This window comes from Cuculus canorus, chromosome W (genome assembly GCF_017976375.1).
Source record: "Cuculus canorus isolate bCucCan1 chromosome W, bCucCan1.pri, whole genome shotgun sequence".
In the NCBI taxonomy this organism is placed as follows: Eukaryota; Metazoa; Chordata; class Aves; order Cuculiformes; family Cuculidae; genus Cuculus; species Cuculus canorus.
This window is the reverse complement of record NC_071440.1, coordinates 10,943,583-11,087,761: the sequence shown is the minus strand read 5'-3', so window position 1 is coordinate 11,087,761 and position 144,179 is coordinate 10,943,583. Positions and strand designations below refer to the sequence as shown.

The window sequence follows — 144,179 nt, the reverse complement described above, 5'->3', positions numbered from 1 at the left end:
CTAGTGCCTGACTGCCTTTGTGAAATTTAGATCTGCATGCATTCACATAATGTTGGCCTTTTTGACACCGTGGACAAATTCCAGGACCTTGATCATGTCCTTCAATTTTCGGACCTACATGGCCCCTATTTCCAGAAGGACACTGTTGTTGCAGATGTCCTGGTTTTCCACAACTGAAACAAGTTCCTCTCTGCTTAGGTGTGTGCATGGCCGTGAAAGCATTGCCTATTAAAGTTAGTTCATGAGATCGAGATCCAACATTTTGGCATGCTTTCATCATCTCAGTAAATGACGGGTTCTATTCTTTAAAGGCAAGTAAAACTTTCTGACAGGCTGCATTTGCATTCTCTATGGCTAATTGTTTAAGCAAAATTTCTCTAGTGGCAGTATTGCCTACCTGCTTATTTAGAGCTTCTTGTAGTTTGTCTAATAAAGTCATGTATGGTTCTGTAGCTCCTTGTCGAATATTAACGAAAGACTGCACGTGAGTCCCAGAGTCAGGGACATTTCTAAATATCTTCAAGACAATAGCCTGTAATTGTTGCAGCCCTTCTATTGGTATTCTAGCTTGGGCTACGTTGCCAATATAATTGCCCTTGCCCATTAAAGCGTCAAGCCCCACATGTCACAAGGGACTATCCTGTGGGCATTGCAAATTATCCATGGCTGCTATAGCCGCTGACTCCCTCCAGTTTGATGTAAAGATAATATACTGCATAGGAGTCATAACTAATTGGGCAATCGATTTCCAGTCCTGTGGTGTAAGATGGTATGTGTCACCGATGCCTTCTACAAATTTAATGTGAACGGAGCAGTTAGTCCATTCTCTTTTACAGCTTTTTGAATCTCCTTTATCATTTCATAACTAATTGGTTCCCAGGGAGGACCGGCGTGGCGTGAATAAATCACAGGAAAAGCCTGTAACAGTTCAAGGTCTCCCCGCTGCTGTGCTTCCCTCCTGACTTGTGCCCATCTGTCTGAGGGACAGGGTGGAAATAAATCAGGATCCTTCTCGGTGTCTATTGGACCTGGATCAAAGGAGTTGTCGTCACCCCCATCTGGGAGTGCAGGGGCAAGCGCAGCCAATTTAGGGGGTTGGGGAGTTAGTGCAGCTGTTGACGGTCCTGCACTCACTTCGGCATCATCGCTGTGCTCTGTGGAGCCGACATGTGCCTTTAGTGCTTCAAAAACAGTCCAGCAGGGACCAAGCAATGCACTAGCCATTTTGTCTGACCGAGTTGCTTGATCCCATAATCGAACTCGATTCTTATCCCAGGTTTTTTTCTCGAATGCTGAGCAAACGTTAAAAAAGGCTCCTGAAACTGAGCCCACGCCAAAAGCGCTTTAAGGTCATTAATTTCTAGCGTTTGGTTTTGTTTCTTTAAAATATGTTTAAATAAATCTATTACATCTTTCTGCTCCTGGGTTATCGCGTTCCCCATCACCTTATTGGCAGCTCACCTTCCATCCAGCGGGTAGGTGTCTACGGGTGCACCCTGGGCTTCGTTTCGGCCCCTCCAATTGTTCTGCCAATGTATGCCACCGGACCATGCTCCTCCTTACCCAAGCCTCCGTTCAGACCCTAAATGGGGCGCCATTTGTGGCTTATTAACATGCATGGACTCAGCTTTTGTTTCAAGCTAAGACCTAGTTTATTGTTACAAGCTCATATTTATACCTTACTAAAGAAGTCAACATCGCTCCCACAAGTCCCTCATAAAATTTCCATGGTATGTTTTTCTCATTCCAACCTCCTTGTGACCACTGTTATTGTTTTCATGCCTTCTTGTTTCTGCCAGCGATGTTTATTCTTCTCAGGCCCATGGCTTGCTGGATATTAAATGTTCTGTACTTCTGCTCCAGAGGCTTAACAAGACTTGTAGCCATTTCTTGCTCACCATCTCTTCCGACATGGGAGGCAGCAGACTTCCCTGTGAGTAGGGTCTTCTCAACATATTGGACCTTCTGTTCCCCTCAGCAGGGAGTCTCCTATAGCTATGACTCACCTTTTTGTCCTCGTGGCAATTGTAGTAATACGAGGGGGGGGGGGGGGGGGGGGGAGGGGGAGGTGTCGTTCTGGCCTTGGCTGCTCCTCTGATGTAGACAAGTTATCCCCCATGTTTTCCTCCTGGACCATCTTCCACATCTAGAGCCTCATATCTGTTGTGCAGAGGCACCTGGGGAGGATTGGGCAAGGAGGGGGGTTTGTTTTCTGCCCCGTTGATGGACTTGCTTCCACTCACTACATCCCTTTAAGCCCCCTGCCTACATCCTGGTCGGGAAGGATACCAGATCCCTTTGATCAGGGGCTTTTTCTGGTGGCTGATTCTGCTCCTGTATCTGGGAGCTCAGGGTGTGGTTCCACCACTCTATCTCTAGTCAGACTCCCTGATGCTCCTCAGCCTCTCTACTTCCTCTCGCAGTTCTGCTACCAGGCCAAGGAGATCGTCCACCGGCTCACACCTCATGCAACTATTGCTCCTGCTGCCCTCTGTTTCCAGTGCAAGCTGGAGGCACTCCATACAGCCTGAGACCTGGACAGCTGCGTGTTTTCCTGGGAGCTCAGCCTGGGCTGATGCGTCCCTTCTGGCAGGTGTGGAGGATGCAGCCACCTGCCAGCTGGACACCATGGCTGGGCTCCCTCTCACCCACCGAATTCACCTCCTGAGCACGGAGACTGCGCCCTCTCTGTGCGCCCTGTCTTCGCGAACTGCTCTTGCGAACTGCTCGAGCCCGCCCTTCTGATGAGGCCCACCCCTGTTTGCCGGCTCCTGTTCACGACTGTCCGGTCGCTGGGGCTCCCTGGGGGCCGTTTAAATCTCCCGCGGTTACTGCCGGGACCACCCCTCCTCCGCATTAGCCACGATGTAGGAGCTGCCACTTCCGGGAGTCCGGAGCCTCCCGTCCGGCTCCCTCCGGGGTTCCTGGGCTTCCCTCACTCTGGCAACCGCCCCTTTGCCTCGATCTAGTGCCCGGCTGCAGCACTTACCGTGTCTGCCACCGATCCATGCCGATATATTTGTGAAAACACTTTGTAATTTTGATACTTCTAGTCGGGGGGGAATGTTTGTACAAGCTGGTGAGAGCCAGTTCATTAAATATTTAACAAATGGATTTTGCACAGAGTATTTTATACTTTGTTTGGTATGGATTGTTTTGTATGCTAGGATAAGTTGTGTCCATAATTCCAGAATAGGTCTGGATCTACTGAAATGCCAAGGAAAAAAACCCAATGCATCCTAATGTACAGGTGCCAGTTCAATTAGCAGATAGTATCTTATAGGCCTTAGACCCACATATCTCTCATAATCTTTCGTTCTTTCAGGTCTCATCATCAGTATATGACCAGTAATAATATAAATCCAAATGCAAAAGCCCAGAGCAAACGAAGCTACAGTTTCTAAAAACAATTGACAGGTTCGGATGATAATAATAGGGTTATCAAAGTCTATTTGCAGGGTTGTAGATTCCACTTCTCTTGACATTTGATCAAAGGAAGTTAATCCTGGTCATCCATCTCTGCTGTGAGAGGTGGAACGTTGTCACGAGTGGAGTTCCCCAGTGCTCAGTTTTAGGGCCAATGCTCTATAATGCTTTTGTAAATGATCCGGATGCAGGAGTCGAAGGTACATTAAGTAAATTTGCCAGTGATACTAAACTAGGAGGAGCTGTGGACTCCTTCAAGGGTAGAGGTGCCTTACAGGGAGTTATGGATAGACCAGAGTGCTGGACAGTCACCGACAGTATGAAATTTAAAAAGAGCAAGAGCCGAATTCTCCACCTGGGATGTGGCAATCCTGGTTATACATACAAATTAGGGAATGAGAGGCTGGAGAGCAGCCCCACGGAAAGAGATCCGGGATGTGTGTGTGTGTGTTTGGTTGATGCTAAGTTGAATATGAGTCAACAGTGTGCCCTGCCAGCCAAAAGGGCCAACCGCGTCCTGGGGTGCAAGGACAGCATAGCTAGTCAGTCAAGGGAGGTGATTGCCCCACTCTACACCTCAAGTACTGTGTGTACTTTGGAGCCCCTCAATATAAGGACATCAAACTATTAGAGTGTGTCCAGAGGAGGGCAACCAAGATGGTGAAAGGTCTCGAGGGCAAGACTTCCGAGGAGTGGCTGAGGTCACTTGGTTTGTTCAGCTTGGAGAAGAGAAGGCTGAGGGATGATCTCATTGCAGTCTACAACTTCCTCAAGAGGGGCAGCAGAGGGGGAGCTGCTCTTCTCTCTCTGGTGACCAGTGATAGGACACGTAGAAATGGAATGGAGCTGCATCAGGGGAAGTTCAGATTGGACATTAGGAAAAGGTTCTTCACTGAGAGGGTGGTCGGTCATTGGAACAGCCTCCCCTGGGGAGTGGTCACAGCACCAAGCCAGTCAGAATTCAAGGAGTGTCTGGATGATGCTCTTAGTCATATGGTTTAGTTTTATGTAGTCCTGCAAAGAGCAGGGATTTGGACTCGATCATCCTTATGAGTCGCTTCCAGCTCAGGATGTTCTATGATTCTATGAAATACTCAAAATGTCATTGAGCAGAACAGAAAATATTGCAAAACGATGTTGTTCTGACTTGCTTCTCTCAACAGGGCATTGCAACCGCAGAAAACATTAGAAATGGGAAACTCTTAGACTTGTCTTGACTAAATGCTTTGCCTTTATTAGGGTACTGTCAACTAAGATCTGCAATTCCCTGCTCCTGCTGATTCAGCTCTCAAGTTCCAAAACCGAAAGTGACAACCATGTAGTCCTCTTCTGAATCCTTCCCTCCCAAGCTGCCTTCTGGTACTCCTTGCAGCATAGCAAGGGGCAGGAAAGGACATGGATGAGCAGCTGCAGTAATGGGGATGGAAATTTTGCACAGGCATATGAAAGATCTGTGACATTCTTGAGTCTCAGAAAGAAACAACTCTGTCAAAAGGCAAGGCTTTGCTCAGCCTGGACCCTAATGCTATGCTAACATGGTAACTTTTACCATATCAGCTTGAGATGCCTATGTTGTTAGAAAAGAGCAATGTTGTGAGAATAGACTGTAAAATGATGTGAAATGTTCAAATGGACCATGTTGTAAAAGGGGGAAAATATCATTTATGTTATGGAGGCAAGGACTGTTGAAGTCAAATTTGCTTGACAGTTTCCAGGATGAGGTCCTATCTTTGACTTTCCTCTGTCCTCCTCTCCCCTTTTGACCTGAAATAGCACCAAAATGACCCTGGAGTAGAACATAGAGTCATAGAATCACCAGGTTGGAAAAGACCCCTTGGATCATCAAGTCCAACCATTTCTATCAACCACTAAACCACGTCCCTGAGCACCTCATCTACCCGTCTTTTAAATACCTCCAGGGATGGTGACTCAACCACCTCCCTGGGCAGCCTCACCTCGCCTTTTCAGCAACTGGTTACATTTCAGCTACTATTGCAGTTTCAGAAAAATAAATTTGTTTAATTTTGATGCTCTCAGACATATACCAAGAGATTTTCATATACTCTTCCAGATTTGCAAAAGCACTTTTGAAGCGGGAAAACAAAATAATTCCAAATTGTTCAGTATTCTGTGTGCAGAGAAGAGACCTTTGCAACTCTTCTGTGTTATCTTATCCTAAAGCAGCAGTTGTGCTCTATTAGAGGGCAATATGTTACTGTATTATTCACTTTTCATGAGTGCTTCCACATTCACCAAGGACAGTGAAATGGACATTGTCAGACGTTTAATGGCAGTCATCAAACTCTTGATACTCTTCAGAAATTTTCCTCTGACTGTTCAGCATATGGTCCTTATTTCTGTTTCTGTGTTTGTTGAGAGAAATGCTGCTGACTGCTGTAGCTGAAACAAAACTTCCTATTTTGGCTAGGATTTATTCTATGATTTGAGTAAATGTGTTGTAGAGGTAAAGGATCAAGATTTATTATTCACTCATGAGCTTTGTTTAGCTGCTTTTCTTGTTGTTCATAAGGACACTACAGTTTACATCAGTGCCAGGTGGCTTAAGCATATGGAAACACTGCTGAATAATACCAGTGCCAGGTGGCTTAAGCATATGGAAACACTGCTGAATAATACCAGTGCCAGCAGACATGGTAGTTGGTAGGGCTAGCCACTGAAGTCTAGGGGCCATGGAGAACTGTGGTACATACCCATAAAGAAGTAGTTCAGGCCAGAAACACTGCTGTCATCTAGGGTAACCAAATCGAGTTATATATTCCATTTGGGCCCATCACACTTTCATTTATTGCTGGGCAGACATAGTTGTAAACAGCTTGTACAGCATTTCTGGAGTCCTAAAGAATGTTTTTCTTTCTTTCTTTCTTTCTTTCTTTCTGAACCACCACCTCCTCCCCCCCCCCCCAGTTGCAACAGCCTCTGATCAAGACTGGATAGAAGCAAGATAAGATTGCAAAGGGCCTGGACTCTTTCTTTATTACTGCTTTGAATTAAGGACAGATGGACCCTCTGTGTGTTTCTTACTCTAGTTGCACACTCTGAAAATATGTAAGACACCTCTACACTGGGAGCCTCTGCTATTTAGTGTTTCTAGGAAAAAAAAGTTTGGTTTATACTAGAACATTGTCCACAAAGAAGCTTACAGAAATAAATTATTAACCATGTCTAATTATGGCCTGAAATATCATTGTCTAGACATGTCTAGACTTAGATAGTTATTTGTTTAGCCAGATAAAACAGCTTTCAATATTTCTTTTAAAACTGTGATTTCAGTAACTTCTTAAGAAATGTAGCATCTCTAAATTACACTTGTCAAGATATGAATCCCCTACTTGTGCTGGGTGAGGAGGTGGCACTGCCCACCCCTGGGTAAAATAGCGAATTCGCTGCTGTGGTCTGGTATGGGTGCTCCCTGCTGTGATAGCAAAGCACCAGGTAAAATATAATCCCAAGATTCTTGTTAGATGGAGACGCGTGGTGAGGGATTATGGTATTATATATGATATTATAGATAAGATAATATTATAGAATAATATTATCATGAATTGGGTACTCCTTGCTGAGGAAGCAGGAGTGCTGCATATGAGATAGCTATCATCTTCTACACCTTCTGCAAATTTTCAGTATCGGTGCCGTCTATATTTTAACATCGTTAAGAGCTCATTTTAAACCTCTCATATGTTGTGGAGTGTTTGTATGTGAGTGCGTGGGTGCATGAGACCCGCAATTGAGCGTGAAGAGAGTGCGGAGTTCCAATCCGTGGTTCTGCTCTCCTGCGAAGGAAGCAGCTGGAGACGAACGAAGCAAGTGATCACTGCTATACGTCGTGTGTTTTATGTCATAAGCATACTCTGTGAATTGTTTGACGTATAACAGAGTACCAGAGGAATTGAGAGGGATAGCTTACCGGGGGACATTCTTCCTCCATAGACAGAGGCCAGAGGTGGACTGAGCTCAAAATGTTGAAAGACTTGCAAATTGTTTAGAAGCCCTGTTTGTCTTGATCCTAGGAATGCACCTATGAAGCCTTTTAATTCCAAACGTTCATTGAGCCAGCAAATGGGTATATTTACCTCGAACCTTCAGAATGGAAGGCTGCAAAGGATGACATTTTAAAATACCTAGCATAGAAGAAGGAAAAAAAAAAAGGAGAAAATGGGAGAAGCAGAGAAGCTGCTGAGAGTGCCCCTCCCTTTTCCCCCCTGTCTGGTATCCAAGTTATGTGCTGTGTGTGTGAGTTAACCCTTCCCCTCCCAGAATGGGAGTTAAGTGTTCTGTGACAGAAAAGAATAATTTGAAAGTGTAAAAGCAAAAGGTTTGCGTGGACAGGGGAGGCAGAATTGTGAAGGCTGCGGGAATGGATCAGCTTTGGTGTTTGGACTATCATAAAGCTTTATTGTGCTGTTCAGCTAGGTTGGGATCACTCTATTGTCCTGAGTGTCTGTAATCTGCAGATGGGAATTGTTGTTGTTACTAATCTTGTGGGAAGTCCCTGAGAACTTAGAGACAGGACATTTGTAAGTGTTTAAATGGTTTGTGGAAGTTGGAGAAAGTTAGAGTCGGAAGGTAGTATAATGGGGGCAAAACCAAGCAAGAATTTCCTCGGGCAAGCCCATTAGGATGCATATTACTGGAAAGAATTGGTGGGAGGAGCCGGAGGCTCCATGAGTAAGAAAAGGATTTCAGTACCGTTTTGCAACTAATGTTGTTTTTAAAAGAGTGGGAAAGTGGAATGAAGTGTTTTTCACCCTCGAAATCATCCGGAGTGGCAAAAGGACAGTGGGATTTTGTTGCCGTGGGACCCTATGGTACTTGCCCTTAGGTGGGAAAATAACAATTTAAAGGTAAACTGAGGCAGTGTTGTGTGACGTGCAGTATTGAGTAAGGTACACTAGAATAAATAAAATTCACTGGACAGCAGAACAGAACAAGATTTATCTGATTTGCTGAAACCTCCACCTCGATCACAGGAATGGGATATGGGCTCGGACGGGTCACCCCCGAATAGCCCGGTATCTTCCTGCATCAGGGAAAGGTCTGCTTTGACAGTTTTACAGGCACCTCTCTGGGAAGAATGAGATGATAAAAAAAAAAAAAAAGCCAAAACCAAAAATTCAAACCAAACAAAACTGTTTGTAAAACTGTATGGGATTTGGAAAGAGTATTTCCCATCCAAGACCCAATGTGTGATCCAGACAGATCTAAACATGTAGAAAAATTACAGGTATATCAGGAGTGAATCTCGAAGAGAATGAAAAGGGCCATTCCCAAACAAGTAAACAAGGTCCCTCTAAATCACCATCTGAATTCCTAAATCGACCGAGGGATATAATGTGCTGCAACACTGATGGATCCTGGGTCAAGGGTAGGAATACAACAACTAGGTTTTGTTTTGGGCCAGTCTAAAAGAGGAATAGTGGCTCATGAGAAGGAAGACTGATGGGGACCTGGGGAATCCACCCTAGTGGATCCACTAGTTATAATGAAGCCAGGGAAAGAGGAGAAGAAAGCAGAATTTTAGTTGACACAGAGGCAATGTATTCAGTTTTGAACTAAGATTTCATGTACCTAGGAAATTACTACATCGTGGTAAAAGGGGCAACTGGCCAAAGTGAAAAGGTGTATTTTTGTGAACTTCTAAGATATAAACTGGGAATACAATGGGGCATCCACAGATTCTTGTATATGCCCAACTCCCTGAAGGCACTTTTGGGGAGAGATTTATTAGAACAATTGGGTGCAATAATCAACTTTGAAAAGGGAGAGATTACTCTGGAGGTAAATGACCAGCAGTATATGCAAAGAATGGGTTTATCCTTAGTCAGTGTTCCCACAGAAGGAAAAATCAGCGAAGATATCATGAACCAGGTATACCCCGAGGTATGGGCCACCGATGTGCCAGGACTTAGGGGCTGTAAATAAAATAACAAAAACCTCTAGGAGGCACGAAGATTTACCCTGGGCCAGAAAATGACTCTGTTTGTGTCTGGAAGCAAGAGGTGGGCACTGGCTTTCTCCACAAAGGTTCCTAAGATACCAAGATATAATGTTGGAACATGATATGGGAATTGCGGTTACTAATGTCATCAACCCAGCTTCTTTCTGAGTGGAAATACAAGAGAACCAGTGCACCAGGACTGCTTAGAGACCATTGAGGCCACCTACTCGAGCCGTTTGGACCTAAAAGAAAGTCCCATGGAAGACGGTGAGGGCTGTTTCATGGATGGAAACAGCTATGTCTTAAGCAATAAAAGACATGCCAGGGCAAAAACATCAAGTATGCAGAGGGATCCTGAGACTGCTGGAAGCAGTCCAGCTACCTGAGAAAGTGATAATCATGCACATCAAGGTGCACCAGAAAGTGAATTTGGAACTGGGGAGAGGAAATGAGCTGGCGGACAGAGAGGCAAAGCTGGCAGCCAAAGGTGAGGTAAAAACAAAAGGGGCTTTGATCCCTGACAGGTGGATCTCTGTAGAAGGTAAGCCAGAATATACCAAGGAAGATCAGATAATCAGAAATTTATTATAGACCTGAGGAAGGGTCATATAGTAAAGAGGGATGGGTCCTCACTCCACAAGCAAAACTAATCATTCCCCCTTATTTAACATGATCTTTGATGAGGGAAGAACACAGGAAGAGACATGAGAAGGCAGAAGCTTTATATAAACACCTAATTAAAGGGATTGCAGCTAGAAATTTATACACCATTGTGAGACAGGTGGCTCAGCGGTGTGACCTTTGCCTCCAGACTAATCCCAAAATTGCCCCAAACCAGATATGGGCTGAATTGGAAGAGGCAATGGGCCTGGACAACAATGGGAGATTGATTTTTCGGAACTCCCAAGGAAATGGGGGAATGTCGATACTTACTGGGATTAACTGGTACATTTTCAGGTTGGCCGGAGGCATTCCCTACTAGAACAAGGAGATAACCAGAACATTAATACAGGAAATAATACTATGCTTTTGGGTTCCAGCAACTATGTCTCCTGATAGGGGACCACATTTTATCTCAGAAGTAGTACAACAGATCAGTCACTATTTGCGTATGAAATCATGACCTCCTACATAGTGGCATTGGACAAACAGCTCTAAAAGACTTAAAAACATGAGGCTGAGACGTGAAGTAGGGGTTTGGATGAACCTGTGCAAAACATACGACCTGGAGATTATATATAAGTAAAGTCTCTTGCAGAGAGGACTCTGGAACCGCAGGGAGAAGGACCATTCCAGATGTTCCTTGTCTCCTTCACAGCAATCAAAATCAAGCAGAGTGCATGGATCCATTGCACCCGAGTGAAAAAGGCACATAGACCTCCATAAAGTGTCACGGAAGTCCAACCAGGAAATTTTTTTTTCTCATGATTATAATTATAATCCAGGGAGGTAAAGGCACCTCTAGCCAAAAGAATACTGAGTGGCCTTGGTCTCAAGCTTTTATTTGATGTACTGGAGCCCTGGGAAATATTCTGAATCGAAAGGGTTTAAATCTGTCAACTGTGGTTATGCATGAAAATCGAGTATATGTGAGGCAAGAATGGAATGTGGATAGAAAACAGGGTATGCAACAACTTCAGGGGACTGTAGGAGGAGAAATCAAAGTACAATGCTGAATGGTCAATAGGACAATCCATAAAAAGGCATCCCAAATTACTATCTCAACTACTTCTACAGATAAGAATACAAAGACCTGTATTTCTAATGAATTAGACTGTTGGCATAATTTTACATTAGTACAGACCGTTAAGGTGGTTTGTCTCTGGGCCTATGATACCATTGGGCTCTCATTCAAATTTAAAAAATATTATAGCTAAGCCTGTTACAACCCAGAATTTATGAGATTGGTCCATATAATCAGGAATACAGGCCAACAGCAAATGCTCTTCAACCCTGAATGGTCTCTTAAATGTGTTGAACTGCTAATGCAAACTGATATTTCTGAAATTCAGCCAGCATGCTCTCATTTCCTAAAAACATCCTTTGAGGGCTGGACAATCTGGCTGTGAAAGCAAATGCCCTTCAGGGGCAGAACACAAAGGGTCCTAACCAGAGTGTTACAGACAGGATTGGAGGTCCTAAATGGAATTGACTATCAGAAATGTTACCAAAGTGGGAAAAGGTGGAGGAACAAGACCATGAATTAGTAGGAAATGCACTCGGTGTGATCCAAGAAAACGTTTCTTTGGCCCTCAGTTGTATACAGGCACAATTATGGATGCAATCAGTGGCCGTCTTAATTATAAGAGAAGGTGGTGAGGGTACTTTCCCACTGAAATCCGAAAAGTGGTTTGGGACAGTGCCACTGGCTTAGGGAATAAGCTTCAATCCTGGTAGACTCTGGTAAATTTCACCTATGACCCCATCACTAATACAGCCACAGCCTTTGTGTTTACCATACGTAACTCGGCAATATATGTAATCCACCCCATCATTGCATTAGGATTAAGCCATGATAAAACTGTGCTCTATCCTTTTGAACATAGAACACGGACACAAATAGTGAACGGGAAATGGCAAAATGTAAATCTAGAATCTTGCATTACATGAGAACAACAAGGATTCATTTGCTAAATAATGCAATCGATGCTCAAGACATCTGCCTCGACACTGAGCAAAGCATCTGTCACTTTGAGATCCATCTATATGCTAATCCGAGGACTGTACATGTATATGTGAGCCAGGGTTGTGTGTGTTTGAGAACTGCTTGTACCTCTGTAGTAATAGATGAGATAATTATGGATAGTGAGAATCACTCTAATTTTTAATTTCTGTATTTGTTAGCTTGCTAGGATTGTTAGGTGTGACACCCCAGCGCTGGAAATAAACATACCTGCTTTATAACTCATTTTGGGTTATGCGATTTGTTTCCGCAAAACAGGAGGGCTGGAGCACCTCCCATAAGACGACAGGCTGAGAGAGTTGGGCTTGTTCAGCCTGGAGAAGAGAAGGCTCCGAGGAGATCTTATAGCGACCTTCCAATACCTGAAGGGGGCCTACAGGAAAGCTGGAGAGGGACTATTCCTAAACGCTTGTGGTGGTAGGACCAGGGGGAACGGGTAGAAATCGGAAAGGGGCAGATTTAGACTAGACATTAGGAAGAATTTCTTCCTCATGAGAGTGGTGAGACACTGGAAAACGTTGCCAAGGGAAGTCGTGGCTGCCCCATCCCTGGAGGTGTTCAAGGCCAGGTTGGATGGGGCCTTGGGCAGCCTGATTTAGTGCGATGTCCCTGCCCACGGCAGGGGGGTTGGAACTAGATGATCTTTAATGTCCCTTCCAACCCTAATTATTCTATGATTCTATGATCCTATGATTTTATGATTCTATGATTCTAAGTCTTTTGGCCCAGTAAGTCAGGATAACACTCTTGGCCACATGTTAATTCAATCGTATAACTGTGAATTGTGCTTGCTTATAGGAAGAATGCCGAGATGGTATGTGATTAATAATACAGAGTGGCTTCCTCATCACTTGCAAAGTGGCACATAAGCTACCATGGAAGAGAAATATTAGAACCACCCCCCACAAACCCCCCAGGAAAAATAAAGGCTAGAGAAACAGACAAAAGCAATTCAGTTTGATTTCATAGAATCATAAAATCACTAGCTTGGAAAAGACCTTTGAGATCATCAAGCTCAAACGTACCTGTTCACTACTAAATCATACCCCCACATATACCACATACCTCCAGGGATGGTGACTCAACCACCTCCCTGTGCAGCCTCTGCCAGTGCCTGATAACCCTTTTGGTGAAGGAGTTTTTCCTAATGTCCAATCTGAACCTCTCCTGGCACAGCTTGAGGCCATTCCCTCTCGTCCTATCACCTATCACTTGGGAGAAAAGACCAACACCCACCTCTCTACTAACTCTTTCAGATAGTTGTAGACAGTGATAAGGTCTCCCCTCAGCCTCCTCTTCTGTAGGCTAAACAACCCCAGTTCCTTCAGCCACTCCTCGTAAGGCTTGTTCTCCAGCCCCTTCACCAGCTTCGTTCATGACCTCAATGTCTGTCTTGCAGTGAGAGGCCCAGAACTGAACACAGCATTCGAGGTGCGGCCTCACCAATGTACAGGGGAACAATCGTTTCCCTGGTCCTGCTGGCCACGCTGTTTCTGATACAAGCAAAGATGCTATTGGCCTTCTTGGCCACCTGGACACGCTGCTGACTCATGCTCAGTCAGCTGTCAACTAACACCCCCAGGTCCTTCTCTGCCAGGTAGCTCTCCAGCCACTTTTCCCCAAGCCTGTTAAGCTGCATGGGATTTTGTGTCCCAAGTGCAGGACTCGGCACTTGGCCTTGTTAAACTTCATCCCATTGGCTTCAGCCCATCGATCCAGCCTGTCCAGATCCCTCTGCAGAGCCTCCTTACCCTCAAGCAGATCGACACTCCTAGCTTAGTGTCATCCGCAAACTTGCTAAGGGTGCACTCGATCCCCTCATCCAGGTTGTTGATAAAGATATTGAACAGGACCAGACCCAGCACCGAGCCCTGGGGAACGCTACTTGTGACTGGCCTCCAGCTGGATTTAGCTCCATTTACCACTACTCTTTCGGACCCGCCATCCAGCCATTTTTTAACCCAGGAGGGGGTGTGCCTGTCCAGGCCAGTGGCAGCCAGTTTCTCAAGTAGGATATTGTGAGAAACTGTGTCAAAGGCTGATATGCTGATCCTGCAAAGGATATTACATTTTCACATGTCTGATGACAATCTTCAGACTTAGAAACCACTGGATTTTGAGACAGAAATTTGTTTTACTTTTGATTGCAGGGATCTGTTCCTTTCCCCACACCCTCCACCTACGTCTAAATGATGCACATCAGCCAGGAGGTTTAACTAGCAAATATCTGCTAATATTATGACCTTGCAATGTTCTCAGTCTCTTTTCTGGCACTACCTTATCATTGCATCTTCCAATTTCTTTCTATGTGCCTTAAGCCTATAGTTATGAGTGAGAAGTAAGTGTGTAAACCTTGTGGAGACTTCTGACCTAGACATTCTTTGTGGAACTCCCGGCAACTATCAGAAAAACAGATTTTGTGACTCAAGTAGTGTTTCCCAATTCTGTGTTCCCAAGAACAGTACAATAGCTAGCTAGCTAGTTTTCATAGAGAATAGTAGCAATCGTTTTTACAAAACTTGTAGGACCTTAGCAGCTGCGGGAAGAGATCTATTAAAGTTGATTCTTGTGGAAGAGCTGGATTATCACATGAGGTCTGCTGGGCAGCCAAGTTTGTGGTCCCTCCATTCATGGGGTTACTTATCTGTGAGTTTTTGGGATTTATGTGGAGGGTGTTGAATGATGTGTTTGGAGAAAAGCGTTTCTGTGGATTAGCGGGGGGTGTGGGTGTGCGTGCATGCTACAAGGGTGGCTTCTGTGAGAAGATGCCAGAACCTTCCCCCAGGTCCTATAGAGCCAGTGCCAGCTGACTCCGAGACAGACCCACCACTGGCCAAAGCTGAGCCAATCAGCGACGCTGGTAGCGCCTCTGTGATAACATATTTAAGAAAGGGTAGAAACTGCTGCACGACAGCAGTCAGAAGAGAGAAGGGACAATAAAACCGTGACAATGTGAGAGAAACAACTCTGCAGACATGAAAGTCAGTGAAGAAAGAGGGGGAGGAGTTGCTCCAGGAAACAGAGCAGAGGTTTCCCTGCAGCCTGTGGAGGTCTACAGTGGAACAGATACCCACTCTCCAACCCATAGAGGACCCCACACCGGAGCAGGTGAAGGAGGCTGCGACCCTGTGGAGAGCTTGTTCTGGAGCAAGCTCCTAGCAGGACCTATGACCCCATGGAGAGAGGAGCCCACTATGGAGCAGGGGACCCATGCTGGAGCAGTACGTTCCTGAAGGGACTGCACCCCATGGAAAGGACCCATGCTGGAGCAGTTCATGAAGAACTGCAGCCCATGGGAAGGACCCACATTGGAGAAGTTCACGGAGGACTGTCTCCTGTAGGTAGGACCCCATGCTGGAGCAGGGGAAGAGCATGAGGGGGAAGGAGGGACAGAGACAATATGATGAACTGACCGAAACCCCTATTCCCCATCCCCTCATCGGGGAGCAGGTAGAGAAGAAAGGAGTGAAGCTGAGTCCGGGAAGAAGGGAGAGGTGGGGAGAAAGGTGTTTTAAGAGAAGGCTACGAAGGCAGGTTGGTACAAATTCAAACCTGATCAGTTGCACTGATTGGTGAGGATACGTGTAGCATAAGTATGTTTGGTTTTTCAGTTGAGAGGATAAGGAAAGGGAGGGAGACAAACACACACAGATATAAAACCTGACCAATTAGCATTAACAAAGACAATGACCAGAAACAAACCTGGTCAGTCATAGTAATTACTGGGCTATCAAGAAACTGCAGGCAAACTAGGACTATGCAACTAATAAGGATGCAAACTTGAGGGTCCATGATGTTGTAGTTGGGGTCGGTGGAACTATGCCAGTTGGTGAGAGAACCTTCAAGGGAAAGGGTAGCAAGGAGGAACAAAGAGGGAGTAGGCAGAAAAGGGGTATAAAAGGGGACAGTTGCATGTAAAACAGGGGTGGTCAGAACACTTGTCTGGCTGAGCCTATTGTGAGTGAGTGAGGCTGAGGGGCTCAGGACTGGCACCTGGAACAAAACCATGGGTCACAGCTTGTATGCCTGGTGCTGGCTGATGGGCAGAGGATGACTGTATCTTCCCTAAACCTGGAGTGCGTGAAATGAGCATGTGTATTTGCTAACAAGCCTTAAGCTGGACTAGCAGACCAGTAGGGGGTCCTTGGGTCTGGGCCGGGCCCAGTATCAGGTGGGAAAGGGTCCGTGCTGTTATGCCCAGGGGGACTTGTGAATGTGTAGTGTCTGTGGGACGAGTGTGGGAGTGCATGCCTGTTTGCTAGTGAGTATCAAGCTGGACTAGCTGTCAAGTAGGGACCCCGTGAAGTAGGTCAGAGGGTCTGGGGTCCAGGCAGGGATACCGGATGGGCAGACGGGGCTGTGCTGAGGGATCTACGAATGCATGTGTGCTTCTGAACCCAGAGAGTGGTGGGTGGGTGCGTGTGCCCTCTACCAGTCAAAGAGAAGGAAGGAGACTTGACTGTCTATGGTTATGTTTTATGCGAGTCCTATATGTAGGTGCTGTTCAAGGCAACATCTTGTCTGTGACAGTCTGTGCAACCAGACACGTCCGTGTCCTGTGTGTGTCCGTGTCTCTGGTATACATGCTCAACTTCACTACTGGTTCAGCCTGCAAATGGGAAAGTGGCAGCATACCTCAGCCTGGACAGAGGCAACCCCAGAGCACTGGGCTGGGATTTAGTGTCCGGGCAGGAGGGAGTCCTGAGCCACAGCGGTTGGTAGATGTGACTTCTTTTAACCTCCTTTAACAATTTCCATCCCAGTCAGATCCAGTACAGTCTCCACCCCTTATTTCCTACTACTTGCATCATGCTTAGGTCCTACACTATCAACACATCCTCATCAAACACCACCCCCCTTCCTGTCTGTTGATATGTACATAGATATCATTCCCTTAGTCTATGGATCACCCCCATCAAACGTCCATCAAGTATCCATTGAATGCCCACTGAGTTCATTCAGCTTATGGTTTGGTCTCCATCTGTTATGGTGGTCACTCAGGACAGGAGAGGTGGTGTGTTGTGTTGAGTTGTTGAGCACCAAAGCCAGCTCAGGTTGGGTCATCGCTGCACTTGTCCAGTTCCTCATCCTCCATTCGGTTGGGTGGCTCCTGCTGTAGCGTGGACTTAGTAATGGGTCACAGTCTCTTCATCTCCAGTTTATACTGGAATTCTAGCACGTCTGGTATGGTAGCACAGGAACGGCAGCAATACCAGGGCCATATGCCAGCCCAGGCACGTGGCCATTGCTGTAGTAACCCACACAGGACATTTACCACTATCCATGAATCAATATATAGAGAGAGTACTGGCTGCTTTTCTGATTTGGAAATGTCTAGGGAAGCTAGATGGCTTTAACTTCTACTAATTGATTTACTTTTCCTTTTCATTTGATGTTTTCTGCAACTTGTCCTGTGAGACTCCATACAGCAGCTTTCCACTTCCAATGATTTCCTACAACATGACAAGATCCTTTGGTAAACAGAGAATAATGCCTTTCATCTTGTGATAATTCATTATATGGTGGTGCCTTGGGCATGAGCCACCTCCTCAAGCAATGGATGACTCAATAGAGAGGACTTGCAAGCTGACTCTAACCCAGAATATGCATTCTCCAGAAACCCCCAGTAGCCAGAACAGCTTGTGCGTCTATCTTTTTGGCTGGTAGGGACATAGTTATTTTCTTATCGATCACATCCATAGGGGATGTGAGGATACCCATCTTGCCATTTAATTCCCAAGAAATGGATGTCTTGTTCAGGTCCTTTGATCTTGCTTTGTTCTATGTCAAAAACAGCTTTCAGAAGGATCTGGATTATTCTTTTCCCTTTCTGAAACACTTCCTCCCCTGTGTTGCCCTACACAATGATGTCATCAATGTATTGCAGGTGATCAGTGGCATCATCCTGTTCAGTGCAGTTTGCATTAGTCCATGGCAAATGGTTGGGCTGTGCTTCCAAGCCTGGAGCAGTCGATTCCAGGTGTACTGGACACCCTTCCACATGAAAGCAAACTGTGTCCTGCACTCTGCTGCCAAAAGAATCAAGAAAAATGCATTGGCAAGACCAGTCGCGGCATACCACTTGGCTGCCTTTGACTCCAGTTCAAAGAAAAGCCAAAGAAATACTCTTCTGTTACTGAAGTGAAGGAAAACAAATGAATAATGCATAAGTACTGCCATTAAGTGAATAAAATTGTATCTTAAGGAAAATAAACTCAAAAGACTCTCAGCTGCACTTACTGTAAAAAGACATATTAAACAATCAAAAGGCTCCGGGCTTTTGAACAGCAATGTAACTGACAGAGAAAGGTGCTAATTGTTGTAAGGGATGAGGAAAATAGTGCTGTACATCATTATGCCCTGTGAACTCTTCACTAACAAAATTCCCCCATATTAGTGTTTCTGCAGTTTGGTTGCCTCCTCAGAAGAGAAAAGAATTAACTACCTATTTGGCAGTTGATTGGCACAGCTGATCTATAGCTAAAAAAATGAAATATAATGACAATTTTGTATTATGGGACATTCTCTGATTCGGTCCATGGATGCTAGGAGTCCTTAGGGCCCTGCCTTTCTAAGTTAGACTACTTGAAACAGAAGTAAATTCTTTTCCACTTTGGGTCTGTCAACTAAACCATGGCACAGGAAGAGGCATACACTCTGTAGAGTCAAATTGGTTTACAGGGAAATTAGTTTTCTGATTGTGGCCAGAATGTTTCATGAAGACATGTTTTTCTCCTTCATGACTTGGAAAAAGTGAGGGATACTTCAGCTGAAGTGTTAATAAGTATGGGGCTGAAATGTGTCCAAGGCAATTATCAACTACCACTCTTGGATTTGTAGCAAAATGCTATTCTTGCATGTGCTGCAAAGCAGAGCTTGAGCCAGGATCTCCAAGAATATCCCATTCCTGTGCCCTTACCAGCATATAATACACCCATTTGTGCTTTACCAGGAATACATTTGAAAGGCTTCATTTTCTTTTTTGTTTTGTTTTGTTTGGTCTTTGCTCTTGTAAAGAACAAAATTAAGTGTTAAAAGTTGATGTGATGCTGAACTGTTTCTCCATGTCCCCTCTCCAGTTGAATGTTCTCACAGTTCCCCTGCAGCAGCAAGGTGGTGGCAGGGCCTCTGTGCCATGGCCTGGTGCCCAAGAGCAACACAACTGTCACTGTTTTGGTTTGCCTTTTCTCAAGGGCTGTTATTTGCTAGAAGATGCAGTAGCGCACTTCCCTCCTTGCCTCCAGAGGAACAAGCATGCAGCAGAAAATTTTCTTTCCTTTGGAAGATGTTATGGGTATGAAGAGCTGGCATGTGAATGGATCCTTGCCTGGATTACTTCAACCTCTCTAGTATAGTTTAAAAGCAGAATGCCCAAGAACTGATTATTCTTTCTCAAAAAAATAGAGAATGTACAATTTGACAGTGCTACTCTGAAAAGAGCTCCAAGGTTGGGGTACAAAAGAGTAGTAGGAAGAGGATGGTTTGTTCAGATTACCAGATGTCAATACTCTTCAAGTCTTGCAAAAGCAGACGGTCATCTGACCTGAGTACTCTTGCAGAACACCTCCTGATTTCTGGGCACTGACATGACCTTACTGCTGTTATATCTAATGTACAATTCTTTGAGATTGACTTTTTTCATGACTTCTGTTTCCAGATTGCTTCTGTGAGGTTTTTATTTTTTTTTTCCATTTTTTAACCAATTCCCTTACTCCTCTTTTTTTTTTTTTTTTTTAAATACTCTTTCCCACCCATTCCCCATTATTGGCATACTTGAGACTTCTGCTTATCCTCACTTTTGTCTTCATTGGTTACAGAATCATCAGGGAGTGGATCATGGCCATGAATGTAAGCTTTCTGTAATCCAGTGAATTTTTAACTTTTTTTGGCTAGGTGGAGGAGTGAGGTGTTGAGTAGCAAAACCATTATTTCATATCAGTTGATGGGCAAGCAGTATCCATGTTAAACTTTTATGCGCTTGGCACTACTTAAAGAAAATATCAATAACAAGTGTATGCAAGTCTGAAAGAAAGGTCATCAACAGTGAAGCAGGAGCGCTTTTTGGTGTAAGGCTTGAAAGTAGCATCCCCGTTTAAAAAAAAAAAATTCTTAGAACTCTACATGGAATTATTTCTTCAAACCACAGCACTAATCTCTTGTCAGTAATTCAAGGAACAGTCAAATAGTGCAAATCTGAAAGAAGAAAGGGAGAAGTATAACACGTTAATTCATCCCAAGTGCCTCATGTAGTCTAATTTAGTCACAGTCAGTGAGGTTGAATAAATATTTCAGCAGGAAATCTTCATGTGTTTTTTTACGTGACTGGTTAGGCCCAAGTGGTTGCATGTTGCAAATTACCTCTGAAATGTTTGCACCTCTTGTAAATAAAAGCACTTACAGCATTTTACATATCATTAACTTCTTGCAAGTGAAAAGTGAACTGCAATAACTGATGTTTTAACTTTTTCCCTTAATTTACTGTATAACCTAGTACTTTTCCAGCACCTGTGTTTGCATGAGTGTCTACTGCAAAAAATCATATATTATGGCCACAGTGCACTGGGAGATTAGAGAGAGGTGTTGAGACTATTTGAATTGAGGGGGAACTAAGATTTTTAAAATATTTTTTATGCTACTTTTAAAGCCGGGGTTCCAAAAGGGTTTGAGTGGATTTTTCGTACCTCCTCCCAAGACAGTCAAGCTATCTAGTGGAATCCTCAGACCTGGATTTGGTACTCAAAGCCTCTCCTAAATAACAGGGAGAAATAACTCATTCAACAAATATTTTCGTAGTGAGTTAGCCTGTTCTGGGGACGAGGTAGGAAGGATGGTGTTAGAAGGAAAATGCCTAAATACACAAAGTGGAGTAGGTAAATTGGGGGAGCCGTGTCAGGAGCACAAAAATTGGATTCTATATGACAACCAACAGTGTTCTGAAACTCTGCCTCACCCAGCTTACTCACCAGACCTCTCTCACACCTCTTACCACATTTTCAAGCATCTTGACAACTTCCTGCAAGAGCTTTTCCACAACCAAGCAGCAGGTCAAAATGTCTTTGAATAATTAACCAGTTCCAGGACTACATAATTATATGCTACTGGAATAGATGTGTTCCTTGCCAACAAAACCACATAGATTCTAATGGTTCTTCTTTCGATTAATACACTTTATTCTGAGCTGAGATATACTGCTTTAAAGTTGATGGGGAAAACAACAAATATTTTTTGCACCAACCTAATGAAAATGTTGAACAGAACTGACCCTAGAATTAGAGAGGAGGGAAAGAATGTAGGCATTTGGCAAGGAGTACTCTCTGGGCTTATTGCCCCACTCCTCCTCTTAGAGTTAAGCTCTTTCTTGTTTCATTTGACTGTCACTTAAATCACAGTCAAAGTAGAATACTCCTTGTCCCCCAGTTCATTACTAATAAGACAACAGCTACTCACAACCTTTTATGAGAAATTAGCACTAAAATGATAGTTAATGCTCTTAAACTCTATTTAGTTGTTATAACTGTTCTGTCCATTTTCAAGTCTAAGCAATTTTAACTTGAATCAGACTAAGCCTTCCTATAACCATCACTCAGATTGCATTCAGTCTAGCTTTTACCAGCTTGCTAGGTTTTGTACATGTGGCAGTCAAGACACAACCAGCTTAATCATTGTCATCTTGTTTGCTTATTGCAATATGTTAAACATAACTTGCAATAAAAATATAAACATATTCATTACTATTATGGTCAGCGCTTTTTAGTAGACTGTTAAGTATCATCTTCCCTTTTAAGCTAACATGTTGTCCTAAAGCAACAAAACGTACAGTAAGGCACGTTCCCTTTGATTTTTGTAAATACCTGCTATTCTTTACTTTGGGAAGGGTTTGTAGACTTCTGTTACACGTAGAAGCTCCTGATTACAGTACTGAAATCTAGAGTTTAGGCAACAGTTGGTGTTAACATAAACTTCACTTATTATATAAGACTGTAATGGCAAAGTGGCTGAAATATTCTGAGTTCTTCAGAATTTAGTGCAATGGACCTGATTCTCATACATAATCTGGCTGGTACCTCTTGATGGTATAATAATGCTATAAGATGAACAAGTGGTCAGGCCAAAAGGTCGGATGTGTACTGCCAGCTACAGTCAGGGAGGAGCATTACCTGTCAAGTTATCGTACAAACATCTGCCAGGCAGAAGCTTTTGGTCCGGCAATCTCTTGGCTGATATTGGCTCCCTGTGGAATTAATCTCTAAAATTCAGAATTATTCCATTATTTATCAAAAAATATGCTTGTTCATTCTTTCAGTTATAGTAGAAGAGCTTTTAAAGAAGTTATCTCTTTCCTTCCTCTTTTAGAAGTGCTATAGGCCTTTTTTTCTTAAAAAACACTTGAGGGAGGAAAAAAGCCTAGGACTAACTTCACAAAAGGGATGTAACAGTGGCTTTAGGCCTCAAGGCATCTGTATAGGGTTTGCCTGGCAAGGTGGCCGGGGTGGGGAATGGATACAGGGATAACTTTTGTGAGAAGATGCCAAAAGCTTTCCCCAGGTCCTGTAGAGCCAGTGCCAGCTGTCTCCGAGACAGACCTGCATTCACTGGCCAAAGCTGAGCCAATCAGCGACATTGGTAGTGCCTCTGTGACAGCGTATTCAAGAAGGGGGAAAAAACCTGCTGCACAACAACACCCAGAAGAGAAGAGGGAGAATATGTGAGAGAAACAACTCTGCAAACACCAAAGTCAGTGAAGAAGGATGGGGAGGAAGTGCTCCAGGCACCAGAGCAGAGATTCCCCTGCAGCCCGTGGTGAAGACCATGGTTAAGCACACTGTCCCCCTGCAGCCCATAGATATCCACTCTGCAGCCCACAGAGGACCCCATGCCAGAGCAAGCAGATGCACCCAAAGCAGGCTGTGACCCTGTGGAGAGCTTGTGCTGCAGCAGGCTCCTGGCAGGACCTGTGGAGAGAGGAGCTCACACTGGAGCAGGTTTCCTGGCAGGACTCATGACTCCATAGGGGACCTCTGTTCCTGAAGGACTGCACCCCGTGGAAAAGACCCATGCTGGAGCAGTTTGTGAAGGACTATCTCCCGTGGGTGGGACTCCATGCTGGAGCAGGGGAAGAGTGTGAGGAGGAAGGAGTGGCAAAGACAATATGATGAACTGACCGCAACCCCTCTTCCCTGTCCCCCTGCACCAGGGGTAGAGAAGCTGGGAGCGACGTTGAGCCCAGAAAGAAGGGAGGGGTGGAAGGAAAGGTGTTTTAAGATTTTATTATTATTATTATTATTATTATTTCTCATTATTCTACTCTAGATTGGAAATAAATTAAATTAGTATCCCCAAGTCACATCTGTTTTGCCCATGGCAGCAACTGGTGAGTGATATCCCTGTCCTTATCTCGACTCACAAGCCTGTCATCGTATTTTTCTCCCCCTGTCCAGTTAAGAAGGGGGAGTGATAGAGCAGCTTGGTAGGCACCTGGCGTCCAGCCAGGGTCAACCCACCACAGCATTGCTGGCACTTTTATCATTGAGCTACTTTGTGTCCAGTTCACTCCCAAATCCCAAATGTTTAGACAGTCTCTGACTCCATAAAGAGGAAGGAGCAAAGTACCAAGTCGCCAGGGCTTCCTTACATCTGGTAAAGCAAGAGAGAGACTGTTGGGAAATATGTGCTTGATATACTTTCTTATTATCTGTGGTGATTTTAGCCCAGTCTTCCTGCTCTCTAGAGAACAGCATCATGTCACAGGTAGAATGAAGCTGACTGATGTGCAGCCATTATAGTGTGCACCTGGAAAGGAACTGGAGAAGAAATCTGCATGACGATTCTTGCTCTAGTAAGTATCTTTACATTCTGGTCATCTGGGCGCATATAGAAAATGAGACAACTGAACCAAATCCTTTTGCAGAAATGAAAAATCTTCCTTGCCTGTGGGTGGGTGTCCTTATTACCCAGCTTTTAGGTTATTTTAGCTGTTTTTCCCTCAAACAACCAGAGGAAACTTCTTGGGCAGAAGAACTGAACTCTGAAGTATATTAACAAGCGTGGGTTATGTGCATCCACCCCTGGGGGGGGGGGGGGGGGGGATAGAAAACTAATCTCAGGGAAAAGAGTAGTGTTTCCTATAGAATAATTTGGACAGATAAGCCTATTGTTCTCCGTGACTCCTCTTTCTTGGGTGAGTTATCTACTAGCAATGGTACAGACTGCGAGGGCATGCAACTGAAATATGAACTTACTTGCTGTCAAGATTTTTGACAGTCATTTTGCACATTATTTGGAGCAGTAATACATGTGCAGTTTCAGAGAAACTTCTGGCTCTGCTTAAATGATTTAGTGAGCAGTGGGAAACTGTGTCTTGATTCTTCACAAGGCCAAAATCATCACCTCCCGTTCTGGACTCCTTTGTGCAGTTGCCTTGTATCTGGCCTTGGTGCTCTTCTTCTCTAGAAGTCTATCTTCTAAACGTATCATCAACTCACTTTTCACTTCCCCACATGCTTCTGACGTGGCTGCCGCTATATTCCTAGAATATGTTGGTGCTTAGTTCTATTATTCTATGAAATATTTGAAATACCTTGCATAAGCAAGGCATCCTCTTTCGGCAGGAAAAGGAATAAGGCATCGGATAGCTTTCATTAATCTTTGAGGTGAGCTTTATTATTTATTCCACAAAGCCAAGCTGTGGAGAAAGTGTAAACTGAGGTAGCCCTGGGTAGCATTTTGGTTTGGAAATTAGAGTTTTTCTGCTTGCAGTTCCCTTCTTGCTCAAAGCTCTTAGAAGCAGAGAGAAGCCTCGCTCAGCTCATGTACCATGCGCTCAGTCAAACTGAGCCATAAATGTTAAAAAAACTATCAAACAACGTGTGAAGCAGTGCAAGGTTCTTTAGCTTCTTGCAGGGCAAATAATGCAGGTCAACATAGCTAGAACTTCATAACCTGAATCATGCATTTGTTATGCCACCAGCTAGCATCTGGCCATTTCATACACAGATAATAGGTGTTTTTTCCCACCAATCTAGAAGGATACAAAAGGTCTCTGCATCTGACAATGTCTTTCTTGCATCCACTGAGCGAAGATAAAAGGTGGTGGGGAGGGGGAAGACAGCTTTAAACAACAGAGAGAGGGAGAGGAAGGAGACTGATTATTTTAATGCAGGGGGAAAAGAAGACAAATGTTAAACAGTTAAAACCAAATATTTTCTATGGTAGCAGTCCAGCTGTCTTTAGTTTTATGTCTAATCCTCTTTGAGTATTATATGCTACAGCTGGAGATCTTTGAGCAGGAAACTGACTATCCTGACAAGTGAAGTGAGTGGTCACACTGACAAAGTCAGGGCTGCAAACAGAGACTCTTGCGCTGCCACCAGACACCAGATCATGTCTACATTACCTGCAGAAAAGGTTTGTGTTTTCTCCATGGCAGGCTTGGGCATGACCTTCAAAGGACAATTGAGACGTATCCATTGACCATTAACAGAGAGGTTCCAAACTGTGCCAGTTGAGGATCTTACCCTCTCTCTGTCCTATTTCTACCTCTCTGAAATTAGTTGCAAAACTTATTTGGAAAGCCTATCCACTACTGGTCCATTTCTCTTCTGGTTTCCATTTTGCTGTTCTGAAAGTGCGCTTATTTCATGCTGCTAGTATTACAGCAGTTGCTTCAAATTGAAAATAATATATAATAGACTCACTAAATATATTTTGTAGGCTAGAGAAAAGAGGGTAGCAAAGCAGGAAATATAACCCTGAATATCGAGCAAGACTGGGAAAGTAGTCTATTTCTACATACATTTTTAAAGTTTCTTTTCACGTGCTTGATAACTGAAATAAGTATGGCCTAACTTCCTACCACTACACTACTGATACCTGAGTAGCTTTCTCTGCATGTAGGTTGTAACTAAAAAGGCTGAAGGAATGGAAACTCTTCCAGCTGTTCCTGCATTATCTTCCAATGTAGTTTGAGAATTCATGGGAAAGTTGCTTCTCTGAGGACCTCACTTGGGATGTGCTGAGCACCCAGTAGAAGATGTTAATAGTACCCACTGACCAGCTAAATTCAATGGGCATAGACATTTTTCTGGCACTTCGGTGGAAATGAACCTGCAGTGATGCCAGGTCAGCTATTTAAAGTCTGTACACTACTCAAGGAATCCAGAGCCCAATAGCAGTAAGTGCTTTAGAAATGTATCGAAAGCACTAATAATACAGTAAGTTTGATTCACAGTTATTAGTCAAACTTACATAAAGCACTGTCTCAAAGGAAGCTAATGAAGCTAGATGCCTTACTAGCACATTTCAGCATTGGGACTGTATTCTGAACTCTGGGCGGGGAGGGGAGTGTTGTATCCATAGGTCTTTTGTCTCATCATCTCGTAGCACAAGTCAGAATCTGAACTCCAACGAACAAAGATATCAGTAAGTGCTAAGGAACATCAATCATACAAAAATCAATGTCTGTGTTTTTTCTTTTAGGTCCATAAGTTCATTTGAGAAATATAGTGATATCTCTGGACAGAAGAATGATTGGAGTCATGATAACTGTTGCCTTGTTGAGGTGATGTCTAGGGGTCCATAACCTCTCAGGTTGGATCTTGCCATCTGTTCTCTTTTGTTATACGTGCTAGGCCACATGCCTCTCGGGTGCCCTGGGGCTATCTTACCCTTCAGATCTGTACTGGTCAGTGGCTCTGTACCAGGGACACTGACAGAGGTAGCCTTGTATCCCAGTGCTCAGAAGCTGCTGGAGGAAAATATGTAGTGCAAAGGGCCAAGGGTGGGCAAGAGCAACAGAGGCATTTACGGTTAAGCAACCTTGTAACCAAAGCCTATGTGTTGGTGTGTGCATGTTTTGCAATGCCGCTTTCAGTTATTGGCCTTTGGAGTGATAACTACTACTGAGAGATGTTTATGAAATTAAAGTTTTGGAATTTTGATGATAGTTAATGTAACGTTATCCTATGTATTGGGTCTCGATGGGATGAATTTCTGAAGTTAACTTTCTTCACAGAAGCCCATATGCTGCTGTGCTTTGCATTTGTAGCTAAAAGACTTGATAACACACCAGTGTTTCGGCTGTTGCTGAACAGTGCTTGCACAATGTCAAGGCTTTCTCTCCCCATCCACAAAGGCCAGTAGGCCAGGGGTAGGCAAGAGGTTGGGAGGGGACATAGTCAAGATAGCTGACCCAAACTGAGCAAAGTGATATTCCACACCAGATAACATCATGCTCAGTTTTAAGTTTAGTTTAAATTTTAGTGCTTACTTATTTTTAAGCATAGTGAATGAGCCTGTTTGTGATATGTTTAAGTCTTTACAGGCAAGATACCTTTGCTAAGAGTCATCAAAGATGCAGGGTCTAGCAACAAGACTCCAAAGTAACCAGTAGAAGGAATCAATATCTGGAATGCAGTGAAAAGGAGAAGTTCAGGAGCAAGTGAAAGCTGAATGTTCCGATCAGAGAGACTAAACTGAAGTATGCATGAGGCTTTTCAATTTGGAATACAGTAAATTATTCTTGTGAGAGATACTTTGTTATTTGCAAAAAAAAAATATTCAAAGAAAAAATCTATATTCAGTTACAGAAGCAGCTTTGGAGATCTGCCATAATGCTACTTTCTCCTTTTGGTGATCTAATATACTGGCCCCTGTGAAGAAGCTTATGTTTTGGAAATAAAAATTCAGTAAAGGAATTTGTGGTACAAGATTCAAACAAGGAAAAATTAAAAGGAATTTTTGTATCAGGAGTAAGAAAATTAAAGCCATAGTACCTTGTGCTTTCCTCAATATAAGTTTATATCCCTCTTTTCTTGGACTGGATTCACATGTAGAAGTACTTTTCAAAACCAGGTATTAGAAGGAAAGAGTTATCAGAATTATACAGGCAAAACATCTGTAGTGAACTTTAGAGTAAATTAAGAATTTGAACCAGAATATCCAACGATGGCATCATTTGTTTTTTGCTTTTAAAAGAAAAGGCATACAAAAGTATTTTGCAGACTATTATAAAATCCTGTTGATGTGAATTACATCTAACACCCTTGCTCGCATAAAGCTACCCCAAAAAATTATTACTTTCAGGCTCCTGAGTCCTACTGTGTAACAAAGAACTGGGAGGTGTAAGTTGACAGTAAGTAAGGTGACAGTTGCTCTTTCACAGCAGGATAAACCAACTCAATACCTGCAGTCAGATTTTAACTCAGAGTTAATTGTCACAGATAGGCAAGAATTTTCAGTATGGAACTATAGTTCTTTAAAAAAAGTTATACAATCTAGAGGTGGAAAAAAAATTTAAAAACTGCTTACAAATATAAAAATGTTTATGTTTCTGTAAGCAAGAAAAGAGCTAGTTCATGCTGGCAAGATAAAAAGCAACACATTTAAGTTACAGAAAGGGTATTTCACATTCAGTAACAGGAAAAATATTTGAAATCATACATTAAAAATGGGAGAATGGAAAAATTAAAATCTTCAAGAAAAAAATTCTGATACTTAACTATTACATTCCAATATTATTAATCAATATGACTAATGCTGCCAATACTGTAAATTAGATGGCCTTATGACCTTTCAAAAATGTCATCTAGCTGAGGACTGAGTTAGCACAGCAGTAGCACTATATCCATCTTTTCCCTTGGTAAGTCAAAAGAGGTGAATTTCACAAAAACAAAAGCAGAACTGTAAATGCTTTGCATAGGGCTTATAATTTCCCGTCAAAAAATACTGCCATCTGTAAAGAAAGTACTCCCAAGGCATGCAACCATGCTGCTCATCCGGGGGGGTTGGAATGGGGAATACTGTAATGTCATTATCTTTCCCAAGGACAGAGAAGTTATTGGAGAAACTTTCGAGCTTTTTTATAACCAAGTAATGCCTATGGGTGTAACTTATGTTCATCACTTGTATACTTTATACCAAAAAGGCAGTCTTTGTTATAAATAGGCCTAATGTGCGTGCTGGTTTTCAGATTATGAGAGGTGATGTATTTGGTTTGTGGAATTTTGGGTGTTTGGGAGAACAGCTCTTCTGTCTTGCCTAGCACATCTGACTTTCTGCATTACTGTCTTTCTGATTTCTAGGGTAAATTATATTTTTAATTAATCACTTCAGAAACTGAAGCGGTCAGTAACCTTTTAAAATTACTATACGCATACAGCACACTGTTAGGTGAACACTGATTTTTTTTTTTTTTTATTTTGAATTTTCCCCCCTCCAGTGCAAAGTTCAGAGATTGAGTTTTCATACTGAGAGGATAATTATGCTTGAATTTTGTTTCTTAAGGTTTTAGAATTGAGCCTTTTGATCATGAGCATTTTTAAATGGTAAGGTCCAAGTAACCAAGCAAATATATGCAGAAATTCACTTTTAATAAAGTTTGAAGTGCATGACTAAAAAGTTAGTGAAATTACAGGAAGAACAATCTACTATAGCAATAGTAAGTGCATTCACTGTGCATCTGAGAGGAGGAACATCTGAGGGGAACAATTTTCACTCATTTTGGCCTTAAATGTTGTGTCCAGGTTTCCAGGATTCCGACATCAGAACCCAGATAACACTGATTAGAACCACAGGGCTTTACAATAAAAGCTAAAATATTGACCATATGATGGCAAAAAGTCGGGGGGAAGGGGGTGTTAGGCTGGTTAATTTATTCTCTTCTAGCTACTCTCTGATGATTTTGGTGGTACTGTGGAGGAGGATCTCCTTCTTCTTGGCAAAGACCATGATCGCTCAGCACTGTAGGCAACGTGTTTATAATTTTGTATCTGAGCCTCGAGGAGATCCCTCTGTTGTTGGCTGCTTGTCTGGCTAATCAGTCCAGGGAGAGCTTGAATGCTACTAATTAAAGTTTCCAGTTTAGTTTCCAGAGAAATAATTCTCTTCTCAAAATCTTCGCTTCTTTCATTTAAGTCAGAAATCATGTCATACATGATGTTTTGAGTCTGAAAGTAGAAGGATGTAAAAAAGGTTTAGAGAGATCTTACAGATATTGTAGCATGCAATGCAACTCTACAAGGGTTTGTAAATACTTTTGCATTTCACAAAAAGAAGATATGAGTATTCTAACAAGAAATAGTTTTGTGAAATAATTTTACTTGCAGATGGATGACAGACTCCCTACTGGTGCTAAATTTATTGAGCGGAAATCTATCATTGATATTTTGAGTAGCATTTTAAATGTTAAGCGCTTATTGAATTCGACAAAACACCAGACCTTCTTAGAAGTGTAGATGCTTAGAAATACACTATCATAAGATTTGTGAACAGAATTAGTTGTGTAAGTCGCAAGGAGACCAAAGGCACAGTGATGCACCCTTCACTTTTCTCCATTTCCTGTGATTTTTAAATGCCTTCACACTTTTAAAAAGAAAACAATTTGCTTGTTTCCCCCTTAAACTGCGCTTGAACCTGTTGTGGTAAGAGTAGCTGAGTGGATTGCTTTTGAAAATGTGGAGCAAGGAGTAAAAAATCAAGTGTATGCTCCTCTACTTCTATCTTCTCCTGTCTATCTGTCCTCTACAAAATGATGTTTGGTATCAGAGTTGTCTATGGGGGTAAACTTTAAAATGTCATAATGCTTATTACAAATGGAATCTCAAGTAGATTAATTCATAAAATCTGTCGCTTTCTCTTTGACTTCCATGTGTTTCTCTTGCAATTCATGCAAGGAAATTGCTAAAACTAATGACTGAATTTCTCCCTCTTATATATTAAGACTTCATATTAGACATAACCTAAATTTAAAATAACTGGTAATAATTCAGTAGATAAACTGGCTGGAGTTTATAATCCATTATAAAGGACTGAAAAATTAATTGAATTTTTTGCACCTGAAGTGCAAAGCATGGCAGTATCAGACAAGTGTCTATAATGCATTTTTTCTGCCCTGTTTCAAGATGCTAGCATACTTGTTGAAAGAAAACTAATCTGCAATAAATAATATCGGAAAAGTCCTTATTAGTTGCCAGGAGCAGAGTGAAATGCATTTTCAGTAACTGAAGCTGTCAGGTGATTCTTTACTGCAAAACAACAACAAACACTGAAGTGGTTTATGTTTGCCTTGATGTTGCACTTTAAACTGATCTGAGGTTTGAGGTGCCGTAACACTTAACACTTAACACTTAACAACAGACAAGTAGTGTATGTTAGGTTATGTGATAAAATCTCATTTGCACATATACAAACGAGCATAGACAGACAGTGGCAGGTGGGGAAGCTGAAAAATACCCTGCCATGGCTACTCCCAGGCCCATAAAAGGAGCCAGCAGCCCATCTCCACAAGCCCAGAGGAGCACAAGGACAGAATCGAATCAAATCAAATTGAATAGAAAATTTCAGTTGGAAGGGAACTCCAACGATCATCTAGCCCTATTGCCTGACCAGTTCAGGGCTGACCAGAAGTTAAACCACGTTGTTAAGGGCATTGTCCAAATGCCTCTAAAACACTGACAGGCATGGGACATCGACCGCCTCTCTAGGAAGCCTGTACCACTGTTTGACCAGTAAAGAAATGCTTCCTAATGACAAGTCTAAACCTCCCCCGACACAGCTTTGAACCATTCCCATCTATCCTGTCACTGGATACCAGGGAGAAGAGATCGGCACCTCCCTCTCCATTTGCCCTCCTCAGGAAACTGCTGAGAGCAATAAGACCTTCCCTCAGCATCCGTCTCTCCAAACTAAACAAACCCAGAGTCCTTAGCCTCTCCTCACAGGACATGCTTTCCAGCCCTTTCATCATTTTTATTGCCCTCCTCTGGACCCATTCAAGTCGGTTAACATCACTCTTAAATTGAGGGCCCCAGAACCGCACACAGTATTCAAGGTGAGGCCACACCGACTCTAAATACAGTGGGATAATCTCCTCTTCTGACCAGATGGTTACGCTGTGTTTAATGCACCCCAGGATGCAGTTTGCTGCACACCGCTGACTCATATTTAGCCTACTGTCAACCAGCACCCCCAGATCCCTTTCTGCAGGTCTGATCTTCAGCCACTCCTCTCCCAATTTATACTTGTGCCTGGTGTTACCGCGTCCCAGGTGCAGAATCCAGCATTTGGACTTGTTAAATTTAATGCCACTGATGATTGCCCAGTGCTCCAATCTATCTAGATCCCTCTGCAAGTCCTCTTGTTGGCTGAGAGTCAACAGCACCTCCTGGTTTAGCATCTTCAGCAAACTTGCTAAAGGTGCATTCAACTCCTGCATCCAGATCATTAATAGTAAAATATTAAACAGAACTGAACATAAAACTGAGCCGTGAGGAACATCGCTGGTGACCAGTTGCCAGCCAGATGTAGCCCCATTCACTGCAACTCCTTTAGCCCTACCATTCAGTCAATTCTTCACCCAGCACACTGTGAACCTGCTCATCTCACAGTTGGACAACTTGTCCAGAAGGAAGCTGTGAGGGACAGTATCAAAAGTCTCACTAAAATCCAGAAAAAAACCCACATCCACAGCCTTCCCTTCATCCACTAGGCAGGTGACCTTATCATAGAAGGATATCAAACTGGCTAAACGGGACTTTCCCTTTGTGAACCCGTGTTGACTGTGCCTGAAGATTGCATTGTTCTTTAAATGCCTTTCAGTAGCACCCAGTATGATCTTCTCCATCATTTTTCCAGGTGCTGAGGTCAGACAAACAGGTGTGTAGCTTCCTGGGTCTTCCCTCATAGCCTTCTTGTAAACTGAAATACCATTGGCTAGCTTCCAGTCAGCGGGGACCTCCTCAGACTCCCAAGACCTTTGGCAGATGATCAAGAGGGGTCCTGCCGTAACGTCTGCTAGCTCCTTCATTACTCTGGGATCCATCTCATCAGGCTCCAAGGACTTACAAACATTCAGCTGATACAACTTACAGCCCTTACAATTGCTGTGTCCAAAATGGAAAGTCACAGGTATTGGTATCTTGGGTTTGTCTGTTTCTTCCAATGTCTCTCCCCATTACAGGAAAACACTGCCTGTGTTCCTGAATCTTTTAGCATTCTTCCCAGGGCCCTGAAATCTCTTTTGATCCACCTTGGGCGTTTTGTTGCAACATCATTAGTACCCACATGAAAGAGCTGGAGTGGGTGATAGTCCAAAGGCTGTACTAAGTTCTTCAGTCGTTTGGTGACATCCCTTATTTGGTCCCCCAGGGAGGCATCAAACTTCCCTGAAAAGAGGGTGCAGTCTGCAAATAGGTGCTTCTGTTCTGCTTGGGAAGGAGTCACTGATGACCATAACTTGACACTGTTTCTTCTCTGCGCTGGTCTTAATGCAGATCTCGTTGCGAAGGGTTGGTTGATTTGACCTCGGCAAGAGTGCTTGCACAAGTTCCTCCTCTTCTGTCTCATTATGCGCTTCGTCTACCATTCCCAGGGCCTCATACCTATTCTGTAAAGGTGACCAAGAAGGTAAGGAGGAGTTCCTCTTACAGCTCTGTGCTGTAACTTGCTTCCAAACTTCCCTATCCCTTGTAATGCTGCCTTCCTCCTGGTACAAAACAGATCCTGGACCTGGCTCCATAGTGGCCATGATGAGTTGGCTTCTGTGTACCAGAGATGGCAGAGCGCAGCTCCATTGGCCCATCTCCTTCTCAGACTCTTGGATGCTCCTCAGTCCACCCACCTCCTCCTGAAGCTGAGCTACCAGGCAGAGCAGTTCATCTACCCTGGTCACACTTCTCACAGACGTGCTTGCTATTACCTTCCATCTCCAGGAATATCCTTGCACATCCCCCACAATCTGAAGTCTGTGTGGTCGCGTGCTTTGGCAGGAGCTCTGTCTGTGTGGCTGCATTGGTTCTACCGGGTGCTAGAAGCTCAGGAGAAGCAGAGGACATGGCTTTTTGCCAGGTGGTCACCATGCTGCTGCACACCTGCCTCTGGGTAATATATATGCGCGTCTGTTGCAATCAATTGGACTGATTGCAATGGCAGACAGGAACCAAAATTAAGGACTTGGAGGAAGGGACCCCCTGTCTGGGCCCCTCCCAGAGCTGTCTGAGGAAAGCCTCAGCCCCAGTGTCCAGGTGTGAAACCCATCAAGATGAGTCAATGCTGGAACATGTTTTGAACTGAGGAGTGTTGCTTCCTTGGGGTATGGGGCACATTATAGGATGCAGGGGAAGAGTATTTTGGGATTGCACAGGACTCATTATGGGAAGTTAGGGAAGGAACCAAAGGCTGGGAAAGGGAGGGATCTGGATGATTTGGGGCGGAACAAGTGTGGGAAAATGGAGGGGTAAGGGGATAAAAAGGGCTAGCTGTGTGCAAATTACTGGTTGGCATGCTGGCTATGCCCTGCACCTGATCAACGCGGTTTGTCCTATCTTATTAAATTCCTTTCTAACTCTTTTCCTGGGTGAGGAACTCTCTGTTGGGCATGCATGCATGTGTTTGGGAGTGTGGGTGCCAGCAACTGGACTCAGACCATGGCTCAGAGGGCCTCTTTGGCTCTATGCGTGTTTTGCCAATCACTGGAGAGACCAGAGTGAGTGAAACCAAATTCCACCAGAGTGGAACCAGGAGCCAGCAGTCCGTGTGTCTGTGCTGCCAGTAACTGGAACGACTGTAGTATGTGAGTGAGTGTGTGATAATTAGCAAAGATCAAGCCGGACTAGCCTGTGAGTAGGTAAAGAAGCCTGAGAGTTGAGGGGGGAGATGGGAAGACGCAAGGAGTGTGTCTGAAGGTAAGAGGAGCTGGCTATTAGAAGGATCAAGGGAGTTCCAGCCAGATGATGGGGGGATGAGGGGTGTGCCTCTATGGATGAAACCTGCTGGGGGGCATGGGGGGATGGTGGTGTCTAAGAGTGAGACCATGAAGGAGGTTGACTACCAAGGAACTAGGGGAGCCCCAACCAGGTCTGTGTGTGCGTGCATGTGCATGCGCGCAAGATGGTCTGTACCAAAAACTGGAGTAGGGCTGTGGCCTCGGGGGCTTATATATCCAGGTGGCAGCAACTGGAGGACAATGGGTTCCATGGGGAGCTACTGGGCAGACTGAGTGTCTGAGCCCAGTTGCTGGAAGAATCATGTATTGGGTGTAAGTGGCAAGGTTTTGGTAGTGGGAATGGGCTGCAGGCGCGGCCTCTGTGAGAAGAGATAAAGGCCTGCCCTGTGTTGGACACACAAGGTTCCAGCCAGCCCAGTAACAGCCCCACTGCTGGCCAAAGCTGAGCCACTCAGTGAAGCTGGTGGTGTCTCTGTGAAAGCATATTTAAGAAAGGGCAAAAATACTGATCAGGCAGTGAGGAGTGAGGGGGAAAAAAGTGTGAGAAACAGCCCTGCAAACATCAGGGGGAGGAGGAGGTACTCCAGGCACTGGAACAGATAGATATTCCTTCCCTTGCAGCCCATGGAAGACACCACGCCAGAGCAGATATTCACACTGCAGTCCATGGAGGACCCCACGCTGGAGAAAATTATTATTGCCTGAAGGAACTGTGGCCCATGGAGAATCCACGCTGGAGCAGATTTTTTTCTTGAAGGACTGCAGCGTGTGGAGAGGACCCATGCTGGAGCAGGGGAAAAATGTAAGGAGGAAGGAGCAGCAGAGATGAACTGTTATGAACTGACGCTAACCCCGTTACCCCTGTGCTGCTTGGGGGGCAGAGAGAGGAGGTAGAGGAGTCAGGAATGAAGGAGTGAAGTTGAGCCTGGAAAAAAGGAGGGGTGAGGGGAAGGTGTTGTAATTTTTATCTTTGTTTCTCACCATCCTACTCTATTTTTAATTGGAAATAAACTAAATTAATTTTCCTAAAGTTGAGTCTGTTTTGCCTGTGACAGTAACTGGCAAGCGATCACCCTGTCTTTATCTCTACCCACAAGCTTTCTCATCTTCTTCCAGATGGAGATCCGTGATGAGTAGTGTCCCTCAGGGATCCGTACTGGGATTGGTGCTGTTCAATATCTTTATCAATGATATTGACAGCGAGATGATTGAATGCACCCTCAGCAAGTTTGCAGATGACACCAAGCTGAGTGGTGTAGTTGCCACACTGGAAGGATGGGATGTCATCCAGAGGGACCTGGACAGACTGGAGAAGTGGGCCTCTGAGAACCTCATGAGGTTCAACAAGGCCAAGTGTAAGGTCCTGCACCTGGGTTGGGGCAATCCCCGTTTTCAGTACAGGATGGGGGATGATGTGATTGAGAGCAGCCTTGCAGAGAAGGACTTGGGGTGCTGGTTGATGAGAAGCTCAACATGAGCCAGCAATGTGCACTCGCAGCCCAGAAGGCCAACCGTATCCTGGGCTGCATCAAAAGAAGCATGGCCAGCAGGTTGAGCGGAGTGATTCTGCCCCTCTATTCCTCTCTTGTGAGACCTCATCTGGAGTACTGTGTCCAGTTCTGGATTCTTCAACTTAAGAAGGATATGGAGCTGTTTGAACGGGTCCAGAGGAGGGCTACAAGGATGATTGGAGGGCTGGAGCACCTTCCATACGAGGACAGGCTGAGAGAGTTGGGCTTGTTCAGCCTGGAGAAGAGAAGGCTCAGAGGAGATCTTATAGCGACCTTCCAGTACCTGAAAGGGGCCTACAGGAAAGCTGGAGAGGGGCTATTCACAAACGCTTGTGGGGATAGGACGAGGGGGAATGAGTATAAACTGGAGAGGAGCAGATTTAGACTAGACATTAGGAAGAATTTCTTCACCATGAGAATGGTGAGACACTGGAAGCGGTTGCCAAGGGAAGTCGTGGATGCCCCATCCCTGGAGGTGTTCAAGGCCAGGTTGGATGGGGCCTTGGGCAGCCTGATTTAGTGGAATGTCCCCGCCCATGACAGGGGTGTTGGAACTAGATGATCTTTAATGTCCCTTCCAACCCTAACCATTCTATGATTCTATGATTCTTTTCTCCCCGTCTTGTTTGAGGAGGGGGAGTAAGAGAGTGACTGGGTGGGGGTCTGGCCGCTGCCCAAGGTCCACATTGGTCCACACCACGGTTCCACATTGTACATACATGTGTGTGTATATATATTTAAATATTTTCTCACTAACAGAACTCCACTCTGAAGAAGTTACAGGAGGAAGTCAGCAGGCTGCACAGCATCGGAGAGGATGACAGAGACAACACAGAATCATAGAATGGTTTGGGTTGGAAGGGACCTTAAAGATCATCTAGTTCCAAAGCCCCCTGCCTTGGGCAGGGACGCCTTCCACTAGATCAGGTCGCTCAAAGCCTCATCCAACCTGGCCTTGAACACCTCTAGGAAAGGGGCAGCCACGACTTTTCTGGGTGACCTGGGCCAGGACCTCACCACCCTCACAGTAAAAAATTTCTTCCTAATAGCTAATCTGAATCTCCCCTCTTTCAGCTTAATACTGTCACCCCTCGTCCTATCAGTACACTCCCTGATAAAGATCCCCTCCCCATCTTTCCTGCAGCCCCCCTTTAAGTACTGGAAGGCTGCTATAAGGTCTCCCCGGAGCCTTCTCTTCTCCAAGCTGAACAAGCCCAACTCTCTCAGCCTGCCCTCATATGGGAGATGCTCCAGCCCTCTGATCATCTTTGTGGCCCTCCTCTGGTCTTGCTCCAACAGATCCATGTCCTTCCTGTCCTGAGGACTCCAGAACTGAACACAGTACTCAAGTGAGGTCTCACAAGGATAGAGTAGAGGGGCAGAATCCCCTCCCTCGACCTGCTGGTCACACTTCTTCTGATGCAGCCCAGGATACAGTTGGCTTTCTGAGCTGCAAGTGCACATTGCCGGGTCATGTTGAACTTCTCATCCACCAGCACCCCCAAGTCCTTCTATTCAGGGCTACTCTCAATCCATTCTCTGCCCAGCCTGTATTTGTGCTTGGGATTGCCTCGACCCAGGTGCAGGACCTTGCACTTGGCCTTGTTGAACTTCATGAGATTTGCACAGGCCTACATCCCAAGCCTGTCAAGGTCCCTCTGGATGACATCTCTTCCCTCCAGTGTGTCAACCGCTCCACACAGCTTGGTGTCATTGGCAAACTTGCTGAGGGTGCACTCAATCCCACTGTCCATCTCTCTGGCAAAGATGTTAAACTGTAGAAACATTTTATATTAACGAAGGCCATGATGCCCTTGAAGGACCATGAACAGTGCAGTAAGAGGAAACAACGGATAGCAACAGTAAGCTATGGCTCTGTGCCCAGAAGCTGAGAGGGAGGTGTAAGCTAAAAAAGTAGAAATCATGATAACTTAGGGGAAAAGCATGTAAAATATGCAAAGCTAATTAACCAAGTAAGCATTTGATCTAGGCGTGTGGACAGTAGCAACTAACCAATAGTAGTATAAACTTATACGCATGAACAGTTGTTTATAACCAATCAAATGATGCCAAGTTTTAGATGCAACATAACATTGCGTATATAAGGAGCTCGCTAAGAGCAATAAAGGTCTTTGATCCAAGATATCAGAGTCCATGTCATTAATCTCCTCATTAAACAACACCAGTCCCGATACCAACCCCTGAGGAAAGCCACTCATTACTGGTCTCCACTTGGACATTGAGCCCATGACCTCAACTCTTTGAGTGTGACCATCCAGAAAATTGCTTATCCACCGAGTGGTCCATCCATCAAATCCATATCTCTCCAATTTATTGGCACCGATCTGCCAACGTGACCTATTGTCTAGAGAAGTTTGTTGCTTCAGGAAGAACAAGCACATGAGGCCCTCTAGAAACAAGTAGGAGATGCCTCACATTTGCAGGCCCTGGGCTTCACGGGAGGCTCTTATTACCCCAGTATCTGCTGGAGGAACAACATAGCAGGGCATAAGCAATCCATGAGATACCTGAAGAGCATCGACAACAACTTCCCAATCCAAGTGACAAAGGAGTGACCAAGGAGAGGTTGTCTGCTGGACCTCATGCTCACAAACAAGGAAGGGCTCATTGGAGATGTGACGCTCAAAGGCAGCCTTGGCTGCGGTGACCACAAGATGGTAGAGTTCAGGATCCTGAGGGGAGAGAGCAGGGCAAAAAGGCAGATCACGAGCCTGGATTTCAGGAGAGCAAACATTGGCCTCTTCAGGCACTGGCTTGGTAGAGTCCCATGGGATAAGGCCCCAGAGGGAAGAGGGGTCAAAGAAAGTTGATTAATGTTCAAGGATCAACTCCTCCAAGCTCAAGAGCAGTCCATCCCAACAAGCAAGAAGTCAGGCAAAAATCGAATGAAGGAGTTATGTCTTTTCTCGCTGGAGAAGAGAAGGCTCGGGGGGGGGGCCTCATCACAGTATTCCTTTACTTAAAGGGCGACTGCGAAGAGGACAGAGGGTCTCTCTTCACAGGGAGTCACGTGGAGAAGACAAGGGGCAAGGGACACGTGGCAGGTGCGACTGCCCTGACAAGGACATGATGAAGATTAGGGTCTGCTAAGGACCTGACAAGAGTCAGGGCCTGCTAAGGGCCTGACAAATGCTAGTCTTGCCAAAGACACAAAGACTGGGGCTTTTGAAACCCCTATTTCCAGGGGGAGGAAGATGTGGGCCCTCAGCCAATCAGAACTGACCACAGATCAGACTTGACTGGGTATAAATGGGATCCCGCTGGAGACCCCCTTTGACTGGTTCTCCTCAGAGCTGTGGGCCTGCAGTGAGGAAACTCTCCTCTTGGATTAGGACACCACCCAAGGTAATTTCCCTGGGACTGAGTGCCCTCATCCTCCTTTCAGTGAGCGATTATTTCTTCTGGATATGTCCTTGAGTAAGCCCTCTCCACTTTGGATGAGCAATTCTGTCTCCTGAGTATCCCTGAGAGAGAGAGATTTCCTTTTGTGAGTGAGTGATTGTGCACGTTTTGGGTCATCCTTCTAAAGGATTGTTTGTGAAACTTAGGAATTCTTAAGTCAGTTGTGTAGTAATATTTCACACCTGACATCCGAACTTGTGGTTTACTTTGTTTGCTAAGTAAATCCCCGTTTGTTTGTTTTTTAGTGACTGATTGTCTGTTTTGTGAGTGCCTCCACAACAGGACACAAGTTGCACCGGGAGAGGTTTCATCTCAATATAATACAGACATTTTTACAGTGAGAGCAAGCAATCACTGGAACAACCTCCTCAGGGACATGGTAGAGTCCCCATCACTGTAGGTTTTCAAGATGCAATTGGACAGGGTGCTAGATAATCTCATCTAGGCTCCCTTTCCCATGATCAGTTGGACCAGATGATCTTTCAAGGGCCCTTCCAACCTGGGCGATTCCATGATTCTGTGATTGAAAAATGCCAGGAGGCCTGTGTGGATGAACAAGAAGCTCCTGACAGAACTCACACATAAAAAAGGAAGTATACAGAGGGTGGAAGCAGGGACAGGTAACCTGGGAGGAACGCAGAGATTTTGCCAGTCACAAGTGGGGTTCCTCAGGGCTCGGTACTGGGTCCAGCCCTGTTCAATGTCTTTATCAATGACCTGGATGAAGGCATTGATTGCACCCTCAGCAAGTTTGCGGATGACACTAAGTTGGGTGGAAGTGTGGATCTGCTGGAGGGTAGGGAGGCTCTGCAAAGGGATCTGAACAGGCTGGAACGCTGGGCTGAGGCCAATGGCATGAGGTTCAACAAGGCCAAATGCCGGTTTCTGCACTTGGGGCACAACAACCCTATTCAGTGCTACAGACTGGGGGAAGAGTGGCTGGAGAGCTGCACGGAGGAGAAGGACCTGGGGGTAATGGTTGACAGCTGACTGAACATGAGCCAGCAGTGTGCCCAGGTGGCCAAGAAGGCCAACGGCATCTTGGCTTGGATCAGAAACGGTGTGACCAGCAGGTCCAGGGAGGTGATTCTCCCTCTGTACTTGGCACTGGTGAGACTGCACCTTGAGTACTGTGTTCACTTCTGGGCCCCTCACCACAAGAAGGATGTTGAGGCTCTGGAGAGTGTCCAGAGAAGAGCAACAAAGCTGGTGAAGGGGCTGGAGAACAAGTCTTACAAGGAGCGGCTGAGAGAGCTGGGGTTGTTTAGCCTGGAGAAGAGGAGGCTGAGGGGAGACCTTATTACTCTCTACAACTACCTGAAAGGAGGTTGTGGAGAGGAGGGAGCTGGGCTCTTCTCCCAAGTGACTGAGGACAGGACGAGGGGGAATGGCCTGAAGCTCCGTCAGGGGAGGTTCAGGCTGGATATCAGAAAAAAAATTCTTCACAGAAAGACTCATTGGGCACTGGAACAGGCTGCCCAGGGAGGTGGTTCAGTCACCTTCCCTGGAGGTGTTTAAGGAACGGGTTGATGAAGTGCTTAGGGACATGGTTTAAGGGAGTGTTAGGAATGGTTGGACTCGATGATCCAGTGGGTCCTCTCCAACCTGGTGATTCTATGATTCTATGTTTTCCAGGCATGCAGAGATACAGTGAGGAAAGCCAAAGCCTGCCTGGAATCGAATCTGGCAAGGGATGTCGAAGGCAAGAAGAATGGCTTCTCTAAGTAGGCTAGGGAAAACGTGGGCCCGTTGCTGAATGAGGCGGGTAACCTGGTGACACAGGACATGGAAAAGGCTGAGGTACTGAATGTCTTCTTTGGCTCAGTCTTTACTAGCAGGACCAGCCTTCAGGAATCCCGGGTCCCAAAGACCAGAGGGAAAGCCTGGGGCGAGGGAGACAGCCTTGATGGAAGAGGATCAGATCAGGGAATACTTAAGCATACATAAGTCTATGGGCCCTGATGGGATGTACCCTCGAGTTCTCAGGGAGTTGGCTGATGTCATTGCAAGGCCATTCTCAATAATCTTTGAACAATGACGGCAACTGGGAGAAGTGCCTGAGGACTGGAGGAAAGCAAATGTCACTCCTGTCTTCAAGGAGGGCAAGAAGGAGGACCAGGGAACTACAAGCCAGTCAGCATCACCTCCATCCCTGGGAAGGTGGTGGAGCAGCTAATCCTAGAAACCGCCTCTAGGCACATGAAGGACAGATTCACCAAGGGGAAGTCAGTCAGGTTTGACGAGCTTGATAACCTTTTATGACGGAATGACTGGCCTGGTAGATGAGAGGAGAGCAGTGGATATTGTCTACCTGGACTCCAGTAAGGCCTTTGACACTGTCTTCCAGAAAATCCTCACAGAGAATCTGTTGAAGTTTGGGCTGGAGGTGCAAACAACCGGCTGAACACCTGGGCCCAGAAGGTGGTGATCAGTGGTACGAAGTCTAGTTGGAGGCCAGTAACTAGCAGCGTATCCCAGGGGTCAGTACTGGTTCCAATCCTGTTCAAAGTCTCCATTAATGATCTGGATGATGGGGCTGAGTATACCCTCAGCAAGTTTGCAGGTGATGGTGGCTAATACGTCAGAGGGTCGTGTTGTCATCCAGAGGACCTCGATGGGCTGGAGAACTGGGCTGGCAGGAAACTCATGCAGTTCAACAAGGGGAAGTGCCAAGTCCTGTACCTGAGGGGGAACAACCAGTACATGCCGGGGGCTGCCCAGCTGGAAAGCAGTTCTACACAAAAAGCCCTGGGGTTTCTGGTGGACACCAAGTTGAACGTGAGCCAGCAGTGTGCCCTCATGGCAAAGGTGGCTAACGGTATCCTGGGCTACATCTCACAAAGTATTGCCAGCAGGTCGAGGGAGGTGATCCTTCCCCTCTACTCAGAACTGGTGAGGCCACACTCGTAGTTCTGTGACCAGTTCTGGACTCAGGCCTGTGCTATGCTGTGCCATGCTGCACTGTGGTGCACATACAGCATGGCTTTCAGGCCTGTGTTGTGCTGCGCAAATCCCTTGGCCACAGGATAAACTCAGCCAGCTCATTGTAACAGGAGCCTGCAGGCAGCTCCCACCTGGTACTGGTGATTATGTCACCTGTGTGGCCTTCCCTTTATCTACAAGCACAGCAAGAAGTTCTTATGTGAACATCCTTTCTCTTTGACAGTAGAAATTATAAATAGATTTGTTTCCTTGTAAGAAAATCCTATAATGGCTTGAAAGACCAGAAGGGAATAATCTCGCCTATGGACAGGGTCTGCATGGCATGCTGCACATGGGTTGGACTCCTGTTCGATGCTACACCGCTCAGGCTCCCAGTATCTAAAGGGATGCTATTATCCCCTTATAGCGTTAGATTAATAGCATTTTAAATGATACCTTACAGAGTTTAAATGTCTTTCTTACTGGGATCATAACGGACCAGAACCTCCCAGCGCAAAACAGGACCACTAAGATGATTAAGGGACTGGAGCATCTCTCCTATGAGGAAAGTCTGAGAGATCTGGGACTGTTTAGCCTAGAGAAGTGAAGGCTCAGGGAGGACCTCATCAATCTCAGTCTCTTGGGCTCTTCCATCCCATCGATATGGAGGCAGTAGATCTTGGCTCTGAGAAGTCCGTGATGCCACCATACTATCAATGGAATCAGGTGTTGAGTCCTGAGTGCTACAGTAATATGAATAACAATAAATGAAGATGGTAGTTCTGTATCACCAACTGTGATACTACAACTAATAATAGATCTGACTTTGTCTTTTTTTATCCTTCAGGTCCACTGTGCTCTGCTGAGATAGTATCCATATTATATACTAAGCTGAGGCACCTGTAGCAAACTAATCATGGTCCTCTGTCCCTCTCTTTACTGATGCAATCCACTGTAGTCCCTCACAGCATAGTCTATCTTCAGACAAGAAACTTCTTTATTACACAGGACTACACAAACATTGCCTAGTCAAAGTTCATCCTAAGCATTCACCATGGTCACTGTAGTCTGTTTTGGCAGATCTCAGGATCAACCCCACAGTTATGAAATCTTTTCCAAATGTTCAAAAAATAAAAGGTACATTCAAACCTTGGTCAGAGCCATTAACAAGATGTTTCATTTAATAAATGTTAACCCAAAACAGATATATGTTTTCATTTTCTCAAATTAACAACTTGTTAACAATATTTGCGTGTATAATTCATAACATTTTCACTTACGATCTCTTAATTTGGAAAGGATGAATTTTGATACAAAACAATAGTAATTGCCTACTAACCTTTGCCAGGTCCACCAAAGTGTTGGCTTGATCATTCAGTTTCCTTTGTTCCATTTTTACACTTCTTAATCTAAAAAGTGGAATTTTAAGTCAGATTTGTGTGTGTGTGCGCGCGCACGCACGTGCACCTGTGTGGTCATCTTAGGACTTCTAAAAAGCATGCATAAAACTTACAAAACCATATAACTGCATGGATGGTGGCTCAAGTTCTTTTCATAAAGTCAGAACTAGTTATGTGTCTGGTACAATGAGAAGCATGCCTCTTCAACACCGCAAAAGAAAAAGAGCAAGGAAATGTCATGTCCTTGAGACTACTGTCTGCCATGGATAAAGTTGCATTCGAAAAGGGAGATAACAATTTATTCCGACTATATGAAAGAAAGCCAAAACATTCCTCAATGCCTCACAGTCATTACAAGTAGATATAGGAAGAAACATAGATCAACTGGTTTTTTTGTCATTAATGTCATAGCAATCAGGAATCTTCCCATGCCTACATGACTAGATACAGGTATTAGCCCTGTTCTGTCAGAAATGGATTGGATTAGCAGGTGGTGTAACCTGTTAGAAATATAGTGATAAGTGAGTTTCTCCTTACTTTAAACAGAAGTTCCATCTGACCAGCAGCTAAATAACCAACATACTTGCCAATACATTTAATTTTCTTACTCTTGACTCTGAGAAGTCCATAATGCCAACATACTACAACATTCAAAACCCCCCACACCTTTGCATCATCTCTTGACTTAGTAAAAGCTCTATGCAAACATATAAATCTGACATATGGGTTTCTTTCAAGTCCCTCTCCCTCCTTTTCTGAATATTATTTACTACAAAACCTACCAAAACCAGTGATGAAACTTAGATTTCTGGTGTACCAAGATCCCTTGTTATCATAGCATCATGCTAATAATGCCTCATTGTTCCCCAGTCTCTTTTCTATATCTGGACTGTAAGCTGTTTGGGAAGTAAGACTATATATTTTTTTCTTCTGTTTTTATACAGCACCTGTATCAATGCAGTCAGGTGTTGAGTCCATATTATATACTAAGCTGAGGCACCTGTAGCAATCTAATCATTGTCATAAGAGATGGCGAGCAAGAAATGGCCACAAGTGTTGTTAAGTCTCTGGAGCAGGAGTACAGAACATTTAATATCCAGCAAGCCATGGGCCTGAGAAGAATGAACATCACTGGCAGAAATAAGAAGGCATGAAAACAATAACAGTGGTCACAAGGAGGTTGGAATGAAAAAAACATACAGTGGAAATTTTTATGAGGGACTTGTGGGAGCGGTGTTGACATTTTTAGTAAGGTATAAATATGAGCTTGTAACAATAAACTAGGTCTTAGCTTGAAACAAATGCAGAGTCCGTTCATGTTAATACGCCATGAATGGCACCCGATTTAGGGTCTGAACAGAGGCTCGGGTAAGGAGGGGCATGGTCCAATGGCATACATTGGCAGAACAATTGGAGGGGCTGAAATGAAGCCCAGGGTGTACCCGTAGACACCTACCCGCTGGACAGAAGGTGAACTGCTGATAAGGTGATGGGGAACACGATAACCCAGGAGCAGAAAGATGTAATAAATTTATTTAAACATATTTTAAAGAAACAAAACTGAACGTTAGAAATTAATGATCTTAAAGCGCTTTTGGCATGGACTTGGGATCAGGAGCCTTCTTTTGATGTTTGCTTGGCATTTGAGCAAGAAATGTGAGATAAGATCAGAGTTTGATTATGGGATCAAGCGACTTGGTTGGACAAAATGGCTAGTGTGTTGCTTGGTCCCTGCTGGACTGTTTCTGAAGCGCTAAAGGCACACATCGGCTCCAAAGAGCACAACAATGATACGGAACCGAGTGTAGAACCATCAGCGACTGCCGACAACCCCTTTGATCCGGGTCCAGTAGACCCCAAGAAGGAGCCTGATTTATTTTCACCCCGTCCCTCAGACAGATGGGCACAAGTCAGGAGGGAAGCGCAGCGGTGGGGGAAGGTTGAACCGTTACAAGCTTTTCCTGTGATTTATTCATGGGACGCCGGTCCTTGTTGGGAACCAATTTGTTATGAAAAGATAAAGGAGATTCAAAAAGCTGTAGAAGAGAATGTACTAACTGCTCCACCGCCCACCTGGGAGTGGTCCTGCCCCCGCCACTGCCGCATCTCCCATGGCAGCCACTGACCCCATCTGGAGCATGGAACGAGCAGCCCCGGAAAATTTGCAATGCCCATGGGATAGTCCTTTGTGATGGAAGGGCTGCAACAACTAAAGGCTATCGTATTGAAGACATTTAGAAATGTCCCTGACACTGGGACTCATGTACCATCTTTCATTAATATTCGACAAGGAGCTATGGAACCATGCATGAGTTTTCAGAGAAACTACAAGAAGCTCTAAATAAGCAGGCAGATGATACCTCCACTAGAGAAATTTTGCTTAAACAATTAGCCATAGAGAATGCAAATGCAGACTGTCAGAAAGTTTTACTGCCTTAAAGAATAGAAAGCCATCACACTGCAGTTCAGCTCAACCCTATGGCAGTTAAGGGCCCCCTAGGAAACGGACTTAGTGCACTGTTAACTGGATGATCATCTGTCACAAAGCAAGGATTGTTGGTTTCACTGGGACTGATTGATGCTGACTTTATGGGAACAATACAAGTAATGGTTTGGACGCCTATGCCTCCTTGCTTGATACCAAAGGTCACTAGAATTGCTTCAGTTGATTTGTTTTCAAGCAACTGTACCCTGTGCAGCAAAACACATATGGGAAGAAGGAGACTTTGGCCTGTGATTCTACGGACGCAGAAACTGCAAAAATCACAACTGACGTTAACCTGCAAAGTACGACACTCACAGAGCAACAAAGAACAATGTTTTACTGGTATTATAGACAGCAGAGCTGATGTGATAGTTTTTTCTTTAACAGAATGGCTGACAGATTGGCCACTGACCAAACTACTTACTGCTCTGGTGGGGGTGGAGGGAGTGACTAGCCCATGATGAAGTTTACGCTCCATAATCATATATGGACCCAAAGGTCATGTGGCAACTGTCAAACCATACATTCTGTCACTTCCCACTGTCTTATGGGGTAGAGACTGCGCAGCACAATAGGGTCTGACTTGGAGCATCCATTTTTAATGGGGGCAGTGCAGACCACCCTTCCTCTTACCTGGACTACAGATGAGCTGATTTGGGTGGAACAGTGGCCCCCCAGCAATGAGAAACTGCACCACCTTAAAGCTTTAGTGCAAGAACAATTACAAGCTGGACACATTGTACCAACTACCAGCCTGTGGAACATGCCTGTGTTTGTAATACAGAAGAAAAGCAGAAAATGGCGTTTATTACAAGATTTGCAAAAAATAAATGTGAGTATTGAGCCTATGGGACCATTGCAACCAGGAATGCCCTCATCGACAATGTTATCTCAAAACTGGGCCTTAACCATTATAGATTTGAAAGACTGTTTTTTTAACATTCCATTACATCCAAAGGATGCAATCAGTTTTGCTTTTTCTATTCCTTCTATTAATAGGGCAGAACCAAGCCAATGATATCACTGGACTGTATTGCTGCAAGGCATGTGTAACAGTCCAACAATTTGTCAGTGGTTTGTAGCAGAAGCTTTATCACTAGTTTGCGAATTATATCCTCAAGCCCTGATTTATTATTGTATGTATGATATTTTAGTTGCAGCCTCAACACCAGAACAGATGGCTAAAGCTGTAGCAGCTGTAACAGTAGCTGTTACCCAAGTAGGCCTTTGTGTTGCACCAAAAAAAATCCAGTATTTGGGATGGAAAATTCGAGAACAAACCATTCATCCACAGCAAGTTAAACTTTTATATTCTGCAAAGACATTGAACGATGTGCAAAAATTGTTAGGAGCCATAAATTGGGTATGCCCCTTGTTAGGCATCACTACAGAAGAATTACATCCTTTGTTTATGTTGTTAAAAGGAGATTCAGATTTAACCTCTCCCAGGCAATTAGACAAAGATTTTTTGTTGCGTTGGCGATGGTCGCTAAAAAGCTTAGTCAGAAACAAACATTTTGCAACTGTTTAAACATTCCGATTGAATTATATATTATTTCAGCCAAATTCCAACCGTTTAGAGTTTTAGCCCAATGGGTAGGAGGTGTGTCTGACAAATTTAGACCTTTAGAATGGATATTTTTACCACATTCCATATCCCACTGTGAGAGGAGCGAGCAAGTGGCTGTGTGGTGCATAGATGCTAGTTAGGGTTAAACCACAACAAAGGTTAAAAATCAGGCTTCGAGAAAGTCTAGCATTTGGGACTAGCTTTTCATTAAGGGCCCACTTTAAGTGATAAGCAAAGAGAAGTGCTTGCATCTCTTTAACCTTTAAAGGGTTAAGTTTGGGGGTTGGTCTTTTTGTCTTTTAAAATCTAAGACAAAGAATCATTAGCTGCCAGAGAAGCCACACTGAAAACAGCATTTGGTCATCAGTTTAAAAAAGTAAGGCTTGGAGAAAGTCTATACTCCTCGAAGTAAATATCTCTTGCATTTGCACTTTGTTCTTTCTTTGTTAAAGTTCCAAATGCAGTAGTTGTCCTGTCCTGAGAGGAGTTTGAGGTTTATGATGTCCCCACGGGGAGTCTGAGGGGATTTCTGGGTCCCCAGCACCCTTGCATTGTGTGTGGAGGGACCAGCTGGCAGGTGACAGAGGCGGGTGCGAGTTGGGCAGTGTTGGCGATCCCTGGGGCCAGATCAAACCATGGGAAGCAGCATATAACCAGCCCCTAGGGAGCGCCAGCGGCAAGGGCATGCAGAAAGGGAATGGCCCCTGAGGGGAGGGGCATGGCAGGTCCCAAGAGAAGGGCTGCACACTCTACCAGTTGTTGACTGCCCCCTGCTCTGCTTACCTGCAGGCTTAGGCTGCAGCCTCAATGGTCACCCCAACTAACTGGTGGCTGTGCAAGCCTACCCAGCAGCTTGAGGTCTCCAGGGAGTTAGAATTAGAAGGATTACATTTTTCAAAAAAATTACCATTTTATAAGTGAACTATTTTTCTGAGAACTATAAGGAGACTGTGACCTGCTGAAAGAAAATGGTGTCCACCTGCCACAACTGCAAAGCTGAGGCTGAAAAGCAAACAAAAGCACTACAGTTTACCTATGCTCATGTCTCCACTCAAACAGACCTCCAAAGGACTGAAATAGTTGTCTGGACTTTAGGTTGCATGGAGCTCAAGCACCTGGAAGTCCCCCCTAGCACCTGAAGGCAGCTGTGGATGTCATAGCTGCAAATGTGCTCATCTGGAAGAACTTTCTGGAGAAAAGGGCAACATTGAACCCATTTTTTCAGAAGGGTGAAAAGGAGGACCCAGGGAACTACCAACCTGTCAGTCTCACCTCTGTGCCTGGGAAGATCATGGAACAGATCCTCCTAGAAGCTATGTTAAGATGCATGGGACAGGGAGGTGATTCAAGACAGCCAGGATGGCTTCACCAAGGACAAGTCTTGCCTGATGAACCTAGTGTTCTTCTATGATGTTGTGACTACATCAGTGGACAAGGGAAGAGCTATGGATGTCATCTATCTGGACTTCTGTAAGGCCTTTGACATGGTCCCCCACAACATCCTTCTCTCTAAATTGAAGAGATATGGATTTGATGGGTGGACTGTTTGGTGGATGAGGAATTGGTTGGACGGTTGCATCCAGAGGGTCGATATCCAGATGGAGAGCAGTGACAAGTGGTGTCATTCAGGGGTCCAAATTGGGATGAATATCTTCATCAGTGACACAGAAAGGGGGATCAAGTGCACCCTTGGCAAGTTTGCAGATGACACCAAGCTATGTGGTACAGTTGACACACCTGAGGGATGGGATGCCATCCAGAGGGACCTGGACAAGCTTGAGAAGTGGGTCCATGTGAACCTCATGAGGTCAACAGAGCCAAGTGCAAGGTCCTGCATCTGGGTCAGGGCAATTCCCAGTATCATTACAGGTTGAAGGATGAAGGGATTGAGAGCAGCCCTGTAGAGAAGGACTTGACGGTACTGGTTAGTTTCTATAGAAGATTCTATAAAATAATTTTCACATTCCACTGCTCAGATATGATGTTTACTTATTTTTCTTTTGTTTAGGAATCTTAGAATCATAGAATCACCGGGTTGGAAAAGACCTCTCGGATCATCGAGTCCAACCATTCCTATCTGCCACTAAATGATGCCCCTGAGCACCTCGTCTACCCATCTTTTAAATACCTCCAGGGATGGTGACTCAACCACCTCCCTGGGCAGCCTGTTCCAGTGCCCAATGACACTTTCTGTGAAAATTTTTTTCCTGATACACAGTCTGAACCTTCCCTGGCGCAGCTTGAGGCCACTCCCCCTTATCCTATCACTTGTCACTTGGGAGAACAGACCAACACCCTCCTCTCTACAACCTCATTTCAGGTAGTTGCAGAGAGCAATAAGGTCTCCCCTCAGCCTCCTCTTCTCCAGGCTAAACAACCCCAGCTCCCTCAGCCCCTCCTCATAAGACTTGTTCTCCAGCCCCTTCACCAACTTTGTTACTCTTCTCTGGACACGCTCCAGAGCCTCAACATCCTTCTTGTGATGAGTGGCCCAGAAGTGAACACAGTACTCAAGGTGCAGTCTCACCAGTGCCAAGTACAGGGGCAGAATCACCTCCCTGGACCTGCTGGCCACACCATTTCTGATACAAGCCAAGATGCCACTGGCCTTCTTGGCCACCTGGGCACACTGCCGGCTCACATTTAGTCGGCTGTCAACCAACACCCCCAGGTCCTTCTCCTCCAGGCAGCTTTCCAGCCACTATTACCCTAGTCTGTAACACTGCACAGGGTGGTTGTGCCCCAAGTGCAGGACCCAGCATTTGGCCTCGTTAAACCTCATGTCATTGGTCTCGGTCTGTTCAGATCCCTTTGGAGATCCTCCTTACCCTCATGCAGATCGATAATTCCTCCCAGCTTAGTGTCGTCTGCAAACTTACTAAGAGTGCACTCAATGCCTTCATCCAGGTCATTGATAAAAACATTGAACAGGACTGGACCCACCACTGAGCCCTGGGGACACCACTTGTGACCAGCCTCCAGCTGGATTTAACTCCATTTACCACAGCTCTTTGGGCCTGGCCATCCAGCCAGTTATTAACCCAGCAGGGGTTAGGCCTGTCCAGGCCAGTGGCGGCCAGTTTCTGAAGTAGAATACTGTGAAAAACTGTGTCAAAAGCTTTACTGAAGTCCAAGAACACTACATCCACACCCTTTCCCTCAGTCACTAAGCAGGTCACCTTGTCATAGAAGGAGATCAGATTAGTTTGGTAGGACCTGCCTTTCATAAATCCATGTTGACTGGGCCTGATCACCTGGTTGTCTTGTGTGTGCTGTGTGATAGCACTCAAGATGACCTGCTCCATGACCTTCCCTGGCACTGAGGTCAAACTGACAGGCCTGTAGTTTCCTGGATCCTCCCTCCAGCCCTTCTGTGAATGGGCATCACATTTGCCAATCTCCAATGTAGTGGAATTTCCCCAGTCAGCCAGGACTGATGGTACATGATGGAAAGGGGTTTGCTGAGCACCTCCGCCAGCTCCCTTAATATCTTCAGGTGGATCCCATCCAGCCCCATAAATTTGTGAATAATGGCCGAGCAGGTCTCTAACCATTTCCTCTTGGATCGTGGTGAGGGTCTCCCCTTCCGTTCTATATCTTCTTCTGATACAGAAGATGGTGTATGGACCTGACGTTGTGGGTTAATGGCTCAAAGCAGGTGATGCCCCCCAGCCCACAGTGGCAAGACCTGAAATGCTGGAGACCATGTCTGGATGTGCCTGGTGCAGGGCATGACAGCATGTTACCTGTCTCCCCACCTGATCTGGTAAGGGGTGGGGACAGAGAGCTTAAAAATCTCCACAAAAGCCTGCAGCCTCGTGTCTTGTATCTATGTCTGGTGTCTGTGTCTTACTGTGTTGCATTGTGTGTGGACACCCATCATTTTCTGGAGCCGCTGGGCAAAGAAACGTGTTGCTACAAGCGGAATCCCTAAGGTGGTGACTATCTCTCATCTTTCCAATTTCTCTTGTAACTATTTCTCAAGTAATTATTTCTCTGTTTTCTCCTTTCCTCTCTTTTCTCCTTTTCTTCTTTTCTCCCTTTTCTCTTTCTCTCCCTTTTCTCTTTGCAACACATGGTGCTGCAGTAAGCTGTAGCGAGTAGTTTTGGTTTGATCTCAGTTTTGACTCGGCAGCATTAGGGCTCTCCATGCTGTTCGGTTAAGCAGATTGTTACAATGTTGCCAAGCATTGCTGAGTGACAGGCTCTTCCAGTGACTTCGGCTGCTGTGGTTTCTCTGTCTGTGCTCTGTCGCGTATGGGTTTTTTGTTCATTTGAATCCAGTGTTTTAAGGGCATGCACCTTGTTTAGTAAAAAGTATCATTTACACCCTCCTCCTGAGTGATTTTGGATCGCTCTGGCGCCATGCTGGAATAAAGACCTCACCTTTTTTTGAAGTGGGACATGACAGAAGGCACTCATAATTCTATTCATCAATCACTCTCCGCAAGCCTAATTCATGTATAGAGAACGTGGAGGGCATGTTTACTATCCAGTTTATCATCTACCTGGTCCATAGTCAGCTAGTCTGCATAGATTGTGTAGTCTGAATAGACTACTTCCTAGTGAAGTCTCATCAGAAAAACACTGATAGGTGATTTAAGGAGGTACTCAGTTTCTCTTGTCAGTATATGAACAGCCTCTGTGTTTAACAAAGTCACCAACCCTGTATTGTACGAGTTCAATATTTTCATTAAAGATTCCCATATCCAAGTGCTTTGCAAGATCAAAAAAAAAATTGTTCAATATGACAGAACATGTTGTTTAAATATTTACCTTATTTTTTCAAGAATAAAGATGGTTCACAGTTTTCTTTTTAGCTTATTTTATTTTTTCTAATATATTAATTAGATTTCTTTACTGACTTACTCTTAATGATTCTCAACTGCTTATTTTCTTTTAGTATAATCAGAATAATATCACAGAATCATACAATCATAGAATTGTTTGGGTTGGAAGGGACCCTTAAAGTCCAACCTCCCCCTGCAACGAGCAGGGACATCTTCAATTAGATCAGGTTGCTCAAAGCCCTGTCCAACATGACAACAATGTTTCCAGTGATGGGGCATCTACAACCTCTCCGGGCAATCTGTTCCGGTGTTTCACCATCCTCATTGTAAAAAAGAACGTCCTTATGTTTAGACTGAATCTGCCTTCTTTTAGTTTAAAACCATTACCCCTTGTCCTGTCACTACAGGCCTTGGTAAAAAGTATCTTTCCATCTTTCTTATAAGCCCCCTTTAGTATTGAAAAGCCACAAGAAGGTCTCCCCGGAGCCTTCTCTTCTCCAGGCTGAACAACCTCAACTCTCTGAACCTATCTTCATAGGAGAGGTGGGTTTTGGCCCTCCTCTGAACCCGCTTCTCTTCCCTGTGCTGAGGACTCCAGAGCTGGATGCAGTACTCTAGGTGGAGTCTTGTGACAGTGGAGTAGAGGGTCAGAACCACCACCCTCCACCTGCTTCTTCTCAGAAGCTTTCTCTTCTCCAGGCTGAACAACCCCAACTCTCTCAGCTTGTCCTCGTAGCAGAGGTGCTCCATTCCTTTGATCATCTTCATGGCCTCCTCTGGACCCATTCCAACAGTTTCATATCTCTCTTATGTTGGGGATTCCAGAACTGGACACAATATTCCAAGTAGGGGTCTCACGAGAGTGGAATAGAGGGGCAGAACCACCACCCTCCACCTGCTGGCCATGCTTCTTTTCGTTCAGCCCAGGATGTTGTTGGCCTTCTGGGCTGCAAGCGCACATTGCCACCTCATGTCCAGCTTTTCATCCACCAGTATCCACCACCATCTGCTTTAGAATTAATTCTACTAGGGAATTAAATTTTTCCTCTTGAAATAACATAGCTGGTTTGATTTTACTCATTACAGTTATTCAACATTTATTCTGTGTCTTTTAATTAGACTATCAATCATTCCTCTTGAAATAGAAATAGGTAAGTCTGTCCTTTTAGGATCTTATCTTTTCCACAATAAACATAATTACTTACTGTATAAGTTTCACCAGAGTAGCTGTTTTTAAAGAGTTATATTTAAGAACTATGAGCTTTTTGGTCTTGGAGTTTAGGCTGGAAGATATGTTCATTAATATGTTCACTGCTTCACACTTCATATCTTTCTGACCCTTTACAAAATGTCCTTTAAAATTTAATTATAGATCAGATTTTCATGACTGTTTTAACTACCATCACATACTAACTACCTGACCTCCTTTTTTTTTAAGAATGCTCTCTGTATCTGGAGGTATTTATCTCAAACTCATCACACGATCCTGACTATGTAAGTACGATTGAGTGTTTGGAGCCTTACTGCTTCAAATGTAGTTGCAAAATGCAAAAATCATAAAAAACAATCGATCAAAGACATGGTGAATATCATCTGTACCTTTTACAAACTAGTTTTCAAAGGGTTCTTGTTTCAGTTGTGAAAAAAAAAAGCTATGTGTGTAATCAGCATATATTAACCAGTACCATAGCTTTTCATTAAAGCAATGGAAACAGCTGCTGTAAATAATTGCATATCTGATTCCAAATGGTGCTGTCATAAGCAAAATGGCAAATACAGCTTAGAAGTTCACCTTCTGTGTGGTTCGTTCATAAGTGCATAGAAAAAAAAAAACTTGCAATAATCTGGAGACAGCTTCTGTTGTTTTATTTTTACCTTGTTTTCATCATAACAAAAATCACACAGACTACCCACAACCATTAAAATTTGAAGACCAGTCCAGATGCTGCTGTCATTTGCATCAATATAAACCCAATAATAGTGTGAAACCTATGAATGATTAGCATCAATACTAACATTTTCATTGCAGTTCTGCAAGGCTTGGAAACTCTTAAGATTTCTGTTACAGTAATTTTATTTTCGTACTGAAAATGCCAAGAATGCTGAACAATTTGTTTTGAGTAAATATTCAAGGCAAGTTAACCTAGAATTTAGCTATTATCAAGAGATCTGTTGTCAAGGATGTAGTCAGAGATGATAATGGAATAATGATCTAGTATCTGCATCTTGAAGCATTTACTTCTTATTTCTGAACAGTGTCTGGGAAGAAGTAAACAGGGTTCTGTATGTGTTCTGCAGATCCCTGTGGCAATATATGGTGCATGTTCTCTTTTTTCCCTAATGAACTTATGGCTACTTTTTTTATTCTGTCTGGCATCAAAATCCGGCTCAGAAGGAAAAACAAAGACAAATACCCCAAAAGACAGCAGATAGGAGTTTAGTCAACACCCTCTGAGTCATTCCTGTGCTTTCCACCTGTATTTTCAGCAGATTGCAAACTCTGTATTTAAAGAGATATGCATCTGACGCTACCAAAATTTACTGGAAGTCTTTCTCAATAAAGATCAATGACCTGAAACCTGTCATGTTAAAAATAAAAAGAAGCATTTGGGAAAAAAAGTATTCAACACTACAAAAATGCATTGTTCTATTTTATTCTCTGAACATAAAATACATACTTTTATAAACAACAAATTTACTAAAACATCTCAAAAAAGGAAAACTTCTTGCCACCACTTCTTTTCAGCCACAAGCCCAATATACTTGTTTTAATAGAAAGTAGATATTGAAGCTGCATTACTTTTATGTTCAATGGATCTTACTGCTATATATATTATATATGATGTCCATCCTGAACTTCTCAGTCACAGGGAAATTTACATGGGAGCTTGATACAAATAAAAACGGCAGGATCAGGAGCTTTTTTACTTCTAATTTACTGTAAATATGCAGAAATTTCCATTATAATTTATTGCCCTACTCCCTACCTAACTTGGACGAAATGCTACAATACAACAAAAATTGAAATTACATTTGAACTACAGCTAATAAATATATACTGAATATGCATGGTCTAACAATTAAATCAATGGTAACAAAAACTTTTATAATTAAAGCTGCACTACATAAATGCACATAAAGCAATGGGAAAGTATGGACCATATGTTATTAGACTTATAAGAAACAATGCAAAAAACTACACACAAGCAAAATGCTTCAGGAGACTAGCCACCATTGCAATTCTACACCTGCAAGTAACTTCATTAAGAAGCAAATATCAGAGCTGTAGGTTTGATATTAGGAGAGGTCCAATTACACATGTCCAAATGCAGTCATGAAGATGTGATATCCTAGCATTTAATGAGATACTCTATTGAGATTTTGAAGCCGAGTATGGCATCAGGGTGGAATTGTTTCTCCGTATTTTATTACGCAGCTCTTCATTCTACCTACAGAGGATGAAAGCCTTTCATTTCATTACCATGGAATGAGAGACCATGTAATGGTGCAAGTAAGCCTATATACTTTAAAAGTTATCAAATAAATATTTTTGTTATGACTACCATCAGTTTGGGGATTCATTCCAACAAACTTAATCCCATATCCAGTGAATAAATTCTGAAACACTCACCATGATTCCAGTGAGTAAACAGACTCCTTTCCCACAGTATGTATTAGGTACCATGTCACCATATCCAATGGACAGAAATGTTATTGAAATCAGCCACATTGCCCCAAGGAAGTTGCTCGTAAGGTCCTGCTGGTCATGGTACCTGAAAATTAAACAAAACCAATTTATTTATAATGAAAAGTTCTGTTAGATTTTCATGCTGCCAGAAAGAAATCTCACTAAATGATGTGTGGTGGATCGACCTTGGCTAACAGCCAAATGCCCACCCAGCCACTCACACCTCCCTGCTCATCAAGATGGGTGGGGGGAAGTAGATTTGTGAAATGACAAACAAAAATAAAAGCTGAAAAAACCACCACACCACCCCCCGCCCATTTACCAGGCTCAACTTTGCTTCTTCATTCCTGATTCTTCTACCTGTCCACTCTCAAGCACTGCAGAGGGGATGGAGGTTACAGTCAGTATATATGTACTAGGCTTGGTTAGGATAGAGTTAATTTTCTTGAAAGCAGCTCATAAGGTGCTGTGTTTTGAGGGTTTTTTTTTTACCAAAACAGTACTGATAATGCACTAATATTCTAGCTATTGCTGGTTAGTGTTTGTATAGCATCAAGGCCTTCTCTGTTTCTCACTCTGTCCTCCTGGTGAATAGGAAGAAGAATCGTGGAAGGAGGGGTTGCGCAATAGGAACTGGCTGGGCATCAGTCTGCTGATGACAGGTGATGAGTGACTGCCTTTGCATAACTTGTTTTGGGTTAGCTTTTTTTTTCTTCTCTTTCACTTATTAAACTGGTTTTATCTTGACTGTGCTGTTGCCAGTCATGATGTTTACTTGTTTGCTCTCAGTGATGGCTTATTTGGTCTCTCACTTGCTCCTTGGAGTGTTCCCTCTCTTGCTGTACATCAAACTGCAAACTCCAGGGCTTGTTAATGTCTGCTTTTGCTGTTTGCTGTGCTGTTTATCACTTTGTCGTGTTTTGACTGGGAAGAGCTATGATAAAAGCATTGGCCTGGAGCCTAATCTGGTGTTTGGTCCCTGCACTGCTGCCATTCCAGTACTCTGGGAAACATCTCATGAAGACAACTAGCAGTTACACTTTTCTCCTCCTCTGGGAGACACGTGGTGGGGAAAATGAAGAATGGCACTTCCCCTTTCTTCTCCACAGAAGATGTTTCCTGCCTTGTTGCAATGGCCCTTCAGTTTCTTGAACATTCCTGCATAACCAGAATGCTCATATTGGTGTGTGCCATAAATCTGATTTCAGATTTTCCCAAAGTTAACCAACTGCTCAGAAATGCCACACAGGGTTGTGCTCTGAGGCAGTTGAGGCCTGGGTGGCAAGGTGAGTGGGAGAATTTGGGCAGATGCTTAGAGTGATTTTCACCTCCGATGGTCTGGGATTTCACATCTGAACAGGCACGGAATCCTGTTGAAGTGGCAGACCACTGGAAAAAAGGATGTCTTGCCTATACAAAAGAGACACAACTTCTAGCACTGTGTTGGGGCATTGCCTATATGTACTGAGACTGTGTCCAGCAACCTCAAAGGTACGAGAGGGTCTCCAGACCCAAGGACATACAAACGGGCACTGTGGCTAAGCCAGAGACCCAAACCCCGACTATAACAGTCACTCCTGTAGTCAAGGAAAAACAACGGAAGCAGAGGTCAACTCAGTTAGTAAGTGAAGAAGAAGCGCCTCCTGAGAAGGAGCAGGAGGAAGAATCAGAAGATGCAGCTGGTTCTGCAGCAGAGCAGCCACAATAACAGGAGAGAGAAGAGACAGAATTCATAAACAAGTCAGAAAATACCTGATCCCTGTCCCTGACTAAGAAATGTGGAAAGATTATGTCTGCCAGCCAGGCAAGCAAATTGTCACCTTGTTGCTCCAGTGCTGAGATAGTGGAGTCAATAGTCAGGAATTAGAAGGTAGGGAAGTACAGCAGCTGGGATCCTTTGCTCAGGACCAGGTAACTGACAAAGGGATTGGAAGAGGAGCAACAATCCACAGCCTCTGGAAGCAGATTCTGTCGAGCATGAAGGCAAGGTATCTATCCCTTCAAGGGACCACTGTTGAGGAAGGTGTCCAGTATCTTAGGGACTGAGTGGTGGTAGAGGTGATCTACAGCAACCTGGACAACAACCAGGTCTCCAAAGATCCAGATGATGTCCATTGCATGTGGTCCATGTGATCATTGCAGCAGCTGAGACTCCCTGGTTCCCATCCATCAGCTGATTCATCTACTGGAGAGCCAAGGAGTGATCAGCAAGACTCACTCACCCTTTAATAGTCCCATATGTCCCATATGTCCAGTGCAAAAGTCTGACAGAGGGTGGAAGGTAACAGTGGTCTACTGTGGCCTGAATGAGGTCATGCCACCATTGAGTGTTGCCTTACTGAACATGCTAGAACTCCAATATCAACCAGAGTTGAAGGCTGCTGAGTGGTATGCTACAACTAATGTGCCAGTGCATTTTTCTCAATTCCTTTGGCAGCAGAATGCAGGCCACAGTTTGCTTTCACATGGAGAGGTATCCAATACACCTGGAATAAACTGCCTCTAACTTTTCTAGGTGTTGTGGGTTTCCAGAGAACATATATTCTGAGTTACAGTCAGCTTGTGAACCCTCTCTATCTAATAACCTAAAAGAAGAGCTGTTTTGACTGTAGTCCTGAGCAGTGACAATCTTTTCAACAGATTAACCAGGAGACAGTTCATGTGGTAGGTCTTGGGCCAGTCCAGGCAGGACCAGACACTTGAGGTTGACCTCTGAATTTAGAGCTGGGAGTATAGAGGATTTGAGGCCTGCTACATGCTGACTAATAAAAGATATATTAGCAGCATATGAAGAGGTTCAAATTGCTTCAGAAGTAGTACAGAAACACGGCTCCTCTTGGTACCACTATTGCCTGTGCTGAGCAGGATGTTTAAAGGAAGGAGGAGGTCTACATGACGAATAGCAGAAACCATGAAAGGAAAAGGTGAATCGAGTCAGTTAGCAGAAGTGAAAGCCATCAAACTAGCTCTAGAGATTGCTGAAGGGGATAGATTACTCTATCTCTGTACTGACTCATGGATGGTGGCTAATGCCCTGGGGAAGGGGGAGGGGTGCTACAGCAATGGAAAATGACCAGCAGGCAGCACAGAGGTAAACCTGTCTGGGCTGTTGCATTGTGGCAAGACATCACTGCATGGGTAGAAAACACTGCTGTAAGGTAAAGATACATCATGTAGATGCTCACATGCCCAAGAGCTATGCCACTGAAGAACATCAAAACTATGAGCAGGTAGTCCAGGCTGCAAGGATTGAAGTGGCTCAGGTAGACCCAGACTGGGAACATAAAGGTGAGCTACTTGTAGCTCAGTGGGTCCATAAAACACTGGGACATCTAGGGAGAAATGCAACATACAGATGGGCTCGTGACTGAGGAGTGGACCTGACCATGGAGGTCATGCAGGTCACTCGTGAATGTTAAACGTGTGCCGCAATCAAGTGAGACACATAAGTAAAGTCTCCCTTGAACAGGGGATGGTGGCCGGGATATCAGTATGGGGAGGCCTGGCAGATTGATTATATTGGACCACTGGCACAAACGCGCCAAGGCCAGTGCTACACGCTCACCATGGTGGAAGCAACTACTGGGTGGCTAGAAACATACCTTGTTTCCACCAATTGAAACACCAGCCTGGGCCTGGTGTTGGAAAACGTTAATTTAGCTGAAGAATTAGCGCTCAATTAAAATAAGATTAAAATCATAGGTTATGTATATTGTATTTAGCATTTGATATATATTGTGTTTAGCATTTAATTTTGTTGATCTTTATAGTTAAGTATGTGCAGACTTTGTGTCTGTCTCTGCAGACAGTAAGTTTTCTCACAAACCACATATAACCTTCAGAAGTACATGGTATTAGGGAGTGCTTAGAAAGTATGTACTAACAACCTTATCTGAGCACAGCCTACGCTTTTACTAACAACCTTATCTGAACACAGCCCACATTTGTGAAGGCCAGAAGCATACCAAGGGTAGTCAAGTGAAGATACGGAAATGCTGGTGTCCACACAAATGATGAGACAATCCTCAAATACATATGCATGAAGAAATGATGTAATCTGTTGAATATACATTAGATTGCGAAACACTTAAGGGTTAAATTGCAGACGCGCCAGGATCGTCTTTGAACCTGATTTGGGTGTGCATACCCCTGGTTCCCGGGGCCTCGAAATGAAGCACCACATATAACCCTCCTGGAATGGTTATGTGTTTGTCTCTACGCTAACAGTTTTGGTGACTCAGATGGGACCTTGCAAGCATTGCTGAGGTGGCTCGCGCCGTCCGTAAGACAGTAGCGAAGGCTCTGCAGGTTCGGCAACAGTGGTCTGGTTTTGTATTTTCGGTAATCTGTATTATTCGTAATCTGTATTATTCGTTCCGCAGGTTCGGCAACTGTATTCTGGTCTTGTATTTTCGGTAATCTGTATTATTCGCTACATGGATTTTTGTTTAGTTTTTGTTGTTTGGTGTTGGTCTGGACTGTTATAAAATGCCGCCGATACCCAGGTCATCACCGTTAGGGTGTATTTTGATGCATTGGAAAGAGGGGCGGTTTGGGCAAGACATGCAAAAAAAAGAAATTGGTTGAGTATTGTAATGTATGGTGGACACAGTATAATGTAGAGGATCAGGTTTGTTGGCCAGAAAATGGAACTTTAGACTATAATACCATCCTACAATTGATGTTATTTTGTAAGCACAAGGGCAAATGGGATGAAGTACCATATGTAGAATTGTTTTTTATTTTAAGAAGGAAAGAGGAATGGAAAAAGGCGTGTGGGATAATGGCTGTCAGCATAAAATCGGATGAGCGATGTGAGGGATGTGTGACTGAGAAGAAATGTATGAAATGTCTGGCAGTGGAAAATGCTTTGCAGCATAAGGAAGATGATGATTTTGATTTATTAGTGGCTCCGTCGGCCCCACCAGCCCCCAGAGATACTGGGGTAAGAGGCGATGGGGAGGATGAAGTAGAAATAGATAGAAAATATGGGTGCGAAGAGGAACAGGAGTATCCCACTACCCCAATACCCCACCGAACACAGCAGAGGGATATACAAGTTAGACAGCAGGCATCCAGTGCAATATTAGCACCGCTTCAGCAAGGGGTTGGGGCAGAAGGACCCGTGTATGTTAAAGTACCTTTCACTCCAGGAGATCTGGTACTCTGGAAACAATCTGCTGGAACTTATCGGGAGAACCCGAGTAAAGTGGCACGAGTTGTAAAGATGATTCTGAAAACTCGGAATCCTGATTGGGATGATATACAGGTGTTACTGGACACCCTAATGGACTCTACAGAGAAGGAAATGGTGTTGAGAACTGCGCGCGAGCAGTTTAGAGACTGCTTGGAAAGTATACAATAATCGTGAGAGGGAGAGTTCTCAAAGACAACAGCGACATCTGCTGGCGGTGATGCAGGGCAGAGCCCAGAACAATCCTGGAGGTGGAGGTAGAGGAAAAGGCTTGATACGTGGACGAGGAAGGGGGTTTGGATTTAATTACTTGTCTAATGACTTAGGATCAAGGTTGAATAAATTGGGTATTAACCAATGTGCACATTGCAAGCAGGAAGGACATTGGAAAAATGAGTGCCCGCAGAGAATGAGGCAGAATTTGCAGCCAGGAATCCCATTCGGAAACACCGAGGTGGCCAAGGCAATGGTTCTGGGAGAGTATGGGAATCAGAGCTGACTAGAATCAGGAAAGGATGAAACCCTAGTGAAAGTAAGGCTAGGGGGGAAAGAAGTGCAATTTTTAATAGATACTGGTGCAACATACTCGGTTCTAAATGATTTATGTGGACAGATAGGGAAAAGGACAACCACAATAGTGGGAGCCACAGGGAAAGAGGAAACCCAGCCATTCATGAGACCCCTGGAACTACGATTCAGAGGAAAGGAAATATGGCATGAATTCTTGTATATGCCTGATTGTCCAATCTCTCTGTTGGGACGGGATTTATTATCTAAATTAAATGCAAGAATTGTCTTTGAGGATGGGGAATTAATTATGCAAGTTCCAGAATCAAAGTCAGGGCAGATACTAGTGTTGAAGGAAAATCCAAAAATTCAAGTACCCAGAGAGGTAGAAGAGGCATTGATCCCTACAGTATGGGAAACTGATATACCAGGGAAATCAAAAATGGCTCAACCAGTAGTAGTAGAATTGAAGGAAGGAACGAAACCAGTACGGATAAAACAATATCCCATAAAATTAGAGGCCCAATATGGAATAGTGAAAATTATTGTAAAGTTCTTAAAGTTTAGAATATTAGAAGAATGTGAATCAGAATATAATACCCCAATTTTTCCAGGAAAGAAACCAAATGGAGAATATAGATTGGTACAGGTTTTAAGGGCTATTAATGAAATCATGAAAGATATACATCCGGTAGTAGCTAACCCATACACATTGTTAACATCTGTGAAGAAGAAATACAAATGGTTTACAGTAATTGATTTAAAAGATGCCTTCTTCTGTATTCCCCTTGACAAAGATAGTAGAAAATTCTTTGCTTTTGAATGGGAGAACCCGCACAATGGACAAAAAATGCAGTTGACATGGACAAGGCTTCCACGAGGATTCAAGAACAGTCCAACGCTTTTTGGGAACCAGCTGGCAAAAGAATTGGAATCATGGACAATTCAGGAGAAAGTTCAGGAACTTCAGTACAGCAAGCAGAAATAATAGCTCTCACGAGAGCCTTGGAATTGAGCAGGGATCAACGAGTAAATATATGGATGGACTCAAAATATGCATTTGGAGTGGTTCATATACATGGAGCACTATGGAAAGAACGAGGACTCTTATCTTCGCAAGGTAGGAATATAAAATACCAAAAAGAAATTCTGAATTTGATAACTGCTGTACAGTTACCCAAACAGGTGGCGATCATGCACTGTAAAGCACATCAAGGAGGAGATTCCAAAATAGCTGAAGGGAACACGTTGGCGGACCGGACAGCTCGACGGATTGCACGACAGGTATCAAATATGATGGCCTTAATACCCACGAAGGTAAGCCCTTTACAAAATTATTTAACGCAGAAGCCAAAGTACTCGGAGGAAGACAAGAAATTAGCTAGACTAATGGAGGCCCAGTTGGGTTCAGATGGATGGTACCTAACTGCAACTGGACAAGTGATTGTACCACCTACCATCATGCGGACAGTTTTACAGACAGAACATCAGAAATGTCACTGGGGAGCAGAAGCTTTAGTGGCATATTTAAAGCGCAGCATAATCTCGACACAGATGCTAACAATGGCAAAGTCAATAAATTCGAAATGTGAAATCTGTTTGAAGAACAATTCGGTGGTTAGAAAAAGAATAGAAATGGGACATATCAAAGTAGGTATGGAACCAGGTGATTATTGGCAGATTGATTTTGAAGAATTGCCTAAAAGTCAAGGATACAGATACATTGTCCCGAGGAACTTGGAATCAAACAGGTATGGATGGGAATTGCAGGGAAAATGGAAATCTAGAGGCAAGGTGTCAAATAAATTCTGTTTACGAAACCCCCTTCAGGATCATGGGATAAAGGCAGGACATGCATATTATCAGATTCCTCTGGGCAGTGATATACTTATCTACTGCCTATTAGACGATCCACGACCTAGGGAGTTTGGATGGACAAGGAATGGGAAGGAAATCCCAAATGATGGCAGGCATCTAACAGAATTAAGATTAGGAGGAATGTTAGTTCAGACTATTAGACGAATAGATGAATCACATATGGGAACATACAGATGCCAATATCAGAATGAAACTGCTTCTGGATATAGTGAAATAAAGGTCGCTAGGATTAGGATGAAACAGGCAACAACCCAAATAATTCAGGCTCCCCAAAACGATCCAGAAGAGAATTTGGTGATAGGTTTAATCAGAGATTTTGCGAAAATGCAAAACACTAGTAGTATTACGGCATGTTTACCCTTGCCGAAAATGGCTGGGGAACCAATAAAATGGGGTATAATGACTTTTCCCCTTCCAAAAGGTAAGGGAAACAAGACAGTATGTAAGCAGGTGACTAAAATTGTACAAATAAAATGAAAAGAATATGTTAAACAAGAATGGAGAAGTCCAGGAAGACGCAATGATTGTCAAAAGTTATTAAATCATCAGTTCATAAAGATTGGACGATTTAAGGATGTAGGATGGTGTAAATATGATATAATTAAAGAAACATCAACACCGCAGGAAGAAAGGGAATGGGTATGCCAGGAAAAGGATGGGCCGGAATCAAAGTGGGATACAGTTTGGTCGACTAGTATTTTACAAAAATTTCAGTATGGAGGTGACACACCTTGGTGTTTCAGATGGACAGGGAAACAGAGTGTAACAAATAATCTAACATTATTGGCAGTTAACAAAGTCAGCCGGGATATCATTGAGAGTTTTTCTTGGTGGAACTGCTCTAAGGTTTTTGATTGTGACATGGACCCTGGACAGATAACAATTCCTCCTGTAAGAATGGCTTTAATAACAAGATGTGCATGTTGAGGTCTGAAAGTTAACGGAAAAGTAATACAGGTCCCAGCAAGCGAAACAGATTGTAGATATTCGACAATACATAGTATGGGCAACTTTGTGTGGGCAGCTAACGATGGAACCTGGACTACTCACCTCCCAATGATAGGACCAGTGCAGGAAATAACTTTGGGCTTACCTACCCTATGCCCGATTTGGAAGCGATCCCCTTTCAAAGGTAAATTGGAAACCTTGCAGATTCGAACTAGGAAAGATATAAACGATGATATTAAAGATATAGATGACACTTGGCAAGAACCTTCAACTGGGGTTAAAATAGGCTGGGCATTGGAATCTCTTTTTGCTCAGGTAGCTGCATATCGTAATAGGGAAATGATTTACAATTTAACTGGAAAAACTGAAAGGTTAGCCAGAGTAACCAAGAAGGGATTCAGGGATCTAAATTTGCAATTGCAGGCAACAACAAAAATGACCTTGCAGAACAGAATGGCATTAGATATATTGCTATTAAAAGAACAAGGGGTATGCGGATACCTTAAAGGCTGGACCGATCATTGCTGTGTACATATACCAAATGTAACTGCAGACATAGAATATGATATCTCACAACTCGGGAGATAGAAAGGGAGGCTGAAAGAGAAAAGGAGATAATTGGTCACAATTGGATTGGGGAACTGTTTAATGGATTAGGAATCCATCTTACTGGCTGGATTCAATCCCTGGCTGAAACACTATTCACCTTCTTGCTTATCTTTCTTGCAATTTGTCTGGTATACCTGTGTATCCGAAAGGAAATTGTTCTTAAAAACAATTGGACGCACAGAACACTGGAAAGGTAAGTTCTCTGACAATACAGTACCCCAGAAAGAACTGAATCAGAAAACGGACTCATTTCTGAAATAACCTCATAGACTCCTGGGCCAAGAAGCACAGCATTGACTGGGTGTATCTCATCCCCTATCACCCACAAGCCTCCGGAAAGATCCAACTATATAGCAGACTGTTAAAGACTACATGGAAAGCATTGGACACTAGGGACATGAAAGCACTGGGGTATAGATTTAGCAGAAGCCACTTGGCAGGTTAACATCAAAGGATCTGCTAACCACCCTGGTCCTGGCCAATCAAAGCCCCTACATACTGTGGGAGGAGTTAAGGTCCCTGTAGTGCATGTAGGGAAGTGATTGGAAAAGACAGCTTGGGCTGCTCCTCCCATGGGAAACGGCAAGCCCATTGGTGGGATTGCTTTTGCTCAAGGACCCGAGTGTACTTGGTGGGTAATGAGGAAGGATGGGGAGACCAGGTGTGTGCCTCAAGGAGATTTAGCCTCAGGGGAAAATAATCCTTTATATAAGTCGTAGGTTATAGGAAGTACACCATCAGGAACCACCTGAACCAACAAAGAATGAGCCTCACAAGGAACCAGGTGAGTGCGGCGGTGACATAAACAAGCTGGTCTTGGTGCCCAACAATCCAATACACTGCTTCTCCTGTCCTGAGCACCTATCTTGACAGATGTGGCCCAGGTCATTCAATGTTGTACTGGGTCTGGCTGGGATGGAGTTCACTTTCCCCATAGCATTGAGGTGCTTAGGGATACGGTTTAGTGGTGGAGTTGGCAGTGCTAGGCTAAGGGTTGGACTCAAAGATCTTAAAAATCTTTTCCAACTTAAATGATTCTATGATTCCATGATAGCAGCCCTCATTGTGGGAGCAATGCCAAGTATATGGAAGATTAATTAGGACTAATGATGAAAGCCAAAATATACATGATCAGTTTAAAAAAGCCCCAAATGGCTCTGAGGCTGAGGACCCTTTTAGTCCTGGGCCAGTTAATTCACAGAATGACTCAGACTTATACTGTCCATTATCCCCTTCTGCTTTGTCAAAAACCTCACCTCCACCACCATTAACTCCTACACTGCCCAAGGCTCCTACTAATCCCTTTACAGAGGAGTCGACAGAGGTAAAATCAGTAATGCAAAAGTGTAAAGAAGAAGCTATGAAACAGGGTGAATTTATTTTTGCCTTCCCTGTTATACATGATGCAAACCAGCATTCAGTTTATGAAACTTTGCCCTACCAACTTTTCAAAGAGCTTAAAAAATCTGTTATGGACAATGGAGTACAAAATGCATTCACTGTAGGAATAATAGAGGCAGTAGCTACAGCATATATAATGACACCATGGGATTGGAAAATATTAATGAAAACAGTATTATCCTCAGCACAATATGCCGTTTGGCTATTAGAATATAATGGTTTAGTAACAGAGCAAGTGATGGACAATTTGACCATGGGAATACCAATTCATAAGGATATGCTAACAGGTACGGGACAATATATACCTATACAAGCACAAATAGCCCTTGATAGGTGAGTTTTTTAACAAGTCTCACGTATTGCTGTAGCTGCATAGAAATGAATGCCTGACTTTCAACAACCTTCACGATCTTTTGCAACAATAAGACAAGGTTCTCAGGATCCCTATATGACCTTTATACATAGATTGCAAGGGGCAATTACAAGGCAAGTAGATAACCCTGAAGCAGCTAAAGCCTCGTTATTTCAATTAGCTTTTGAAAATGCAAACACTGACTGTCAAACAGCACTATTACAACTGAAAGGAAAAGTGACTTACCTCGGAGACTATATTAAAGTATGTCAACATATTGGAACCGAAACTCACAGAGCATCAGTTCTCACTGCTGAATTAGCTCAATTGCAAATTAATCAGGATACTATTAAATGTTTTAATTGTGCAACACAAGGACACATAAGCAGAGACTGTCCTTACAAGCGGCAGATGTCTAAATACAATAAACCTAAACAGATATATCCCCAATGTCAGAAAGGATATCATTGGGCTAATCAATGCCAATCTAAATTTGACAAAAATGGGCACCCTCTCTTGGGAAACGGGAAGAGGGGTGCGCAGCCCAGTGCCCCTCAAACCAATGGGGTATTGAATGCTCCTGTACAATATACTCATGCCCCACCTCTGATAAATGCTCAGTCTTCAACCTTTCAGCCATTACAACAGGCAGTGCCAAATTGGATTGTAGGGTGTTCAATTATTTCAAAACAAACTTTATATGTATTACCGAGAATAATTGACTCATACTGTATAGGTCAGACTGAGATAATGCTAGCTGCCTTTCAAACCCCATGCTGCATGCTAATAAATCAGAAGGTTGCACAAATAATTTTGTTACCTTCTTCTGTTCCCCAAAGTTCCCCTCGGATTTGAGAGCAGGGACGATTTGGCAGTACTAATTCTGCCCAGGTATCTTGGGCTCAGCAAGTCACAGCAAAACAACCTACACTTACAATTAACATACAGGGAGAAACATTTACAGGACTATTAGATACTGGAGCTGATGTTTCTATAATTTCTCAAACTGAATGACCCCCTCAGTGGGATCTTGATGTAGCTTTCACTACTGTTACAGGCATAGGTGGGATACAAATTCCTGTGAAGAGTGCCAAACTATTACCAGTGACAGGACCAGAAAATTCACAAGCATGGATTCAACCACATGTAATGCCGACACCGATAAATTTATGGGGAACAGATTTACTAAAGCAATGGAATGTATCTATGACTACTACAGAAACAAATTTATCCTAAAGGTCACTGATCTAAAGCCCCTCCTCAAACTATCTTGGCTGACAGAGAAACCCATTTAGGTTGATCAGTGGCCTCTTAAAGGGGAAAAACATGCTCAAGTGCAACGTTTAGTAGCAGAACAATTGGAGGCTGGACATATTGTTCAATCTAATAGCCCATGGAATGCTCCCATAGTTGTCATTCCCAAAAAAGTCTTGAAATTGGCAATTACTGCATGATTTAAGAGCTAAAAATGCAGTAATGCAGCCAATGGGCGCCGTACAGCCCGGACTACTGAATACAGCTATGTTACTCGCTGATTGGTACCTTTGTATCTAAAAGATTGTTTCTTTACAATTCCCCTACATCCAGATGATTGTAAATATTTTGCATTTTCAGTACCTGCTGTGAATAATACGGAGCCCATGAAAAGATATCACTGGACAGTATTACCACAGGGCATGATGAACAGCAGCCACAGACTCCTTCACAGCAGTTGCTTTAACCCTTGATTATGCAAGAGCCTCACATTCCTTTTTTCACCAAAAAGCTGCAGGTCCAAGCAAACAATTTAAAATTACTCTTTCCCAAGCTAAAGATGTAATTCAGGCATGTCCTGAGTGCCAGCCCGTGACTCTGTTACCTAAACATCAAGGGATTAAACCCCGTGGACTTCATTCAAATGAAATTTGGCAAACAGATATAATGCGTCATATGCCTTTTGGCTGCTTACATTATGGTCATGTATCCATAGATACCTTTTCGAGTGCTATATGTGCCTCTGCTCATGCTGGTGAAAAGAGGCAGGATGTCCGTCGACACTGGACTCGCTGCTTTGCTATGCTTGGAATTCCTAAACTAATAAAGACAGATAATTCCCCTGGATAAACTTCTCAACCCACCTCTCTTTTTTGCAACAACAGGGCATTGAACGTGTTACAGGTATACCCCACAACCCCACTGCTCAAGCCATCATTGAGCGTAGGCATTCAATTTTGAAAAAAATGTTATTAAAACAAAGAAGGGGGAATATACCCACCCCCACCCCCCCCCGGAACAATTAGACAATGCTATCTATACCCTCATTTTCTAAAATGCCAATTTGGTTTCTGGTAGAAATATAACTGCTGCAGAAAGGCATTTTTCAGTTTTTCAGAAATTATCACATCGTCCAAAGGTTATGTACAAGGACCCTATGGCAAACAATCATTGGAGTGGACCTGATGAACTAATAACATGGGAGAGAGGGTGTGCCTGTGTTCTTCTTCCCTCAGGACCTCGATGGTTTCTGGCACGATATATTAAGCCCTACCATGAGCTGGAAAAATGTGACCCAGAATCAGATGCCTCAGATGGAGAAGTTGAACCTGAATGAAGATAAAAGACCACAGAAACAAAAGAGAATAGTGCAAGATGATCCTATCACCTGGGGAAAACTGAAACAACTATAACAAAGTACAAGTACCATGGTCATAGCTGCGGGTGTACAACCTACCCCAGCAAACACCTTTCTGGCAAACACCTTTCTGGCATGTTTAGCCATCGTCATAAACAACAGTGCAGTAAGAATGTTAAAATGCTAAGGCAGAAGCTAAAAAGCTCTTAATAACTGTACATTATGATGAAGAAGTTATAAAGCGGGTAATAGAATGAATTAGGAGAATGGGAGAACACCATTGGTGGGAAACTTTTTTTCGTTGGTCCCCCACAGCCACTGGCATCTTCAATGCATTTCTGCACCCTGTAGTAGCTGTTCTGCTAACGCCGATCTGCTTGTGCTTTGCCATGGTAGCGACTTATTACAGGATGAGGCAGGTGAAATGATGCATTGACAACCAGGTGAAAGGACTGGGGCTGGCCAAGCACCTCTTAACATAGTCAAGGGCAAGACTGGGTTGGCCTCTGTGTTTGCCACCAAGAACAACTTTTAGCTCTGCTGCTGGCTGCGATCCAGTAGGCACTGAGTGGTGGAGACACATGCCAGATCAGACCTTGATGTGAGGGATGGCCTTCTCTGTTATGAGAGGGTCATCCAGGAGGGGAGGGCAGGCCAAGCAGCCTGTGGTTCACAATAAAAGCAAGTGTTAGCATAAGTAACCTGTCTTTGAACCTCCCATCCCCAAATGCTGTGTGAAGAAAGTGATTTTGTATGATTTAAACATCCTTAAGCATAGGAGAACAGGACAAAGAAAGCCAGGGACAGAGTTTTTGAAGAAAAGAGTGTTGAAAAGCACCCACTGAATATTGCAGAGATGTTACCAGCCTCAAAGACTTTGGAAAGATGATAAAAGATGAGCCTTGCAAGGACAATCAGCAGGGCTATAAAAAAAAAGGGAAATTAAAGAAGATCTCAAAAAAAACCCAGAACTCAAGGTCCTCGCTACCCTTGTTGTGAATCTGATCTTCTAAACAAAAAAAGGGGGAGATGTGAGAGCAACACCAAGTATATTGAAGATTAATTGGGACTAAGATAAAGCATGAAGCTGGTACCAAGCATATTAGAACAAACATTATTAAAAAGACCAGGTGTTCTGAGCTCAACACATAGGATGACGAATCTTGAATGTGTGAGAAGGTCAGGCTGGAAAAAAAACACCTGGGAATAAGTGGATTGGAGATATGACTGAAAACAGTCACGAGAGTGCGGAATAGACAAAACCAAAAACGTCCTGTTTGTCTGAAGGTCGGAAACCCAAGGAACTGTATAAGGATCTGCCTGAATGAGAGAAGCCAGAAGAAGAAGCAGTAGTAGTACTTTCTTTATGTGACTCCTGTATGCCGTGCTGATTAAAAGAATGTAGAGAAAATTGTGAGGTCTGCATCTCCTTCATCACCACACTCATAGTGCTGTGCTTTGTATTTGAAGCTAGAAAGGGGTTGATAACACACCAGTGCTTTGGCTACTGCTGGGCAGTGCTCCCACAGCATCAAGGCTGTGTCTCCAAACCCCCCACTCCCAAGGGACAGAAGGCTGGGGGTGGGCAAGAGCTTGAGAGGGAACACAGCCAGGAAGGCAGATCCAAACTGACCAAATGGATATCCTGTACCATATGACGTTCAATTAGCAATAAATGCTAACAGAAAGGAGGAGGAGCGGGGTGGGGGTGGGACAAGCATTTATTATTAAGGCATTTGTCTTCCAGAGCAACAGGACATCACGTGCTGTTGGGAAGTAGAGAATAAATCTTTTTTCTTTGCTTTGCTGCAGCACACGGCCTTTGCTTTCCTTCATTAAACTGCCTTTATTGTGACCAACAAGTTTTTCATTTTATTTTCTCCCCCCTGTCCTGCTGAGGAGAGGGAGTGATAGAGCAGCTTGGTGTGCACCTGGCAGCCAGTCAAGGTCAACCCAGCACAAATGTTCTTATGGGCATTTGGTAGGGCACTCACAGAATGGGAGTTTAATATCTGTGTATATGTCAAGGGGCAGTGGATGGTGGCTTATGAGGATGTATAAACCTGACTGTTGGATGTAAAGATGGTTTAAGTGTGTAGTATGGATTGTAAATATTGTAAGAGGGAATTCTGGAAATAAGAAATGCAATCAGAAAGGAAAAAATACATGCATGGGATAGAAGGGTCAAAATGTTACAATGCAGTGTGGGTTAGGTAAGTGGTTTGAGTAGGGTATAGGAATGAAACAACATATTAATGGTATTAATGGTCAGAGGATACTTAGATGTGTAAGCAATGTGGGACCTGAGCATGCTGCAAATGGTATAGAATAAAGGGTGGAGATTGTAGTGTGTCTGACTGGGATGGAATTTACTTTCTAGCAGCCTGTATGGTGCTGTTATTTTAGACTTGTGGCCAAAACAGTGTTTATAACACAGTAGTGATTTTACTGTTGCAGAACAATGCGTGCACAGAACCAAGGCATTCTCTGTTTCTCACTCTGCACGTGCAGAAAGTAGGCTAGGGGTGGGAAAGAGATACCGAAGGGAGACAGTAAGGACAGCTTTCCTGAAATGACCAAAGGGATATTCCATGCCATAGAACATCATGCTCAGTAATAAATCCCGGAGCATAGTCTTTCTAAAGTAGCTGTTGCTTGGAGACTGGCTGGGCATTATTCTACTGGTGAGAGATGGAGAGGAACTGCCTTTGTACCACTTGATTTTTTTCTCTTCTTTTTTTCACTTCACTTATAAAAACGTCTTTATCCCAACCCACAAGTTTTTCTCACTATTCCCCTCCTCATTCTCACCCCCATCCTGTAGCGGAGGATAGTGAGGGAGCAGCTTTTGGGTGCCTAGTTGCTGGCTGGAGACAACCCACCATATGGCTACAGGAGCAGTAACAAAAACACCACCAAATCTGATTTAACTCACCAACACATAGCTCTACACAACACAAAGAGATCTGGCATTGCTTTTTTCCCCTCCGATCTACATTAAATGTTATGGATTTCGGTCTTCACTTAACAAACCTTGCAAATTACAAACATGAAATATATGAATACACAGATAGAAATTTATTCATGCCATTCAGGAGGGCAGAAGAAAGCCTGTGTATTATACAAGTCCCTTCAGAATATCACACAAGTGACATGACCCATAGGCATTTGATGAGCTCACAAAAATGACCTAAAGCCACAATGAATATTCTAAAGCTTGTAACTGACTGAAATACAAATAAATGCTTACACAAACATGTGAAAGACATTCTTTGATACCCATGTTTGGGTTTTGAATGTGGCCATTTCTGTACTTCAGATGGAAAATTGTCTTCTTACATAGATGAAAATAGGAAGCAATGTTTTGGGGGTTTTTCTACATTTTGTGCAAATGCTTACATTCTGACAAAATTTCAGCCCTACATGAAGATAATTATAGAAATGTACAAGGAAAAAAACCCCAAGTAATTACAAAAAAGAATACATAAAACCAATGTGGGTCTAGATTCAATAAATTTTAGTAGCTGGTTGGAACTACCAGGACTGAGGGCTTGCCTTGCATGACTGCACTGGATCTGACTGGGATGGTATTAACTTCCTTCATAGCAGCCAGTACAGTACTGTGCTTTGGATTTGTGGCTAAAACAGTGTTGCTAATACAGCAATGTTTGGGCTATTGCTAAACAGTGTTTGCACAGCATCAAGGCTTTCATCTCCATCCTCAAAGCAAGTAGGCTGGGGGTGGGCAAGATGTTGGGAGGGTACACAGCCAAGACAGCTGACCCAAAGTGACCAATAGGACATTACATACATGTGCACTTGGGGCACAACAACCCTATGCAGCGCTACAGACTGGGGGAAGAATGGCTGGAGAGCTGCACGGAAGAGAAGGACCTGGGGGTGCTGGTTGACAGCCGACTGAACATGAGCCAGCAGTGTGCCCAGGTGGCCAAGAAGGCCAACGGCATCTTGGCTTGTATCAGAAATGGGGTCACCAGCAGGTCCAGGGAGGTTATTCTCCCTCTGTACTCGGCACTGGTGAGACTGCACCTTGAGTACTGTGTTCAGTTCTGGACCCCTCACCACAAGAAGGATGTTGAGGCTCTGGAGCGTGTCCAGAGAAGAACAACAAAGCTGGTGAAGGGGCTGGAGAACAAGTCTTACGAGGAGCGGCTGAGAGAACTGGGGTTGTTTAGCCTGGAGAAGAGGAGGCTGAGGGGAGACCTTATTACTCTCTACAACTACCTGAAAGGAGGTTGTGGAGAGGAGGGAGCTGGCCTCTTCTCCCAAGTGACAGGGGACAGGACAAGAAGGAATGGCCTGAAGTTCCATCAGGGGAGGTTCAGGTTGGATATCAGAAAAAAATTCTTCACAGAAAGACTCATTGGGCACTGGAACAGGCTGCCCAGGGAGGTGGTTCAGTCACCTTCCCTGGAGGTGTTTAAGGAACGGGTTGATGAAGTGCTTAGGGACATGGTTTAAGGGAGTGTTAGGAATGGTTGGACTCGATGATCCAGTGGGTCCTCTCCAACCTTGTGATTCTGTGATTCTGTGGTGGATTAAACATGGCTCACTGCCAGGCACCCACCAAGCTGCTCTCTCACTACCCTGCTCAGCAGGACAGGGGTTGAAAATAAGATGAAAAAAAGCTTGTGGGTCAAGATAAGGACAGAGAGATCGCTCACTAATTACCATCACAGGCAAAACAGACTTGACTTGGGGGAAGATAAATTTCATTTATTGTCAAATAAAAGAGCAGAATAGTGAGAGAGAAAGACAAAACTAGAATCGCCTTCCCTCTCATCTCTAACTCTTCTTCCCAGGCTCAAATTTACTCCTTCTTTCCTGACTCTTCTACCTCCTCCCAACTGAGTAGAGATGGGAGAACAGGGAATGGGGGTTGAGGTCAGTTCATAACACCTCATCTCTGCTGCTCCTTCCTCCTCACGCCCTTTCCCTGCTCCATCATGAGGTCCCTCCCACTTCTTCAGGAAAAGACTGCTCCAGTATGGATCCTACCAGAAAACCTGCTCCTGTGTGGGCTCTTCTTTACAGGCCACAGTTCCTGACAGGAGCCTGCTTCAGCCTAAGCTCTTTATGGGCTGCAGCTTCCCACAGGTCATATCCACCTGCTGCGGCATGGGGTCCTCCACAGGCTGCAGCATGGATATCTGCTCTACCATGGACTTCTGTGGGCTGCAGGGGGACAACCTGTGTCACCATGGTCTTCACCACAGGCTGCAGGGGAATCACTGCTCCAGTGCCTCGAGCATTTCTCCACCTCCCCCACCCCCCCAGCCCCTTTCTTCAACATCCTTGGTGCCTACAGGGCTGTCTCTCTCACATTTTTTCTCAGTCTTCTCTCTCACAGATGCTGTGAAATGGTTTTTTACCCTGTCTTAAATATGTTATCACAGAGACATCTCCAGCTTTGCTGAAGTGCTCAGCTTTGGCCAGCGGTGAGTCCATTGTGTGCCTGGATGGAAGTGGCTCTATAGGACACAGGGGCAGCACCTGATCTCTACTCACAGAGTCCACTCCTGCAGCCCATCTCCCCCAACCTTGCCACATAAACTCAATACTCCATGTGATGTCATGCTCAGCAATAAAAGCTTAGGGAAGTGAGGAGGAAGTGGGGATATTCGTGATATTTGTCTTCCCAAGGAACCATTATGTGTCAGGAGGAAGGAGTGACAGAGACAACATGTGATGAACTGACCACAACCTCCATTCTCCATCCCCCTGTGCTGCTCAGGGGGAGGAGGTAGAGAACCGAGGAGGGAAGTTGAGCCCGGGAAGAAGAGATGAGTGGAGGTAAGGTGTTTTTTTTATTTCTCATTACCCTACTGTGATTTTATTGGTAATAAATTAAACTAATTTCCCCAAGTTGAGTGTTTTGCCTGTGACTGTAATTGCGAAGTGATTTCATCATCTTTATCTTGACCCACAAGCCTTTTTGTTGCATTTTTCTCCCCTGTGTGGTTGAGGAGGAAGAATGTTAAAGTGGCTTGGTGGGCACCTGGTGTACAGCCAAGATTAACCCATTCCACTTTCCCTTGCTCTCTCTCACTTTCTCACACTCCCACTCACTTGTGCATGCTCTCTCACTCTTGCTTTTGTGCTAGTGAATTGGCATTCACTTTTCCACTCTCACTTTCTCATGCTAGCTTTCCCTGTCACACTCTCCCTCTGCTCTCTATCGCTTTCTCTCTTGCTTTCTCTCTATCACATATTCACTTTCTTATGCTTGCTCTCTCATGCTTTCTTGCTCTCACTTTCTCACACTCACTTTCTTGCTCTCTCCCGCTCTCGCTTTCTCTCTTGCTCTGTCTCAATTTCTCTCTCTCGTGCTCTTGCTTTCACTTATGCACACGCACCTGCTCTCTCGTTCTTGCACCCACTCTCATTCAGTCTCTCTTGTTCTCCGTCACTTGCTTTCTCTCACTGTTTGCTCTTGCTCACTATCGCTCACCATCTTATGCTCACTTTCTCTCTCTTGCTTTCTCACTCTCTTGCTCACGCTTTTACTCCCACTCTCTTGCTTGCTTACTCGTGTTCTGTTGCTCTCACCCTCTAATCTGCACTCTCGCCCACACTCTCTTTCTCTCACTAAAGCTTGCTCTTGCTTTATTGCTTGCTTTCTTTCATTGCTCTCACTGTCTTTCCCTTTCTTTTGCTTTCTCAGGCATTCTTGCACCTTCTCACGCTCTCATGTTGTCTTGTACTTTTAATCTCACATGTGATCACACTTGCCTTTCTTTGACTTTTGTCTCTTCTTCTTGAGCTCACACATGCTTGCTTTCTTGCTTGAGCTCACTTTTTTTGTGCATGACCTCACACTTGAGCTTTCCCTCACAATCTCACACTTCTTGCTTTTTCACTCTCCTGCGTTTTCTTGCACTCTTGCTCACTCTCACTTGATTTATTGCATTCTCTCTTGCTCTTGCATTCTCGCTCTCTAATGTTCTCTTGCTTTCTGTCTTGTTCTCTCATGTTTGCTCTCCAGTGCTTACTTTAATGTACTCACACTTGCTTTCTTGTTATCAATTTCTCATGCTTGCACTTTCTCACTTGCAAGCTCATTTTCTTGCTTTCTTGATTTCTCGCGCTCTCACTATGTTGCTCTTTCTCTTGCTTGCTCTATTGCACTCACTTTCTTATTCACTGTCACTTTCTCTCATGCTTTCTCACACTCTCACTTTTTCCCTACTCAATTTCTTACAGAATCACAGAATTGTTGAGGTCTGAAGGGACTTTTGGAGGTCATCTGGTCCAAACTTCCCTGCTCAAGCAGGGCCACCTAGAGCTCATTACCCAGGGCTGTGTCTAGACAACTTTTGAATGTCTCCCCAAGGAGGGAGACTCTACAACCTCTCAGGGGAACCTGTGCCAGTGCTCGGTTACCTTCACAGTAAAAAATGGGTTTTCTTATGTTCAGATGGAACCTCCTGTATTTCCATTTGTGCCCATTGCCTCTTGTCCTGTCACCAGGCACCACTGAAAAGAGTCTAGCTCAGTCTTCTTTGCACCTCCCCCTTCAGGTATTTATATACATTGAGGAGATTCCCTTCCCCCCTCCCTGAGCCTTCTCTTCTTTAGTCTAAACAGTCTCAGCTCTCTCTCTTTACTCACAGGAGAGATGCTCCAGTCCCTTCATTGTCTTTGTGGTCCTTCATTGGACTGTCTCCAGTCCAGACACAGGACTCCAGGTGTGGCCTCACCAGTGCTGAGTAGAGGGGAAGGATCACCTCCCTCAACCTGCTGGCAACACTCCTCCTAAGGAAGCCCAGGATATCATTAGCCTTCTTTGCTGCAAGGGCATGGTTGCTGGCTTATATTCAACTTGGTGTCCACCAGGACAAGGCCAGACCCCTAGGGTACACCTCTGGTTACTGGCCTCCAATTAGACTTCACGTGAGATATTCTGAAGGTATCATTTTTCACTTGGGATTACCAGTTCTAAAGTCTCTACTGAACTAAACAGATTAGGACAGTACTTTTACCCAATAGGCAAGGAAAAATCCATGCTCCAGTTCCTCAGAAAAATGTACTAGCCAGCAGATTATAGAATGTTTCTCTTACTAAAATCTAGTCCTGGAATAACCAATATCCTCTTGTTTAAACATTTGCCTAGGATTAAGATTTGACATCTCTCAGAGACAATTTCATAAAAGTAATTTTTAGTAAACAATGGAAGAAAATTAAAATGTTGTTGCAAATGATATCATTGTGAAATATATTTTCTGTAGCCTGAAATATTTGTCCTACAGCAAAGGAACATGTCACAGTGCATTTAGTTCATTAAAAAAAAAAAAAGATAAACCCAAGAAAAACAGATTTGTACTTCATCTCTTCTGCCTCAAATCACAAAGAAAGAAACACACCTAGAACACAGTTCTGTTGCAGTACATAGGGTGTACAATACTGCATGTTCAAGTACCCAATTAATCTTATAATTAGCAATCCTAGAGGAAAGGAGAAGAAAGCATTATTTAAGGATAAACTACTTTGGTAATAACAAAATCATTATATTGGAATAAAACTGACTTCAAGATTTCAAACAGTTCATTTTTCTTTCTTTGATCCAAGCTATTGAAATGACCTTTTACATTAAAACTATGTATGATTTCAGAAACAGAATTCATACACATTGCATTTAATATGCCTGATCCAATGAAGAAGAAACAAGTTAAATATGGATAAAAGGAAGCATCATCATTAACATATAGCATTTACTGACACTATCACAGTAGACCTAGATTTTAGGAACATTCAAAACTGAATTGAGTTATATGCATAACAAGAACAACCAAGGTTGCAGTAGCAAGATAAAAGTCTATAAAAATACTAATCTTAAGGCTTCGTAGCACAAGGCAAATACTACATTTCAGGGATTAGGATGAATTTTTGCCTATAGGCAGCTATAACAGAACTGTTAATCTGTTTGTGAGTTGCATCTGATTTAAAGCAGAAATAATGATAAAAATTAATTATATAAACCTCTGTCTTTAAAAGCAGAAAGAGTTAGTTGCAAAGTTATACCTCATGTCAGGGCAGCATCATGCCAAGCATCGTCTTTAAAATTCAGCATTGCAGACAAAGCCTGAAAGACATAAATCCTTCAAAGCGGTAAAAGAGGAAGCTGGAATAAGCAAGCAGGAACAACCAGTGTAGGCCCATGACCGGATACGATTCTATGCCTAGACTTGGGAGCCAGAATGCACTTCTGAGTTTCTGAGCCTGAGCCCTGGTCACAACCCACTCCCACAGCAGAGCAAGAGCCAGGCCTTTGCCACTGATACATGCATGTACACATGCGCACGCACACACCTCCACCCCCATGCTAATGGAAACTCTCACAAGTAGCCAGGTAGAAGCCTCAAGGCCCTCACTCTGCACACAGATGCTGGAACAGCCAGCTCAACATAAAGAGCTTTTGGGACTAGGTCTTTGAGGACTTGATTCAAGAGGAGAAATAACCGTTTTCATAACTTGCCCTTAAAGGGAATGTGTATGCAAAAAAATGTTAGAGGAAGATGTTTTACCTAGTGAGATGGACAAATGAGTAAGAAGGAATAAGCCAATTTTTCAAGTCCAAAAGTTTTTCTATTCTGTGTATTAAGACCTGAGAGCTTCAGAACAATTTTGGTTTTCATGGAGCTTATTTACCCTATACTGCTTTTTCCTTAAAGTGTTTTCTGGGAATTTTATATGACTGTCTCAAAGAGGAAAAAAATAACAAAACCAAAACCATCAAACCCAGAAAAAAAAAAAAAATCTCAAAATAGTCTTCACAGATGTTGTTCAAATCACCAAATGAACTTTTTCTTACCCTGTAAATCAGGAGAAAAGAAAAAGGATCAGGTTAATTGTTGCTAAACATTGAAATCAAAAACACACAAGAGAAATAGAAAACAAAGTAAAGCCAGTAAGAATAACTCTTTCTCTCTCTCAGAGACTATAGCTGGGACTAACAATAAGAGCATTATTAAGGTTACATGATTGATTTTTCTCATTTCAGAATGCATAATAGGTATCCTTTGTGCAAAACATTGACAAATATTAGTTATTTGGACCACATTTATTTTTTATTTGGACAATGTTTTTTTTCTGGTATATCTAGCTTCCTTAAGGAAGCTATGGACCAGGCTCAGGGATGCAGCTTTTACCAGCCCTGCTGAAATTAGTTTAGATTTGATGTTATTCTGTGTGTCCAATGAAACAGAAACAGTTGTCATATATTGAGCTAGATTTTAAAAACCCAGCTGCTTAGCCTTTCCCAACTCCTGTAAAGATGTCCAGACTGTACAGAGTAACTAAACATGCTTCTGTTGGGTTGGCCTTCGCTGGCCACCAGGTGCCTACCAAGCCACTCTATTGGTCTTCTGCTTCTACAGGACATGTGGGAGAAAATATGACTAAAATCTCGTGGGTTGAGATAAGGACAGTGAGATTACTTACCAATTTTCGACATGGACAAAACAGACTTGGGGAAGATTAATTTAATTTATTGCCAATTAAAAATACAGTAGAATAGTGAGAAACAAAGACAAAACCAGAAGCACCTTCCCCCCACCCCTCCTTTCTTCCGAGGCTCAACCTTGCTTCTAATCAAATCCTCTAACCAAATCCTTCCTAATCCACTGAGCAGTGCAGCGGAGGATGAGGAGTAGAGGTTGTAGTCAGTCCATAACACGTCATCTCTGTCATTCCTTCCTCCTCACACTCTTCCCCTGCTCCAGCATGGGGTTCCTCCCATGGGAGACAGTCCTTCATGACCTTCTCCAACATGGGTCCCTCCCATGGGATACCGTCTTCCAGGAACAGACTGCTCCAGCATCGGTCCCCAACAGAGCCACAGTTCCTGCCAGAAGCCTGCTCCAGCATAAACTCACCATGAGGTACAGCTTCCTTCAGGGCACATCACTGCAAGGTGGATATCTGCTCCATCTGCGCATGGTGAGGGAACTACACTGCTATGGTAAAGTGGGTACTCCTTGCTGGGACAGCAGGAGCAGTGTGGGACAGCTATCATCGTATATATCTGTTGCAAGTGCTCAGTACCGGTACTGTGTGTATTTTAATATCACTTAGAGCCTATTTTAAGTTCAGTCCATGGGAATGTAAGGAATAATAAACTGAATAAGGAGAGTAGTGGATGTCACATTTATGAATAATAGCTATTTTCTGTAAGGTGGTTTTAAAGTGCTTGTGTGGGAGTGTGCGGTAGTGCGATTGGGATGCGCGATGAAGCGCGAAGTGAGTGCGGAGTTCCGATTCATGGTTCTGTTCTCCTGCAAGGGAAACAGCCGGAAACAAATGAAGCGAAAGATCACTGTTATATGCCGTATGTTCTATGTTATAAATCTACTCTGTGAATTGTTTGATGTATGGTACAGTACCAGCGGAATTGAGGAGGACAGCTTATCCACCCAAGAGGAGGGGCGTTATTCCTCCATAGACAGGGGGGGTCAGAGATGGCTCAAGCTTTGATTATGGATGGGAATTATTGTTGTCAGTTTTGTGAGTGATCCCTCACAGTCAGTGGAGCCAAGCTGTTTGCAGGTGTTTGAAACAGTGGGGGGGGTGGGGGGTACAGAGAGCAAGAAAGCTCTCATTAAATATTGTAATCAATGGTGGCCGCTTTACAAATTAGATGATGGGGCAAAGTGGCCACGTAATGGGTCAATAGGTTACAATACCGTTTTTCAACTAATGTTGGTTTTTAGGAGAGAAGGAAAGTGGGATGAAGTGTCATATGCGGATATGTTCTTCACCCTCCGAGACCATCCGGAGTGGCAAAGGGACTGTGGGACTGTGCCGCCACAGGACCCTATGATACTCGCCCTTGAGCGGGAAAATAACAGAGAATTTAAAGGTAAATTGAGGCAGTGTTGCTCGGCATGCAGTATTGGACAAAGGTGCACTAGAAAAAATAAAATTCACCAGACGCCAGAACAAGATTTAACTGATTTGCTTAAGCCTCCCCCTGATGTGCAAAAGCAGACAAGGGGGGCTGGGAGCGTTCATTAGAGCTTGGCGTTGTTCACCTTGAAGACCTTGGAAGTTGATAACGAAGGAACCAGCTAGCAGAAGTTTACTTATAAGTGGGCATTGGAATGCAGAAAGCTGGCGGCATTTGGTTCAGGAGTTTGAAAACCGCCAGAAGAGACTGAGTCTGCACAAAGTTCAAAAGAAAATATTCATCCCAAAGAAGACTTCCTACTTCATCCCTAAGACCCTGGCCCATGACCATCAGGAGGCACTACGAAGGCGCAAGACTGAAGTGAACTCTCCAGAACTAATTATAATACAAAGCGAGGATAAGTAATAAATATCTATTAGATGATTACGTATACCTCTATCTGTACACTATAAGTAGCCATTTGTTAAGCCATAAGGTGTGCGAGTTTGGGCAGAGCTATCTCCCTCGCACCCACCGGTGTAATAAACATACCTGCTTTATAACTCATTTTGGGTTATAGGGTTTGATTCCACAAAACACCCCTCAATCACAGGAATGAGATATGGACTCGGATTTGACCCCTACCCCCCTGGATAGCCTGGTATCTCCCCGCACTAGGAAAAGGTCTGCTTTGACAGTTTTGCGGGCACCTCTCTGGGAAGACTGAGATGGAAAAACAATTGATTTTAAAAAAAATGCAGGGGATTTGGAAAGAGTATTTTCCCCTCCAAGACCCAAAGTGGGATCCAGACAGATCCAAACATGGAGAAAAATTACAGGTATATCAGGGGTGGATCTTGAAGGGAATGAATAGGGCCATTCCCAAACAGTTAAACAAAGTCCCTCTGAGTCACCACCTGAATTCCTAGATCGACTGAGGGATGTAATGCGCTGCAACACACCACTGGATCCTGGGTCAGAGGTAGGAATACAACAGCTAGTTTCTTTGGTTTTGGGCCAGTCTAAAAGAAGAATAGTGGCCCATCTGAAGGAAGACTGACAGGGACCTGGGGAATCCACCCTAGCGGATCCACTGGTTATAATGAAGCCAGGGAAAAAGGAAAAGAAGGTAGAATTTTTAGTTGACACAGAGGCAACATATTCATTTTGAACCAAGCTTTGATGCCCCTAGGAAATGACTACATCGTGGTAAAAGGGGCAACTGGCCAAAGTGAAAAGGCGTATTTTTGTGAACCTCTAAGATATAAACTGGGAAAACAATGGGGCATCCACAGATTCTTGTATATGCTCAACTCCCCAAAGGCACCTTTGAGGAGAGACTTATTAGAACAATTGGGTGCAACAATTAAATTTGAAAAGGGAGAGATTACTCTGGAGGTAAATGACCAGCAGTATATACAAATAATGAGTTAATCCTTAGTCAGTGTTCCCACAGAAGGAAAAATCAGCGAAGAAATCATGAACCAGGTATACCCCAAGGTATGGGCCACCAATGTGCCCGGGAAAGTAAAGAATGCTCCACCTGTTGAGGTCAAACTCAAAGAAGGATGACAGCCAGTAAGAATTAAACAATATCCCCTGAAGAGGGAAGGTAGGGTTCCAGGACTTACGGGCTGTAAATAAAGTAACTGAAGACCTCTACCTGGTGGTGGCAAATCCATATACCCTGTTGACTGTATTAACACCTGAACTAACCTGGTTTACTGCTTTAGACCTGAAGGATGCCTTCTTTTGCCTCCCTCTCCATGAAGCCAGCCAGAAAATATTTACATTTGAATGGGAAAACACTAAAAGAGGGCGCAGAACTCAACTCACCTGTACGATGTCACCACAAGGGCTCAAAAACAGTCCTACTATATTGGGTAATCAACTTGCAAAGGATCTTGAGGCCTGGGAAGCCCCACCTGAGGAATGGAGACTGTTGCAGTATGTAGGTGATACCCTGATTGCCACCAAGACAATGCCTGCATGACCTGGACGGTGAGCCTGTTAAACTTTTTGGGGCTCCAGGGATACTGTGTATCTAAAAAGAAGGCCAAAATAACGTAACGCGAGGTGATCTATCTGGACTATGAAATCAGCGCTGGACAAAGAACTTTGGGACAGGCCTGAAAAGAGGCAATATACCAAACCCCGAGACTGTAAACAGTGAAAGAGCTACGAACTTTCTTGGGAGTGACTGGGTGGTGTCAGCTATGGATCTATATCTATGGGATGCTTGTTAAACCCCTGTATGCACTAACCACCACTGAACAGAAATACCTTCAATGGAGCAAAGAGGTTATACAAGCCTTTGAACAGCTGAAGAAAGCCCTGATGTCAGCCCTGGCCTTAGGACTCTCAGATATGAGTAAGCCATTTTTTCTTTTCTCTCATGAGAAGCAAGGGATTGCCCTAGGGCCTGGATGTTTACAAGTGGTTGTGGTTGTAGTGCTAAACATCCATGAGGTGCGAAAATTTACCCTAGGCCAGAAAATGACTGTGTTAGTGTCCCATACAGTATCTGCAGTACTGGAAGCGAAAGGTGGGCACTGGCTTTCTCCACAAAGGTTCCTAAAATACCAAGCTATAATGGTGGAACAAGATGATGTGGAAATTGTGGTTACTGACATCATCAACCCAGCTTCTTTTCTCAGTGGAAATACAGGAGAACCAGTGCACCAGGACTGCTTAGAGACCATTGAGGCCCATACTCGAGGCGTTTGGACCTGAAAGACAGTCCCATGGAAAATGCGGAGAGCTGTTTCACGGATGGAAACAGCTATGTCTTAAGCAATAAAAAGGCATGCCAGGGCAAAAAACATCAAGCAGTAAAAGACATGCTGGGTATGCCATTACCACCAGTTAAGAAGTAATAGAGTCAGGGCCTTTGCCCATGAATACCTCTGCCGAAAAAGCAGAAATAATTGCCCTGACCCACGCCTTGGAATTGGCCCCAAGGCAAAGCTGTAAATATCTATACAGATTCGAAATATGCTTTTAGAGTTGTACATGCACATGGAGCAATCTGGAAAGAGAGTGGATTATTGAATTCACAAGGCAAAAACATCAAGCACACAGAGGAGATCCTGAGACTGATGGAAGCAGTCCAGCTACCTGAGAAAGTGGCAGTCATACACATCAAGGCGCACCAGAAAGTGAATTCGGAATTGGAAAGAGGAAATGAGCTGGTGGGCAGAGAGGCAAAACTGGCAGCCAAAGGCGAGGTAAAAACAGAAGGGGCTTTGATCCCTGATGGGCAAATCTCCCTAGAAGGTAAGCCAGAATATACCAAGAAAGATAAGAAGCTTAACACAGACCTGGAAGGGTCATATAATAAAGAGGAGTGGGTCCTCACCCCACAAGGGAAACTAATCATTCTCTCTTATTTAACATGGTCTTTGATAAGGGAGGAACACAGTAAGAGGCATTGGGGGGCAGAAGCTCTATATAAACATGTAATTGGAGAGACTGCAGCTAGAAATTTATACACCACTGTGAGACAAGTGACTCAGCACTGTGACCTTTGCCTCTAGACTAATCCCAAAAATACCCCCAAACCAGAAATGGGCCAAATTGGAAGAGGCAATGGGCCTGGGCAACAATGACAGATTTTTCAGAATTCCCAAGAAAAGGCGGGTACCGATACTTATTGGTATTAACTGGTACCTTTTCAGGTTGGCTGGAGGCATTCCCTACTAGAACAGCCAAGGCTCGGGAGATAACCAGAACATTAATACAGGAGCAGGGTTAATACAGGGTAATACAGGGGTTCCAGCAACCATGTCTTCTGATAGGGGACCACATTTTATCTCAAAAGTAGTACAACAGATCAATCACTATATGAGTATAGATTGGCAGCTTCATACCTCATATTGCCCTCAGTCGAGTGGCCAAGTAGGGAAGATGAATCACTTGATTAAATAGCAAATTGTGAAACTGGGACAGAAAAACAACCTGGCTTGGCCTCAGTCTCTTCCCCTGGCTCTCTTGCACATATGAACCAGACCAAGGGTAAAAGAAGGACTGAGCCTTTTTGAAATCTTGCATGGACGACCCTATGGAATACAGAAAGGGATGTCCACATAAGCTGGAGATGAAATCATGGCCTCCTACATGGTGGCATTGGATAAACAGCTCCAAAAAAATGAAAAACATGTGGTTGGGATGCGAAGTAGGGGTTTGGATGGACCTGTGCATAACATACGACCTGGAGATTATGTATATGTAAAGTCTCTTGCAGAGAGGACTCTGGAACCGCAGTGGGAAGGACCATTCCAGGTGCTCCTTACCTCCTCCACAGCAATCAAAATCAAGGAGCAGAGCGCATGGATCCATTGCACCCAAGTGAAAAAGGTACATAAATCTCCATGGAAGGTCATGCAAGTCCAACCAGGAAAATTATTTTCTCACAATCATAATTATAATTCAGGGATGGGAGCGCACCTCTAGCCAAAAGAATACTGAGTGGCCTTGGCCCCAAGCTTTTATTGGGCATACTGGAGCCATGAGGAAATATTCTGATCAAAAGGGTTTAAATCTATCAATTGTGGTTATGCATGAAAATCAAGTATATGTCAGGCAAGAATGGAATGTGGGTAGAGAACAGAGGATTTGGCAACTTCAGTGGACTGTAGGAGAAGAAATCAAAGTAGGACGCCGAATGGTTAATGAGACTACCCATAAAAAGGCATCCCAAATTACTATCTTGACTAGTCCTACAGATGAGAATACGAAGACCTGTATTTCCAATGAATTAGACTGTTGGCATAATTTTACATTAGTACAGACCGTTAAGGTGATTTGTCTCTAGGCCTATGATACTAGTGGGCTCTCATTCAAATTCAAAATAAATGCCATAGCTAAGCCTGTTACAACCTGCGCCAGCACTCAAGCCCAAACCTAGATCACCAGTACTCAAGCCCAGAAACAGGTCACACAACCTACGCCAGCACTCAAACCCAGAATTTATTAAATTGGTCCTTATATAATAAGGAACACAGGCCAACAGCAAATGTTGTTCAACCCAGAATGGTATCTTAAACTCTTGAACTGCTAATGCAAACTAATATTTCTGAAATTCAACCATCATGCTCTCCTTTCCTAAAAATATCCTTCGAGGGGTGGACAACCTGGCTGCGGAAACAAGTGCCCTTTAGGGGCCAAACACAAAGGGACTCAACCGGGGTGTTAAGAACAGGATTGGGGGTCCTAAATGGAATCAACTCAGAAATATTAATGAATAAATTGGCCACCACACCTAGTGATTTGACAGAATTAAGACAACCTCTGCAGTCTTCTCTATTAGCGTTAGGAACTAGCCAGTGGCTGTTATCAAAAGTGTTAACAAAGTGGAAAAAGGTGGAGGAACAGGACCATGAATTGATACTAAATGCACTCGGTGTGATTCAAGATAACATTTCTTTGGCTCTCAGTTGTATACAAGCACAATTATGGATGCAGTCAGTGGCCACCTTAATTATAAGAGAAGGCAGCAAAGGCACTTTCCCCACCAAAATTCAGAAAATTGTTTGGGACAGTGCCACTGACTTAGAAAGGAAGCTCCAATCCTGGTGGATTCTGGCAAATTTTACCTATGAACCTATCACTAATACGGCCACAACCTTTGTGTTGACCATATGTAATGCTTCAATATATGTAATCCACCCCATCACTGCATTAGGATTAAACCATGAAAGAATGGTGCTCTATCCTTCCGAACATAGGGCATGGGCACAAATGGTGAACGGAAGGTGGCAAACTGTAAATTGGGAGTCTTGTATTACACGAGAACAACAAGGGTTTATTTTCGAAAGTAATACAATCAATGCTCAAGACATCTGCCTCGACACTGAGCAAGGCATTTGTCACTTTGAAATCTATCCAGACGCTAATCAAAAGACCGTACTTGCATATATTGGTCAGGGTTGTGTGTGTTTGAGAACTGCCTGTACCTCTATAACAATAGACAAGATGACTATGGATAGCAAGAATCATTCTAGTTTCTGTGTTTGTAATTTTGTTAAGATTATTGTGTGTGACTTTTCTTACTTAGCACCAGTTGTATCCCACCAGTTGATAAAATCCAGTTATACAATGTTTCACAAATTATCACCTGTACCTATTGGGATGAATCTTACATTGGTAAAACAATTACTGAAACATCAGGATTTAATTAAAATTTTGAAGGAGGTCCAAGAAAATGGGAGAAAAACCCTGATAACAATTCATCATGACACAGAGGAAATAAATAAGGTCCTGAAAAGGGTAAAAGAAGATGCAAGCCATAATTGGTGGGATGTACTTTTTGGATGGTGACCTACTCCGACTGGCCTTCTAAATAAGTTTTGTCACCCCATTGTTGTTCTTTTAATACTAGTTTTAGTCAGCCTTTCTTTGTCTGTTATACTGTTTGTTTGGAATTGGAAAATGTTACAGCAACTAACAGTTCTAACTTGTATGTCTAGTGTGCATGAGAATGCATTAAGGGGAAACTTTCAAGAAAAGTATTATCCCGTTCCCCTTTGAGAAATAGATCATGTATAAGGCAAACAACATTGCCTAGCATCAAAGACTGGAGAGATTTGATAGGTAAACATATAATATATAGGGAAAGAAATTTAGAAGAAGCTTAGTTTATTGTAAACCGCACCATATAAGGGAAAAAGCTTAGTTCATTGCAATTCTTGCTTGTTAGTAGGGGCCTTGAAAGCTGGTAAGTGGACTTCTGCTGATAAGAAGCCGGAATGTGAACATCATCAGTCTCAAGCAAATAATTGGTTTGATCCTACCTTGTGGTTTGAAAAGTAACCAGAAAGGGACTGCACCTGCGCACAGGCTGAGTTCAGGGAGAGTTCACTTGAGGAAGAGGAGTTATTTCAGCCCTGAGACTCCAGCCCATGACCACCAGGAGATGCTGCGAAGGCGCAAGACTGAAGAGAACCTTCCAGAACTAATTATACTACAAAGCGGGGAAAGATTATGAATATGTAGTAGATGCTTATAAATATGCATGTCTTTGCACTATAAGTAGCTGTTTGTTAAGCACTATGGTGTACGAGTTGGGCAGAGCTCATTCCCCCTCGTACCCGCTGGCAAATAAACACATACCTGCCTTATAACTTATATTGAGTTATAGAGTTTGTTTCCGCAAAACAATGTGTATGTGAGGAAACATAAGAGAAGAGAAGGAGGGGAAATTACACAACAAAGATAATGCTGAATTCTCAGAGGAGACTTTGTGACAAACTGAGCAGTCTGAAGCTATTTTTCTCTCACAGATCTTATTTTATTTATCATCATCAAAATTATTTTTTTTAATTCTTTTTTCCCCCTACAGCAGAACCTGATATATTGCCTTCCATAAAGAGCAGCAAAGTACAAGCTCACAGTCATAGAATTTGTTCTTTATGCCCAAACTTCTCAAAAAATGTAAACAATTTTGTTAAGAGAGGTTATAAGCAGCTGCCATCTCCAGCACCTCCAGGCCCAGGGATTTGTCCTGTCTGGCCAGTGGAGCCCAGACTAGAGGGTCTATGCCCCAGGCCAATGGACGTGGTTTGCAGGTTCAACCAGTAGTAAAGTTGAGCATGTAGCCCAGAGACACACATATACATGCAGACACACAAAGGATGCACATAGGACATTGACACGGACAGCTATGCAAACTGCCACAGACAAGGCACTGCCTTCAACAGCACTGATGTATAGGACTCGCATAAAACATAAGCATAGACAGTCAAGTGCCCTTCCTCCTCTTTGGCTGGTAGACATAGAACATCACTAGTGAAGGTGTTGCAACAGAGTGTGTGCTGCTCTGAACACCTTTATAGTAATCAGTAAAGGACTAACATTTGTTTATATTAAATAGAATAGTAAAACTTGTACTAAGTAAAAGATCAAAGGACCCATAATCTGATGTAAGGAACATCTTGGACATCTGGACTGAAGAAGGACATATTAAATCAGGCCTTGTCATCAAGATTGCCAGTTTGGCAGAGAAACATAGGGGAAAAGTGTCCTTAGACAATCTGTCCCATTATATGCTCACATACATATCAAAACACACCTTCAAGTCTTCAAGTAGAAAGCTACCTGCCTTCAAGAACAGACCCCTACTCACTGAATATGCATAGTAGAAAACTTGCATGATGTAACCACATGTAACTTTATTACAATGATATGTAAATCACCAAGCAGTCATTTATAGAGGGAAGTACTTGGCATGTATTCACTTTGCGACTTTTGTAATTAATTGAGATACTTTTTCAGGTTGACCAAGTTTTACCATGTCAAATCAATCAAGCAAGGGTTGTGGTGAAAGTCCTCCTAAAAGAAATTATTCCAAGATTTGGTGTGCCTTTGGAAATGTCCTCAGACAGGGGACCATATTTTATATCAGAGGTAGTAAAGGAGGTATGTAGAGTTCTTAAAATTAAATGGGATTTACACACTCCATGAAGACCCCAGTCAAGCAGACAGGTACAGAGAATGAATCAGACAACAAGAAGACAGATTGCTAAACTCTATCAGGAGACTCGGTTAAAATTGACTGAAGTGTTACCAGTAGCCCTCTTGAGAATTAGGGTTACTCCCAGAGTCAGAGAAAGGGTAAGTCCTTTTGAAATCTTATATAGAAAACCATACAATGTGAATCTGACAGGAGGGGCAGATCAGATGCATATAGCAGGAGATAAGATATTAACAGATTACCTTTTATCTTTGGATAAGATTCTAGGAGGTCTGAAGCAGTACCTTCTTGTGTGAACACTGCTTCTGATCGAACTGCCTGGTACGTCCATTTTCTCCAAGAGACCAGGTGTACTTGAAGGTGCGGAAGGACACTCCTTTGGCAGAGAAGTGGAAAGGGCCATATTAGGTGTTACTAACCACTAATGCTGCGGTAAAATTAAAGGCAGTGGAACCTTCAATTCATTATACTCACACAAAGAAGGTACCTCCTACTACATGACAAGTAACTCAGACCAGGCCAACAACTCTGAAACATGAGCTGTACTACTGGTAGTACAGAATCTTATTTTCAATTAGATTGTATTCAATCTACAATTCAATCTAGAAGTTGAAAGAATACCATAATTTCAGTCAGGCTATCAGAAACATAATACAGCTGTAGTACTTAACTGTGGCCATGGTAATTAAAGAATATCACTCTCATTTGCTTATACAGAATCATAGAATGAATAGGTTGGAAGGGACCCACTGGGTCATCGAGTCCAACCATTCCTAACACTCCCTAAACCATGCCCCTCAGCACCTCGTCCACCCATCCCTTAAACACCTCCAGGAAAGGTGACTCAACCACCTCCCTAGGCAGCCTACTCCAGTGCCCAATGACCCTTTCCACGAAAAATGTTTTCCTGATGACCAGCCTGAACCTCCCCTGGCGGAGCTTCAGGCCATTCTCCCTTGTCCTGTCCCCATCACTTGGGAGAAAAGGCCAGCTCCCTCCTCTCCACAACCTCCTTTCAGGTAGTTGTAGAGAGTAATAAGGTCTCCCCTCAGCCTCCTCTTCTCCAGGCTAAACAACTCCAGCTCTCTCAGCCACTCCTCATAAGACTTGTTCTGCAGCCCCCTCACCAGCTTCATTGCTCTTTCTCTGGACATGCTCCAGAGCCTCAACATCCTTCTTGTGGTGAGGGGCCCAGAACTGAACACAGTACTCAAGGTGCAGTCTCACCAGTGCCGAGTACAGAGGGAGAATAACCTCCCTGGAATATGAACCTCTGCAGTATCATATTTGAAGACAGAAGTTTTGCCCAGTCAAATATACCTGGAAAAAAATACTTGACACTTTCACCATTTTTTGTTAAAAGTGCCGGATTCTCTGTTTTAGGTCTTGACATGTTACCATCAAACTCTGTAGCCTTGGAAGTATGAGATTATACAGACTCTGACCACCAGCTTATAGGTCAAAGATTATTCCATTAGCAAAGTTATTCCATTAGCAAAAATACCTAATGTTAAAGAAAAAACAAGTCATAGCTACACCGCAGAATAATATTTGTTTGGGAGAGGAAGAAGAGGATTAGATACAGAACTGAAGATATGTGTCCCTCTTAGTAGTCAGGACCACTTTATACTTATGCAGCATTTCATTACAATAATGGATAGACAAGACAAATTTAAGACAGAAGAAAAACTCTCCTCCGACAGTAGAACTACATTTGAATGTTGCCCTCAACAAAAGTTGTGAGTAAAGGTCAAATTACTGGAAGAATAGTCTTGGGCTTCTCTAGACTGAAACTTTTGAGTTCAAGAAACTGAGTCATGATTCCCTCAAGGGAGAAGAGCACAAAGACTTCCAGCTACATTGATCAGAAATCCCTTAAAAATGTATTAGGATCCAAAGTCTTACTTTTTCACTCCACTCAGCTCCAGTTAATTTCTCCTTTAGGTTTAGGAGCTGTGATCAAACAGAAGTAGGAATAGAGCTCTGTCATGGTTTAGCCCCAGCCCAGCTTGATTGGCAGCCAAATGTGACAAGTTGCAAACCCAATCCATCCATGCACACACAGGGAAAGGGGAAAGGGAAATGAGAGAGACTTGTGAGTTGTAAACTAAAATGGCTTTAATGAAACAATAATAGTAACAATAATAATGAAAATACTATTAATGAGAAAACAGTAAAATATATACTAATATACAAAATTGCCACCCCCCTCCCCCATGACTACACCACCACTGATACTACAGAGCAGGCATGGGTAAAGGTCCCGGGTTGGACTCTGGCAGGAGGGAGTTGAATTCAGGAACTGGATTCAGGAACGCATGGATCTGGGATCAGGGCAAAAATACAGACAAGGTCCTCACTGGACATCAGCCATCGAAGAAGAGAGTAAGGCCCTCGTGATCCCTCAGTTTTATATTGAGCATCATGTATATGGGATGGAATACTCTGTTGTTCAGTTTGGGGTCACCTGTCCTGTCCGCCCCTCCCTGCAGGTGCAACCTTTATTTGTCCTTTTCACTTATGGCATTTCACCAGCTCAAGGATGGCCTTGATTTCTACAGGAATAAGTATAAGCAATGGCCTTGCTGCATACCAGTGCCCTGTGTTATCACTTCTAGAGAGAAACACTGTCTGAAAAACATTAACTTTCAGAAAATGAAGTTACTTAGACGAGGCTTAGCTGAAGTTGGAAAACTGATTCTACTTTAGCTCAAATCTGTAGTACAGTCACAGAGCCTTCTGCAAAGGATGGCCCACGTTTCCTGAATATCTTCCCCAAAGAATAAGAAAGCATAATGTAAGTGTACAAAATAACCACATTTCCTGCACTTTCAGACCTCCTCTGGACTATCTCTGTTGGTGTGACCAGTATCCCCTTCTCCTGACCCCTGGTAATATGGTTAGCACATAACTAATGCCATTTTATAAGGTAAATGGCCATTCTCTGTGACTGAACGAGTCACATATTACAGAACCACAGAATCATTTAGTCCCCTTTCCCCTCATTGGCCCTGAAGGTACCAAGTACATAAATCAGATTTCTTCTTCTCCTCTCTTTTGGCCTCAAGATTCCTGGGTGCCAGGTTGGCTACTCCCCTCCTTACAGGCCTTGAAGGTCCCGGGCACCCGACCAACCAGGTGGTGCTGATGACCCCCTCAGAGAACAGGGAAGCATAGCAGCACACAGAGCACTGTCTGTAAAATCAAGCAGTTAAAAGTCTTAAGTGGGAGCTTGGACCGGAACTGCTGCTGGACAATGAGACCTGTGACCTCTCAGTGATCAGAGACGACTCCACCATTGTCTGCTTCCTCTGAGGATTAACTCATATTCTTTTATATATTTTTCGAGTCTAGATTATGATTATTATATTGATACAGCAAGCCAAGTATTAAGATTAGACCTGATCTGCAGAGGGTCCGGGTAATTAGAAACCATAAGCTAAGCAGTGCTATCAAATTCTCTGCTATGCTACTTATAAAATTGTGCTACACTGATTCTGCTTATAGAAATCCTGTGCTATTATGATCATAAATTCTATGCTATGCTAACAATAAAATCCCATTAGAAAAAAAATAAAGCTCTAATTGCAACTACAACTTAGTGCCGTCATCATTCTGCCAAGGATCCCTAAAAGAACATCTGTCTCCTTAGCATTCGGTGATAGTTGGATAAATTCAAACAATCTTATTATTCATTATAAGGATACCACACCAAACAATAAAGATAAATATTATTATATGTATGGAACAGACAAACAGCTTAAGTGACTTTGTTCAAGGTCACAGCATATCTATAGGAGCAATTCTCTATCACTTTTAATTTTCTACATCTTTATGAATTTATAAATTATTTGTATACATCTAACATACTCTGGTGGGTATACTAAAACCTTCACTCCAGTGTTCTACACTATCCATAAAACTATAGCCTGTTACCTGGATGATAGCCAAGTATTAGGGTTGATCTTATTAAAACCATGCTAACATTCTTTGAGTCTACATTTTTTGTTTTCCTTCTGAAGAAAATGAAAATGAACTGCTCTACTGTGCAGTTCCTGGTGCAGATTGTGTCTCCACTGGAACATCATGTCACAGCATCTGCTTCTTGACTGATTGTCTATGCAAGATCCCATTTTCTAAAAGTCAAGAGAAATCACACACCTTGCCTTCAGAAATACAATCACTTGAAGGTACACTGATTGCATCAGCAGGTCTCCTGCCTCCCAGCACACAAAGAACAGGGAAGGCAATCAATGCCATCTGCTTGCAAGGAGTTGTAACTGTTACCCCAGGGGATAAGGAGAATGTATTTTGCACCTCATTTACTTCGTTTATTTACTGCAAACATCCTGATCCCAGAGACACAGATGCTTGGTATCTTCTTCCAGAGATGCTGACACTCAATATCATTTACAAACATTCTAATATCTGTTTGGAGATGCAGCCATTTAATATCTTCTACAAATGTCCTGGCCTCTGCTCAGGGATGTAGACACTTAGTCTTAAGAAATTGATGAACTCAGTAGTTTATCGACTCAAGGTAGAGAATGTGTGATGAAACAAGGAAAGGGATATCAGATAAAGAGAATTTGTAGTTGTTTAAGGATTACCTGAAGGACATCCTTATGCTTAACTAAGGATGTGGACAGGAAATAAGCAATTTTGTGTTAAAGCAGAATTGTGTAACCTAATGAATATATATATTAGATAAGTATAACAATTGTATTAGCTAGATGGGATTTTGAGCATCAGTTTTGTGTAAATAGGCCTTTGGGGTCTTCAGTAGGGGTGCTGGTTTTGTGGAAGATCATCCACCCAGCACCCTGTGCAGAATAAAAGCAATGTCTCCCCTCTAAACAAAATACTTTGTTTTGGGAGTTTCCTTTTTTATTGTTTCAGGTAAGAGTTTTCTGGTGCCTCTGGAGGAACTCCAAGACCTGATTTGAGGACTCGCTCTCAATTGGCCCCTCATCATTGCTGAGGAATCGTGAGTGGAACTCCAATGCACACCAGAGGTTTTCCAGGGACTTCCCTCTGCAGTTCCCAGCAGGTGGCAAGTGACTGCTTGATCAGGTTGTGATTGAGACATTGCAACATTAGAAATTTCCTGGGTGAATTGGGCGGTATTTAAAAGTACATATTGGTGAAATGTTGGTTGCAGCTGCTTGGGTTTACTCTCCTGCATTTGTATGGTGACAACTGGAGCAGGTAGAGTTTAAAGATTTAAAGGAATATTTATTTGATATGGGTAATCTTGTAACTTCAACGGAAGAGTGGTGTAGTCAAGGCTTCTCCTTTGGGATGTATTTTAAAACACTGGGAAAAATTTGGAGGGGATCCCTTAATTTTTTTTAAGAAAAAAATTGATAAAATATTGTAATAATTTGTGGCTGGTATATGTTTTCGAAGATCAAGAAAAATGATACCTTTGATTGTAATACTATATTGCATTTGAAATTGTTTTGTAGAAAGGGAGGAAAATGGGATGAAATACCATATGTGAATTTATTCTTTGCTTTACGAAATTATTATAAAAGTAGAAGGGAATATGGTTTGATAGAAAAGGATGCAAATGTGTATTGGCATTGGAGCAGGTGCAAGAGAAGTCTTTAAATGCTGTTGTTCTGCTTGTAACATTGGAGAAAGATGTAATAAGTATAAGGAGTCAGGGGGAGAGGAGGATGAGGATGTGCAATTGATGATGGCTGTGAGACTGTGGGAGGTTTGGAATAGAGGGAATCACAATAGGGATAGGGTAGAGACAGTGCAAGATGAGGATTCGGAAGAGGACATTATACGGAGTTATAGTCTGGTAGCAGGAAGAACCAGAAGAGGAGGGGATTTTTTAGAGGCACCACTGTGACAGGCTGTGGGACCGTATGGGGAACCGGTGTGGGTTAAGGCCCCTTTTTTGGTTGCGGATTTAAGGTCCTGGAAAGAAATGCAGGGACAAACCAGGAGGATCCCCAGAAAGTAGCCCATGTATTAGAGACAACTACGGAAAATCATGATCAAGACTGGAAAGAGATTCAGGTGCTCTTAAGTACATTATTTACTTATGAAGAGAAGAAAACAGTTGTTGCTAAAGCTAGGGAAGAATCAGAAAGAATACATGTACACGATGCTTAAGTGGGTTGATTAGAGGATCATTTTCCAGGAACTAACCCGAATTGGGATCCAAATAATCAGGCTCAAAGACTGCTTCTAACTGAATATCAATGACTGAATTTGTTTGGGGTAAAAAAATGCCATTCCAAAACCTAAAAATTTATCAAAATTTTACCAATCAGTACAGGGAAAAGATGAGACTCCTTCTGCCTTCTTTGAATAATTGTGTGAAATAGCAAGGAGATATACTGATTTGGATCTAGAAAGAGAAATAGATTCTCTAACACTTATAAATTTCTGTATTGGACAATCAAATCCAGATATTAGGAAAAAGCTACAAAGGGTGGAAGGAGCTGATGCAAGATTTGTGAATAAATTGTTTGAATTAGCCTGGAAAGTATATAATAATAGAGAAGAAGAAGAAAAGAAAAGACAAAATAAGGAGTAAGTTAGAAAAGCTCAGTTACTGGTGGCAGCGATAGCAGAAGGGAATCAAAGAAACTGAGGGCAAAAAAAGAGAAATCCATGGGCGAGGGGAAATAATGGGAATAAATTTGTCCCTTTGGAAAGGGATCAGTGTGCAATTTGCAAACAGAAAGGGCACTGGAAAGGGGAATGCCCTCAAAACCAGTCTCAGAAATTACCAAGGATGGAAGATCTTCAGGTAAAAGAGTTGCTGATATTAGACCAGGATTCTGACTGGTGGGGACCAGGGGTGAACTCAGAAGTTTCCCCAACAGAACCTCTGGTTACTCTGCAGTTGAGGAATGAAAAAGTTGAATTTTTGGTAAATACAGGAGCTGCTTGTTCAGTACTAAACATGTGTAAAGGTAAATAAAGTAAGCAAAGCTTTCCTATTATTGGTGCCACAGGGAATGTGGAAGTGAGGCCATTCTTTCACCCATGTGGATTAGGGTCTCACATTTGTACTCAAATTTTTTAATGTACCTGATTGCCCTATGTCATTAATGGGGAGAGATTTGTTGAGTAAATTGAATGCTCAAATTGTCTGTCCAAATACCTGAGGAAAAAGCTTTGAAAGCACAGGTGTTTCTGCTACAGAAGACACAGATGATACAAGAATTTGAATCGGGAGGGATAGCTAATGAGGTGATGCATGCTGTGAATCCCTTGGCATGGGCCTCTGGAGCTGCAGAAACAGTAACAATAACACTAAAACCTGGAGTATGACCAGTAAGATGAAAACAATATCCAATTGCTTTAGAAGCTAAGAAAGGGTTAGAACCATTAATTGAAAATTTCTTGATTTATGGACTGTTGCAAGAATGTCAGTTGAAGTATAATACCCCAATTTTACCTGTAAAGAAACCCCATTCAAATGAATACTGTTTGGTTCAGGACTTAAGAGCAAAAAATCAAATAGTGCAAGATGTCCATCAAGTGGTAGCCAATCTGTATATTCAGTTGACAACTACCGAAGGAAGAGATTATTTGTTATAAGTTACTAACCTATTATATGTTTGAATATTATGTATAGTTTTTGTGATTTTAGAACTAATATATGGGATTAGCTTGAATAATAACTTTTAGCTAGCCTGAGCCTGGATACTTACATGAGGAATTTTAACAAGGCTGCAGTTAGAAAGAATGTGAAAGAATGTGACTGTATCTAATTAAGCCAGATAACAAGGACTAGCTCAACGATAAGAGGAAAAAAGAACCAGCTAGGACCAGATGCAACCTTGAAGAGGTGCCCAAGGAGTCTAAGAGCATGTGCAAGAAGGAGAGTTGAAAAGTTCACTGTGAAGAAGACTGTGAGCCTTCTTCCAGAAGCCCCCAGCCCAAGATCCCCAGAGGGCAGAGCATGTGCGCCAAGGGGAGGAAACTTATGTAAATAAATTCCGGGAACTGATTATAATAGACACACCTGTTCCAGAAAAAGTGATGAATATGTATGCTTTGCCTGTGTATAGCCTTTGTGAATTGTACTGGAAGTCACACGCACATTAGGTGGATATATCCCCTGCATGCCTGACGTCGCAATAAATGATACCTTACTTAATAATCAAATTGGCATTGATTATTGAGTCTGGCTTTTCACAGCATCACTATTAAAGAGACTGATCAATGATTTACTCTATTATATTTGAAGGATGCATTTTTCTGTATACCACTCGTAGACTCAGAGACTATTTGCATTTGAGTGGGAAAGCCCAAAAAGTGGTCAGAAGGTTCACCTGTTCTTCTACAAGGCTTTAAGAACAACCCTACTATTTTCAGGGAACCAATTGGCAAAATAATTGGAAGGATGGAAAAAGGAAAACAGAGGTAACTTTGTTGGAATATGTAGATGATATCCTGTAAAGACAGAATTCTTTACTTATATTTGTTGTGTCTCAAACATTGTCTGAGCACAGGGCTTCCTTCGCTTGAGGGGCTTTTCTGTGGCTCCTGGTTAACAATGAGAGGAGGAGGTGTAGAAGCAGGCATGGCTCCCCTCACACCAGCATGGACTTGCTCTATAAATAGTGCCTTGCTAAGAAGGCACATAGGGTATGCTCACTACCCCATGGAACCTGCCTGTGGAAGAAAAACCCACATTTTCCTGAAGAAGCATTGTCCCCCACTGGAGTGGTGACTATTTTTCTTCTTCTGCTACTTCTTTCTTTCTCTGATTTATCATACTGTACCTTCTTTTTCCTCAGCACTATGGTGTATCAGATCAAATCTGAGTTGTGTTGTAGTTTGTTTAGCAACTGTGGCTGTGTTCAACGTATCAGTTTGAGATCCGAACAGATTCGGATCTGGTTTTGCAACTTTGAGAAGTTGCGACTTGGAGTGCACCTGAATACCTGTTTTGTGATTTTGTCCATGTCCAAAATAAATATTGCATTTGAACTTACCCCGGGAGATTTTTCAGTCTCCAATTTGCCATGCAGATGCCAAAAGAAAGTCATTTCACTGTTTCCTTAGCTTGGTTGGTGCGACAAGGAAAGGCTTCCAGCCATCCAGAAAAAGTGTCAACCTCGACTAACAAATACCTGTATCCTTGACTTTTAGGCAATTCTACAAAATCAATCTGCCAATAATCACCTTGTTCCATACCTACTTTGATATGTCCCATTTCTATTCTTTTTCTAACCACCGGATTGTTCTTCAAACAGATTTCACATTTTGAATTTATTGACTTTGCCATTGTTAGCATCTGTGTCGAGATTATGCTGCGCTTTAAATATGCCACTAAAGCTTCTGCTCCCCAGTGACATTTCTGATGTTCTGTCTGTAAAACTGTCCGCATGATGGTAGGTGGTACAATCACTTGTCCAGTTGCAGTTAGGTACCATCCATCTGAACCCAACTGGGCCTTCATTAGTCTAGCTAATTTCTCGTCTTCCTCCGAGTACTTTGGCTTCTGCGTTAAATAATTTTGTAAAGGGCTTACCTTTGTGGGTATTAAGGCCATCATATTTGATACCTGTTGTGCAATCCGTCGAGCTGTCCGGTCCGCCAACGTGTTCCCTTCAGCTATTTTGGAATCTCCTCCTTGATGTGCTTTACAGTGCATGATCGCCACCTGTTTGGGTAACTGTACAGCAGTTATCAAATTCAGAATTTCTTTTTGGTATTTTATATTCCTACCTTGCGAAGATAAGAGTCCTCGTTCTTTCCATAGTGCTCCATGTATATGAACCACTCCAAATGCATATTTTGAGTCCATCCATATATTTACTCGTTGATCCCTGCTCAATTCCAAGGCTCTCGTGAGAGCTATTATTTCTGCTTGCTGTACTGAAGTTCCTGAACTTTCTCCTGAATTGTCCATGATTCCAATTCTTTTGCCAGCTGGTTCCCAAAAAGCGTTGGACTGTTCTTGAATCCTTGTGGAAGCCTTGTCCATGTCAACTGCATTTTTCGTCCATTGTGCGGGTTCTCCCATTCAAAAGCGAAGAATTTTCTACTATCTTTGTCAAGGGGAATACAGAAGAAGGCATCTTTTAAATTAATTACTGTAAACCATTTGTATTTCTCCTTCACAGATGTTAACAATGTGTATGGGTTAGCTACTACCGGATGTATATCTTTCGTGATTTCATTAATAGCCCTTAAATCCTGTACCAATCTATATTCTCCATTTGGTTTCTTTACTGGAAAAATTGGGGTATTATATTCTGATTCACATTCTTCTAATATTCTAAACTTTAGGAACTTTTCAATAATTTTCACTATTCCATATTGGGCCTCTAATTTTATGGGATATTGTTTTATCCGTACTGGTTTCGTTCCTTCCTTCAATTCTACTACTACTGGTTGAGCCATTTTCAATTTCCCTGGTATATCAGTTTCCCATACTGTAGGGATCACTGCCTCTTCTACCTCTCTGGGTACTTGAACTTTTGGATTTTCCTTCAACACTAGTATCTGTCCTGACTTTGATTCTGGAACTTGCATAATTAATTCCCCATCCTCAAAGACAATTCCTGCATTTAATTTAGATAATAAATCCCGCCCCAACAGGGAGATTGGACAATCAGGCATATACAAGAATTCATGCCATATTTCCTTTCCTCCGAATTGTAGTTCCAGGGGTTGCATGAATGGCCGGGTTTCCTCTTTCCCTGTGGCTCCCACTATTGTAGTTGTCCTTTTCCCTATCTATCCACATAAATCATTTAGAACCGAGTATGTTGCACCAGTATCTATTAAAAATTGCACTTCTTTCCCCCCTAGCCTTACTTTCACTAGGGGTTCATCCTTTCCCGATTCTAGTCAGCTCTGATTCCCATACTCTCCCAGAACCATTGCCTTGGCCACCTCGGTGTTTCCGAATGGGATTCCTAGCTGCAAATTCTGCCTCATTCTCTGCAGGCATGCATTCTTCCAATGTCCTTCCTGCTTGCAATATGCACATTGGTTAATACCTAATTTATTCAACCTTGATCCTAACTCATTAGACAAGTAATTAAATCCAAACCCCCTTCCTCGTCCAAGTATCAAGCCTCTTCCTCTACCTCGACCTCCAGGATTGTTCTGGGCTCTGCCCTGCATCACCGCCAGTAGATGTCGCTGTTGTCTTTGAGAACTCTCCCTCTCACGGTTATTGTATACTTTCCAAGCAGTCTCTAATAGCCTATCCAGATCACGCAGCTCCGCGCCCTCCAGTTTCTGCAGTTTCTTTCTAATATCATCCTGCGACTGCCCTAAGAAAATCAGGGGCAGCTGCACCTTAGCTTGCTCTGTTTCTACATCTAAATCTGTGTATTTCTTCGCCACCTCTTTAAGCTGCTCCAAAAATGCAGATGGGGATTCTGTTTTCTCTTGCCTGATATTATAGTTTTGACCAATTGATTGTTTTTGGCATAGCATTTTGTACTCCAACAACTATCCACTCCTGCTATCTCCTCAAATTTCCCATTCCTCTTGCAGTATTATAATCCCACATGGGATCTTCAGTCGGAAAATTCTGATCAATTGTTCCTGTGACAATCCCCTGCCTAATGTCTTCTCTAACTCGCTCACGGGCAGTTCTCAACACCATTTCCTTTTCTGTAGAGTCCATTAGGGTGTCCAGTAACACCTGTATGTCATCCCAATCAGGATTCCGAGTTTTCGGAATCATCTAAATTATACTGTGTCCACCATACATTACAATACTCAACCAATTTTTTTTTTTTTTGCATGTCTTGCCCAAACTGCCCCTCTTTCCAATGCATCAAAATATACCCTAACGGTGATGACCTGGGTATCGGTGGCATTTTATAACAGTCCAGACCAACACCAAACAACAAAACTAAACAAAATTCCACGTAACGAATAGTACAGATTACCGAAAATACAAAACCAGAATATAGTTGCCGAACCTGTGAAATGAATAATACAGATTACGAATAATACAGATTACCGAAAGCTCTGCAGGTTCGGCATCACTAGCACTACCTAATCTTGAGAAGCCTGTTAAGCTATTTGTGCATGAAATACAGCACATTGCCCTAGGAATATTATCTCAACAAGTGAGATCCTGGAAGAGACTGGTAGAGTTGAAAAGGTATTTATAGGTGTTACAGAATAGGGATTATTAGTTTTGTTAACCTGTATAGTGTTTCAATGTGCATTTTGCTGTTGTCGGTGAACAGTAGATTATGAGACATGGAAAAGAAATCGAATCAAACATGCAGTAGAATCAGGAAAATATTTTAGAAAAACCTTAAATGAAGAAGGCCTACTACAAAATTTTTTGTTTGCAAAAGAATTTGCAAAAGGCCTTGAAAAGGGGGGACTTGAAAAGGTAATGAGTACAAGGAACTGAAAGAATTTGTGAATAGTGAAATAAGATAAAATATTTTACACCAAATGCAATGTGTTAAATCTAATCCACTGCATCCTGAGATAAGATGGACTTTAATGACTCTGGGTTGCAAGAAGATAAGATTAACAACTGAGATGGAGACTCTGGGTTGCAGGAAGATAAGATAAGGTTTAACCATGGAATGACTCACCTCCTGAATATGCAATTAAGTGCCAGGAATAGGCGTGCTTATGTTATTCATTTCATGGAAAACCTGTAAACACGTAAACACCTTTGTAAATATAAACCCTTTGAAATCGTTGTTGAGTGGGAGCACTTCAAGGAAAATCCCAGTGCCCCCCCCAGCACTGCAAATAAAAGAATACCCACTTAATAGTCACATTGGCTATAGAGTCTATTTCTTTGTTTCAGGATATTTCTCTAAACAGCTGGATCAGTAAGTAAAGGGTGGTCTTCCTGTTTGCTGCAGTAGCAGCCACTGTGATGCTAATATAGGAGGCTCAAAAGTTAACTGTGGGACAAAAATTGATAGTACATATGCCTCATGCTGTATCAACTGTTTTGGAACAAAAGGAGGGACATTGACTGTCCCCTGGTCGAATGATGTATTACTGGATTACTGTATTACTGGAACAGGATGAGGTGGTATTAAAAGAACCAATATGAAAGATACACCTTTGGAGTTAGTTCAATTAAATTTGTATGTGGATGGAAGTAGCCAGGTAATCAGTAAACTCGAATAGCTGGATATGCAGTGGTCTCTGGTGAGGATGAGCTTGAGGCAAAGGTGCTTCCTGCAAATACTTCTGCCCAAAAAGCAGAATTAATAGCCCTAATAAGAGCACTGGAATTGGCAGAGGGAAAGATTGTTCATATATGGACAGATTCCAAATATGTATTTGGAGTAATACATGCGCATGGTGCTCTCTGGAGAGAAAGAGGCTTACTATCAGTGCAAAGTTGAGCAGTAAATTAAGGAGAATTGATAAGGAAACTATTACAGGTTATCAATTTGCCAAAACAAGTGGCCATTATGCACTGTAAGGCTCATCAAAGAGGAAATACTCCTGAAGTGGTGGGAAATGGGAGAGCGTATTTGGCCACTGGAAGAATCAACTTTAGGCATGTGGCCTGTGAAATATCCTGAGATAAAGAACTTGCCTGTATATAGTAAAGAGAATGGGCAGTTAGCAAAGCTATCAGAACAAAATTCAGAAGGATGATGGATTACTGACAATTAAAAAGTAATAATCCCTATACATCTAATGAAGGAGATAATGGAAAAACGACATAAGGAAACACATTGAGGAACAGAAGCTCTATTGGACAACATCAAGTTATATGCCTGCAGTGTAGGAATGGCAGATTTTGCACAAAGTGTAGTGAAGAAATGTAAAGTCTTCCAATGAAATAACCCTCGTGCTTAGCCAAGGTCTCAGAAAACCCGGAAAGATAAGAAGAGGAAACACACATGGTGATTATTGGCAAATAATTTTTAGTTCCATTCCAGTGCTAAGGAAGGAGAAGCAGGAGGTCAAACAGAAACAGTTGATTAATGCCTGGCTCCGAGTCTGATGTGAGGAGAAAGGCTTTGGGTTCTTTGATCATGGGGTGACCCACCCACCCCCAGGCTTTCTTACAAAGGATGGGACACGCTTGTTTCCTAGGGGGACTAAAGTCCTTACTAAAAATCTAGCTAGGCTCTTAAATAGAGCTTTAAACTAGATGTGAAGGGGGAGGGGGACGAGACCAGGCTACTCAGGTGTGAGCCTGGAAGTGGGACTCCAGTAACTGAGAGACGGTGTGCTGGAGAGGACTGCCAGTACATCACCTCAGAGCAAGTGGGGGCGATTACACCTGGGGACAGTAAGGATGAAACTGGCACTGTGGAGTTAGTTATTCCAAGGACCAGTCAATCGGGAATGAACTCTATTCCTTTTATGAGGACTGAAGGTTTGCCAGCCCCGCTGAAGTGCATTTACACCAATGCATGCAGCATGGGCAATAAGAAGGAGGAGTTGGAAGCTGTTGTAGGGCAAGGTGACTATGATGTCGTTGCCATCACAGAAACATGGTGGGATGACTCGTATAACTGGAGTGCAGCTATGGAGGGATATAAACTCTTCAGGAGGGACAGGAAGGGTAGGAGAGGAGCCGGGGTAGCCCTCTGTGTTAGAGAGTGCTTTGATACCATTGAGCTCATTTACAGTGAGGAAGGGACTGAGCGCCTGTGGGTTAAAATCAGAGGAGCCCACAAGAAGGCAGATATTGTGATGGGAGTCTGCTACAGACCACCCAGCCAAGAAGAAGCAGCTGATGAGCTCTTCTGTAAACAGCTGGGGATAGTCTCTAGATTGCTGCCTCTTGCCCTTGTGGGAGACTTCAATCTTCCTGATATCTGCTGGAAGTACAATACAGCAGAAAGGAAGCAGTCTAGGAGGTTCCTGGAGTGTGTGGTTCTTCCACACGCAACTGGTGAGTGAGCCGACAAGGGAGGGTGCCCTCCTGGACCTGCTGTTTGTGAACAAAGAAGGCCTTGTGGGGGATGTGATGATTGGAGGACACCTGGGACAAAGCGATCATGAGATGATAGAGTTTTCAGTTCTAGGTGAGATGAAGAAGAGGATTAGCAAAACAGTCACATTAAACTTCCAGAGGGCAGACTTTGGACTGTTCAGAAGGCTGGTTGGCAAAGTCCCATGGGAGACAGTCCTTAAGGGCAAGGGAGCCCACGAGGGCTGAGTGCTCTTCAAAAATAAAATCCTAGCAGCTCAGGAGCAAGCCATCCCCATGTTCTGGAAAAGGAGCCGGTGGGGGGAAAAAAACAGCTTGGTTGAGTATGGAGATCTTGAGAGATATCAAAAAGAAGAGGAATGTCTATGAGCTTTGGAAGAAGGGACAGGCATCTTGGGTGGACTACAGGGAGGAAGTGAGATCGTGCTGGGAAAAAATCAGGAGGGCTAAGGCCCAACTAGAAATCAAATTGGCTAAGTCTGTGAAAGATAATAAAAACTCTTTCTACAAATACATCAACAAGAAAAGGAGGACTAAGAATATTCAGTACCTATTGGATACAGAAGGAACAACAGTGACAGGGGATAAGGACAAGGCTGAGGTACTTAATGCCTTCTTTGCCTCAGTCTTTAATAGCAAGGAAAGTTGTTCCCTCTGTGTACAAACCCAGGAGTTAAAGGAGCAGAATGAAGCTCCCAGGATCCAAGAGGAGGCGGTTAGAGACTTGCTTGCCTAGCTAGACACCCACAAGTCTATGGGGCCAGATGGGATCCACCCAAGAGTATTGAAGGAGCTGGCGGATGTCCTTTCCAAACCCCTTTCCATCATCTTCCAGTGGTCCTGGCTGACTGGGGAAGTTCCACTAGACTGGAGGCTGGCTGATGTTGTGCCCATCTACAAGAAGGGTTGCAGGTAGGATCCAGGGAACTACAGGCCTATCATTCTGACATCAGTGCCAGGGAAAGTCATGGAACAGGTAATCTTGAGTGCTATCATGAAGCACATGCAAAAGAACCGGGTGATCAGGCCCAGTCAACATGGGTTTACAAAAGGCAGATCTTGCCAAACTAACCTGATCGCCTTCTATGACAAAATCACTCGACTACTGGATGGGGGAAAGGCTGTGGATGTAGTCTTCTTGGACTTCAGTAAAGCCTTTGACACAGTTTCTCACAGCATTCTGCTTCAGAAACAGTCTGCCTCTGGCCTGGACAGGCGCACACTCTCCTGGGTTGAAAACTGGTTGGATGGCCTGGCCCAGAGTGTGGCGGTAAATGGAGTTAACTCCAGCTGGAGGCCAGTCACAAGTGGGGTTCCTCAGGGCTCGGTACTGGGTCCAGCCCTGTTCAATGTCTTTATCAATGACCTGGATGAAGGCATTGAGTGCACCCTTAGCAAGTTTGCAGATGACACTAAGCTGGGTGGAAGTGTGGATCTGCTGGAGGGTAGGGAGGATCTGCAAAGGGATCTGAACAGGCTGGACCTCTAGGCTGAGGCCAATGGCATGAGGTTTAACAAGGCCAAATGCCGGGTCCTGCACTTGGAGCACAACAACCCTATGCAGTGCTACAGACTGGGGGAAGAGTGGCTGGAGAGCTGTACAGAGGAGAAGGACCTGGGGGTAATGTTTGACAGCCGACTGAACATGAGCCAGCAGTGTGCCCAGGTGGCCAAGAAGGCCAACGGCATCTTGGCTTGGATCAGAAATGGGGTCACCAGCAGGTCCAGGGAGGTTATTCTCCCTCTGTACTCGGCACTGGTGAGACCGCACCTCGAATACTGTGTTCAGTTCTGGACCACTCACCACAAGAAGGATGTTGAGGCTCTGGAGCGTGTCCAGAGAAGAGCAACAAAGCTGGTGAAGGGGCTGGAGAACAAGTCTTATGAGGAGTGGCTGAGAGAACTGGGGTTGTTTAGCCTGGAGAAGAGGAGGCTGAGGGGAGACCTTATTACTCTCTACAACTACCTGAAAGGAGGTTGTGGAGAGGAGGGAGCTGGCCTTTTCTCCCAAGTGACAGAGGACAGGACAAGGGGGAATGGCCTGAAGCTCCGCCAGGGGAGGTTCAGGCTGGATATCAGAAAAAAATTCTTCACAGAAAGAGTCATCGGGCGCTGGAACAGGCTGCTCAGGGAGGTGGTTGAGTCACCTTCCCTGGAGGTGTTTAAGGAACGGGTTGATGAAGTGCTTAGGGACATGGTTTAAGGGAGTATTAGGAATGGTTGGACTCGATGATCCAGTGGATCCTTTCCAACCTGGTGATTCTATGATTCTATGAATCTATGATTCTATGATTTTGTTACTAAAGTGATACAACAATTAGCAAAGGCCCTAGGAATTAGTTGGGACTTGCATACTCTATGGAGGTCACAATCTAGCAGGAAAGTGGAAAAAATGAATCACACTATTAAAAGGCAAATTAGCAAAGTATGTCAGGAAACCCATTTGAAGTGGCTAGATGAATTGCTTCTAGCTTTATTAAGGGTCAGAATAACACTAAAGTCTAACGAGAAAGTTGGTTCTTTTGAAATTCTATTTGGATGGCCTTATCAGAGTTTAATTAAAGAACAAGGAATGATTGAAATAATGGGATGGCAATATATTAAAGATTATATGATTGCTTTTTGAAAAGTTTTATCTTCCATCAACAGGTATTTGCAGTTGAAAGCTTCTCTAGGACTGGACACAGCAGTTCATCAATTCCAGCCTGGAGACTGGGTTTATCTGAATACCTGGAATGAAGAACCTTTGAAAGAATGCTGGAAAGGACCATTTTGAGTCCTTCTGATAACATACACTGCTGTCAAATTAAGTGGAATTGGACCCTGGATTCATTATACCAGAATCAAGAAAGTATTGCCACCTGAGAGGTGAAATCCCGATCTGATAATTTTGTTGCAGTTAAAATTGAAACGTAGAAGCATATGAACTGCTCCTGGAATTCAGTGGATGCTTATACTGAAACAGACTGTGATCCTAGTTATGTTATTTTAGGAAAGGGATATCAGATAGGGAGAATTCGTAATTGTTTAAGGATTACCTGAAGGACATCCTTATGCTTAACTAAGGATGCGGAAAGGAAATAAGTAGTTTTGTGTTGAAGTAGAATTGTGTAAACTAATGAATAAATGTATTAGGTAAGCGTAACAACTGGGTGGGATTTTGAGCATCAGTTTTGTGTAAATGGGCCTTTGGTGTCTTCAGTAGGGGTGCTGGTTTTGTGGAAGATCATCCACCAAGCACCCTATGCAGAATAAAAGCAATGTCTCCTCTCTAAACAAAATACTTTGTTTCAAGAGTTTCTTTTTTTTTTTTATTTCAGGTAACATAACTATTAGAGCAAATATACTCTAAATGTTAAAAAATAAAGCTTTAGTTGTAACTACAACTCAGTGCTATCTTTGTTCTGCCAAGGATCCCTTAAATAACCTGTCTGTTCCCTTAGTGTTGGGTGACAATTACCACTTTTGTGTTGGGCTTGCATGACAAGGGTTTTGGTAGCGGGGGTGCTACAGGGATGGCTTCTGCTGGAGGTTGCTGGATGCTGCTAGAAGTCAGGGCTTTCAGAGAGGGTGGTAATGCCTCTGTGATAACATATTTAAGAAGGGGGGGGGGGACACGGCAAGGAGACCAGCAGCATGGGATAGAGAGGAGAGGTTTGGGGAAGGCATGGACTTGGGCACTCCCCCAGTGTTCTTGGGGTCCTGTGTGCCTGGGAAGAGGCCTCATCATTGCCTGACAAAGAGATCGACCATCAGGCATCCCTCCCCCTTGGGACACCTGATACCTGGATTGTGCCCAGGTCAGGTGGTCTGATGCAACTACTGGAAAGTTCCACTAGTACGACATCTTCCAAGTGCAGCCAAAGTGAATATTAAGACATCAAAATGAATATTCATGCATCTGATGAAAGTCAATTATCTCAAAACCCTATAAGTATGCGATTGCGTAGAAGGCCCTTTGAGCTCTTCTGGACTGCAGCAGGCTGAGACCAGTAATCGCCCCCTGAGTAGGGATGCCTCTCGGGTGTAATGCGCAATCTCATTTGCTAACACGGCAAATAAAAAGGCCTTAGGCAAGGTTATCTCCCCTTGAGATCCAACAATCGCCTGTTGGGAATGCTGGTGCATTATATGTGAGTATTCTCACCAGTCCCGAGAGGAAAGTTTTCAGGCTAGCCTCTCTCTCTTTCATGACCGTACTCCTCTTATGCTTAAATTTTGATATATAAAGAAGACTGTACTTCTAACTTCTTATTTAATAAATTAAGAAAATCAGCTACGACCACCTTCAAAATAGTTCTCTTCTGAGTTGACACACAGTTGCATACAATGCTGCCCATGTTCAAAGCAATTCTGTAGATCATTTTCCGAAAGGCTGTTGAGGATCTCTGTCAGTTTTACTTTCACATCTTCTACTGACAAAAAAATGGGTTCCTTTGAGCATGGATTTGATCTTTGGGAAGAGGTGGAAATCACAGGGAGCCAGGTCTGGTGAATAGGGTGGGTGCTCAAGCACAGGGATGTTGTTATTAGGTAATAACAAAGTGTTGTGGGCTGGCGCGGTGTCTTGGTGCAAAATCCACCCGTTTCTCCACAATTCTTGTTGTTTCCTTCTCACATGTTCATGCAATTTCATCAAGACTTCAGTGTAATACTGTTGATTTACCATCTGTGTGTGAGTGGCCTGGGCGATCATCATCTTTCACGCTTTCTCTGCTTTCTGAAAATCGTTTGTGCGAGTCAAGAATGCGTGCACGAGACGTGCACTCTTCACTGTAAGCCTCGGTCAATAACTGAAAAGTTTCTGTCATGGATTTTTCAGTTTCACAAGAAACTTGATGTTAACTCGCTCTTCACTCTTCACCTGTCGGGAATGCTGGTGCATTATATGTGAGTATTCTCACTGATCTTGAGAAGAAAATTTTCAGTCTCTCTTTCTCTCTCTCTTTCTTTCTGTCATGACCTGTACTTCTCTTATGCTTAAATATTGACATATCTTTGTATGCATACATATCTCTATATCTCTGTGCTTGCATATATACTTATCATACCATGTAGTAAATAGGAGTGAATCTCATTATTTTTTAATCTGATTAAGTCACTGATTAATTTTATTATAGCACATATATTGAATATTTTAATCACTTTGTTGACCAAATGATAATTAAGTGTTAATAGGAATTTTGCAATCTTACTTCAATAAATTCTAAATTGCTGATAAACCAAAGTTTTGCAAATTCCTATCCGTGACATCGGCTCCATGACGGACCCACCACTGGCCAAAGCTGAGCCCATCAGTGATGCTGTTGGTGCCTCTTTGATAACATATTTAAGAAATGGTAAAAAATGCTGCACAGCAGCTATGAGAGAGAGGAAAGAAAATGTGAGAGAAACAACCCTGCAGACAACAAGGTCAGTAAAGAAGGAGGGGGGCGAGGTGCTCCAGGTGCCAGAGCAGAGATTCCCCTGTAGACCATGGAGAAGACCATGGTGAAGCAGCCTGTCCCCCTGCAGCCCATGGAGGACCCCACACCAGAGCATGTATTCACACTGCGGCCCACATTCACACTGAGGTGACCCACACTGGATGTTTGGGATTAAAATACGTTTACTTATAGAATGATAGAATTAATTGTGTAATTGCTTAGAGTTAAGTCAAATTGTAACTTACTTATAGCTTAGCATGAGTGGACAGCTTCCTGTAAGCGAATTTTGTTCTTAGCATAAGTGAACTTTGTTTGTTAGCATGAATGACTAAGCAGGAGTTGAAATAAAGAAATACTGGACATCCTGCACCACAAGATAAAAGAGACCAAATCTATAACTGAAGGGAAAGGGACCTTCAAAAACAGGCAGCAGATGACAGATGAAATCTTGATACAGATCAGATGGGAAGATGAGGTGAAGTTAAACTTTTACTGAACTACACAAGGAGTTTACACAGGGTAAAATTGAAGCCAGAAGATAAGGAAGCTACAACCAACTACAAACTTTTAAGATAAGAAAGAAGGTGCCCTGCCCAGGGGCAGGGGAGGAGCCCAATGGAATGCAAAGAGACCCCAGCCCCTGAAATACCATTGGACGGCATGTGAAGAGCACGTGTGGGGAAGTGGATCTTAGACCATAAGGGTATAATTGCCCAGGGATTTCTTCTTTTGGGATCCCTCACAGGAGGGTCCCAGCTTGAGCTGAAGTAAACCAACTCTGTGACAGAACCTAGGGTCCAAACTCTTAATTACAGCTGGAGGCTAAGACTGGATCCAGGCGCACCTACACTTCTGAGAGGAAGTTCAGAAAGCAAAGGGTTCCAGTCTGATCTTTGCAGCTCGGTGAGAGGGTCTTTTGGAACTCTTCTATAACATGGAACAATCCGTTCCTGAAGGACTGCACCCTGTGGAATGGATCCATCCTAGAGCAGTTCTTGAAGGACTGTATCCTGTGGGAGACACTCCACACTGGAACAAAGGAACAGCATGAGGAGGAAGGAGTGGCAGAGACAAAGCATAACGAACTGATTGCATCATCCGTTCCCCAAGCCCCCTGCATCAGTGGGGGAAGAGGTAGAAGAGTCAGGAGTGAAGTTGAGCCTGGGAAGAAAGGGGTGGGAGGAAGGTGGTTTTAGTTATGTCTGTTTCTCACTGTTCTACTATATTTTTAATTTGCAATACATTAAATTAAACTTCCCCAAGTCAATTCTGTTTTGCCCATGACAGTAATTGCTGAGTGATCTCCCTGTCCTTATGTTGATTCACAAGCTTTTTTGTTGTATTTTCTCCTCCTGTCCTGATTAGGAGGGGGAGTGAGAGCATAGCTGGGTGGGCACCTGGCAGCCAGCCAAGGTCAACTCACCCCTAGAATGTTCCTTCTGTCCCAGGTATGGCAAATATTTAGAAATTATAATATGTCACTGTTAACATTTTCAGAACATGATGAGTCTTGCAATAACATAATTGAACAACACTGACACTAAGCATCTAATGTAACAAACTGCATTCCACAATTCTGGCAATATCAACAATAAAAGCAGTAATGCTTTCTTTTAATAAGATAAGCTATTTTTTCTCCATAACAATTTGAGAAGTAATGCAATTAGTAACTTCCAAAAGTAACCTGACCATAACAGTCAGCTTGCGTTTTAACTGCTGATTCATATCAGCTAGCTGTCACAAATAACTCCCCTAAACAGTTTCCAAAGTGGGAAAACAGGGGAAGGAAGAGGAAAAACAACACATTTATCACTAGCCTTTTTCTCTCTCACTTTTTCTATCTCACTTTTTCATTCACTCTCAGTCTCACACACATTTTCACTTTCCCTTTCTCCCTCTCTTGCTTTTTCCCTCTATTTCATTGCCTTGCTCTCTCTTCCTCTAGCTTTTGCCCTTGCTCTTGCTCTCACAGAGTGTGGGATACTAATGGAAGAGTGGCAAGGAGGATTGTAAACACATTCAAGTGACTTGCAGTTGGGATGTTGAAAACCACATATATCGTTCTAATTGTTGTTTATCCTTGTGCATTTGACAACTAGAACCTCTGTGTTTAGATAACATAGACCTGTGATAGACTTAGAGACACCCTATTGAACGTGCTTGAGATTCCTGCCCTGCTATAGGAAGCATCAAAGAGCAGCAGTGGTATGCCTACGCGAATCCCTGATAAACAGGCAAAAACAGCAGGTTTGATGATCCTCCAGCATGGACAGAGATCAGCGGTGCCTGCACTCCCGCTTGTGCGCCTTTGCCCAGGTGCTGCTTCAGGGATCCCCCAGTTGGCAAGGTAACGAAAATAAATTTATTCTTTGCATTTCATCCATGGTTTTGTGGTTGTTCCTGCATCCTGCCTGTGTTGACTCGCACATTTGGCACAGTCGGTGGTTCCTGGCTGAGTGGTTTAATTCCCTGACAGGATGGGTGGGGCATGTGATCCAAAGCATTATTGTAGAGATATTTGTATTCCTTTTTCTATGTTTATTATGTGCCTCTGTAAATTAACCTGTTCTACATCCCACAAGCCCAAATGGACACCTGTGTCCTGCCTGTGCTGACTCACACACACGGTTTCTTGCTTTTGCTCCATCGTGTTCTCTTTTTCTCCTCTCTTGCTCAGTCTCTTGATCAGTCTCTCAGTCTCTTGCTTTTTGCCTCTCACTTTCTCTCTCATGCTTGCTCAATATTTATCACTCTCACGCTTTTCCTCTTATTCAACTTGCTTTTTCTCGTGTGCTTTTTCTCATGTGCTTTTTCATGCTTTCTCTCGCTGTCATGCTCTCGCTTTTGCTGTCTCTCTTGGTTTGTGTCTACTCTCTCCCCTCTCTCTTTCTCACTATTTCTCTGTCCCTTTCTCTCTCCTTCCCTTTCTCTTTCTCTCTTCCTCTCCCTTCTCTTTCTTTCTCTCTCTTTAACTTTCTCTGTCCTTCTATTTATCTTTCTTTTCATAGCTCTCTTTTTCATTCCTCTTTTTCTCTCCCTTTCACTCTCTCTACATCTCTCTTCCCCCTCTTTCCCCCGTTCCTCTTCTTCTCTCCTTTTTTTCTTTCTTCTCCCTTCTCTTTCTTTCTCTGCCTCTTTCTAATTTTTTCCTTTCTCCTTCTTTGTCTCTCTGTTGCTTACTTTCTTTCTCTCTTTCTTTTTTTATCTCTTCCCATCTCTCTCTCACCCTCTATTTATCTCTGGTTTTATATCTCTCTCTCCCATCCTCTCCCTGTTCCTCTTTGCCTCTGTTGTGAGTTAACCCCAGTAGGTAGCTAAGCCCCACACAGTCACTCACTCAGTCCCCCCGCTAAGTGGAAGGGGGAAGAGTATCGGAAGTGTAAAAGTGAGAAAATGCATAGGTTAAGATAAAGATAGTTTAATAGGGAAAGCAAAAGCTGTATGCATAAGCAAACCAACATAAAAAATTCATACAATGCTTCTCATATTACTTTTCCAGGAAAGCAGAGCTTCATCATATGTAATGGCTACTTGGGAAGGACAAATGCTATATCTCCAAACTTCCCCCCTTCCCCCTTCTTTCTCCCAGCTTTTATTGTTGAGCATGATGGTATATGGTATGGGATATCCCTTTGGTCAGTTGGGGTCAGCTGTCACAGCTGTGTCCCCTCCCAACTTCTTGTGTATTTCCTTGCTGGGGACTGGGCACAGTGAGAAACAGAGAAGGTCTTGATGCTGTATAAGCACTGTTCAACAGCAGCTAAAACATCGGTGTGCTATCAACACTATTTTGGTCACAAATCCAAAACATAGCACCGTATGTACTACTATGAAGAAAATTAACTCTGTCCCAGTCAAAACCAGTACATCACCCTTTCTTGATATTGCCAACTCCCCAACAACACTTTTTCACTTTTTTTTAATGAAACAGGACAATAAAAGTCCAATCGAAAAAAATACATTTTCCATTGGAATTTTCCATAGCTATTTTATCTACATTACTCTCAATAAATTTAATTTGGAAACACAATAAATGAAATCTGTTATTAACACAGAATATCAACAACTGTAACTGCTGTTAAAAGACATTTTATGGTATCCCACTGTGTTTTAGCAAAGTTAAATGAAAACATTGAAAATTAATTGCAATGCTACATAAAATTCTGTGGCACAAACTTCTCTAGATAAGTCCTTCAGATTTAAAGGCAAAGCATTCCTGACAGTCTGTGACAGAGTGAAATCCAACCAGCACTCAACATATCAAAGACCAGGAAGCTCCATTCCATTAGATACTTAGGTCCTTCAAATACAAAACCAAAGCAGCAAAACAAGACAGAGACAGAACCAAAAAACCAAACAGAACAACCTTACCTTTCACAAGCTCGGACAGTCCACGCAGCAATTATCCATAATGAGATACTAAAAACCAACAGTACAGTTCCTGGACATATTGTCATTAAAGTCTTCATAACAAAACGGGTATTGAAGTTTATCTTATTTAACGCTCCAATGCTTCTAGATGATGCATCAGTGAAAAGTTTGCTATGCAAAAGCATAACTCTGGCAATAAGATATAGCCTTAAGAACATTGGTATAGATAAAATAATATCCACATCAGCTGTTGTCGTGGATGGCGTGTAAGAAAAGGCAAGCCGGGCTGTCCATGTGAATGTATAGTTCCCAGGTATGGGATGTATAGCACATACAAGTAGTTCCAAGCAGATAAAGAAAATACGCTCATAAGTCATGGCTATTCTCCAGTCATCTGCTCCATTGTCCACCATGAATAACTGAAATGATAAAATAAAAAGTTAACTTTAGTATGCCATTAACAAACATTGTTATAATTCCGTTTTAAAATACCATCCCTTTCAGACCTGCTAATGAGCACTAAAACCAAAATAAATATGCCATTTCAGCAAATGACATTACTAAGTCACTACTAAGTGAATGCGATTTTGGTTAAGCCAAAAAGAATGGCTTTGTGCACTATTTTTAAAATTGTATATGAAACTGAATTTCCACACATTATTTACTAAGATTTTTTCATATTTTTGTTTAATTGTAATTTTTTATTAAAAAAAAAACCATTTTGTGCCAATTTAAACCCCATCCCTTCAAAGTCAATTGCTTATTCAAAGTTCATGGAATTAAGAAGAATTTAAGAAAGGTTGAACTAGCTGTTTTAAAGCTAGGTTGACCATGTCTAAATGAACTGTACTCACACCTTCAAAAAACCAAAAATGAAAAGCGGAGGCCTACAAAGACCAGAGTAGTCTAGGCATCCAGGTGAGGTCTATTAGTAGCTGAAAATTAAATGCACATGTATGTAGATCCTTGCAGAATAAAAGCCTTTAGTTTACCACCCAGGAACAAAAGCAATAAAAGACTTCACGCTGTTTAGTAAATCTTGTTCCTGAAGATTTACTAACTATATAAATTTTACTATTTACTATATAAATTGAACAATATTTGTCACTAGGAGAAAGTACGGATATGCAAGGTAACTTTTCAAAAAAGGAAAATAATCCATAAGGACAAAGAACATACAATCTCAGTAACGGGAGAAGATCTTCACACGACTTCACTTCTAGTCTGATGCTGTGGTTTGAATTAAAGTAGGATCAGTTTCTGACTCTTAACTCATTTGCTGTAAGTAACTTCATTCTCTGAAAGCTAACTGTATGTTTTTGAGACAGTGTTTTCTTCCAAGGCAATAACGCAGGACACTGGTATGCAGAAAGGCCAGTGCTTATACTTATGCCTATAGTAGCCAAGGCCATCCTCAAGCTGGCGGAATAGGGCCCACACCTGCAAGGAGGGTTGGACAGGTGACCCTAAACTGGCCAACAGAGGATTCCATCCCATATATGTCATACTCAGTATAAAACTGAGAGATCACGATGGTCTCTCTCCCTCTTCTGCGATAGCCAACATCCAGTGAGGATCTTGTCTGTCTAATTGCTCCTGATCCCCGATCTGTGTGTTCCTGAATCCAGTTCCTGAGCCTAGCTCCCTCCTGGCCATGGACCCAATCCCTCGTGTCTACTCTGCAGTATTTGTAGTGACATATAGTCATCAAGGAGTGGGCTGGGGGCACAGTCTCATATATCTGTATATATTTTATTACTTTCTAATTATTATTATTTCATTAAAGCTGTAGTTTTAGTTTCCAACCCGCAAATCTTTTTCCTCTCATTTCCCTCTCCCCTTTCCCTGGGAGTGGGGGAGAAGGGATTTGGGAGTCCAACTGCATGATTTTAGCTGCCAAAATTTAGCCGGGACGGAGCTAAACTGTGACATCTAAATATAGACAAGGCTGTTCAGTAAATATGTAATTGGAGATAAAAAACCTTTGCAGGATTTAAAAATTAGATTATTAAAAAGCTTAGAAGTAATTTAAGGTGTGAGAGTAAGAAAAGTATTTCCAGCATGCTACACACCATATACAAGTCCATTGCTTTTTTGCCCCTTTCCATCCTTCAAAAGTTTAGAAATGCAAGCCTGAACTCTTCGTATATCTCCTTTAGTGATTCAAAATCACATTCTACATCTTCCTCCCAACACATTCAGTTTGTCTTCCAAAAAATTATTCCAGTTCTTTGTTTAAGAAAGTGATAACAATAAATTAGATTGTAGTTGGACTGACACTTAAAGAAAGAAAGAGGTTAACCACAGTAAGATAAACAAACAAAAAAACCCAACCCAAATTCTTTTACTTTTGGACCTGTTTTTTGCTCCTTCATGTTCCTTCTCTTTTTCTTAGGTATAGTTCTTACCTCCACTGCATTACTGTTAAAGCCAAAGAAGCATAGTGTTGACTTAAGCTAAAGAAACACATTCAGGGAATTAAATGTATGCAGTACAAGCACATACACTTTCTTTTGCCTGTGGTCTTTCTGAAGACTTTGTTTGCTAGATATAAAGATGACACACATAATGGTAGGAAGGCAAATCTATCTATCTATTTATTGGCAAAAGACAGTTGGTTTGCACTTAGCAAATGTACTATTTGATATAAAGGACCAAACTTTCAAAATACAATGAGGCTCAAGTGCATTTGATTCTGGTGATTAGCCTGTAAATGATGTCAGTCAGATCACACAAATGGTAAAACAACTATAAAGAGTTGCAGTTATTTAGAGCACCCAGAAATAGATGAATAGTAATCAGTTTAACTGAATATGAGATAGATAATAAATATAAAATCCCTCAAATGTTGTGTGGTTTGCTGAAGAAAAGAATAAATGAATGACACAGCTGACCATTTCAGTTCTCAGATACATATCAAATACATGTTAAATCAGCAGTATTTTAAAAGTTCTTTCAGAGTTGCAGAATATGCTGGAAAAGCAATGGTCTTTTGTTCTCCCTTTTTACCTTCACAGATTTCAACATGAAAGTTATATGCAGAAAGGCAGTTTAAGAAAAATGATACCTTAAGTATTGATTTGACTCAAAATATGAGAATAGAAGAATGTTGTTATACTTAGATATCAAAATTAGATCTTACAATTTTCATAAAAGAAAATTATATTTAATAGCTTTTAAAAAAACTTTAGGATGTCATTATGAAAAATATACTTAAGAACGTATCCATTTGTCAGCAGAAGAAATCCTATTACGCTACAAAGAAAGAAGTTTCTCAGTAGTGCTGTGGAATGGGTTATGTTTGCATGCACAGAAAATCCTTATCAACTTCCCTTGATGTCAGCTAAGTCAATTGCTTCTAAGAAAAATAATATTTGAAAGTGATAATGTCTTCAGCTGTCACATAATGAGATTTAGTAGGTGAAAACACAGAAGGTAGAAAGCCCCAGAAGCCCCAGAGGACCACAGATCCACTACAAATATTCCTATTGTAAAAAATAGTAACCCCTCATATTTATGAGGTACATTTCCATACAAACCTGTGTCTCTAAATTGAGTCCATCAAGTACAGGAATATCAAATATTCTAGAACAAAAAGGGTTGTGGATAAAAAGACAATGTACTGGAAATAGATAGAAATTAGTACAGTACATTTTATATGCTTGCAGTTATGCAATCTACTAAATGCAATTGTTATTTTTTAATTTGGAAAATGCAGTGGTATTTGCATGTTCCTGCTTGCTTGGTTGTGTACCTTTACTATTCGGAAAACAAGGAGGGAAAATGAAGGAGAGAAAGAACAGCTGAACAACACAATTTAAAGGGGAAGTATATTTTTAAATATTTATATATATACACATACACACACACACTCTCAGCTGCTTTCAGTCAATTTTGTTATAACAACCGTGCATTGATTTTAAGATACTACTGTGACAGTGTGCTTCCCCTTCTCCTCCCTTTTCCTGTAAATCCTGATCAAGCAATAACCATCAGTGGTGATCGTGATGATCCACCTCACAGTAGAGACAGATAACAACACAGTAGCCAAGGGCTAATCTGTCAGGTGAGCAAGAAATAGCCACAAGTGTTGTTGGACCTCTGGAGCAGGAGTGCAGAGCATTTGATATCAAACGAGCCTCCAGCCTGAGAATAATCAGCATCGGTAGCAAAAACAAGAAGACATGAAAACAATAACAGTGGTCACAAGGAGCTTGGAAGGAGAAGAACATGCTGTGGAAGTTTTTATGAAGGGCTTGTGGGACCGGTGTTGACATTTTTTGTAAGGTATAAATATGAGCTTGTACCAATGAACTTGGTCTTAGCTTGAAACGAAAGCTGAGTCCTTGCTTGTTAATACGCCACACTAATCTATGGTAATGCACCCACCTGGCCACAGTGCTGATCAGGGTCTGACTCAAGACAAATCTGGAAGAAACTGCCACCTACAGTTGGCATGTAAATATGACTATGAGTCAATCATCTTACTCCATAAATAGTGAGCAGCCCAAGAGCCCTTTGAGCTCTCCTGAAACGACAGTGGGCTCCACATCAGGATTTCCCCTTGAAAGGGACGCCTCTCAAGGTTACTCCTCGAGGTTGAGAGAATCCTTGCCACAACAGATCCACAGTAAGTGAATTGGGAATAAGTACACTGAAACTTTGTGATCTTAGCTAAGAGGTATAAAGGATTGATCCTACATATATAATCCTTCAGACATAAACTGTTGCCCAAGTCTGGGACTAAGTCTAGATCCAGCTGCACCTAGAGTCTCTCTGAGGAGGAGTTTAGAATGCAAGGGGGTCCTCTCTGAACCTCATGACCGAATGGGAGAGTCTCCCTGACAGCTTTTTGTCTGACCCTATCCTCTGTGCAGTAAATAATCAAGTGTACCTTGCCATCAAACCTTGTAAATCACTGCTGCATTTATTATCAAACTTTGTTAAATCTCTGCTTTGTATCAATATTGCTTTTCTCTTAAGAGTGAAGTGTATCACTCTGTCTCTCCATCTGCGACAATTACTCCCCATTTGAATGGGGAATGAATGATGCTTAGTAATAAAAAGAGAACCAGCTGTTCCCATAAAGTTGAGTCCTGCAGCCTATGCAGAAGGCCAAACTCCAGTCAAGGTCAAAGACATCATAGATATTAATGGGTGATTGTGTATTTACATAACAATTTGTGTTAAATTCATATAACATCAGATTAGTAAAAGAGAAACAAATTCAGAGTAGACAAATTGCACACAATGACAACTTAGATCAGAGACTCCCTGAAGCTACTTAAAAGAAAAGTAGAGAAATTAATTTTGTATATCAAAACAAATTCCTAGCTATCTGAGAATGTTGGTGAATGCAAAGTACAAGGAAATTGGCTAGTTTCTTTATAATCCTGATAGGAGAACAAATATGAAAACAGTATCACTGTTCTGCTGCAAGGAATAAAAAGGAAGCGATAAACAATAAGAAAGTAGCATCAGCTGTACTCCTTGAGGCATTCCTTGTAGAAGGAGAATCACCTGTACTCGCAAAAGCCTTGTGGCAATTGTTTAATTTAAAAATCCAAATTTTAAACAGTTAAATACTGAAGTCACTTTACCCTTATAAAAGAACTGATGGAACTATGACACAGGCTAGCAAAAATAACCTCTGTGGCTGCTGTTTTACCAAAATTTTGACCAAACATTTTTCTATAGCTTCTAGTTCCCAAACTATCACTTATGCAACTAAAAGCAACATTATAGTCGTCAGAGAGTAAGAAGGTATTAAGTACAAATGATTGAGAATCATATCGTGGTTGCAGACACCTCAAGCCTTTCCCTAACTAGGGGATGAAAAACACCTTCCATCATCAGAAGACATATAATAAAATGGTTTATAAATTAACCAAAAGCCTGTCCTCGATCTTGGAGGGCCTGTAGGAATTCCTGAGGACTCTATATCCTGAATACAGCACCACACAGCAGAGAAGTTCATAAGTTTAAGTTTTCTATAAAGCCACGAGGCATCAAACACATTCTGCATGCAAAGCACAGAAGGCAAAGAATAATGTTTTTCACAAAACTATGTGAAAGTCTTGTTATCTTATTTTCCAGAATACTTCCCACATCCAGAGTTAAGACCAGATTTTCTAGTAGATCATTAGAAATTGACCCACAAGATCTTGTGGATATAGCTGTCTACATGAATGAAACATTCTTAGTTTGTTCAAATGGGGAAGTTAGACTATTCTATCATTCATACATGTATATGCGCATACACACATCCCCCTCTAACTATAAAAATGGAACATGTGGAATTTCTTTTCATGTAGTTCTCCCTGTCTCGAGGGACCCAAAGAGGGTGAAATACTCCTAAAACTGCCATTCTTTCTTCCCAATAACCTTCTGTGCAGGAGATAGTGTCAAGAAGTGAAATCCAAGGACTCCAAGGAAAAAACAAAAGGATGTTCCTAGATATCCAGATTTCTTCCCGAGTACCATAGAGAAGAAAAACTCATGAGAAAAGCATTATTTAAAATATATTTCATGAGGCAATCTCCTACTTTAATTTAGTTTGGAGTCTTGATGGAACAATCATACTTGAGCTTCCTCATATTTTTTAAAAATGGTGAGATATTTACTTATCTGAATTTTTATGAGCCTTTGAACCAAATCAGAGGTCCAGAAATAGAAGGCCACCACTTGGGGTTACCATATTCATTTGAGGTACTCAGTAGACCCATCAGTAAGTAACTGAATTAAAGTTACTGAATAAGTTATTTCAAAGTCAGTGTCTACTAAAGGTATTTCTTCATTTAAATAATATTCTTCATTTATCACTTAATCTATTATACAATATATTCAGACCCCACTCCCTACAGCAGCGTAAACCAAAATGAGAATAACCTCCTTAAGTTACATCATTTAGAAAAATTCCATCCAGCACCAGCAGTTCCCAAAAACTCCTGTGACTGGGGTTGACAATCAAAAATGTTCTCCAAGCAGATGCAGAAGGAACACAACTTAGTAAAGCTCTGAATATAACATAAGTGGAGGAAGATTAATACAGAAAGAACAGTTTAGGTAGGAGTCTTGATCCTTTCCTTTGCACAAACAGACAAAATGGGAAAATGAGACCAGTGCAGTAAAGAAGCATTTTTATTGTTTTATACTATGTATTGATCTATTATTTTAAAAGTAAAGAATAAAAAAAAAAAGTATGTTATTACGTAACAGATGTTTACTAGTAAATAGACTGGGTGACACAGAACAATCTAAGTAGCTGCGCCATACAATTGATAAAGATGGAAAGAAAAACATACATAGTTTTAAACCCATACTGTTGTTCCCAGGAATCTAAGGACAGAACAGGTTATTTGCCTGCAGCTATCTTTACAAAACATTCTGTGTTCAGTTCTGTGTTCAGTTCTGGGCCCCTCACCACAAGAAGGATGTTGAGGCTCTGGAGCGTGTCCAGAGAAGAGCAACAAAGCTGGTGAGGGGGCTGGAGAACAAATCTTATGAGGAGCGGCTGAGAGAGCTGGGGTTGTTTAGCCTGGAGAAGACAAGGCTGAGGGGAGACCTTATTACTCTCTACAACTACCTGAAAGGAGGTTGTGGAGAGGAGGGAGCTGGCCTCTTCTCCCAAGTGACAGGGGACAGGACAAGGGGGAATGGCCTGAAGCTCCGCCAGGGGAGGTTCAGGCTGGACATCAGGAAAAAATTTTTCATGGAAAGGGTCATTGGGCACTGGAACAGGCTGCCCAGGGAGGTGTTTGAGTCACCTTTCCTGGAGGTGTTTAAAGGCCGGGTGGATGAGGTGCTGAGGGGCATGGTTTAGGGAGTGTTAGGAATGGTTGGACTCGATGGGTCCCTTCCAACCTAGTGATTCTACGATTCCACCATCTAAGCTAATTTAAATATGACTTGTTTAGAACCCAATTTCCATCTGCTGATACTCCACACTGCCCCCTACTTCTACTGGCCTGTTTTGTCTCACTCTTACTGCTGAGAGTGTAGCTGGACATTATCTGTGCCAACTTTATTACACCTGAAAGGGAAAGTAGCAAATAAATATTGAATGGATTGCTTAGGTTCCCTTTGCACCTTCACAGATACAAACAACAAATGACCACATTGAAAAAATTAGTATACTAATAAAGTATTTCCAAAACAAAAACATCTCTTTAAAAACCTTTTCTAGTCTTGCAGGTGGTCTGCTACAACTAGTGTACTAATATTAGCAATACTGGGATAGGAACATTAGTCAGATTCCAGAGTTAGGAATTAATTTAGTTTTGCACTGAAGCAGCAATTCTAAGACTGTGTATGAAGAACATAGCACATCTTCCCACAAAATATCAGTACTTTTATCCAGAACTAATTGTAGAATGCATCTTGTAAGAAACCTAGTACTCTCTGTTGTATTTTTCCCCATTTCAAGTATCTCAGAAATAAAGTAACTCTAATTCCACAATATACTTGTGGAAGCAAAATTCACTGAGGAGAACTATCTACATTTCAGTATTTTTATGTTGTTAATTTTAAATGATCATTTTACAGGTTTTTTTGTTTAGGATTTGTTTTTAATTTATCACAAAAAAAATTAATTTGTTCTAAAGATCACTGCATGAATAACTGCCATCTCCTAACATGGCTGTCATCAGCTACTGAATCTGAAGCTAGATAAAATGAGCTAATTTATTCATTTTGCCAAAGAAGTACACCTGTGACTCTCGACTTAAGAATGCATTTTTAAGGGAAGATAAACCTGATGTCCTGATAAATTTCTAACAACCTTGCTAAAAAAATGCTCAGAATAAGGGTGCATTTGAATGGACAGTGCTAGGTATTGTCAGGCCAACTATTCAGTGGCCTGACCATTAGATAAAACCTCCTCCTATGTCCAAAGGGAGACTTTTGGAAACAAGCATCTTCTACATTTAATTTCAATACAAAAGGCCTCAGATCCTTTCAGTCACCGTTCATTAGATGCCTGACCAATTTTGAAGGATTTTCTATCCTGCCTTCTGTGTCTTATGCATTACATTGCTGCTTTTCAGAGACAGTGGGCATCTGTAACTTTTCCTGGGTCAACATGTTCTGCAGATATAATCTATTAAAAAAATGTACTGAATGGAACTAAAACTAAATATTTGCCAAATAAATAGTCTTAAAGTCTTAGAGTTATAATTTAACAGATATGATGTCTCTAGTTTTCTTCTAATCAGTATGCTTTTCTGTTGTATGGAATGTGTATTAAGCTTCACTGGTACAAGGTAATTTTCAAGCCTATACATGAAGCTATAGTATCCTGGACCAAAACTGGCACATGATGAGATTTGTTGTCACCTGATCCAAGGCCTATTAAAATAAACAGAAAAAATTCAGTAATTTAAAAGTTTTAGATCAGAATAAAATTATCACTTGAAGTTTATTTCTTGATTTTCACCTGTTATTTAACAGGCTGGTTTTCTGTGCTCTTGGTCTTCATTTGTTTTTGCAGCAGCAGTCTTAGCTGATGATTCAGCATACTTAAGTAAAGGCAAGACAGACTTCTGTTTCTTTTGGCATAGAATCAACAGAACAAGAAATACAATGAGTGTAAAGATGGACTTCTTTACTTGTATTTTGTATGCCTTAAACATTGTCTGGGGACTGAGGGGTTTTATGTGGCTCCTGGTTGGCAATGGGAGAGGAGAGAGGGGGGAGGTGTGGGAGGGGGCACTGCCTCCCACCCCCTAAGAACACAGATTACCATTATTCAAGAAAGTCAATGGAAGGGCAGCGTTTATTTACAGAAGGGATACCCTAAGTAGTTCAGCACCAAAGCAAAAGTATCCCAGTGGACATAGTCCTCCTACCCTGTGACAGTCATCTTTCAAGAAATACCAGGCTGTGACAGAATATCCAAGAAAGGAGATTAAAGACATCTTATTAGCAAGCTTAGAGAATCTTGGTTTTAATCATTTGTTTTGAATTAATATAAGGAAGTGCCAGTAAAATGTCAGGAACTGTACATTTAAAAAGCATTTATATCTCCAGCAGTACAAGAGAGAGACAGAGGTCTACTTTCTCAGTAAAAGTAGAAAAATAATGCAGCCTTACCTTGTGAAATGTTAACCAAAATTTCCTTAACTTCCACCTTATTATTAATCTAACAGCAAACTGCAATAGGGAAATGTGGAATGGAACAATAAGTTGTCTAGAAACAAGAATTTTAATTATGTTGTATGCTGCTACTTTAATTATGTAAAATATCATGAAGTAACAAACTATTTATTCATGAATAATATAAGGTCCAAGGAGACCTTATAGCAACCTTCCAATACCTGAATGGGGCCTGTTGGAAGAGATGGTGAGCAAGAAATGGCCACAAGTGTTGTTAAGCCTCTGGAGCAAGAGTACAGAACATTTAATATCCAGCAAGCCATGGGCCTGAGAAGAATAATCATCGCTGGCAGAAATAAGAAGGCATGAAAACAATACGAGTGATCACAAGGAGGTTGGAATGAGAAAAACATACAGTGGGAATTCTTACAAGGGACTTGTGGGAGGGGTGTTGACATTTTTAGTAAGGTGTAAATATGAGCTTGTAACAATAAACTATGTCTTAGCTTGAAAAGAAAGCTGAGTCCGTGCATGTTAATATGCCACGAATGGCGCCCAATTTAGGGTCCAAACAGAGGGTCGTGTGAGGAGCATGGTCTGGTGGCATACATTGGAAGAACAATTGGAGGGGCTGAAATGAAGCCCAGGGTGCACCCGTAGACACCTACTCGCTGGATGGAAGGTGAGCTGCCAATAAGTTGATGGGGAACACGATAACCCAGGAACAGAAAGATAGATTTATTTAAACATATTTTAAAGGAACAAAACGGAACGCTAGAAATTAATGACCTTAAAGCAACTTTGGTGTGGGCTCGGGATCAGGAGCCTTCTTTTGACGTTTGCTCAGCATCCAAGAAAGAAACTTGGGATAAGATCGGAGTTCGATTATGGGATCAAGCGACTTGGTCGGACAAAATGGCTAGTATGCTTGGTCCCTGGCAAACTGTTTCTGAAGCACTAAAGGCGCATGTCGGCTCCAGAGAGCACAGCGATGATACGGAACCGAGTGTAGGACCATCAACAGCTGCACTAATTCCCCAACTCCCTAAATTGGCTGCGCTTGCCAAGAGCAACAAAGAACAATGTTTTACGGGTATTATAGACAGCAGAGCCAATGTAAGTGTTTTTTCTTTAACAGAACGGCCAACAGATTGGCCATTGACCGAACCACTTACTGCTCTGATGGGCGTGGGGGGACTAGTCCATGACAAAGTTTACACTCCATAGTCATATAACTGCCCCACCTGAAGCACAGAATGTGGAGATCTGGTTAATTTGCAATGCCCACAGGATAGTCCTTTGTGACAGAAGGGCTGCAACGATCAGAAAGATTTACTGCCTTTAAAGAATAGAAACCCATCACACTGCAGTTCAGCCCATCCCTACAGCAGTTAAGGGCCCCTTAGGAAGTGGACTTAGTGCACTGTTAATTGGACGATCATCTGTCACAAAGTAAGGATTATTTATTTTACGGGGACTGATTGATGCCGACTTTACAGGAACAATACAAGTATTGGCTTGGACACCCATGCCTCCTTGCTTTATACCAAAGGGAACTAGAATTGCTCAGCTGATTTATTTTCAAGCAATTGCACCCCATACAGCAAATTGCATACAGGGAGAAGGAGACTTTGGCTTGACTGACCAACCTGTGATTCTATGGACGCAGAAACTGCAAACATCACAACCAACATTAACCTGCAAAGTACGACATTCACAGAGCAGCAAAGAACAATGTTTTACCGGTATTATAGACAGCGGAGCCGATGTAACAGTTTTTTCTTTAACAGAATGGCCGACAGATTGGCCGTTGACTGAACCACTTACTGTTCTTATGAGGGTGGGGGGAGTGACTAGCCCATGACAAAGTTTACACTCCGTAATCATATATGGACCCAAAGGTCGTGTGGCAACTGTCAAACTATACATTCTGTCACTTCCCACTGTCTTATGGGGTAGAGACTGTGCAGCACAATGGGGTCTGACTTGGAGCACCCATTTTTAATGGCGGCCACTGTAGTGCAGACCACTCTTCCTCATACCTAGACTACAGATGAGCCAGTTTGGGTGGAAAAGTGGCCCTTCAGCAATGAGAAACTGCACCATCTTAAAGCTTCAGTGCAAGAACAATTACAAGCTGGACACATTCTACCAACTACCAGCCCATGGAATACACCTGTGTTTGTAATACAGAAGAAAAGCGGAAAATTGCATGTATTACAAGATTTGTGAAAAATATATGCCATTATTGAACCTATGGGACCATTGCAACCAGGAATGCCCTCACCAACGTTACCTCAAAACTGGGATTTAACCACTATAGATTTGAAAGATTGTTTTTTTTACCATTCCATTACATCCAAAGGATGCAATCCATTTTGCTTTTTCTTTTCCTTCTGTTAATAGGGCAGAACCAAGCCAATGGTATCACTGGACTGTATTGCCGCAAGGCATGTGCAATGGTTCAACAATTTGTCAGTGGTTTGTAGCAAAAGCTTTATCACCAGTTCACAAATTATATCCTCAAGCCCTGATTTATCATTATATGGATGATATTTTAGTTGCAGCCTCAACACCAGAACAGACAGCTAAAGCTGCAGCAGCTGTAACAGTAGCTGTTACCCAAGTAGGCCTTAGCGCCACACCAGAAAAAATCCAAAAAGTCCCTCCATGGAAATATTTGGGATGGAAAATTCAAGAACAAACCATTCAACCACAGCAAGTTAAACTTCTATATTCTGTAAACACATTGAATGATGTGCAAAAATTGTTAGGAGCCATAAATTGGGTACACCCCTTGTTAGGCATCACTACAGAAGAATTACATCCTTTTTTTATGTTGTTAAAAGGAGATTCAGATTTAACCTCTCCCAGGCAATTAGACAAAGATTCTTTGGTTGCATTAGGAAAGGTTGCTAAAAAGCTTAGTCAGAAACAAATATTTCGCAAATGTTTAAACACCCCAATTGAATTATATATTATTTCAGCCAAATTCCAACCGTTTGGAGTTTTAGCCCAATGGGTAGAAGGTGTGTCTGACAAATTTAGACCTTTAGAATGGATATTTTTACCGCATCAGTTTTCTAAAACAATAACAACTCAGCATGAAATGTTACCTATGTTAATTCAAAAGGGTCACAATCATTTATTGGAATTGGATGGGAAGGATCCCTCTACCATCTATATTCCAATGACTCAACAACAAGTAGACTGGCTTTTGCAACATTCTTTATCTATACAAATTGCATTAGCAGACTTCCAAGGACAAATCAGCATTCATTATCCTCCAAGTCCCCTTTTGAGTCTGTTTGAGTGTATGAGCCTAATTCCTACCACGAAATTAAGTCATATCCCTCTTAAGGAGGCGTTGACACTTTTTACAGATGGATCAGGGAAAACTGGGAAATCAGTGATTGTTTGGAGGACCAAACAAGGCATGTGGAAATCAGACATTTGTAAAGTGTCAGGATCACCTCAAATTGTGGAACTGGCTCCAGCTGTTAGATGTTTTAAGCTGTTTTCACAACCCATAAACATTGTTACCGATTCTGCCTATGTTGTTGGCATTGTTGCACACTTGGAGAATGCCTATTTAAAGTATGTAAACAATGGACAGTTACATGCTTTTTTAAAGGAATTGAAATATCTGTTAGACAATCAACATGAACCTTATTTTATAATGCATGTACGTTCTCATACAAATTCACCAGGATATTTGGTTGAAGGCAATCACCAAGCTGGTGCTCTGTCAGCTCCTGTAATCATTCCAGATACATTACAACAAGCGTGTATGTCACATGCTTTCTATAACCAAGGCAGTACAACCCTTAGGAAAATATTTCAGTTAAAGCATGAACAAGCTCAACAAATTGTACATATGTGCCCTGATTGTTAACTAATCCCAAACACTACTTTTGATGGCATAAATCCCCATGGATTAGGTCCACTTGAAATATGGCAAACTGATTTAACACACATCCCCAAGTTTGGACATCTAAAATATGTGCATGTGTCAACTGACACATTTTCTACCGGCATTGTTGCTTCTGCACACACGGGAAATCAGGCAAAAGATGTAAAAAAACATTTATTATATGCGATTGCTATTTTGGGAGTGCCCAAAACAGTAAAAACGGACAATGGCCCGGGATATGTTTCTAATATAACAAAATTCTTTTTTCAGCAATGGGGAATCACACATCTCAGGGGCATCCCTCACTCACCAACAGGGCAAGCCATAGTTGAATGAGCTCATGGTGCATTAAAAAATATGTTGTTGAAACAAAAAAGGGGGAGCCTGGGATACTCTCCTCAAGAGAGAGTATTAAAAGCTACGTATGTTTTAAATTTTTTAAATCATTGCCAAGACAACATTCCCCCAATAGAGCAACATTTTATTTTGAAATCAAATGATAGCGTGAGTAAAGCTAAAGTAATGATACGTAACTTAGAAATGAGATAATGGGAAGGCCCGTGTCTGTTAATAACATGGGGACAAGGGTATGCTTGTGTCTCTACAGATCGTGGACCACAATGGATGCCAGCAAGATGTGTACGACCTGCATTGCAATAGTTGTGGGAGTTTTGTGTTGTACAACCATCATTCCATGGATCCTCGCACAACCCAAAGAAAACATCTGGGTAACCCTAGCCAGTGTGGCAGGGCAAGACTCACTGTGTTTGTTGGTAGCAACACCAACCAATTAATTTAGCACCTGTTTAATAGATTTGTCCATAGATATTCTTTATTAGGTGCAATAAAAGTAGATTTTTTGTAAATATTTTAGATATAGACAAAAATGTAACGCTTATACAAAATATTAATTCTTCACTTAGTGTGTATAGAAATTATTCTATATAGTGTAATTACATGTCTGCAAATCTATCCAAATCCAACAACATGCCCCTGCAATTACCAAGAAGGTTGTTTTTTATTTGTGGAGATAGAGCAGGGGCAAGTATTCTCATATTTCAGGAGGCCCACGTACGTTAGGCAAACTTACATTATTAACCCTGAATATTTCTATGATTTTAAACCACACTTTGGTTCACCGCTATCGAACAAATGCCACATCGGCAGCTTTATCTAGTCTTTTGATGAACTTATCAGACCATTCAGAATCTATACATAGAAGTATTAACAATATTAAAAGTATAAGTATTAAAAGATTTAACAGAAAAAAATGCAAATACAGAATGAATTAAATCCATTTGTAGGACTTTTTTTCTGGATTTGGACCTTGGATTAAAAAATTAGTTATGACAGGTTTTATGATTTTACTTGTATTTACTTGATTTTTTTGTAGCACATTGATTTGTGTGCCTTGCTTAATCAAATTAGTGCAAAGCTTGATTGATAGAGCATTAAACAAATATTAGTAATTCACAAAAACAAAAAAGGGGGAGATGTCAGAAGAGATGGTGAGCAAGAAATGGCCACGAGTGTTGTTAAGCCTCTGGAGCAGGAGTAGAGAACATTTAATATCCAGCAAGCCATGGGCCTGAGAAGAATAAACATCGCTGGCAGAAACAAGAAGGCATGAAAACAATAACAGTGGTCACAAGGAGGTTGGAATGAGAAAAACATATACAGTGGGAATTTTTATGAGGGATTTGTGGGAGTGGTGTTGACGTTTTTAGTAAGGTATAAATATGAGCTTGTAACAATAAACTAGGTCTTAGGTTGCAACGAAAGCTGAGTTCGTGCATGTTAATATGCCACTGGAGCCTACAAGAAAGCTGGGAAGGCACTGTTTACAAAGTCTTGCAGTGATAGGACGAGGGGGAATGGGTATAAACTGGCGAGGGGCAGATTTAGACTAGACATAAGGAAGAATTTCTTCACGATGAGAGTGGTGAGGCACTGGAACAGGTTGTCCAAGGAGGTTGTGGATGCCCCATCCCTGGATGTGTTCAAGGCCCGGTTGGATGGGGCCTTGGGCAGCCTGATCTAGTGGGAGGTGTCCCTACCCATGGCAGGGGGGTTGTAACGAGATGATCTTTAAGGCCTCTTCCAACCCAAACTTAGTCTGGACCAGGTTGCTCATAGCCTCATCCAACCTGGCCCTGAACACATGCAGGGAAGGGGCAGCCATGACTTCTCTGGGCAACCTGGGCCAGGGCCTCACCACCCTCACGGGAAAACATTTCTTCCTAAAATCTAATCTCAATCTCCCCTCTTGCAGCTTAAAACCATTACCCCTTGTCCTATCACTACACTAACCTGATAAAGAGCCCCTCCCCATCTTTCCTGCAGCCCCCCTTTAAGTACTGGAAGGCTGCTGTAAGGTCTCCCCAGAGCCTTCTCTTCTCCAGGCTGAACAAGCCCAACTCTCTCAGCCTGTCCTCATATGAGAGGTGCTCCAGCCCTTTGATCATCTTCATGGCCCTCCTCTGGACTCACTCCAACAGATCCATGTCCTTCCTGTGCTGGGGACTCCAGAACTGGACACAATACTCCAGGCGAGCTCTCACCAGAGCAGAGTGGCAGAATCACCTCCCTCAACCTACTGGCCATGCTTCTTTTCATGCAGCCCAGGATACAGTTGGCCTTGTGGGCTGCAAGCACACACTGCCGGGTCATGGTGAACTTCTCATCCACCAGCACCCCCAAGTCCTTCTCTTCAGGGCTACGCTCAATCCATTCTCTGCCCAGCCTGTATTTGTGCTTGGGATTGCCCCAAGCCAGGTGTAGGGCCTGACACTTGGCCTTGTTGAACTTCATGACATCCCCACAGGCCCACCTCTTAAGCCTGTCCAGGTCCCTCTGAACAGCATCTCTTCCCTCCAGCATGTCAACTGCACCACACAGCTTGGTGTCTTCAGCAAAGTTGCTGAGGGTGCCCTCAATCCCACTGTCCATGTCTTCAGCAACGTTGTTAAACAGCACTGGTCCCAGTACCGACCCCTGAGGAACGCACTCATCACCGATCTCCATTTGGACATTGAGCCATTGACCACAACTCTTTGAGTGCAACCATCCAGCCAATTCCTTATCCACCAAGTGGTTCGTCCATCAAATTCATGTCTCTCCAATTTAGAGACCAGAATGTCGTGCAGGACAGTGTCAAATGCTTTGCATAGGTCCAGGTAGATGACATCAGTTACTCTTCCCTTATCCACCAAAGCTGTAGCCCCATTGTATAAGGCCACTAAATTTGTCAAGCATGATTTGCCCTATGTGAAGCCGTGTTGGTTGTCACCAATCACCTCCTTATTTTTCATGTGCCTCAGCAGAGGCTCCAGGAGGGTCTGCTCAATAATCTTGCCAGGCACAGAGGTGAGACTGACTGGCCTGTAGTTCCCCAAGTCTTCTTTTTTTCCCTTTGTTAAAAATGGCAGTTATGTTTCCCCTTTTCTAGTCAGTGGGAACTTTACCAGACTGCTATGACTTCTCAAATATGATGGATAATGGCTTCGCAACTTTGTCACCCAGTTCCCTCAGGACCCGCAGATGCATCTCATCAGGTCCTATGGACTTGTGTACCTTCAGGTTCCTTAGATGGTCTCAAACCTGCTCCTCTCCTACAGCAGGCAGTTCTTCGATCTCTGATTAATTCAATTTGATTAATAACACTAATAACTAATAAGTACTCTAATTATACTTATTATTATACCAATAATAACACTAATAATTATTAATACAAAATAACTAATACACTGCAGTCACTGAAAACCTATCTGAAGAAAGCATTTTAACATTTCAAATATTTCACAAAACTGCACAGCAGCCTAACAGTTATTGTTTTCTAAATAGTGCAGCTATGCCACTCTGGAAACTTTGGTCTGTCAAATGCAGAGCCGTTTAACAGAATATAAAACTTAATCTGTTTTGCTAATAGGTTTAGAATGCAAGGCTAAAAATATGTTCAAAATTAGGCATGTGCTGTCAATCAGGCAGCAGAAGAACTCGACCTGGCTATGCTGCGGGAGGAAAACTTGGTGAGGCTGACAGCCACCTTCCCCACAGCACAGGTTGCTCTGAGCCAGGCCCGGCCCAGCCAAGGGCAGAGCTGTCTGCGGTGCTGAAAAGGAGGCGGAGGACACACACCCCATTCAAAAATATAATATAATATAATATAATATAATATAATATAATATAATATAATATAATATAATATAATATAATATAATATAATATAATTCTTCCCTTAAAATAGGATGTTCAGCAAATCTGGGATAAGCAAACTCACAGTTTGGTTTAATTGTTGAGCTGACTGTTTTCAAAACAGAATACACAGGCTAGGTCATTTAAATGGACAGACTACAGTCACCTGCTATACTGTTAGGCACTACCATAGAGTTGCCTGCAGCATGGCTGTTTGGACTTCCTAACAAGAAATCAAGGGCACAGACTACTGAAAAAAAAACCAAAAACCAAACAAAAGCAGCAGCTGGCAGACATTATGTCACCAGGTGCTTCTAAATATTAAACCTGCAAGCACTACTAATTGCTACACTTTCATCTTACTTCCCAACATATTTTAATTAATGTTTTGCAGGAAAATCTACTCTTCTTTCAGGTAGGCTTGCTTCTGTCACACTGTGAAACATACTACACTACAAGCAAAATACACTGCCATTTTGTTCTGTACAACAAAATTTATTGTCTTGAATTCCTGCAAATTTACACTATACTTACTGATAAAGACTAAGCACCTTTCAGAGAAGAGTAAGGAAGAAATAATCAAATATGAAGAATATCAGCAAACAGCTGGTGCTCCAGGACACAACCAACCATCTATAGGCATGATTCTACAGCCCTTATTCAAGAAACGTTCCACTGCACATAGCAGGATATTGGCCTGAATTAAAGGCAAGTATCCCTTCAGAAAACACTGTTTTAAAGATTATTTTTAAATTATTACATTATTTGGCTTACACTACATTTTCTTTCACTTGGAGTAGGTTCTGTACAATTCTAAGATAAAGTATTTTAAAGATACTTTTTGTTTTCAGAGTTAAGATGCAACAAATTTAGCACCATAGGTAAATGTAAATATTTCTCTGTGTGTCCTTCAGCTTATTCTTTAAAAAGTCAGGTGTCCATATATAAACATATTGTGCCTAAATTAAAAATCTATCAGGTATCTAAAAGCTAAGGGTGGCACAATGGCCTTTCCTTCCAATAGTGCCCTTGCAAACAAAACTTCCCTTTCATTTTCAAGATTAATGACAGAGTCCCTTGGAGCTGCAGCTTACTTCAGGCTCTGAGTACTGCAGCCTACAGTGACTCTCAGACAAAAACATAGAGTATTGCTGTTTTACAAACAGGTATGCTTGTATTCCTAACTGTCAGGCAGTGTTGAAAACTACATTAACCTTGATTAAGTCACATGATTGTACAACTCCTTCTGTGTGGTCTCATACATGAAGGAGTTCTTTGAAATGGTCAGTTAAAAAAAAATCAGAAATACAACTGAAGTTTTTTTAAAGACTGATTTTTCTGATCCATAACAAATCCCTGAAAGAATGAATATGTGCATCTAATTAGCTGAAAAAAATATGCAAATGTTGGAATAAGCTTATGCATAGAGAAACCTCTGACTATTTGGTTATCTTGTGTATTGGTTTCTATTGAAAGTTTTTTGAAAATACATAGAACCATTCAAATACTTACAGAGCTTGGTGATTTTCAGCTTTGTTCTTAGTGCCTCAAACACCACTTATAGCAATGTACACTGCAGAATAAGGCTCCCACATTACAGCAGCTACGTTTATTTATTTTTACACAGATAAAGAAACCTCTTCATCAGTATTCCAATAGTTTATAGCGATACTCTGTCACCAGTCACTTCTTTAATGAGTAGAATAATGTTTAACAGCTGCCCATCTTTGATATTAATGCAAAGAAACTGGGTTCTGAGCCAGAAACAGTTTTTCATATGTAAGGACTGCAGGACAGGATCCCATATGGCAAGGAGTGTTCAGTAATGCAATACTTCTCTAACAGTAGTCTAAGTAGGAGACTATGGTGCCCTTTCATATTAGAACTACAGCATAGAAGAAGGGTACTCTACAATTCTTCATTTCTCTTTACTGTTAATTGGTACTGCTGAAAAAGACATCTTTGCCCTTGAAAACTGTCATTTCTGCCTGTAGCCCAAGGTATCTCTAATTAGACATAGCAAAAACACCACTGCATCTACAAATAAGGTATTTTTCACTTCAAAACTTTGAAAACTATCTCCTCTATGTTTCAATTTAACTGAAATGTCAAATTGAAATTTCTTGATTAAAAAAAAAAAATGACAACTGAAATTAGAACTAAGTACCTGGGACAGGACATGGGACAGTATTTTTAGACTTACTCATTAAATTCCCCCTACCTGTCTTGACAGCTTTCCTCTGCCACATTTCCTAGTAGCTGTAATTTCTATTGCATTAAATAAAACAAATCCAATATAAGGTTTCCCCCTCTTTTTAAATATTCTTCTAGTGTATGCTAGTATCTGAAACAGCACAGTGAAGATTATATACCTATAAGTTATCGACGCCTCCTTCCTAATAATTAGCCCTGCTATCCAGAGAAAATGCACAGCATGACATTTAGTCACTGGGAAATAAAAGACTGTTGTCCTACATCTGCTACAGAAGACAGCAGGTATGCCATAGAGAAAGTGTGGCTATAACCTCAGAACTAAGTGATCCTACTAGCATAATAGCAAGTAGCAGTCCCTAACAGCACAAATGTGCTCACATAGCCTATCTTATTTCCCTCCGGGGATGGAATACATTCACTGAACTTCAGAAAGCACTAAGTGATTAGTTTTGTTTTCTGAATCAGTGGAAAGTGCAAAGTGCTTACCACAATAAAGCCTTTAGAAAAAATGAGTCTTCAACCACAGATGTGTAAACACTCAGCAATTCATAAAGTGAAACATTACCTGAATTTCCCTTGCATGGTATACAATAATGAGGCCAAGCAGGATAATCGTGGAGAGGCTAATGAGACATTTTAGAGCGAGGGAATATAGAGACTCCTGCAACAAAAAGACACCACTGTCCGTCAGAGACCCACACCCACGGGACCGTTCCTGCCGAGCTCTCCAGCCCCACTGCAAGCAGCGGAACCCGAACTGAGAGGGGAAGGAGGATCGTCTCGCCTTACGGTGTCGGGGCCGGGAGAGGGGGACACCTTGCCTCACGGTTGCGGAACCACGCGGGGAACATCTCGACTCAGGGCGGAGGGCCAGTGGGCCTCACACGGCTGTGCAGGGAGTCGGGGCACCTCTCCTCAGGGCGAGGGACGCTTCACGGCAGAGCCGGGCGAGGGCCGAACAGTCTCGCCGCGCTGGCTCTAAGAGAAACGAAGTGACATTGGGGCCGGACGGTAGCCGCCTTTCCGCGAGGACGGCGGCTAGACCGCAGGGATTTGGACAGCTGACAGGACAGTGCGGCTGGCTGCGGAGCCGCTTTCACGCGAGCCAGACTCGCCCGCGGGCTCCATGTCAAGGAACCTGGGGGGAAGGGGGGAGGGGGAGGGCGGACTGCACCGACGGTGCCGAGAACGAGAGGAAGGCGATCCGATGGCGTGGCAGGTACCTTCGTGTAGGCGCCCCAGGACAGCTCTGTCTCGATCACCATTACTACGATGCCGAACATGCCGAAGATGAGCGCGTAGTCGCTGAGGCGCTTGCGCTTCTCGAAGAGCGCCCGGCGGTGCCCCAGCTTGTAGCCGATGTTCTGGTTCTTCTTCTTGCCGGATTTTCCCCCGCCGTTGTTCATGCCGCCGGAGCCGCAGAGAGTCAGGTTGTTGGAGTTGTTGTGCTCAAGCTTGGAGATCATGATCGCTGGGACAGCGGCTATGGGACTGGCGAGGGGTGGCTGGAGAGACTGAAACTCAGAGTCTAGCTCGTGCAGGTTCCTGCCGGATGAACTCAGGTTGCTGAGTGGCCGCATGATGCCGCCGTTGTACCTGCAGCTGCTCACGGCTATTTCGGCGAAGGGATTGCTCTCCCGACGCAGCTGGTCGTGGTGATGGTGGGTGCTGCCGCTGCTGACACTGCTGCTGGGACTGGCTGCCTGCTGCTGCAGGCTATGGCACTGTTGGTATTGGGGCTGCCTGGACGAGCCGGTGTGGCTGGAGGGAGTGAGCTCGCTGACGTTCAACTGGCTGCCCTGCCGGGAGGAGGCGGAAACGGAGAGCGTGGAGGAGTGAGTCCTGAAGGCGCCCGAAAAGGGAGAAGTGCGGAGCAGCAAAGGTAGGTTATCCTCTGCTGCTGCTGCTGCCGCAGCGGCCCCATAATAGGTGCAGTTGTTGCACTGGAGGCATGGGCTCTGCTGCTGCTGCTGTGGCTGCTGGAAAAGACTGTGTTTGTCCTGGCCGTGCTGCTGCTGCTGCTCGGGGCAAAAGCCCGGCTGAAACTGCAATGGTTTTTCCATGTCAGAGACGTTAAAGCCGCAGGAGGACCAGGTGGTGATGGTGCGCCCTGCGCAATGCGTTATGGTCAGCAGGGGAGAGTCCTGCTGCCGCCACGAAGGGTCCATCCCGGTTTCCGTAGAACTCAGACGCCGAATCCGATTGGTCGGGCGGACCAAACCGAGGAGCATCTCGTCGGGGGAGACCAGCTGCGGCGTGAGGTGGCGGATTGATCCCTCATTTGCCCTACCCCCTCCCGCGCGGAGATCCCGTCTCCCACCGGCAGGTAAGGGTTACCCCACCCCGCCACCGGGATGCCCCGCGCCACAAAAGTCCGGGGGGGGCCGAGGTGGGTGGGGAAGAGCGCTCTTCCCGGCCCTGCCACCGACGCACACATCTACGCCGTCTCCAAAATATGGGAGTTGCGTTGCGCTCCGAAGCTGTCCAGCGACGCCCCGCTGCTTCCCGGAGACATGCAAAACAGCAGCGCTCTCGCTCCGAGGCCCTCGCTGCGGCCCCGAGGAGGAGGCGGGGAGCCTGGTGCAGCCGACGCCCAGCATAGAGAGGAGCTGGGCCGACCTGCGGCCTCAGCCGTGCTTACCGGCCATCAGAGAGGTCACAGGAGATCTCTCCTGGTCGTGCTGTGATCTTGCTGATAGGGAAAGCAGGGGTAGAATGGTCCAGCGAACCCCCTGGAAGGAGTGCCCCCCCAACTCAGTTCCAGAACTTTCCTAGAAGAAGCACTGTGCGTGCCCACCAAAAACTATAAATAATACTTTGCAAGAGGGGCTATTTGCATGCCCATCATGCTGGAAGGATGCACAACCTGTTCCAGTGCCTCACCACTCTCATGGTGAAGAAATTCTTCAATATGTCTACTCTAAACCTGCCTCTCTCCAGTTTATACCCATTGCCCCTAGTCCTATCACTACAAGCCTTTGTGAACAGTCCTTCCCCAGCTTTCTTGCAGGCCCCTTTCGAGTACTGGAAGGTCACTATAAGATCTCCTCAGAGCCTTTTCTTCTCCAGGCTGAACAAGCCTAACTCTCTCAGCCTGTCCTTATATGGAAGGTGCTCCAGCCCTCTGATCATCTTTGTAGCCCTCCTCTGGACCCGTTCCAACAGTTCTATATCCTTCTTACATTGAGGATTCCAGAACTGGACACGATACTCCAGGTGGGGTCTCACAAGAGAGGAATAGAGGGGCAGAATGACCTCCCTTGACCTGCTGATCATACTTTTTTTGATGCAGCCCAGGATACAGTTGGCCTTTTGGGCTGTGAGTGCACATTGCCAGTTCATGTCGAGCTTCTCATCGACCAGCACCCCTAAGTCCTTCTCTGCAGGGCTGCTCTCAATCACATCATCCCCCATCCTGTACTGAAATCGTGAATTGCCCCGACCCAGGTGTAGGACCTTGCACTTGGCCTTGTTGAACCTCATGAGGTTTGCACAGGCCCACTTCTCCAGCCTGTCCAGGTCCCTCAGCTTGGCGTCATCTGCAAACTTGCTGAGGGTGCACTCAATCTCGCTGTCAGTATCATTGATGAAGATATTAAACAGCACTGGTCCCAGTATGGACCCCTGAGGGACACCACTTGTAACACATCTCCATCTGGACTTCGAGCCACTGATCACTACTCTTTGAATACGACTATCCAACCAGTTTCTTATCCACCAAACCGTCAAACCATCAAATCCATATCTCTCCAATTTAGAGAGAAGGATATTCAGAGGGACCGTGTCAAAGGCTTTACAGAAGTCCAGATAGATCACATCCATTGGTTTACCTGTGTCCAGTGCTGCGGTTACCCCATCATAGAAAGCCACCAAGTTGATCATACAGGATTTGCCCCTGGTGAAGCCATGCTGGCTGCCATTAATCACCTCCATGTCCTCCATGTGCTTTAGCATGTCTTCTAGGAGGATCCGTTCCATGATCTTCCCAGGCACAGAGGTGAGGCTGACGGGTCGGTAGTTCCCAGGGTCATCTTTTCAACCCTTTTTAAAAATAGGCATGATGTTACCCTTACCCTTCTTCCAGTCACCAGGGACTTCTCCTGACTGCCATGACTTTTCAAATATTGTGGAGCATGGCTTGGCAACCACATCTGCCAATTCCCTCAGGACTCTGGGATGCATCTCATCAGGTCCCATGGATTTATATATGTTCAAGTTCCTCAGGTGTTCACGAACCTGATCCTCTTCTACAATGGAAGGGGTTTACCTCTCTGGTCACCATCTTGCTATCCCATGACCCAGGAGGGGCGAGGAGAGTGGTTATCAGTGAGGACTGAGGCAAAGAAGTTGTTAAGTACCTCAGCCTTCTCCTCATCCGTTGATACAAGGTCACCATTTCCAACCATCAGTAGGGGTACGTTCTCTTTAACCTTCCTCTTCTGATTGACCAACCTGTAGAAGCTCTTCTTTTTTGTCTTCACTTCCCTTGCCAAGTTCAGCTCCAGCTGCACCTTGGCCTTCCTGACCTCATCCCTACACAACCGGACAGCATCCCTATGCACTTCTCAGGTTCCCTGTCCCTGCTTGCACTGCCTGTGCAGTTCCCTCTTCTTCTTGAGTTTAACCAGCAGCTCTTGACTCAGATATGCTGGTCTCTTCCCTTCCCTGCCTGATTTCCTACATATGGGGACTGAGAGCTCTTCTGCCTCATGGAAAGCATCCTTAAATATTTGCCAGCTGTGTTCCGCTCCCTTGTCCCCGAGGACCATGTCCCAGGGGGTCCTACTGAGTAACTCCTTGAAGAGCTGGAAGTCTGCTTTCCTGAAATTTAGTGTCCTGACTATACTCCTCACCTGTCCCATATCCCTCTGGACCTTGAACTCCACCAGTGCATGATCACTGCAGCCCAGGCTGCCTCCGGTCTTGACATCAGTGGTGAGCTCATTTGTGTTCGTAACCATTAGGTCCAGTATTACATCCCCTCGGGTGGGGATCTCTATTAGCTGGACTAAGAAATTATCTTCGATGCACTCCAGGAGTCTCCTGGATTGCCTACAGTTTGCCGTGCTACTTTTCCAGCAGATGTCAGGGTGGTTGAAGTCCCCGAGTAGGATGAGAGCTAAAACACAGAACTGACATTTAGTGGTATTTTGTTTTAGAAAAGCTTAGATGTTTGTTTAACCTGTCATTACACTTGGCATAAACATGAGTTATTTGAAGTGTCAAATATACACAGTACCTATAAAAAAAATCTGATTATTTTTTTCTGTTTTGTTTCCTTTTATGTATAATGTGGCTGACACAGGACATCAGGGACTTGCTGGGCTACTTGCATAAACTGCTGATAAGGTTTCAAATAACATTTTGTGACTGGTAGCTCTAACAACTAGCGTCTTGTCTAGATAATACACAGAAGGGAACCCTCTGACATGCTAACCGGTGGGTTACACATTTCTTTTGGCCAAAGAAACATTGATGTGTATACACGATGTACACCATAGCTCTTTCAGTTTAGGATTGAAATTAATCTCTTCCAGCTGTTTCATCAGAAACTGGAAGGTTGTACTAGGTCTGGTTGGGATGGAGTTAGCTGTCTTCATAGCAGCCCATATGGTGCTGTGTTTTGAATTTGTGACTAAAGCAGTGTTGGTAACACACCACTGTTTTGGCTAGTGCTTGCACACCTTCAAGGTTTTCACTCTCCCTTCTCCGCCTCCAGCAAGTAGCCTGGGGTGGGCAAGAGGTTGGTAGGAGACATAGCCAAGACAGTGGACCCCAACTGAACAATATGATGTCACATTCAGCAATAAAAGTTCAGGGGGAATAGGAGGATGGTGTATTAGGTTCGTCTATAGATCCCAATGTGCAAAGACAAGACCACTAAATCAAGGTTAAATCAAATATGGTTTATTGTTCAAATAACCTATTACACCTGGCTACATAAAAAAAACTTATAAACTTACTGACATGTGGATTGGTGTCATCCCATTGAGGAGGAGGTGGAGCACGGTGGGTGAAGGGTCGATAGGCACTGCGCCTTCAGGGCATCCCCTGGTAACAGGCATGCATGTAGTCTTTCTCAACTCCTACCCATCCAGCCCAGCTCCTTTTATCTTCCTCTTGGGGACTGGAAAAGGGTTATCAGCATCACCTGCCCCTCACGTGGCCAGCATGTGAGCAGTTGAGTGCCAGCTTGTTGTTTGTCCCATGCTAACAGCGATTATGACACCCTGCCCCATCTCCATAACAACTTCAAAAATATTTATACCACAATGCATACTTCTCGGAATTCATTTACACACATTCCCTCCTCTTAGCATACACACACTGCCCTCTGGTGGTCTTCCTCGGGGTCCTTTAGATGAAGGTTCTGAGTCTTGCTTGGTGTTGAACTTTTCACCTTTCCTGGCTGCACATGCTCTTTGGGCTCTGCTTAACGGTTTCATAAACATCATCCGGTTCCAACCATTTCTCTTCCTCTTTTATCTTGTTCTCTTCCTGTTATCTGCTTAGTTGGGTACAGTCACATACTTTCTCACCGCAAGCTGGCTAAGCATTATTGCTTAAGCTAATTCACTTCTTTATTCTAAACTTATTTAACATAAAATTTGAGCGTACAATACTTTAAAAAAATATATATATAATTTTTCTATATCATGTCCCACAACAGACCACTATTTATTATCTCTGATATAAGATGGGGAGACATTCATGATTATGGTATTTGTCTTCCCAAGCAACCATTAAGTGTGATGATGACTTGCTTTCCAGGAAGTGTCTGGACATCTGCCTGCTGATGAGAAGTAATGAATGGATTCCTTTTTTTTATTTGCTTGCATGAACAGCTTTTGCTTTCCTTATTCAACTGTCATTATCTCAATCCATGAGTCATCTTGCCTTCTTTCTATTTTCTCCTCATCCCGCAGGAGAGGGGAGTGATTGAGGGGCAGGGTAGGTGTTTGGCTGCTGGCCAGGGTCAACCCATCACAAGGGTTCAGTGCTGGAAGTGCAGACTACTATAGCTTGGGGTAAGTAGCTAAGGATTTTGTAGGAGGGGATCGGTGTGAATGTTCACTGCCTGTTTGTCCTGGTTTCGGCTGGGAAAGAGTTAATTTTCTTCCCAGTAGCTGCTGTGTTTTGGATTTAGTGTGAGAATAATGTTGATAACACATTGGTTTAGTTGTTGCCAGGTAATGTTTATGCTCAGCTGGGATAGAATTAATTTTCTTCCAGCAATTGGTGGTTTTTAGATTTAGTATGAGAAAAATGTGGAAAATACACTGATGTTTTTAATTCTTCTTAAGAAATCAAGGACTTTTTTTTTTAGTTTCCATGTTTTGCTAGTGCACAGGTGCAGAGCCAGGACAGCTAACCTGAACTGGCCAATGGAATATTCCATACCATAACATCATGCTCAGTATCAAAATGGGAATTTGGCCTGGGGACGAGTGGCAGGCCATCCGGGTTCCACATTCGGTGTTCTGTGCTTCCAGGTTTCTCTGCACTCGCTGCTATCCCTGCACTCACCGTGATCTCTGCTTGGGATGGGCTAATCATCGGGTGATAAGCAGCTATATTTTAATATATTCTCATTATTATTATTATATCTTCTTTTGTTGTTCTATTAAAACTGTCTTTATCTCAACCCACAAGTTTTCCTTTTCATTTTTGATTCTCCTCCCCATCCCACCAGGTGGGGAGGGGTGAGAGAGTGGCTGTGTAGCTGCTGGCTAAGGGCTAAATTATGACACTGCTTTATACCAGTTGTGGATTTGGACCACAGCACATTTCATTAAGGTATTTCCTAGTTGTACAGTTTGGAAATAACATGACTTTAGAGTGACTGCTTTAGCATATCATTAAGGCTGCCTCTGTACAATACACTGTGTTATAAATAATTGTAATTTCTGCAAAAGATTGCTTTATTATATTTATATGGGAAAGCATTAGAAGCAAACAGCGCTGGGTGCGCTGGGGAGTCTCCGCTCCACCAACAACGCACACCTAAGTCTGAGCTCTTAGTTCCTTTTATATTATTCTGCAGGTCGATATTGTCCATGTGGCGATCTCCTTTTCATCTTTCTTATCTTCACTTCTGTACTTTGAACTCGGTTTCTTGCAAGAGGTATCTTTCAGGTCGTTATCAAGTTAATCCGCAGTCTCCTGCTATTGTTCCATGCCTCCCTAGGAGGTCCTTCACTCAGGCTCCGAACATTCCAGCAGGCCTTTTTCCCTATCGTCTGTAATGCTAATTTGCAGGTCGTGCACCAACAGGCATTGCATTGCGTTTTCTGTCATGAATTACATCTACACTCTTCACATTCCCCCCCTTTTTTAATGGTAATATGATTAATTCGTGTCTTGAATTCAAATTGTTTTAATATTTTGGCTGCTGCTGAAAGTTCAGAATTTCGTTTTGTTTTTATTATCATTAAGGAGTGGGTTTTTCCTCTAGCAGCCTTCTCTGGATCCAGGGGCATTGCAGAAACCTGCATTCATTGGATCACAGAGTGGATCAGCCTGATAAAACATGGAATCATACATGGTAGAAATAACAACCCAACCATGGAGCATAAAATTATAAATCCCACTCTTTTCCACCAAGTTCCTCCAAATAATTTATCCTACCAATCATC

The 144,179-nt window shown here is 43.0% G+C and overlaps 1 protein-coding gene across 1 annotated transcript; it reads right to left on the bottom strand.

Annotated features, from left to right (window-relative positions):
• Positions 1-29,722: 29,722 nt before the first annotated feature.
• LOC128850216 (small conductance calcium-activated potassium channel protein 2-like) lies at positions 29,723-137,774 on the bottom strand. The gene is made up of 7 exons (XM_054053211.1): positions 136,767-137,774; positions 136,109-136,204; positions 115,131-115,549; positions 56,515-56,656; positions 55,871-55,887; positions 43,978-44,047; positions 29,723-30,007 (listed from the first exon to the last, which is right to left on the bottom strand). The coding sequence occupies exons 1-7, from the start codon at positions 137,772-137,774 to the stop codon at positions 29,723-29,725; spliced, it is 2,037 nt and encodes a 678-aa protein (XP_053909186.1).
• Between the last annotated feature and the right edge of the window lie 6,405 nt (positions 137,775-144,179).

Excerpts from the sequence above, each read along its gene's own strand:
- LOC128850216 (XM_054053211.1), bottom strand. The coding sequence starts at position 137,774 with ATGCTCCTCGGTTTGGTCCGCCCGACCAATCGGATTCGGCGTCTGAGT. Across the intron at positions 115,550-136,108 it reads ACCATGCAAGGGAAATTCAG|TTATTCATGGTGGACAATGG; the intron begins GTAATGTTTCAC and ends TTATCATTTCAG. Across the intron at positions 56,657-115,130 it reads ACTGTCCGAGCTTGTGAAAG|GTACCATGACCAGCAGGACC; the intron begins GTAAGGTTGTTC and ends TTTAATTTTCAG.